Source organism: Epinephelus lanceolatus, chromosome 17 (genome assembly GCF_041903045.1).
Source record: "Epinephelus lanceolatus isolate andai-2023 chromosome 17, ASM4190304v1, whole genome shotgun sequence".
In the NCBI taxonomy this organism is placed as follows: Eukaryota; Metazoa; Chordata; class Actinopteri; order Perciformes; family Serranidae; genus Epinephelus; species Epinephelus lanceolatus.
Genome location: NC_135750.1, coordinates 14221011 through 14340639, shown reverse-complemented (window position 1 = coordinate 14340639; position 119629 = coordinate 14221011). Strand labels below are relative to the sequence as shown.

Sequence of the window (119629 nt, the reverse complement as noted above, 5' to 3'; positions counted from 1 at the left end):
TTTAATAAAAAAGAAGGCCTTCAAACCTCACCTGTCTGAAGCCAGTGATGTGAGTTAAAAGTAACTAAATGCTACCATCTTGTGGTCTCATTGGATATTACATCTACATCTGTACCCTGAATGCATATGGTTAAAGAGACTCATGTATTTTCATGTTTGTCCATCCTTACATGTCAATCAATCAATCAAACAAACAATCAGTCAATCAACTGCTTTATTTGTCCCCAGTGGGGTAATTAGTTTCGCAGCAGTGGGAGCAACACAAAGTACAAAAGTACACAAATACACACAGCATAATAAACACATTGTGGACAAGCCTATTAAATACTTACTCATACTCATGTAAAAAACAAAAAGAATGTGTCTCAGACACAGACAGATGTAGCTGTTGTTTACTAACAGGAACAGTGTTTTCTTGTATTCTCAGTGATGGAGCTGCAGCCTGGAGTGAACGGCTTCAGTCAGAATATTTAATGTTTGGGTTTGTGTAAAAAAATCGCTAATTTTGATATACACTTTACTTTCCCTCATAGTTTTGATAACGGAAATGTTCAGGGCATATGTGAATCAGTGTTCAGAATTCAGTGTCCAAGCTGAAATCTCAATTTATGGACAAGTGAATACACAGCATTAAATACCTGTTTACATGGGGAGATAGAGAGATACTCATAGGGAAAGTAAATATTAATAAAAGAAAAAGACTTAATCAAAAATAAATTAATAACACAAGCAATAGAAATAAAATGAATAAAACAGAATGAAAAACAAAATAAAAAGATGGTAAAAGTGATAAAAATGTAATAAACTCTGAGTGAAAATTAATTAATTAAAAATAAATTAAAAGTAAAAAAAAAAAGGTACAGTGGTTTGTTTACATGAGCGCACGATAGGTAGGACAGGCATATAAGACAGGTCTTTAATTCCCTTCACGCATAACTGTTGCTCAGCGAAGATTGAATTATGTCTGCTTTTGGAAATCATATCAGCTGATGACAGAATCTGTCTCTCTTCTTTCTATTTAATAGACAATAAAGTCTTGCCCACATGTCTCCTTCTCCTCCTGTTCTCCCCTTTCTCTCAATCTCACTTTCTCTTTCTCTGTCTAAATTAAGCTGAATGTGGACATGTTGTCATCATTCATGCTGGACTGCTGATATCATTGCTGTCCATTTTGCAACAACATGAAGAGGCCAAAAGCCTGTCAATGATTCCTTTTCTGATGAAAACATATAGAACTAAGTCTGCGAGAGGACTCAACTTAAGAAACACAGGAAACAGGTAGTAGACAGTTTTGTTAGATATGGCTGCTGCTGTCAGGGACCAGATGATGCTTGGCAGGAACAGCAGTGTGTAAATCAGCAACACCAGGACTAAAATGCCTACAATTCGGCGTTTTTCGTCAGAATGGACAGAGGTGGCAGCAGACAGGGCTTTGAGGGTCCCAGCCAGGAAGAATATGAGCAGTGGGAGGGGAACAATGATTAGGATGGCAAAGATGACTCGTTTGACCTCTGGATTATCCCAAAAAAAGAAAGGGAGGAGACAGACAAGAGGAAGGGCCCAGACCACGACACACACCAGCACAGAGATCTTGATGGTTCGTCTGAAGCGGTACCACAGTGGGCAGGCGATGACCAAATACCTGCAATACAAGACAGACACAGCTTCAGCATCATATCGTAAAACAATGGTCAGACACAGAAATAGTTCCACACATGCTGGATAGACAGACAGCTACCTTTCCAGCGCGATGCACATCATGAAGCAAATACTGGCCACCAGACAATAGCTGTAAATGCGATAGATGATAATAAATATTATCCTTTCCTTGGGTTGTACCAACTCATAAGTCAAGCAGCAGAGCTGAATGAGGTCAGAAATGAGAAGGTTGATGACGTAGATCGGAGCAACGTGATCATTCTGAACCTGCAAGAAAACATTGGCACAAGTTAAGAAAGCAGCTGTGAACATGTTCTGAAGTCCACCTCCTCCCAAATATGTTATCTTGCTCTGTCCAGCAACTGCAGTCAGTCTTTGATACATTTTTCATCACGCTTTCTTTTGCGCTCTCAGAAAATATGATACATTCTGGACCAAACAGGTTTTCTGTATTCATCAAACACATGCAGCAGACTGGAGTCACAGTCTGAATGTAATGTTTGTGTTTGCAATGTTCATCTCTCTCTTCATTACATATTCATTGCAGGGAGGATTGCGCATATAAGAGAAGGAGACCTGTTAACAGAGATTAATAAAGTATTTCACTGACATACACTCACCAGCCACTTAATTAGGGTACACCTATTCAACTGCACGTCAATGCAAATAGCTAATCAACTAATCATGTGGCAGCATTTAGGCATGTAGACATGGTCAAGACGACCTGCTGAAGTTCAAAACAAGCATCACGGTGGGAAAGAAAGGTATATTAAGTGACTTTGAATGTGGCATGGTTGTTGGTGCCAGACAGGCTTCAGTATTTCAGAAACTTCTCCACACAACCATCTCGAGGGTTTACAGAGGATGGTCCGACAAAGAGAACATATCCAGTGAGCAGCAGTTCTCTGGGTGAAAATGCTGATGCCAGAGGTCAGAGGAGAATGGTAAGACTGGTTCAAGATGATAGAAAGGCAACAGTAACTCAAATAACCACTCTTTACAACCAAGGTCTGCAGAAGACCATCTCTGAACCAACAACACGTCGAGCCTTGAAGCAGATGGGCTACAGCAGCAGAAGTCCACACCAGGTACCACTCCTGTCAGCTAACAACAGGAAACTGAGGCTACAATTCACACAGGCTCACCAAAACTGGACAATAGAAGATTGGAAAAGCATTGCCTGGTCTGATGAGTCTGGATTTCTGCTGCCACATTCAGATGGTAGGGTCAGAATTTGGCAACAACATGACAATGAGTTCACTGTACTCCAATGGCCTCCACAGTCACTAGATCTCAGTCCAATAGAGCACCTTTGGGATGTGGTGGAACGGGAGATTCGCATCATGGATGTGCAGCTGACAAATCTGCAGCAACTGTGTGATGCTATCATGTCAATATGGACCAAAATCTCTGACAGATGTTTCCAGCACCTTGTTGAATCTATGACACCAAGAATTAAGGCAGTTCTGAAGGCAAAAGGGGTCCAACCTGGTACTAGCAAGGTGTACTGAATGAAGTGTATGATGGGAACGTTATTAATTTTGCATGTTTTTTAGTCTTTAACCAAAGCCTTGGACCTATCCAAATTTTTGACCTGATGTGTCTGTATTGGGCTTTTTTTAAAATGTCAATCCATGCACTGGCTGAGACATTTCATTAAAAACCAAAAACATCAACCTCATTGTAGTGCGAAAGGAAAAGTCAGGGGACAAATAAGGTCAGTGGGCGTCCTCCTGTAGGGACCATGGATATCTTTAAACCTCTGTGGGTTTAGCATCCAGTCAGCCTCATGTGCATTATGTTCATACCTCCGAAAAAAGAGCATAGATGGCCAAGACGGTCAAAGGAAGGCCGATACAAATGATTATGCACAGCACCACGTACATGATGGATCCAGCTTCTTCATTATAATACTTAATGTAGAAATCTTCCATTTCTCCAAGTGAAACCTGTTTAAGAGATGAGAGTATGGGAAGGGAACATGTTGTTTAATGTCTGCCCTTGTTGTTCAGTGATACCGCTAAAGCTGCGAGGTGCAAGTTCAAACGAATACAGTGTACCCACAAAAAAAAAAAATCTATTGTACATATTTTTACTTTTAGTTTCATATAGTGCAAGTACTGATTACAAAAACAATAGCCCCTTTTACACTGCCAGATTTTCGGCGAATTTTGGGCCGTTTTGCCGGCAAGCTGCAAGTGTTTAGACACACAGAGCTGGATTGGCGAGTTGATCCGAGGTGCCCAATTTTCCACCTCGTAGGGTAGACATAATGGCGGAGCCTTTTTGGTTTAAAAAGAATGAGGCGCCTTTCCGCCACGGGAGGAGCTGTTGATGACTTGTGGGGGGAGCTGTTGATGACGCCACAACCCACTGGCAGTGGACTAACAGGAAACAGCTGATAGCAGGAGGGAAACGCAATCCTGAAAGACACTGTAAAGATGAGCAACTGGGGAGACAAGGAATTGCGCGCCCTCCTTGCACTCACAAACGAAGAGGCCATTAACCATCAGATGACGGACGGTGTTTACGTCACACGCTCTGCTACACGTTTTGTTACTTGCTCACGTCCTCCATTGCCCCGAAAAAGGCACATTCTGTATGAACAATAGTAGGCAGGTGGCATTTCGCTGCACTCCCCGATTTTGTTTTTATACTGCCAATGCTGAAAAAAGACTGATTGGGCTTTCCTGCAAATTTGCACAATTCCTATTTAAAAGGGCTATTGTATTTTAAGTGCTGTGAGGTCTTTACAGCAGCCACAGAACATTGTTTAGTTAATGTAATGTTGAATGTTAATGTCAACTGGTTTAGGACGTTTTGCCTGTCTTGTGAACTTGATGCCCCTCTACCCTCTGATTTTTGATGAGGAGGTTTACATGACTGATTAATCCACTTGATGAGACATTTGTTTTATCTTTTGTGTATAAATTCATGCTGTTATCTCATGACACATACCTGAATTGTTAACTGAGTGTAACCTGTCTTGGGTTACATAATCATATTGTCACAACACAGAAAGGCCTTTTGTGTATATCAGCTGTCATCATTTATCGGAAAACTTACATTTCACTAGAAATACCTGTCAGTGGATCAATGATGGCACAAAACATTCAGCAAATAACAAACAGAATTATATAATTATGTATGCTCTCTCATTTTCGTCTTACATTCTTTGTTTACCCAGATCTTTTTTTTTAAATCTGAATACTGCATCTTTGTGTATGTTTTCATATGTTTGTTTTACACAATCACATACTTATACTTCTCCCAGTTTAAAGCAAAAACACGGTAAACACACAGTATTATGTACAGCTACAGTGCAACGTTTTCAGCTTCTTAAATGTTGCATAATCATCTCCTGACTGTTGGTATCGTTTTAATAATCTATATAATATAATGTCACAAAATTTACCTTTAAAAGCTATGAGACCCCGCACGAATGAGTTCCCTACACCAGTGTCTGCTGTTGTGTCCTCAGCATCCAAATGGTCAACAATAAATATGGCAAATTGTAACATGCAGTTGGTTTATGATAATCTACACAGCGGATATTATCTCTTACGGAAGAGAGATAACAAACAGGGCCACCATATCTACACAGTGAGTCATGACAGTCCAGCACCGCCTGTTAAACTTTGCTAACCCTCTGCCTCTGAACAGATATCAAAGTGTGCTTGTAGAATGTTGTGCATTTCCTGCTAATAAGACAGCGTTGTTTTATCATGTCTTTATCTTCCTCTGATAATTCAAATGAAAACGCAAAGCTTCTTTTCTCAATAATGTCCTGAAAACACCCTGCGACACTTACAGATTCTGTTAAAAACAGGTCTCACGGCTCAGAGATCAAACATTGAGAAGTGGGTGCCGTAGCATTGTTCCGACCTCTCATTGTTCCAACCTCTCATTAGTCCGACCTCCCATTGTTCCGATATGTGATTATACTAGGCTATACTGTATTTGTGTACCATAGAGGATCAGCAACGCAACAAAAGTAGGCTACTGGTCGAGATACAAGTGTCATAGAGAGGAGAGAATGAAACACTATAACCTCCTGTTATTAACTCTGGGGTCGGGGTTGTGTGGGGAGCTCTCTGCGGTGCTGAACAGCTCCTGGCGGGCGTATTTCTGCCTAGATGGTGCACCGCGACCGGCTCTGGGTCAGCTGGGAAAGGGTTGAGGCGAAGCAGGCTCACAGCTTATGTGTTTGTCACTTTCTTTTTCATTTTAAGGCACACCATGATCTTTTCCTGACCCTAACCAAGTGGTTTTTGTGCCTAAACCTAACCAGACCTTAACCACAGGGCATCATGATGATTTCAGAACAACAGGACTTCAAAACAATGGGTTTAATATGGTCGGACCAATGGGCAGACCCCATATTTGAATAGACCTATATTCTTTGCTTGTTTTTTTCTTTTCTTTTTTACTGTAGATAGTTACTAAAATGAGTCTTCGTCAGATAATACTACTACAATAGTACAATACTACTAAAAAGTAAAACCAATAATAACAATAATAAAATAAGCAAAAATAATATTAAGTTCGTCCAGCAAGGAGGCAAGAGCCACAGCAGCAGCACAAAGCAGCGGTCCCTCCTTTCCCCTGGAGGCGAGTGGAACATGAGAGCCGACCTGGACCGGCAACTCAAGTTCCCCCAGGTCATCACATCCACCACCCTTCGGCCAGACATTGTCCTCTGGTCTGTCCCCATGAGGACAGTCATCATGGCAGAACTAACAGTTCCGTGGGAAGAGGGGATGGACGCCGCCTTCGAGAGAAAGAAGGAGAGATACTCCTGGCAGCTGCATGCCGTCAAGCAGGCTGGAAGGCAACAGTATTCCCAGCAGTGGTCGGGTGCAGAGGCTTCACAGGTACCTCCACCCAGCGGCTAATGGCGTCACTGGGAGTCACGGGACCCAAACAGAGGAAAGCCTGGCAGAGGAAGCAGAGCAAGGCAGCTTCTGGCTCTGGCTCCGGAGGAAAGACAGAGCGTGGGGGAAACAAGGAGCTTAGGACCTCCAAGTTGGCTTGGTATGCGGTCAGGCCTACGCTTGACTCAGGGACTTGGACCCCCCTGCCATGCATAGTCCCCCGGGGCCCAGCCCATAAGCCAGCTGCAGGGAGTGGCAGGGAGATGTCCCTGACACTGCCCCACCACCCCGAGATGTTGCGGGATGAAAGGGGCGAAACATCAATGAGGGGTGGCTCCCGGCTGACGACCCTGCAGCGGGCCCACCGGCACCGTCGGAGGTGCGACAGGCACTTATGCCCAGCAGGCTACACCTACCTGTATTCCTATCTATCTAAAATTATATTGAAATTTTAAAATCTATTTACAGAGTGGAATGGTAGCCTAATAGATAACTTAGATGCAGACATTTTTATCTATATTATACACACATCTTGTACACATGGTTACATTCACACACATATGGCCATGTGTAAACTGCAAAAAGCTGAAACTCTACACAAAATTTTAGCATTATTACTGCTGTCGGTAGCTTAGTGGATAGTGCCAACGTGGTGTAGGAGTGTAGTCTTCATCACTATCCCCACTGTCAAGACAGCTGTCGTCACTTTCGACTGGTGGAACCCTGGTTTGAAGTACACCTGGTTGCTTCCCATAGAACATTGATGCATTCATTTTGTTCTGTGTTGTGGAAAAGTACAAAAATTGCATTTATATCCCAGCATGCTACTTTTATAATGTTTATAGAAATGAACTAGAGTGGCATTTCCCAAAGAAAATGCATGTGAGTGCTGAAATCCACCTAAATACAGCATTATTTCTATGCTGCCGTTATGGCTAAATGTGGCGAATTCGTGAGTCGCGACAAACATAAATCTTCAAATAACGTAAAAATTACTTGCCACATGAAATCTATTCCAATATGTCAGCTGTAGAAGCAAACAGTAAGCTGGCACGTATTGTTACCTTAGCACAACTTACCTCATATTGAACAGTTTCTCCAAGTTTGCAGCCTCCACACGAAGTGGTTGTTAGCCTAAGCGTTAGCTTCCATGAACCGGATGTAGTTGTCACTCCGATCAGTCTGACAAGAAACCAGCCCTGCGTTCCAATACCCATACTACCATACTATTTAGTATGCCAGAAAAAGAATTAGTGTGTCCCAATACATAGTATGTCAGATGCAGTATGCCAAAAGTACCAGGATGTTCTACTACATCCAGCCATATTTCACAGTATGCATGTCAGCATGCTTCTTTGGCCATTCTGACCCACAATCCTTTGCGCAGCGGAAGTTACGTCACACACAGGTGCGTGTACAACCAACGCCCACACTTCCTTTCATACATGGTTTATTTAATTTGAGATACTAAGACACTACATATTAGGACTGCAGTGATCTGATTATATACTGTCACATATCATACAGTTTTACAAGAACACAGTTACAACATTCAACTTTATTGTGATTATAGTATAATCAATGTTAGGGTTCAACTATGACTACAATATATTTATATTTATTTGAGGAATTTCAGTCAGGATTTAGAGTGCATCATAGCACTGAGACAGCTCTAGTTAAAATTACAAATGACCTTCTGATTGCTTCAGACAAAGGACTCGTCTCTGTTCTTGTTTTATTAGATCTTAGTGCGGCGTTTGACACAATTGACCATCAAATTCTACTGCAGAGACTGGATCACTTAATTGGCCTAAAAGGTTCAGCACTAAGCTGGTTTAAATCTTATTTATCTGATCGTTTTCAATTTGTTGACGTTCGTAATGAATCATCCTTACGTACCAAAGTTTGTTTTGGAGTTCCGCAAGGTTCTGTGCTCGGACCAATCCTATTTACTCTATATATGCTTCCTTTAGGTAACATCATTAGAAATCACTCTATAAATTTCCATTGTTATGTGGATGATACACAGTTGTATTTATCGATGAAGCCAGAAGAAAGTAATCAATTAACTAAACTCCATAACTGCCTTAAAGACATAAAAAATTGGATGAGCACCAATTTCCTGATGTTAAATTCAGACAAAACTGAAGTTATTGTTCTTGGCCCCAAACAACTCAGAGACTCTTTATCTGATGACATAGTTTCTCCAGATGGCATTGCTCTGGCCTCTAGCACTACCGTAAGAAACCTCGGAGTAATATTTGATCAAGATTTGTCTTTTAATTCTCATTTAAAGCAAACCTCACGGACTGCATTTTTTCATCTGCGTAATATTGCGAAAATTAGGCCTATCCTGACCTGAAAAGATGCAGAAAAATTGGTCCACGCTTTTGTTACCTCAAGGCTGGATTACTGTAACTCTCTATTATCAGGTAGCTCTAGTAAGTCCTTAAAAACTCTCCAGCTAATTCAGAATGCAGCAGCTCGTGTACTAACAGGAACTAAGAAACGAGATCATATTTCTCCTGTTTTAGCTTCTCTGCACTGGCTCCCTGTAAAATCCAGAATTGAATTTAAAATCCTACTGTTAACTTATAAAGCTCTAAATGGTCAAGCTCCGTCATATCTTAGAGAGCTCATAGTGCCATATTATCCCACCAGAACACTGCGCTCTGAGAACGCAGGGTTACTCGTGGTCCCTAAAGTCTCCAAAAGCAGTAGCCAGAGCCTTCAGCTATCAGGCTCCTCTCCTGTGGAATCATCTTCCTGTTACGGTCCGGGAGGCAGACACCGTCTCCACATTTAAGACTAGACTTAAGACTTTCCTCTTTGATAAAGCTTATAGTTAGGGCTGGCTCAGGCTTGCCCTGTACCAGCCCCTAGTTAGGCTGACTTAGGCCTAGTCTGCCGGAGGACCCCCCTATAATACACCGGGCTCCCTCTCTCTCTCTCTCTCTCTCTCTCTCTCTCTCTCTCTCTCTCACTCTCATCCTATTACTGCATCTTGCTAACTCGGCCATTCTGGATGTCACTAACTCGGCTTCTTCTCCGGAGCCTTTGTGCTCCACTGTCTCTCAGAATAACTCATACCGCAGCGGTGCCTGGACAGTGTGACGTGTGTGGTTGTGCTGCTGCCGTGGTCCTGCCAGATGCCTCCTGCTGCTGCTGCCATCATTAGTCATTAGTCATACTTCTACTGTTATTATACACATATGACTATTGTCACACAAGTATACTGTCAGATATTAATACATACTTTCAACATATTGTACCACAGTAGCCAGAACTATAACTATAATATTATTACTTTCATTAATGTTGTTGTAACCTACTGTCATTACCTGCATCTCTCTCTCTCTCTCTCTCTCTCTCTCTCTCTCTCTGTCTCATTGTGTCATATGGATTACTGTTAATTTATTATGCTGATCTGTTCTGTACGACATCTATTGCACGTCTGTCCGTCCTGGAAGAGGGATCCCTCCTCAGTTGCTCTTCCTGAGGTTTCTACCGTTTTTTTTTCCCCGTTAAAGGGGTTTTTTTGGGGAGTTTTTCCTTATCCGCTGTGAGGGTCTTAAGGACAGAGGGATGTCGTATGCTGTAAAGCCCTGTGAGGCAAATTGTGATTTGTGATATTGGGCTTTATAAATAAAATTGAATTGAATTGAATTGAATATAGAAGATTCTACCAGTATAGGCAGTGGTGTAAGTGTGGTATAAATAATGAATGAATATGACTAAATATGAATACACTATGGGCCAGGTATGAGCAGTATAGACTAGTAAATATATAAATACTAAAAGTCAAATACATGGGGTGTCGGTGGCTTAGTGGTAGAGCAGGCGCCCCACGTACAAGGCCGTTGCCGCAGCGGTCTGGGTTCGAGTCCAGCCTGTGGCCTTTGCTGCATGTCATCCTCTCTCTCTCTCTCTCTCCCCCTTTCACACTTAACTGTCCTGTCCATTAAAGGCAAAAAAGTCAAATACATATTAAGTAATGTAGTAAGAATGTGCAAGTATGTTACACTACAAATAAAAGTAATGTGAATGTAAGGCTGCTTTACGTGCAGACAGAATATAACTTAGTGTCAGCAGCTGCAGAGCTGTAAATATATTTAACATCAAACATCTGCCAGCAACAGAGAGCTATGTGTGAAGGGGGTTAATATGCCTACTGGTGACTAGTTCAATAGACAGGTCACTAATAATAGGCTTGGAACTGTTTACGTGAACACATCAGTTTATTAGAAACAACAACATACATTACGACATAACAGCAACAGAGCTCCGAAGCACAACAAAACAAAATATTCAAATGTGGCGCTACGGACGGCGGCGGAAGTGAGCAAGAGGGTCGGAGTTCAGGGAGGATGTGATGGCGGATGTAGTGTGTCCCAGTAGTATGCATATTGCATGCATACTGCATACTACACTACATACTTTTTAAGGGCAGCTGCAGTACGTACTAAAAGTATATAGTAGAAGTATGCGATTTGGAACGCAGGGCAGTGCTTGCAAAAGAAAAACACTTGGCTTCCGGAGAGATGAAAATACTGAAAGTGTATGAAAGGCCCAAATACGGCCTGTTATCCGTTTTTTCCATTTTCCATTTAAACAGAAAATCGGAAATTGGAAAACGAGTTGTTATCCGTTTTTTAATTTTGGTTCTGGAAACAAATATTGAAAAAACAAGTCATTATTTTGTTTTTCATATTTGGTTTTATTTTGAAAAACGAATGAACGAATGATACACGGATTCAATGCCCCTCTGACCTCTGATTTTTGGATTTTTAATTCACTTGATGAACCATTTCTTTTATCTTTCGTGTAAAGTTTCATGCTGTTATTTCATGAAACATCTTATACCGAATCATTAGAGTTGCATGGACAGGAAGAAGGAACAGACAGAGAGAGGGGAGAGGAGGAGTCGGCAGCAAGGTTTAACACTATGGCATGAGAATATATTACATTAAAAAAACACACTAGTAGCATTGATTGTTACAGTATCACATAAAATATTTCATTCATCCATTTCTAGTTCTTCAGCAAAAGACTTAAAAGTCTTTGAAAAGGCATGTTTATAACAAAAACAAAAACTGCATTTCTTTCATGCCTAAAGATTAATGATGCTTTAGAACATACAGTAAACAGTAGAAAATGTAATAATAAGATTAATGATGACAATCTATCTATCTTTAAAAAAAAAAAAAAGCTTTATAGTATACTAATGTCACAAAATTTACCTTTGAAAGGTGAAAGACCCCACCTGAATGAGTTTTCTACATGAAAGTCTGTCATGTCCTCAGCATCCAAAGTCTCTAATAAGTTGCAACATGCAGTACAGGTTAATGATACACCTACACAGAGGAGGTGTTGGCTATCATTAGAAGATAATGATAGCCAACACCTCCGCAGTGGTTTAGTCTATAGGGACTTGGGTTGGGAACCGGAGGGTCGCCTGTTCGAGTCCCCGTCCGGACCAAAATATGGAGCGTGGACTGGTAGCTGGAGAGGTGCCAGTTCACCTCCTGGGCACTGCCGAGGTGCCCCTGACCAAGGCACCGAACCCCCCAACCGCTCGGGGCGCCTCACCAAGGGCAGCCCCCTCACTCTGACATCTCTCCACTTTGTGCATGTATAGGTCCTGTGTGTGCATGTGTGTGTCTTTCGGACCTGTGTGTAATTGACAAGCAAGAGTGAAAACATTGAATTTCCCCTCAGGGGGATTAATAAAGTAAATAAACTTAAACTTAAAACTTAAAGTAGAGAGGAAATGTTAGTAAGGCACACATATGCATTAGTGCGAGAGGGAAGTGGGGTTGATAAAACATCACAAAGGAAGTGGTAATCAGCCCATGCATATTAAGTCTGTGTGTTCATGTGTATGTATGTTCTGGGATCTTGATTTCTGAATAAAATGCAACATTTACTTTCATCTGAAAAGAGGACTGTGGACCTCTGAGTCCAATGCAAACAGCTGACCCTTTCAGCAATGACCACAGATGAATGTCTTCTGGACAACTGTTAGGTCAGCAGTCTTTCCCATGGTTGTGGTTGTGTGCACTGAACCAGACTGACAGATTGAAGGCTCAGGAAACCTTTGCAGGTGCTTTGAGTTAATTAGCTGATGAGAGCTCTTCCTCTTCTCAGGACTGTGTGAGTCCACAATATGTACCATTTTCACTTTCTGAAATAACTGACGAGAAATATTGAACTTTGTCACGATATTTTGATTTTTTTGAGATGCGCCTGTAAGGCACAATATGCATTAGTGCGACAGGGAAGTGGGGCTGATAAAACACCACAAAGGAAGTTGTAATCAGCCCATGCATGTTAAGTCTGTATATTCAAGACTTTGCTGTTCTGATGAGTAAATAGCAGCTGAGCTTGTTGCAGGTTTATATACATAAATATTGAACTTACCATTTTATAAGTAGCATCTGATAGTTACACATGATCCATATCTCTTATCTTCTTGGCCTTATACACATGAAATATACTTGACACAAAATGGCTCAGTGAATGTGAAGGAAGGGAGTCCACACCAGATGTATACAATAAGCTGATTTATTTAAAACCAAAGTCCTCTTTAACTGGGAGTGGAACAGCATCAGCATTGAAAGCAATACATGGATGCACAAGATGTGTGCTGTGGTGTTGACTAATCAGCCCAGACATCTAAGCCCACAATCATCTGTCACGTCAGTGACCAATACTGTCTCTGTGTGTCACTGGTTCTTCTTGACAACTTTGTTGACATACATGCACCAACACACTGACCCATTTCATTTGACTTTATTTTACCATGTCAGTGAATTAGTACCTACTTCTGCTGTTCTGTTTTTCCATTAGTATCACTGTGAAGTAAGAATTTATCAATATTGTTAAGCACATTGCAGCTGTTGTGTAATCCTGCTCTGAATCACTTCCTACGTGCCTCCCACGAAAACAGCAAAACTATTTGTATAAAATAAAGATTAAAAAAGCAAAACAAACACAGTTTGGGACAGACACACATTAGCTATAACCAGTGGCATCTTTAAGCCTGGCTGTCTGAGGCCTCAGCCCTGAATGTTTTATGAATAGCCCCGGATCTCTGTCTCTCTTTCTCTGCCTACATGAAGCTGACTGTGGACATTTTGTCATCATTCACACTGGACTGCTGATATCATCACTGTCCATTCTGCAACAACACACAGAAGCCAACAGCTTGTCAATGGTCCCTTTCCTCATGAAAATATACAGAATTAAGTCTGCCAGAGGACTAAACTGCACAAATGTTAAAGACAGGTTGTATAGGTTACGTTCATCGATAACACTGCTTCCCCATGCCAGGAACAAAATAATGGTGGGCAGGAACAACAGTGTGTAAATAAGCAGCACCAGGACCAACATTCCTACAATTCTTCGTTTTTCGGCAGAGTGGACAGAGATGGAAGCAGACAGGGCTTTGAGGGTCCCACCAAGGAAGAATATGAACAGTGGGAGAGGAAGGAGGAGGAGGATGCCACCGATGGTTTCTGAGTTCCTTCCAGTAATGAGGAGATAGAAAATGACAGCAGGAAGGGCCCAGACCACAACACAGACCAGCACAGAGACCTTGATGGTTCGTCTGAAGCGGTACCACAGTGGGCAGGCGATGACCAAATACCTGCAATACAAGACAGACACAGCTTCAGAATGATATCATAATACAATGGCTGAACACAGAAGTAGGTACACACATACTGGATAGACAGACAGCTACCTTTCCAGGGCGATGCACACCATGAAACCAATACTGACCACCAGACAATAGAAGTAAATTAAAAGTGATCCAGGATTAGGTAGCACCCGAGTAATCATGCAGCAGAGCTGAATGAGGTCAGTAATGAGAAGGTTGATGACGTAGATCGGAACAACATGATTATCTTTCACCTGCAAGAAAACATTGGTGCACATTAGAAAGCAGCTGTGAACATGAGGTCCACCTCCTCCCAGATGTGTCATTTTGCTGTGCCCAGAATTTGTTATCAGAGCCATTTATTCACTTTTCATCACGTTCTGTTTTGTGCTGTCTGAAATATCAGAAAAGACACACAGTCACTGACCAGGTTTACATGCACAAAATATTCAGTTTTTTGCCTTTATTCTGAAAAGACAATATTCCTACTAAGGTCTTTACATGGGTAATATAAAAGGATATTCCACTAATATTCATGTTTACATTACAGCCGTGCATACTCTGATAAACATGCCCGTGGAACATGGGATCACTCCTCAAACCTGAATAATACCCTCATATCCCACATTTGGAAAAAGGCCTAATTTGTAATATCTAGACAGTATATGCTGTTTTCATGACCAGCATCAAATTCCAAATATTGGCATATTCAGATTAATAATGGAAGCTTTATGTGCACTGTAACTATGGAGTAATATTTTTCCTGTGAATGTATAAATCATCACAATAATTCATCCAGTCCCCTGACACCTGGCCCCTAACCTAGATCAAGATTTTGGCACAGACAGTAAACAAATAAATATGGTAAAAGTAAAAATATACATACCAGAGAACAAACAGCATAGATGGCCACAAGGGTCAAAGGAAGGCCGACACAAATGATGATGATCGTCACCACTTTCATGATGAATGCAACTTGTTCATTAAAGTCATAGGTATAGCTGCTGTTGTTGTCCTGTGAGGTGTTGTTCATGTTGACTTCTTCCATTCGTCAGAGTGAAACCTGTTGTTTAAGAGATGAGGTTATGGAAATGGAACATGTTGCCTAATATCTGCCGTTATCTAGCAGTATCGCTAAAGCTGTGTTGTGCAAGGTCACACAAACACAAATACAGTAAGCTTCCATCTAATAGTTAAAAAAAGCTCAATATTTGTTGCATTATCTGCTAATATTAATTAATCAAATTATACAGTTTCAAATGATTATTCTTCAAAGTAAAACCTAGTGTTTAAGAGATCAAGTTATAGAAAGGGACCATGTTGTTCAGTGATATCACTGAACAGTTTACACTATACCCACACAAAAAAAAGAAAGCCAAGCTCAATATTTGTTATATTTCTGCTCATATAATTTAATGAAATAATACAGTTTCAGGTACAACATGTTCTGGTTACAATATTGTATACGCTGCTGTGAGGTCTTTTCTGCAGCCACAGAACACTGTTCAGTTGTTTCAGTAATTTAATGTAATGTTTAATGTTCATGTAAACAGGTTTAGGACGTTTTGACCGTCTTCTTTACTCGATGCTCCACTACTTGTTGAATGCCCCTCTGCCCTCTGATTATGGAGGAAGAGGTTCACATTGACGAATAATCTCCAATGTCTTTTATGTGCTGATTCATGCTCTTATTTTACAGAAACAACATTAACTGAATCATAAACTGACTGTATCCTGTCCTGGGTTACATAACATATAATCAACAGAAAACTCTTCGAGCTAAGTGGACTCACTTCCTGAAATGTCTACGCAGTCGTGATAATTTCTGTTCTGTCTTACAGTTTTAATTAATTCAAAACTCTGTAGCTTTCTGCATGTTTTTTTGGAACTTTTTCATCCATTTTATCAAACACATCTTTGTTACACTGTTACACAATCACTCTCTCTTTTAATAATTTAAAGAAAAAGACAGATAATAATCCAAATGAAATAAAACACAGTTGGTTTGAACACAGTATTCTGTACTCTGCAGTTTTAAAAAAATATTTCAAATAATCTCTACATACAGGAAAAAAGTAATGTCACAACATTTACCTTTGAAAGCTGCAAGACCACACCAGAATAAGTCCTCTGTACCAATGTGTGATGCCTCCAGGTGCTTTACAATAAATATGGTAAGTCAGGAAATGCTGTGGGTTCCTGTTAATCTACACCTCCTCTTCTAAAGAAGATAGCACAGAAGTCGTCAGCCACTAACATGCAATGTATGTAAAGACAGTGAAAATATAATTTTAAATTCTTAAGTAATCTCGCAATTTTTTTTTTATCCAGCTGATTTTTACTCCTCTTCAGCGTAGAAATAAAGGGGAAAAAAGACAGTTTTGCAAACTCATGTTTTTATTTGTGTTTTTTCATGTCCATTACAATGGACGCCACAACTAAATGAGCGTAAAATGTCATAATGTAATAATGTAATAACTAATCAGTTATGACCTAAACACCTGGAACTGGATTTCTGCATAACATACACATGAACTTGTATGATTGTGGGTAATGTAACTTCAAGAAATCTGTTTTGCCTTCAGTAATCTATCATGGAACTTCAAAATGCATTGCCATACTTTTTAATATAGAAAGCTAACCATGTAACAACTGATCACACATTTACAAAGCAACTGGAAAAGCATCAGCTTGCTGGGTATTTTCATGTAATCACTCATTTACGATGAGCAGCCTTGAAGCAGTTTCGGTGTGGCACAAAGCACAGGTGGATGTTGCATTTGTCACAAAAGATGTGCATTTTTCCTGTGCAGTATGGCCTCTTGCGTCTGGTGGCCTCTGTCTTATCATCATAATTTGGCATGTGGTGAACCATGTCATACTGCACTTCAGGCAGAGGCCTTGCATCCTGAACTTATGGTCTGTGATGGACATGCTGTGGTTCCGGAGACATACTGGGTCTTCCACGTTTAGCCGTGTTGGGATTCACAGGACCACAGATGTTTTGTCATTTGGTCAAATCTAAACTGGAGATTTAAAGGCTTTTTCCTCTGCATGCTCTTTGTCTTTCAAACAAAGAGAGCTAGGTGACACCTATCTCCACAGGAGGTCTCACCTCACACCTCAGTGAGACACAAGTCTCACAACTTGATTGGACAGTACTGTTACAGTGACATGCCCCTCTGTGATGCCACCAAACTCTAAGCTAAGCCCTGCTCCTTTCAAGCCTTCTCTCTCTTGCTCTAGCTGTTGAACAGCTAACACCTCTTTCCGGCTGGGCCTGGAACAGCAGAGGCCCAGACCCTTGCTCCATAGCCCCAAACCACTAAAGGGAGGGCAACTGATCACAGACTCTCTTGCGAACACAAGGTTTGCAACTAGCTTTCCAGCAACAAGGAACTAAGTGAGTGAGCACCCAGCGTCTAACTCTGCTAAACCCTGAACGACCAGCTTCCTTGGAGTTTCACCTTTGGAACAAAGGATCCAACAAAGACTGCACCTGGAACCATGTTCCCAGCCTTCTTCTGCTGGCTAACAAAGCAGTACACCACCAAGTGACTCTTTCTCCCATCCATTCAAGGATCGGTAACGTAACAACTGGGCATAGCTTATCACCGCTTTACAGTCTAAGCAAGACTGTTTAACTTGTTGTATGTGATTTGATGCTGTTTACTGAGTTATTCTTGTGATTGTTGGCAGTTAGGTCATTGATTAGTTGGCTTCGCCAAAGCTAAGTGTTTAGTTTGCTAATACTGTTCACAAACAGATTCTTGCACACAACTAAACAATCTCTACACTAATCCAGACTGTTTGCAACACATATCACATTCACATAGACTCATTAACAAATACGCTTTCACCAGAGCTACACCCAAACAGGCATCTCAAAGTTCCCGCTTCTTTTCCTTTGTCTTTGTCCTGAGCACACGGTCAGACAAACACCTCTCCCGACCTGAAGCAAGCCTTGATTTGGCCATTTTGGTAGTTCTCTGTTGTCAGCCATTTTGTTTTGTAGGCCAAACGGCTCCTTGGTCACCACACTCGCCTTTGTCTTTCTCTTTTCTCTTTCACACACACACACACAAATATACACACCAAGCAAGTCCGCGTCCAGACCAAAATATGGAGTGTGGACTGGTAGCTGGAGAGGTGCCAGCGCCTGTCATGGGCAGCCCACTCTGACATCTCTCCACTTAGTGCATGGAAAGGTCCAGTTTGTGCATGTGTGTTTTCGGACCTGTGTGTGATTGACAAACAGAGTGAAAAATTGAATATCCCCGAGGGGAAATTCAATTTTTCACTCTGTTTGTCAATCACAAAGTATATAAAAAAAGTAAAAAAATAATTTAATTATTAATCAAACTCCAAATTAATAGTTTAGCGTATTTTATGAGACTGATATCTTTAACTGGCTATCATTTTTCCCTTTACGGGAATGGTGCCCCACGAGGTGATTTAATGTTAATTAAGTCACATTATTTAACATGATTATTAATTATTAATAATAATTATTAATTATTTCCGATAGCCAATTAAATCCCTACATATTTGGTGCCTCTTGGTGAGACCTAATATATTGATCCTAACATATCTGGTGCCGCCGTGTGAAGCCCGAATTTATGTTCCCAACATTTTGGTGCCTCCGTGTGAAGCCTAATGTGTTGATCCCAACAAATCCGAACAAAACTGACTTTCTGTAATGCATTTCAATGAACGTCCAGGCAGAGAATGTCCGAGTGTATGGGAATGGCTATATGCACTGTGATTGGCTCATCGCGTTTGAGGGCGGGACTTAGCCATAGGTCAATTGTGAATGCTCTCTCATATTCTTCTTACATTCTTCGTTTACCCAGATCTTTTTTTTAAAAATCTGAATACTGCATCTTTGTGCATGTTTTCATATGGTTTTTTTTACACAATCACATACTTATAATTCTCCCAATTTAAAGGAAAAACACGGTAAACACACAGTATTATGTACAGTGCAATGCTGTCAGCTTCTTAAATGTTGCATAATCATCTCCTGACTGTATCGTTTTTAATAATCTAATGTCACAAAATTTACCTTTAAAAGCTACGAGACCCCACACAAATGAGTTCCCTACATCAGTGTCTCCTTGGCATCCAAATGGTCAACAATAAATATGGCAAATTGTAACATGCAGTTGGTTGATGATAATCTACACAGCAGACATTATTTCTTACAGAAGAGAGAAAACAGGGCCACCATATCTACACAGTGCGTCATGACAGTCCAGCACCGCCTGTTAAACTTTGCTAACCCTCTGCCTCTGAATAGATATCAAAGAGTGCTTGTAGAATGTTGTACATTTCCTGCTAATAAGACAGCGTTGTTTTATCATGTCTTTATCTTCCTCTGATAATTCAACTGAAAACGCAAAGCTTCTTTTCTCAGTAATGTCCTGAAAACACCCTGCGACACTTACAGATGTGACAATGACACAAGTCTGTTAAAAACAGGTCTCACGGCTCAGAGATCGAACATTGAGAAGTGCCATACCTATTTTTTCCTATCCAGTCTCTGTTAGTGCAGGACGTCGAACATTCTAAGGACTTAAGTGTAGTGTAACATCACAACTATTTAAATTAAATAGAGATTCAAGAAAGTAAAACACACAGCGAGACATACACTAGCTGTGACTAGGAAACAGTAAACCGCTATGTGTGGTGCTGGCCAAATGAATACTTGTAAATATGACATTAGACTACACGTGAGCAATGAGAAAATATCATTTGGTAATTTGGGGAAAAAAAAGAAGCAAATTTTGTCTGTGGTTGCAGTAATTCTGAGTTATATTCCAATATATACCATGAGACAATAGAGTTCTACCATGTTTTTAATTCAGTGAGTTAGTCAAAGGCAGACGTTTCCAGTTTTATCAAGAGATAGATTTTTTAATTGAATTTCCAAGAACTGTACAATTTTATAGACTATAACATAAAATAATTAGTCCATAATGCCAAGCATATAAAAGCAAAATACTTGCCCTGAATCAAAACTTAAAAACTAGCATTTTTACCATTAAAACACCAAAAATAAAACATTTTTCGGTAAAAAAAAAAAGGAAAATGTCGTTAAAACTTGCTTTTTAAGTCTTAAATAAAAACAAAAACAATTAAAATTAGGTTTAGGAATAAGACGGCATATCAGCTTGAGCTCAGTGAATAAAAAATATCTGGTTTGCTTCTGTGATTAAAGGATAACAATGAAAAACTAACGAAACTAATAAATGTGTATTTTATTTACATTTGTTGAAGCCGTCGCAGTGAACCAGAGCAGGTTTACCCAATCATTTCCTGTCAAGCAGAACTCCCATAGCAAATTCAAGACTCTTTTTTTTTTTAACTTGTGTTGGTTTTTGGCAGGGGTGTCCAAACTTTTTTGAATGGGGGCCAGATAAAATAATGTGAAAATACCTGGGGGCCAACTGATTCTCACATCAAATGGGTTTAAAAAAAAAGTGGGACAAATGCAACCATTTTTATCTTTTAATGATTTATAACTACTTGATGCCTGTCTACAAACTGTATGATAGTCCTATCATTGTGAAGTGAAAGGTAAAAATGCGAAGTGATCTTGCTCGATTAACCTTTATTGTGTAAAGGGCCACATATGGTATATTTTGAAAGTCAAGCCGAGGGCCAATTAAAATTGGTCTGCGGGCCACAATTGGGCCCTGGGCCAGACTTTGGACAATGCCTGGTTTATGGCGATCTGTCATAGAGGTCGACACAGTTTACTATGCTTCTCTGAGACTTGTTACCAGTTGTAAAGCTCTCACCCCTCACTGTGAGTTATGGTCTGCTCTGGCCATCCTGTCATTGGTGCACTTTATATATAAGGCAATTCTTGGACTGCTCTCATATGTGTCTTTATCAGGCAGAAAAGTGTCAGACAATACTCTTTGCAATTTCATTATGCTAACAGTTCCAAATGCCCTATGGAAATTGCAAAAAGTGTGTTTATGTATTCTGCCCCCTCGGCATACAATATAATGCAGAATGAATGAAACTCATGAAATTAATCTCGTTAAATGCTTTAATTCCAGAATGAAAGGTCATAGATTCTGTAAGATGTCAATGTTTTTAATTTACCTGGTTACATACTAACTCTTTTCATCATTTTCTCGAAGTTGTGAGCTCCTTTTGCTTGATTTTACTTCCTTTTCCTGAATAAAATTTCAAAAAAGGCAAGTTGGTATCGACAGTTCGGTGTCTTATTGGAAATCATATCAGTCGATGACAGAATCTGTCTCTATCTAGCTGCCTACGTTGTCTCCCTCTATTGTCTCCCTTTCTCTCTCGCCCTCTCCGCCTGTAGCTGACTGTGGATATGTGTTCATCATCACTACTGCTGGACTGTTGATATTGTTCCTGTCCATTTTGCAACAACACACAGAGGCCAACAGCTTGTCAATGGTCCCTTTCCTCATGAAAATATACAGAAATAAGTCTGCCAGAGGACTCAACAGAAGAAACACAGGAAACAGGCTTCTGTAGATACCGCTATATCTGGCTTCTTTTACCAATAACAAAATGATGCTGGGCAGGAACAACAGTGTGTGAATAAGCAGCACCAGGACCAACATTCCTACAATTCGTCGTTTTTCATCAGAGTGGACAGAGATGGAAGCAGACAGGGCTTTGAGGGTCCCACCCAGGAAGAATATGAACAGTGGGAGAGGAAGAAAACAGAAGAAGGTGAGGATGGTTTCTTGAACTTCCACATCATTGCAGACAAATAAAGGGAGTATGAAGACAAGAGGAAGGACCCAGACCACAACACAGACCACCACAGATATCTTGATGGTTCGTCTGAAGCAGTACCGCAGTGGGCAGGCAATGACCAGATACCTGCAATACAAGATAGACACAGCTTCAGGATTATACAATACGAGCTTTACACATACTGGATGGACAGACTGATACCTTTCCAAGGCGATGCACCACATGAACACACAACTGACCTCCCCACAAAAGTAGTAAATATGTGTGAAAATATCAACTATCATCCCGTCCTTAAGTTGTGCCACCTCAGCGATCATGCACCAGAGTTGAATGAGGTCAGAAATGAGAAGGTTGATGATGAAGATTGGAGCAACATGATCATTTCGCACCTGCAGGAAATGGAAAGAAAATAAACAGTTGTAAACACGATCTGAACTCCACCTCTCCCAAAATAAGTCATCTTGTTCTGCTCTGTAATTGCAGTCAGAGCCATTTATACATTTTTCATCAGTCTCTGTTTTGTGCTGTCGAATACGTCAGATATGACACACTGGCTAATCACTTGAAATTAACCAGGATGACATTACCAGAAGATGTCTTTATGTTAATGTCAACTTGTCAAGACAATTTCTGGTAATGTCACTTTAATGTCAAGTTGTCAAATCAAGACAACCCAAACAATATCAACTTGTCATTATAGACAACGAATGACACTTAATGACAACAGTCATAAACATTTATGACATGTACATAATGTTTATGACAAGTTCATGACAGTGTCATGTCATAGTTATAACAGTGTCATGTCACCCTTATGTAGATACCTTCAAGTAAAGTGTTACCTAATTTTCTAATTGTGCATGCTCTCTCATCTTCTTGTTACATTTTTCGTTTACCCAGATCTTTTTTTTTCCAATTCAAATACTGCATCTTTGTGCATGTTTTTATGTTTTTTTTAATATATATTTTTTTATAATTATAATTCTCCCAAATTAAAGGAAAAACACAGTAAACACACAGTTTAATGTACAGCTACAGTCCAAAGTTGTCAGCTTCTTAAATGTTGTAAATGTTGCATAATCACCTCCTGACTGTTTATAGTGTCCAAATGGTCTACAATAAATATGGCAAATTGTAACATGCAGTTCGTTGACGATAATCTACACAGCGGATATTTGCAGGACCATCATCTCTTGAGAAAGAGAGAAAACTTAAGTGTGAGAGGAGGGTCAGGCCGATAAAGCATCACAAAGCAAGTGGTTATCAGCTCCTGCATGTTAGGTCTGTATGTTTAAGATTTTGCAGCTTTGATGAGTCAACAGCAGCTGAGCTTGTATGTTAAAATATTCTCAGTCATGTGGATCATATTGTTTCGATGCAACTATAAAAAATAAAAAACATTAATATGTTCATGCAGTGAAAACTGTTGCACACATAGACCAGTCAAGGACCACCATATCTACACAGTGCGTCATGACAGTCCAGCACCGCCTGTAACTTTGCTAACCATCTGCCTCTGAATAGATATCAAAGTGTGGTTGTAGAATGTTGTGCATTTCCTGCTAATAATGTCTTTATTTTCCTCTGATAATTCAGTTGAAAACGCAAAGCTTCTTTTCTCAATAATGACCTGAAAACACCCTGCGACACTTACAGATGTGACGAGGACACGTCTGTTAAAAACAGGTCTCACGGCTTAGAGATCGAACACTGAGAAGTGCCATATCTATTTTTTCCTATCCAGTCCCTGTTAGTGCAGGACGTCGAACATTCTAAGGACTTAAGTAACACCACAACTGTTTATATTAAATAGAGATTTAATATATTTGCAGTTTTTTGCAGTACTTCTGAGTTATATTCCAATATATACCATAAGACAATAGAGTTCTACCATGTTTTTAATTCAGTGAGTTAGTCAAAGGCAGACACATTTTATCTAATTTCCACAAACTGTACAATTTTATAGCCTATAACATTAATTGACTTATGGCTAAGTCCCGCCCTCAAACGTGATGAGCCAATCACAGTGCGTATAGCCATTCCCATACACTCGGACATTCTCTGCCTGGACATTTATTGAAATGCATTACAGAATGTCATTTCGGTTTTATGTGCGTTTTCGGAGATTTGAAGTTTAAAAATGGTCAAACGGTGTGCATGGGGTACATGCAACTCCGACACAAGGTATCCTGAGAGGCTGGGCGACGAGGTGCATTTTTTACCCTTTCATAAACCACGTCTCAACCGAGAAAAGTGTCTCCTTTGGATAAAGTTGTGTGGTAACGTTAGACCACAACATCAACTCAACGTGAATAAGATTAACAAGGATGTCTACATCTATTTTAAGGTAAGTCAACATTGTGTTTGAGGCAACATATTGTCACTTTGCTGGAAAGAAATATAAAGTTATCTTTAACATCTCTAGCTAACGTTAGCTAAAGTTAGCCTAATGTTAGCTCCTAGCTGCGTTGTTCTTCATGTCACCTTGTTTGCTGGGAGTTCATTAGCCTATTTTGTTCTAGTTTTGTACTTTGGTGATCATACATCACTGTTAGCTGTTGTCCATAGGGCTCTAGTTAAGCTAACGTTAACTTCTGGAGCTTAGCTTCATTAATTTATCTGTAATTGCAGAGATAACAAAGGTTGGCAAACGTTATGCTGAATGATTCAGTGTAAATACTGTAACACCAAACTAACGGAGAGACACTCTTGGTAAAGATGGTAAGAAGGCCATTATCCTTTTCTCATATTCTGAGCCAAAAACCTTAACTTCAGTGGCACTTTAACTTGTTGTCTTTGATGGCGACGGCAACGAGATGGGGTTCACAAGCGTACGCTGTGACCTGTAAATTTTGGCTTGAAAGTTAAGCTTTTCATCAACCTTCTCAACAATAAAATGATGAATATATCCCTCCAGTGCATAGTTTAGGCCCTTTTGGTTACTTCTCAATGAAATCTGATCATTTTGTCCCCAAAAATTATCAATTGCCTCCCGCGAAATGCCGTGTACTGTGACACCTGCCATTGCGCCGCTCACTGAATGTTGATAGTTTGGCCGAGTGAGTGGAGGGGGGCGTGGCTTAGCCATAGGTCAATTCTAATGACTCCATATTGCTAAGCATATAAAAGCCCTCCTAAAAACTAGCATTCCTATCACTAAAATACCAAAAATGAAACATTATTAAGCTTTTTTTTTGGAGTATGTTGTTTAGTTTATTTGTATAAAAAAGAAAAACAAACAGACACCAAAAAAGGAAAACTTTCTTAAGAATTGTTAAGATGCTTTTAAGTGTTAAATACAATTAAAAACACTTAAAATAAAGGTTTAGGAATAAGACGGCATAGCAGTTTTGAGCTCAGTACACGAAAAAAAAAATCTGCTTTGCTTCTGTGATTAAAGGATAAAATGACAAACTAACAAACTAAATGTGGTTTGTGCCAGGCGGACATGATTGCCAGTATTTTTTCATTATTGCAAGAAATTCCATTGACTCATTCACAAATCAAAAATGTGTTTTATCTGAAGGAAACATGCAATATTTACATCTAAGATCATAGAAAAATAGTCAACCAAGTGCAATGATACCCTCCAAGATAACATTTGTTTTTCAGTTTCAGTTATATATTGGGGGGACAATTTGGGCATTGGTGGAGGGGCACATGTCCCCCTCAATGTATATGGTGACTACGGCCCTGTCAGCATGCATAATTAGGCCTCAGTTGTCTGGGTGCGCAAAGGTGAAGTGGCTGGTGTTGTCATACAAACTTTGATGGAGTGTCAACTGGACAATATGGAGATATTTGCATCTTGAAAGCCAGACTACAAATGTGGATAGACAGGGAGAAACACACGCAAGCCTAAGACGTGGTAAGATACGATATTCCTCACTATATGAAGTGACTGATAACAAGATCTGTATAATGGGTTGTAAAGAAATTAGTCAGGTTTTTATTTTGTAGACAATTAATCTGGATTTATAGCACGATGGGATGACAGCACAATGATGTGTGTGGTATCACTGGAAAGATCTAGTTCTGCGCTTTCATGTGATATGCGTGGCATTTCTGTGCGAGCCTGCATTCGCAAGTAATCCATCCAAGACTCGTGTGTGCAGAGCTGTATGAAAGCTTTGTTATACATAATTTTAATGTAACTTTATCATTTTTTTTTCGCTGTGAAAACATTGGACTACCGACAAGTTTGCTTGGTCTTGTCAGAAAGCTACAATTCCGCTGTTTCATGTGATATGTGTGGCTTCTCGCTATGACGCACGGTCATGGAGAAAATCAATAAAGAAGAGGTGTGAATTTGGACGCACTATGCGTCGTTCGGGCCCATAGGATTAAACTCTTGTCATTGGTACACTATATAAGGCAATTCTTGGACTGCTCTCATACTACCTATGTGTCTTCATCAGGCAGAAAAGTGTCAGACAATACTCTTTGCAGTTGCATTATGCGTTCTGTTCCAAATGCAGCAGTAAAAGCATGTGGTTAAGTTGAGAAAAAAACATCATAGTTTGGCTCTACATTCATATGGGAAGCAAACACCGGGCTCCTGGGTGGACAACCAGTTCTCACTCCAAAGTCATCAAAATCGAGCGCTTTGGCAGTCACTTGCGGCGTCAGACACTGACGAAAAAAACTGTCCTTCAGTGTCGGCACTATTATAGTTTAACGGCGTTTTGCAGCATCAGGGAAACACAGTGGGACAAGAATTAAGGCGACGGATGGGTTCTTTTTTCTGAAACCTAACCACGTGTTTTTGTTGCTTAAACCCAACCACTTGCGTTCACTGCTGGAGGAAAAAAAGCTTAAATTTGTGTTGTTGTATTGACGTAGTGTGTTTATTTTGAGAGAGAGTGTATGTAAACAGTAAATTTCCTGTGAAAACTGAAGTGTATTTTGAAAGAAGACAATGCATGTAACAGGCAGAACTTGACACGGTGTCCCATCAACAACCAACACACCCAGGGTACCTTGCACATGGTATGTGGACGTGGAAAGTCCATGACCAAATGTCGATATGTAACGAGGTTGGTGTGAGAATGTGTCGGGGTGAAAGTCTAGAGTTTGTTGGACCAATCACCACCCCACCCACACATCCTATAAGGACTTTCCAGCTCCTTGTATTGCTTCGTAACCAGCAGCTTTTCAATATGACACCGTCCTGTCACGTATCATATCACCCCAAAAGGTGTCGTCCAGTGATGTATCATGACACTGCAAAAGGTTCATTACAAACTGACAGCATCTGGTGGCATTTCACCACTGCAAAAGGTCATGGCATCAGTCTGATGCCAAAATGGTATATAGTTTTAGATAGTACAAGGTCCTGTGACGTACATGTTGCTTGTTTCAGTAATGGAATTTGAATGTCAGTGTAAACTGGTTTAGGATGTTTTGCCTGTCTTCTGAACTGGATGCTCCACTACTGGTTGAATGCCGCTCTGACCTCTGATTTTTGGATTTTTAATTCACTTGATGAACCATTTCTTTTATCTTTCGTGTAAAGTTTCATGCTGTTATTTCATGAAACATCTTATACTGAATCATAAGAGTTGCAAGGACAGGAAGAAGGAACAGACAGAGAGAGGGGAGAGGCTGAGGAGTCAGCAGCAAGGTTTAACACTATGGCATGAGAATATATTACATTAAAATGTGAACACACTAGTTTAACAGCATTGAAAATATATTGTTACAGTATCACATAAAATATTTTATTCATCTGTTTCTAGTTCTTCAGCAAAAGACTTAAAAGTCTTTGAAAAGCCATGTTTAAAACAAAAACAAAAACTGCATTTTTTTCATGCCTAAAGATTAATGATTTTTAGAACATACAGTAAACAGTAGAAAATGTAAAAAGAGCCTTTCTCAGCATGTTCTCAGTAAACAGACAAGTGTACTTTCTAATTTATTGATTTCCTATTAATTGTGCATCTCATTTTCTTTGTTCATTCGAATTTCGAAAAAGAGTGAATCACCCAAATGTAATAAAACAGAGTTGTTTTAAAAACAGTGTTCTGTACAGCTACAGCCCAAAGCTGCCAGCTTCTTAAATGTTGCATAATCACTTCCTAACTGTTTATAGTGCCTTTATGTTTACAGAAAAAAACAAACAAAAAAAAGCTTTATAGTATAATGTCACAAAATTTACCTTTGAAAGCTGAAAGGCTCCACCTGAATGAATTTTCTACATGAAAGTCCGTCGTGTCCTCAGCATGCTAAGTTTCTAATAAATATGGTAAGTTGCAACATGCAGTATAGGTCAATGATACACCTACAGCACACGGAGGAGGTGTTGGCTATCATTATCTTCGGAGGTAGAGAGGAAATGTGGGACTGGACTGTGTGAGTCCACAATATGTACCATTTTCACTTTCTGAAATAACTGACGAGAAATATTGAACTTTGTCACGATATTTTGATTTTTTGAGATGCGCCTGTAAGGCACAAATATGCATTAGTGCAAGAGGAAAGTGGGGCTGATAAAACACCACAAAGGAAGTTGTAATCAGCCCGTGCATGTTAAGTCTGTATGTTCAAGACTTTGCTGTTCTGATGAGTAAATAGCAGCTGAGCTTGTTGCAGGTTTATATACATAAATATTGAACTTACCATTTTATAAGTAGCATCTGATAATTACACATGATCCATATCTCTTATCTTCTTGGCCTTATGCACATGAAATATACTTGACACAAACTGGCTCAGTGAATGTGAAGGAAGGGAGTCCACACCAGATGTATACAATAGGCTGATTTATTTAAAACCAAAGTCATCTTTAACTGGGAGTGGAACATCATCAGCAATGAAAGCAATACATGGATGCACAAGATGTGTGCTGTGGTGTTGACTAATCAGCCCAGACATCTAAGCCCACAATCATCTGTCACGTCAGTGACCAATACTGTCTCTGGGTGTCACTGGTTCTTCTTGACAACTTTGTCGACATACATGCACCAACACACTGACCCATTTCATTTGACTTCATTTTACCATGTCAATGAATTAGTACCTACTTCTGCTGTTCTATTTTCCATTAGCATCACTGTGAAGTAAGAATTTATCAATATTGTTAAGCACATTGCAGCTGTTGTGTAATCCTGCTCTGAATCACTTCCTACGTGCCTCCCACGAAAACAGCAAAACTATTTGTATAAAATAAAGATTAAAAAAGCAAAACAAACACAGTTTGGGACAGACACACATTAGCTATAACCAGTGGTATCTTTAAGCCTGGCTGTCTGAGGCCTCAGCCCTGAATGTTTTATGAATAGCCCCGGATCTCTGTCTCTCTTTCTCTGCCTACATGAAGCTGACTGTGGACATTTTGTCATCATTCACATTGGACTGCTGATATCATCACTGTCCATTCTGCAACAACACACAGAAGCCAACAGCTTGTCAATGGTCCCTTTCCTCATGAAAATATACAGAAATAAGTCTGCCAGAGGACTAAACTGCACAAATGTGATGGACAAGTCGCTTAGCTCATATTTATCTAAACCCCTGTTATCCCATGTCAGGGACAAAATAATGCTGGGCAGGAACAACAGTGTGTAAACAAGCAACACCAGGACCAACATTCCTACAATTCTTCGTTTTTCGTCAGAGTGGACAGAGATGGAAGCAGACAGGGCTTTGAGGGTCCCACCAAGGAAGAATATGAACAGTGGGAGAGGAAAGAGGAGGAGGATGCCAGCATTGGTCATAGTGTTCCCTGCAATAATGAGACAAAAAATGACAGCAGGAAGGGCCCAGACCACGACACAGACCAGCACAGAAACCTTGATGGTTCGTCTGAAGCGGTACCACAGTGGACAGGCGATGACCAAATACCTGCAATACAAGACAGACACAGCTTCAGAATGATATCATAATACAATGGCTGAACACAGAAGTAGGTACACACATACTGGATAGGCAGACAGCTACCTTTCCAGGGCGATGCACACCATGAAACCAATACTGGCCACCAGACAATAGATGTAGGTGTAATGTGAAATCGGTTGAGGGTAAGGTAGTATCCAGTCCTCAGGTAGCACCCAAGTGATCAAGCAGCAGAGCTGAATGAGGTCGGTAATGAGAAGGTTGATTACGTAGATCGGAACAACATGATCATCTTTCACCTGCAAGAAAACATTGGTGCAAGTTAGAAAGCAGCTGTGAACATGAGGTCCACCTCCTCCCAGATGTGTCATTTTGCTGTGCCCAGAATTTGTTATCAGAGCCATTTTTCATCACGCTCTGTTTTGTGCTGTCTGAAATATCAGAAAAGACACACAGTCACTGACTAGGTTTACATGTATAAAAATATACATACCAGAGAATAAACAGCATAGATGGCCACAAGGGTCAAAGGAAGGCCGACACAAATGATGATGATTGTCACCACGTTCATGATGAATTCATCTTGTTCATAATTATAATCATCTCCATAGTATTCATAATCATAGGTATAGCTGCTGTTGTTGTCCTGTGAAGTGTTGTAAATGTTGACTTCTTCCATTCTTCAGAGTGAAACCTGTTGTTTAAGAGATGAGGTTATGGAAATGGAACATGTTGCCTAATATGTGCCGTTATCTCGCAATATCGCTAAAGCAGTGTTGTGCAAGGTCACACGAACACAAATACCGTCGGCCTACATCCACAATTTTTAAAAAAAAAAAAATTCTCAATGCTCAATATTTGTTGCATTATCTGCTAATATTGTTTCATTAAATTGTACAGTTTCAAATAATAATTCATGTCCATTTGTCCATTCTTCAGAGTAAAACCTGGTGTTTAAGAGATCAAGTTATAGAAAGGGACCATGTTGTTCATTGATATCAAAAAATCAAAGCTCAATATTTGTTAGATTTCTGCTAATTTTACTATATAATGACGAAAACTCTGTGTGTCTGTTGCACGTTTTTCTCCTCACTGACTTGGTCAATCCATGTGAAATTCGGCACAATGGTAGACGGTCATGGGAGGATGCGAATGAAGCAATATTATATCAATTGGCCAAAGGGGGACGCTATAGTAACCGATTGAAATTGCAAACTTTGAATGGGCATATCTCATGCCCCGTATGTCGTAGAGACATGAAACTTTGCACAGAGATGCCTCTCCTCATGAGGAACACATTTGCCTCAAAACAAGAGAACAGTGCTGATAAAAAGCTTAAAAATGGCTAAAATTTTTCCTAATTTTTGGTGTGACTAAGTCATGGTATGGTATGCTGTACGTAATCACGGAAACTGTCAGTCAGTCATTCTGTCTGTCCCACGTTTTTCTACTCACGGCACTGCACATAGGCATTGAGGACTGGCATAGGTAGAAGGTGACAAAGCTACCAATGGGTATGGACTAGTATAACTGAATCTAATAATACAGTTTCAGGTACAACATGTTCTGGTTACAATATAGTATACGCTGCTGTGAGGTCTTTTCTGCAGCCACAGAACACTGTTCAGTTGTTTCAGTAATTTAATGTAATGTTTAATGTTCATTTAGACGGGTTTAGGACGTTTTGACCGTCTTCTTTACTCAATGCTCCACTACTTGTTGAATGCCCCTCTGCCCTCTGATTATGGAGGAAGAGGTTCACATGGACGAATAATCTCCAGTGTCTTTTATGTGCTGATTCATGCTCTTATTTTACAGAAACAACATTAACTGAATCATAAACTGACTGTATCCTGTCCTGGGTTACATAACATATAATCAACAGAAAACTCTTCGAGCTAAGTGGACTCACTTCCTGAAATGTCTATGCAGTCGTGGTAATTTCTCTCTGTAGCTTTGTGTCTTTTTGTAACCTTTTCTGCCATTTCATCAAACACATCTTTGTTACACTGTTACACAATCACTCTCTCTTTTAATAATTGAAAGAAAAAGACAGATAATAATCCAAATGAAATAAAACACAGTTGGTTTGAACACAGTATTCTGTACTCTGCAGTTAAAAAAATATTTCAAACAATCTCTACATACAGAAAAAAAGTAATGTCACAACATTTACCTTTGAAAGCTGCAAGACCACACCAGAATAAGTCCTCTGTACCAATGTGTGATGCCTCCAGATGCTTAACACTAAATATGATAAATCAGGAAACACTGTGGGTTAATCTACACCTCCTCATCTAAAGAAGATAGCACAGAAGTGGTCAGCCACTAACATGCAATATGTGGTAAAGACGCATCAAGATACCATTTTATATTCTGAAATAATCTCTTATAAAATTAAAGACCATCTTGGGATGGGATCATTCCTGTCACAATACAGTGATCCGTGACTTTAAATGAATGTGGGCCAGAGCGTAAAGTGGAGCGGCAATGGCCCCTTCCTTGGCCCCTTACTTCCAGCCCCTGTGCTCAGTCTGCATCCAACTGCATCGGCCTTCATTTTGATCTCAGCTACACATCTGTAATTTTCTTTCAAAGTGAGAACAACACCTGATTGCTGCTGCAGGTAAATATTTTCACAGTTTCTCTTCAAGTGCTTATGGGTGCATTATTCTGTTGTGGGCCAGTTATGACATACATGGTGAATTTGAAGGGTTAATTTAGCTTATGTTTTTCCAATTAAGTATCCGACATGACTGCCTACCTTTACCTCAGCTAAAAGTTTAGAGGAGCTGCACAACATAACTGGTCATAACAAAATAATGGCACAAAAAACATAAAACAAGTATCTGTTCCATCTGCAGTCTCTTACTGAAGTGATCTGTCTGTCATCTGTCAAGACACAATTCTGCACCGCAGAGCTACTGATTAATATTTTTGCAACCAACGCCAGACTGATGCAAAATAACTACAGAAACCCTTCAAAATATGTGCACATGAGACTTGTCTTGCTGATTTATTGTCCTACAAAGTTTGTACTATAAATCAACAGGCATGTTGGAGCCTGACACACTGAAATAGCAGATACAGTCCAACGAAAAACTGTGTTATCACTTAAAACTTCTCTCTCTGCTCCTGCCAGTCTTCACCAGGGGCCATATTTACAAATCGTCTTAGTGCTGAAATTCTAAGAAAATTCTGAGTAGTTTGATGTTTCCTTAGAATTTCCCCTTAAAGTTAAGACTAGCTCCTTGTAAAGATAAAAGTTATTCACAGAGCATCTTAGACTTTAAAAGAGCTCCCAAGTTGGAAAAACTGTTAGGAGTAGAGAGGAGGACTTTAAGTGGTTTAAGAGTTTCTTAATCAGAGAAGAAAATGGTGAAAACACAAAGAGGTCAGAGAAATATTCTCCAAACACTAGATGACAGTGAGTTAATGAAATGCCACAGATTAGTTTGTGCAGGGATAATATTTGTGATCGATCTCATTAGAGAAACACACACATTTCCCACCTAACACTATAACACCAGACATAAAACAATCACAACACTAAGATATCTGGAAAACTGTAAAAATGTATCAGTGCAGCAGTGATGACTTTGGTCTGTGTTAAACCTTCAATCAGCACAGTGATCACACTAACAATGACAACACTTTCACAGTCAGCAGCTCATTTCATTTCCACTGGGTGTCCACACTGTGCAGGCTCATAAGGGTCCATGTCATTGGTTCGACATCCCATTAGTCCGACTGTCCGCAGTGCTGAACGGCTCGCGGCGGGCGTATGGTGCGCCGCGACCGGCTTGAGGCGGAGCAGGCTCACGGCTTATGAGTTTGTCACTTTCTTTTTCATTTTCGCCCACACCATGATCTTTTCCTGACCCTAACCAAGTGGTTTTTGTGCCTAAACCTAACCAGACCTTAACCACAGGGCATCATGATGATTTCGGAACGGACTTCGGAACAATGAGTTTAATATGGTCGGAACAATGGGATGTCGAACCAATGGGCTGTCGAACCAATGGGCAGTTCCTGGCTCATAATGGGCTGTGTATCTGACAACCAATCACACCTGTTAAAAGAATGCATCATACAAGGTCAACCGCACCTCCTCACTCAGCTAAAAGTGTCTGTCTCTTCCTTGCTCAGAGTTGCTTTGAGTACTTTCCCAAATCACTCCTAAGCTAGGACTCCTTACTTAACATTTCTAGGCTGAGTTAGGAGCTCTCTGAGAGCATTCTCAGAATGCTTGTGAAAACGGTCCCAGGTGTCTCCATGCACCTGTGCATCATGATTTTTTTAACCTGTCTGGTGACGGTATCGCCTAAAGTTAGCAGCTAAATCAATGAGGAGGAACAGTGGCTGAAAATGTCTGTAAATTGGGAATACAATGAGTTCCAGGAGCTCCTTACCCTCCGCACAGAGGATGTAATCAGCAACCATATAACAGGGACGGTAAATGATTGTTATGGCCATGTTAATGCCGTTGTTATTGTTTATTAAGTGCTGCTGATGCATATGTTATATGTCACACTAAAGGCAGATGCTGTAGTGTTACATGTCAGGTAAAAGGTAAGGGCAAAGGCAGGATAAAGTAGGGACTTTGTAGTGACCCTATAGTGCAATCTCACAGTGGACCAACACCCGCAGATGATAGGGCTCCCCAAATCATCACTGGACTTTAAGCAACTTGGATTCTGTGTGTCTCTGCGATTCCTTCAGACTCTGGGATCTTGATTTCTGAATAAAATGCAACATTTACTTTCATCTGAAAAGAGGACTGTGGACCTCTGAGTCCAATGCAAACAGCTGGCCCTTTCAGCAATGACCACAGATGAATGTCTTCTGGACAACTGTTAGGTCAGCAGTCTTTCCCATGGTTGTGGTTGTGTGCACTGAACCAGACTGACAGATTGAAGGCTCAGGAAACCTTTGCAGGTGTTTTGAGTTAATTAGCTGATGAGAGCTCTTCCTCTTCTCAGGACTGTGTGAGTCCACAATATGTACCATTTTCACTTTCTGAAATAACTGACGAGAAATATTGAAATTTGTCACGATATTTTAATTTCTTGAGATGCGCCTGTAAGGCATAATATGCATTAGTGCGAGAGGGAAGTGGGGTTGATAAAACACCACAAAGGAAGTTGTAATCAGCCCATGCATGTTAAGTCTGTATATTCAAGACTTTGCTGTTCTGATGAATAAATAGCAGCTGAGCTTGTTGCAGGTTTATATATCCTCAATCATGTGGATCATATTGGTGATCATGTGTATTGGTAATTTACAATTATAAAGATTCGTATATGTCTATTACAATAAGGCTAAAGGCATCTACTTTATATAGCAACCATTGTTTCAACAGCATTTCATTAGTAAGTGTTTGACTACAAATGCTGCAGCTGTTAGAAACAGCACTTAAAACTAGTGTATGCCTGTTACATTTGCCTCAAAAGGATAAAAGAAAGAGTGTCTCTTCAGTTATAGCCAGATTAAAGAACATAAACATCGAACTTACCATTTTATATGTAGCATCTGATAATTACACATGATTCATATCTCTTATCTTCTTGGCCTTATGCACATGAAATATACTTGACACAAACTGGCTCAGTGAATGTGAAGGAAGGGAGTCCACACCAGATGTATACAATAAGCTGATTTATTTAAAACCAAAGTCATCTTTAACTGGGAGTGGAACAGCATCAGCAATGAAAGCAATACATGGATGCACAAGATGTGTGCTGTGGTGTTGACTAATCAGCCCGGACATCTAAGCCCACAATCATCTGTCACGTCAGTGACCAATACTGTCTCTGGGTGTCACTGGTTCTTCTTGACAACTTTGTCGACATACATGCACCAACACACTGACCCATTTCATTTGACTTCATTTTACCATGTCAATGAATTAGTACCTACTCCTGCTGTTCTGTTTTTCCATTAGCATCACTGTGAAGTAAGAATTTATCAATATTGTTAAGCACATTGCAGCTGTTGCGTAATCCTGCTCTGAATCACTTCCTAGGTGCCTCCCACGAAAACAGCAAAACTATTTGTATAAAATAAAGATTAAAAAAGCAAAACAAACACAGTTTGGGACAGACACACATTAGCTATAACCAGTGGCATCTTTAAGCCTGGCTGTCTGAGGCCTCAGCCCTGAATGTTTTATGAATAGCCCCGGATCTCTGTCTCTCTTTCTCTGCCTACATGAAGCTGACTGTAGACATTTTGTCATCATTCACACTGGACTGCTGATATCATCACTGTCCATTCTGCAACAACACACAGAAGCCAACAGCTTGTCAATGGTCCCTTTCCTCATGAAAATATACAGAAATAAGTCTGCCAGAGGACTAAACTTCACAAATGTTAAAGACAGGTTGCGTAGCTTACGTTCATCAATACCACTGCTTCCCCGTGCCAGGAACAAAATAATGGTGGGCAGGAACAACAGTGTGTAAATAAGCAGCACCAGGACCAACATTCCTACAATTCTTCGTTTTTCGTCAGAGTGGACAGAGATGGAAGCAGACAGGGCTTTGAGGGTCCCACCAAGGAAGAATATGAACAGTGGGAGAGGAAGGAGGAGGAGGATGCCACTGATGGTTGCTGAGTTCCTTGCAGCAATAAAAAGACAGAAAATCACGGCAGGAAGGGCCCAGACCACAACACAGACCAGCACAGAAACCTTGATGGTTCGTCTGAAGCGGTACCACAGTGGGCAGGCGATGACCAAATACCTGCAATACAAGACAGACACAGCTTCAGAATGATATCATAATACAATGGCTGAACACAGAAGTAGGTACACACATACTGGATAGACAGACAGCTACCTTTCCAGGGCGATGCACACCATGAAACCAATACTGGCCACCAGACAATAGAAGTACATGATATATGAAATCAGTTCAGTCCAAGGTAGTATCCAGTCCTCAGGTAGCACCCAAGTGATCAAGCAGCAGAGCTGAATGAGGTCGGTAATGAGAAGGTTGATGACGTAGATCGGAACAACATGATCGTCTTTCACCTGCAAGAAAACATTGGTGCACGTTAGAAAGCAGCTGTGAACATGAGGTCCACCTCCTCCCAGATGTGTCATTTTGCTGTGCCCAGAATTTGTTATCAGAGCCATTTATTCACTTTTCATCACACTCTGTTTTGTGCTGTCTGAAATATCAGAAAAGACACACAGTCACTGACTAGGTTTACATGCACAAAATATTCAGTTTTTTGCCTTTATTCTGAAAAGACAATAGTCCTACTAAGGTCTTTACATGGATAATATAAAAGGATATTCCACTAATATTCATGTTTACATGCAGCCGTGCATACTCTGATAAACATGCCCGTGGAACATGGGATCACTCCTCAAACCTGAATAATACCCTCATATCCCACATGTTTTATTTGGAATATCCAGACAGAATATGCTGTTTTCATGACCAGCATCAAATTCCAAATATTGGCATATTCAGATTAATAATGGGAGCTTTATGTGCACTGTAACTATGCAGTAATATTTTTCCTGTGAATGTATAAATCATTACAATAATTCATCCAGTCCCCTGACACCTGGCCCCTAACCTAGATCAAGATTTTGGCACAGACAGTAAATAAATAAATATGGTAAAAGTAAAAATATACATACCAGAGAACGAACAGCATAGATGGCCACAAGGGTCAAAGGAAGGCCGACACAAATGATGATGATCGTCACCACGTTCATGATGAATGCAACTTGTTTATAATATTCATAATCATAGGTATAGCTGCTGTTGTTGTCCTGTGAAGTGTTGTAAATGTTGACTTCTTCCATTCTTCAGAGTGAAACCTGTTGTTTAAGAGATGAAGTTATAGAAAGTGACCATACTGATCAGTGATATCACTGAACAGTGTACACTATACCCCTAATAATACAGTTTCAGGTACAACATGTTCTGGTTACAATATTGTATATGCTGCTGTGAGGTCTTTTCTGCAGCCACAGAACATTGTTCAGTTGTTTCAGTAACTTAATGTAATGTTTAATGCTCATGTAAACAGGTTTAGGACGTTTTGACCGTCTTCTTTACTCGATGCTCCACTACTTGTTGAATGCCCCTCTGCCCTCTGATTATGGAGGAAGAGGTTCACATGGACGAATAATCTCCATTTCTGTTCTGTCTTACAGTTTTATTCAATTCAAAACTCTGTAGCTTTCTGCATGTTTTTTTGGAACCTTTTCTGCCATTTCATCAAACACATCTTTGTTACACTGTTACACAATCACTCTCTCTTTTAATAATTTAAAGAAAAAGACAGATAATAATCCAAATGAAGTAAAACACAGTTGGTTTCAACACAGTATTCTGTACTCTGCAGTTAAAAAAATATTTCAAATAATCTCTACATACAGAAAAAAGTAATGTCACAACATTTACCTTTGAAAGCTGCAAGTCCACACCAGAATAAGTCCTCTGTACCAATCTGTGATGCCTCCAGATGCTTTACAATAAATATGGTAAGTCAGGAAACACTGTGGGTTAATCTACACCTCCTCATCTAAAGAAGATAGCACAGAAGTGGTCAGCCACCAACATGCAATATGTGGTAAAGACGCGTCAAGATACCATTTTATATTCTGAAATAATCTCTTATAAAATTAAAGACCATTTTAGGATGAGATCATTCCTGTCACAATACAGCGATCCGTGACTTTAAATGAATGTGGGCCAGAGCGTAAAGTGGAGCGGCAATGGCCCCTTCCTTGGCCCCTTACTTCCAGCCCCTGTGCTCAGTCTGCATCCAACTGCATCGGCCTTCATTTTGATCTCAGCTACACATCTGTAATTTTCTTACAAAGTGAGAACAACACCTGATTGCTGCTGCAGGTAAATATTTTCACAGTTTCTCTTCAAGTGCTTATGGGTGCATTATTCTGTTGTGGGCCAGTTATGACATACATGGTGAATTTGAAGGGTTAATTTAGCTTATGTTTTTCCAATTAAGTATCCGACATGACTGCCTACCTTTACCTCAGCTAAAAGTTTAGAGGAGCTGCACAACATAACTGGTCATAACAAAATAATGGCACAAAAACATAAAACAAGTATCTGTTCCATCTGCAGTCTCTTACTGAAGTGATCTGTCTGTCATCTGTCAAGACACAATTCTGCACCGCAGAGCTACTGATTAATATTTTTGCAACCAACACCAGACTGATGCAAAATAACTACAGAAACCCTTCAAAATATGTGCACATGAGACTTGTCTTGCTGATTTATTGTCCTACAAAGTTTGTACTATAAATCAACAGGCATGTTGGAGCCTGACACACTGAAATAGCAGATACAGTCCAACGAAAAACTGTGTTATCACTTCAAACTTCTCTCTCTGCTCCTGCCAGTCTTCACCAGGGGCCATATTTACAAATCGTCTTAGTGCTGAAATTCTAAGAAAATTCTGAGTAGTTTGATGTTTCCTTAGAATTTCCCCTTAAAGTTAAGACTAGCTCCTTGTAAAGATAAAAGTTATTCACAAAGCATCTTAGACTTTAAAAGAGCTCCTAAGTTGAAAAACTGTTAGGAGTGGAGAGGAGGACTTCAAGTGGTTTAAGAGTTTCTTAATCAGAGAAGAAAATGGTGAAAACACAAAGAGGTCAGAGAAATATTCTCCAAACACTAGATGACAGTGAGTTAATGAAATGCCACAGATTAGTTTGTGCAGGGATAATATTTGTGATCGATCTCATTAGAGATACACACACATTTCCCACCTAACACTATAACACCAGACATAAAACAATCACAACACTAAGATATTTGGAAAACTGTAAAAATGCATCAGTGCAGCAGTGATGACTTTGGTCTGTGTTAAACCTTCAGTCAGCACAGTGATCACACTAACAATGACAACACTTTCACAGTCAGCAGCTCATTTCATTTCCACTGGGTGTCCACACTGTGCAGGCTCATAAGGGTCCATGTCATTGGTTCGACATCCCATTAGTCCGACTGTCCGCAGTGCTGAACGGCTCGCGGCGGGCGTATGGTGCGCCGCGACCGGCTTGAGGCGGAGCAGGCTCACGGCTTATGAGTTTGTCACTTTCTTTTTCATTTTCGCCCACACCATGATCTTTTCCTGACCCTAACCAAGTGGTTTTTGTGCCTAAACCTAACCAGACCTTAACCACAGGGCATCATGATGATTTCGGAACGGACTTCGGAACAATGAGTTTAATATGGTCGGAACAATGGGCTGTCGAACCAATGGGCTGTCGAACCAATGGGCAGTTCCTGGCTCATAATGGGCTGTGTATCTGACAACCAATCACACCTGTTAAAAGAATGCATCATACAAGGTCAACCGCACCTCCTCACTCAGCTAAAAGTGTCTGTCTCTTCCTTGCTCAGAGTTGCTTTGAGTACTTTCCCAAATCACTCCTAAGCTAGGACTCCTTACTTAACATTTCTAGGCTGAGTTAGGAGCTCTCTGAGAGCATTCTCAGAATGCTTGTGAAAACGGTCCCAGGTGTCTCCATGCACCTGTGCATCATGATTTTTTTAACCTGTCTGGTGACGGTATTGCCTAAAGTTAGCAGCTAAATCAATGAGGAGGAACAGTGGCTGAAAATGTCTGTAAATTGGGAATACAATGAGTTCCAGGAGCTCCTTACCCTCCGCACAGAGGATGGAATCAGCAACCATATAACAGGGACGGTAAATGATTGTTATGGCCATGTTAATGCCGTTGTTATTGTTTATTAAGTGCTGCTGATGCATATGTTATATGTCACACTAAAGGCAGATGCTGTAGTGTTACATGTCAGGTAAAAGGTAAGGGCAAAGGCAGGATAAAGTAGGGACCTTGTAGTGACCCTATAGTGCAATCTCACAGTGGACCAACACCCGCAGATGATAGGGCTCCCCAAATCATCACTGGACTTTAAGCAACTTGGATTCTGTGCGTCTCTGCTCTTCCTTCAGACTCTGGGATCTTGATTTCTGAATAAAATGCAACATTTACTTTCATCTGAAAAGAGGACTGTGGACCTCTGAGTCCAATGCAAACAGCTGACCCTTTCAGCAATGACCACAGATGAATGTCTTCTGGACAACTGTTAGGTCAGCAGTCTTTCCCATGGTTGTGGTTGTGTGCACTGAACCAGACTGACAGATTGAAGGCTCAGGAAACCTTTGCAGGTGTTTTGAGTTAATTAGCTGATGAGAGCTCTTCCTCTTCTCAGGACTGTGTGAGTCCACAATATGTACCATTTTCACTTTCTGAAATAACTGACGAGAAATATTGAAATTTGTCACGATATTTTAATTTCTTGAGATGCGCCTGTAAGGCACAATATGCATTAGTGCGAGAGGGAAGTGGGGTTGATAAAACACCACAAAGGAAGTTGTAATCAGCCCATGCATGTTAAGTCTGTATATTCAAGACTTTGCTGTTCTGATGAATAAATAGCAGCTGAGCTTGTTGCAGGTTTATATATCCTCAATCATGTGGATCATATTGGTGATCATATGTATTGGTAATTTACAATTATAAAGATTCGTATATGTCTATTACAATAAGGCTAAAGGCATCTACTTTATATAGCAACCATTGTTTCAACAGCATTTCATTAGTAAGTGTTTGACTACAAATGCTGCAGCTGTTAGAAACAGCACTTAAAACTTGTGCAAGCCTGTTACATTTGCCTCAAAAGGATAAAAGAAAGAGTGTCTCTTCAGTTATAGCCAGATTAAAGAACATAAACATCGAACTTACCATTTTATATGTAGCATCTGATAATTACACATGATCCATATCTCTTATCTTCTTGGCCTTATGCACATGAAATATACTTGACACAAACTGGCTCAGTGAATGTGAAGGAAGGGAGTCCACACCAGATGTATACAATAAGCTGATTTATTTAAAACAGCATTTATTTGGAACAGCATCAGCAATGAAAGCAATACATGGATGCACAAGATGTGTGCTGTGGTGTTGACTAATCAGCCCAGACATCTAAGCCCACAATCATCTGTCACGTCAGTGACCAATACTGTCTCTGTGTGTCACTGGTTCTTCTTGACAACTTTGTCGACATACACGCACCAACACACTGACCCATTTCATTTGACTTCATTTTACCATGTCAATGAATTAGTACCTACTCCTGCTGTTCTGTTTTTCCATTAGTATCACTGTGAAGTAAGAATTTATCAATATTGTTAAGCACATTGCAGCTGTTGCGTAATCCTGCTCTGAATCACTTCCTACGTGCCTCCCACGAAAACAGCAAAACTATTTGTATAAAATAAAGATTAAAAAAGCAAAACAAACACAGTTTGGGACAGACACACATTAGCTATAACCAGTGGCATCTTTAAGCCTGGCTGTCTGAGGCCTCAGCCCTGAATGTTTTATGAATAGCCCCGGATCTCTGTCTCTCTTTCTCTGCCTACATGAAGCTGACTGTAGACATTTTGTCATCATTCACACTGGACTGCTGATATCATCACTGTCCATTCTGCAACAACACACAGAAGCCAACAGCTTGTCAATGGTCCCTTTCCTCATGAAAATATACAGAAATAAGTCTGCCAGAGGACTAAACTGCACAAATGTTAAAGACAGGTTGTATAGGTTACGTTCATCAATACCACTGCTTCCCCATGCCAGGGACAAAATAATGGTGGGCAGGAACAACAGTGTGTAAATAAGCAGCACCAGGACCAACATTCCTACAATTCTTCGTTTTTCGTCAGAGTGGACAGAGATGGAAGCAGACAGGGCTTTGAGGGTCCCACCAAGGAAGAATATGAACAGTGGGAGAGGAAGGAGGAGGAGGATGCCACTGATGGTTGCTGAGTTCCTTGCAGCAATAAAAAGACAGGAAATGACAGGAGGAAGGGCCCAGACCACAACACAGACCAGCACAGAGATCTTGATAGTTCGTCTGAAGCGGTACCACAGTGGGCAGGCGATGACCAAATACCTGCAATACAAGACAGACACAGCTTCAGAATGATATCATAATACAATGGCTGAACACAGAAGTAGGTACACACATACTGGATAGACAGACAGCTACCTTTCCAGGGCGATGCACACCATGAAACCAATACTGACCATCAGACAATAGAAGTAAATTGAAAGTAAGATAAATCGACCACTGAGTATCCAGTCTTCAGGTAGCACCCAAGCAATCATGCAGCAGAGCTGAATGAGGTCGGTAATGAGAAGGTTGATGACGTAGATTGGAACAACATGATCATCTTTCACCTGCAAGAAAACATTGGTGCACATTAGAAAGCAGCTGTGAACATGAGGTCCACCTCCTCCCAGATGTGTCATTTTGCTGTGCCCAGAATTTGTTATCAGAGCCATTTATTCACTTTTCATCACGTTCTGTTTTGTGCTGTCTGAAATATCAGAAAAGACACACAGTCACTGACCAGGTTTACATGCACAAAATATTCAGTTTTTTGCCTTTATTCTGAAAAGACAATATTCCTACTAAGGTCTTTACATGGATAATATAAAAGGATATTCCACTAATATTCATGTTTACATGCAGCCGTGCATACTCTGATAAACATGCCCGTGGAACATGGGGTCACTCCTCAAACCTGAATAATACCCTCATATCCCACATGTTTTATTTGGAATATGCAAATTTGGGAAAAGGCCTAATTTGGAATATCCAGACAGAATATGCTGTTTTCATGACCAGCATCAAATTCCAAATATTGGCATATTCAGATTAATAATGTGAGCTTTATGTGCACTGTAACTATGGAGTAATATTTTTCCTGTGAATGTATAAATCATCACAATAATTCATCCAGTCCCCTGACACCTGGCCCCTAACCTAGATCAAGATTTTGGCACAGACAGTAAATAAATATGGTAAAAGTAAAAATATACATACCAGAGAACGAACAGCATAGATGGCCACAAGGGTCAAAGGAAGGCCGATACACATGATTATGATCGTCACCACTTTCATGATGAATTCAACTGGTTTATAACCTCCATAGTCATAGGTATAGCTGCTGTTGTTGTCCTGTGAAGTGTTGTTAATGTTGACTTCTTCCATTCTTCAGAGTGAAACCTGTTGTTTAAGAGATGAGGTTATGGAAATGGATCATGTTGCCTAATATCTGCCGTTATCTAGCAATATTGCTAAAGCTGTGTCGTGCAAGGTCACACAAACACAAATACAGTAAGCTTACATCCAATATTTTTTTTAAAAAAGCTCAATATTTGTTGCATTGTCTGCTAATATTAATTAATCAAATTATACAGTTTCAAATGATTATGCTTCAAAGTAAAACCTAGTGTTTAAGAGATCAAGTTATAGAAAGGGACCATGTTGTTCAGTGATATCACTGAACAGTTTACACTATACCCACACAAAAAAAAGAAATAAAAGCTCAATATTTGTTATATTTCTGCTCATATAATTTAATCAAATAATACAGTTTCAGGTACAACATGTTCTGGTTACAATATTGTATACGCTGCTGTGAGGTCTTTTCTGCAGCCACAGAACACTGTTCAGTTGTTTCAGTAATTTAATGTAATGTTTAATGTTCATGTAAACAGGTTTAGGACGTTTTGACCGTCTTCTTTACTCGGTGCTCCACTACTTGTTGAATGCCCCTCTGCCCTCTGATTATGGAGGAAGAGGTTCACATGGACGAATAATCTCCAATGTCTTTTATGTGCTGATTCATGCTCTTATTTTACAGAAACAACATTAACTGAATCATAAACTGACTGTATCCTGTCCTGGGTTACATAACATATAATCAACAGAAAACTCTTCGAGCTAAGTGGACTCACTTCCTGAAATGTCTACGCAGTCATGATAATTTCTGTTCTGTCTTACAGTTTTAATTAATTCAAAACTCTGTAGCTTTCTGCATGTTTTTTTGGAACCTTTTCATCCATTTCATCAAACGCATCTTTGTTACACTGTTACACAATCACTCTCTCTTTTAATAATTTAAAGAAAAAGACAGATAATAATCCAAATGAAATAAAACACAGTTGGTTTGAACACAGTATTCTGTACTCTGCAGTTTTAAAAAAATATTTCAAATAATCTCTACATACAGGAAAAAAGTAATGTCACAACATTTACCTTTGAAAGCTGCAAGACCACACCAGAATAAGTCCTCTGTACCAATGTGTGATGCCTCCAGGTGCTTTACAATAAATATGGTAAGTCAGGAAATGCTGTGGGTTAATCTACACCTCCTCTTCTAAAGAAGATAGCACAGAAGTGGTCAGCCACTAACATGCAATGTATGTAAAGACAGTGAAAATATAATTTTAAATTCTTAAGTAATCTCGCAATTTTTTTTTTATCCAGCTGATTTTTACTCCTCTTCAGCGTAGAAATAAAGGGGAAAAAAGACAGTTTTGCAAACTCATGTTTTTATTTGTGTTTTTTCATGTCCATTACAATGGACGCCACAACTAAATGAGCATAAAATGTCATAATGTAATAATGTAATAACTAATCAGTTATGACCTAAACACCTGGAACTGGATTTCTGCATAACATACACATGAACTTGTATGATTGTGGGTAATGTAACTTCAAGAAATCTGTTTTGCCTTCAGTAATCTATCATGGAACTTCAAAATGCATTGCCATACTTTTTAATATAGAAAGCTAACCATGTAACAACTGATCACACATTTACAAAGCAACTGGAAAAGCATCAGCTTGCTGGGTATTTTCATGTAATCACTCATTTACGATGAGCAGCCTTGAAGCAGTTTCGGTGTGGCACAAAGCACAGGTGGATGTTGCATTTGTCACAAAAGATGTGCATTTTTCCTGTGCAGTATGGCCTCTTGCGTCTGGTGGCCTCTGTCTTATCATCATAATTTGGCATGTGGTGAACCATGTCATACTGCACTTCAGGCAGAGGCCTTGCATCCTGAACTTATGGTCTGTGATGGACATGCTGTGGTTCCGGAGACATACTGGGTCTTCCACGTTTAGCCGTGTTGGGATTCACAGGACCACAGATGTTTTGTCATTTGGTCAAATCTAAACTGGAGATTTAAAGGCTTTTTCCTCTGCATGCTCTTTGTCTTTCAAACAAAGAGAGCTAGGTGACACCTATCTCCACAGGAGGTCTCACCTCACACCTCAGTGAGACACAAGTCTCACAACTTGATTGGACAGTACTGTTACAGTGACATGCCCCTCTGTGATGCCACCAAACTCTAAGCTAAGCCCTGCTCCTTTCAAGCCTTCTCTCTCTTGCTCTAGCTGTTGAACAGTTAACACCTCTTTCCGGCTGGGCCTGGAACAGCAGAGGCCCAGACCCTTGCTCCATAGCCCCAAACCACTAAAGGGAGGGCAACTGATCACAGACTCTCTTGCGAACACAAGGTTTGCAACTAGCTTTCCAGCAACAAGGAACTAAGTGAGTGAGCACCCAGCGTCTAACTCTGCTAAACCCTGAACGACCAGCTTCCTTGGAGTTTCACCTTTGGAACAAAGGATCCAACAAAGACTGCACCTGGAACCATGTTCCCAGCCTTCTTCTGCTGGCTAACAAAGCAGTACACCACCAAGTGACTCTTTCTCCCATCCATTCAAGGATCGGTAACGTAACAACTGGGCATAGCTTATCACAGCTTTACAGGCTAAGCAAGACTGTTTAACTTGTTGTATGTGATTTGATGCTGTTTACTGAGTTATTCTTGTGATTGTTGGCAGTTAGGTCATTGATTAGTTGGCTTCGCCAAAGCTAAGTGTTTAGTTTGCTAATACTGTTCACAAACAGATTCTTGCACACAACTAAACAATCTCTACACTAATCCAGACTGTTTGCAACACATATCACATTCACATAGACTCATTAACAAATACGCTTTCACCAGAGCTACACCCAAACAGGCATCTCAAAGTTCCCGCTTCTTTTCCTTTGTCTTTGTCCTGAGCACATGGTCAGACAAACACCTCTCCCGACCTGAAGCAAGCCTTGATTTGGCCATTTTGGTAGTTCTCTGTTGTCAGCCATTTTGTTTTGTAGGTCAAACGGCTCCTTGGTCACCACACTCGCCTTTGTCTTTCTCTTTTCTCTTTCACACACACACACACAAATATACACACCAAGCAAGTCCGCGTCCAGACCAAAATATGGAGTGTGGACTGGTAGCTGGAGAGGTGCCAGCGCCTGTCATGGGCAGCCCACTCTGACATCTCTCCACTTAGTGCATGGAAAGGTCCAGTTTGTGCATGTGTGTTTTCGGACCTGTGTGTGATTGACAAACAGAGTGAAAAATTGAATATCCCCGAGGGGAAATTCAATTTTTCACTCTGTTTGTCAATCACAAAGTATATAAAAAAAGTAAAAAAATAATTTAATTATTAATCAAACTCCAAATTAATAGTTTAGCGTATTTTATGAGACTGATATCTTTAACTGGCTATCATTTTTCCCTTTACGGGAATGGTGCCCCACGAGGTGATTTAATGTTAATTAAGTCACATTATTTAACATGATTATTAATTATTAATAATAATTATTAATTATTTCCGATAGCCAATTAAATCCCTACATATTTGGTGCCTCTTGGTGAGACCTAATATATTGATCCCAACATATCTGGTGCCGCCGTGTGAAGCCCGAATTTATGTTCCCAACATTTTGGTGCCTCCGTGTGAAGCCTAATGTGTTGATCCCAACAAATCCGAACAAAATTGACTTTCTGTAATGCATTTCAATGAACGTCCAGGCAGAGAATGTCCGAGTGTATGGGAATGGCTATACGCACTGTGATTGGCTCATCGCATTTGAGGGCGGGACTTAGCCATAGGTCAATTGTGAATGCTCTCTCATTTTCTTCTTACATTCTTCGTTTACCCAGATCTTTTTTTTTTAAATCTGAATACTGCATCTTTGTGCATGTTTTCATATGGTTTTTTTTACACAATCACATACTTATAATTCTCCCAATTTAAAGGAAAAACACGGTAAACACACAGTATTATGTACAGTGCAATGCTGTCAGCTTCTTAAATGTTGCATAATCATCTCCTGACTGTATCATTTTTAATAATCTAATGTCACAAAATTTACCTTTAAAAGCTACGAGACCCCACACAAATGAGTTCCCTACATCAGTGTCTCCTTGGCATCCAAATGGTCAACAATAAATATGGCAAATTGTAACATGCAGTTGGTTGATGATAATCTACACAGCAGACATTATTTCTTACAGAAGAGAGAAAACAGGGCCACCATATCTACACAGTGCGTCATGACAGTCCAGCACCGCCTGTTAAACTTTGCTGACCCTCTGCCTCTGAATAGATATCAAAGAGTGCTTGTAGAATGTTGTACATTTCCTGCTAATAAGACAGCGTTGTTTTATCATGTCTTTATCTTCCTCTGATAATTCAACTGAAAACGCAAAGCTTCTTTTCTCAGTAATGTCCTGAAAACACCCTGCGACACTTACAGATGTGACAATGACACAAGTCTGTTAAAAACAGGTCTCACGGCTCAGAGATCGAACATTGAGAAGTGCCATACCTATTTTTTCCTATCCAGTCTCTGTTAGTGCAGGACGTCGAACATTCTAAGGACTTAAGTGTAGTGTAACATCACAACTATTTAAATTAAATAGAGATTCAAGAAAGTAAAACACACAGCGAGACATACACTAGCTGTGACTAGGAAACAGTAAACCGCTATGTGTGGTGCTGGCCAAATGAATACTTGTAAATATGACATTAGACTACACGTGAGCAATGAGAAAATATCATTTGGTAATTTGGGGAAAAAAAAAGAAGCAAATTTTGTCTGTGGTTGCAGTAATTCTGAGTTATATTCCAATATATACCATGAGACAATAGAGTTCTACCATGTTTTTAATTCAGTGAGTTAGTCAAAGGCAGACGTTTCCAGTTTTATCAAGAGATAGATTTTTTAATTGAATTTCCAAGAACTGTACAATTTTATAGACTATAACATAAAATAATTAGTCCATAATGCCAAGCATATAAAAGCAAAATACTTGCCCTGAATCAAAACTTAAAAACTAGCATTTTTACCATTAAAACACCAAAAATAAAACATTTTTCGGTAAAAAAAAAAAGGAAAATGTCGTTAAAACTTGCTTTTTAAGTCTTAAATAAAAACAAAAACAATTAAAATTAGGTTTAGGAATAAGACGGCATATCAGCTTGAGCTCAGTGAATAAAAAATATCTGGTTTGCTTCTGTGATTAAAGGATAACAATGAAAAACTAACGAAACTAATAAATGTGTATTTTATTTACATTTGTTGAAGCCGTCGCAGTGAACCAGAGCAGGTTTACCCAATCATTTCCTGTCAAGCAGAACTCCCATAGCAAATTCAAGACTCTTTTTTTTTTTAACTTGTGTTGGTTTTTGGCAGGGGTGTCCAAACTTTTTTGAATGGGGGCCAGATAAAATAATGTGAAAATACCTGGGGGCCAACTGATTCTCACATCAAATGGGTTTAAAAAAAAAGTGGGACAAATGCAACCATTTTTATCTTTTAATGATTTATAACTACTTGATGCCTGTCTACAAACTGTATGATAGTCCTATCATTGTGAAGTGAAAGGTAAAAATGCGAAGTGATCTTGCTCGATTAACCTTTATTGTGTAAAGGGCCACATATGGTATATTTTGAAAGTCAAGCCGAGGGCCAATTAAAATTGGTCTGCGGGCCACAATTGGGCCCTGGGCCAGACTTTGGACAATGCCTGGTTTATGGCGATCTGTCATAGAGGTCGACACAGTTTACTATGCTTCTCTGAGACTTGTTACCAGTTGTAAAGCTCTCACCCCTCACTGTGAGTTATGGTCTGCTCTGGCCATCCTGTCATTGGTGCACTTTATATATAAGGCAATTCTTGGACTGCTCTCATATGTGTCTTTATCAGGCAGAAAAGTGTCAGACAATACTCTTTGCAATTTCATTATGCTAACAGTTCCAAATGCCCTATGGAAATTGCAAAAAGTGTGTTTATGTATTCTGCCCCCTCGGCATACAATATAATGCAGAATGAATGAAACTCATGAAATTAATCTCGTTAAATGCTTTAATTCCAGAATGAAAGGTCATAGATTCTGTAAGATGTCAATGTTTTTAATTTACCTGGTTACATACTAACTCTTTTCATCATTTTCTCGAAGTTGTGAGCTCCTTTTGCTTGATTTTACTTCCTTTTCCTGAATAAAATTTCAAAAAAGGCAAGTTGGTATCGACAGTTCGGTGTCTTATTGGAAATCATATCAGTCGATGACAGAATCTGTCTCTATCTAGCTGCCTACGTTGTCTCCCTCTATTGTCTCCCTTTCTCTCTCGCCCTCTCCGCCTGTAGCTGACTGTGGATATGTGTTCATCATCACTACTGCTGGACTGTTGATATTGTTCCTGTCCATTTTGCAACAACACACAGAGGCCAACAGCTTGTCAATGGTCCCTTTCCTCATGAAAATATACAGAAATAAGTCTGCCAGAGGACTCAACAGAAGAAACACAGGAAACAGGCTTCTGTAGATACCGCTATATCTGGCTTCTTTTACCAATAACAAAATGATGCTGGGCAGGAACAACAGTGTGTGAATAAGCAGCACCAGGACCAACATTCCTACAATTCGTCGTTTTTCATCAGAGTGGACAGAGATGGAAGCAGACAGGGCTTTGAGGGTCCCACCCAGGAAGAATATGAACAGTGGGAGAGGAAGAAAACAGAAGAAGGTGAGGATGGTTTCTTGAACTTCCACATCATTGCAGACAAATAAAGGGAGTATGAAGACAAGAGGAAGGACCCAGACCACAACACAGACCACCACAGATATCTTGATGGTTCGTCTGAAGCAGTACCGCAGTGGGCAGGCAATGACCAGATACCTGCAATACAAGATAGACACAGCTTCAGGATTATACAATACGAGCTTTACACATACTGGATGGACAGACTGATACCTTTCCAAGGCGATGCACCACATGAACACACAACTGACCTCCCCACAAAAGTAGTAAATATGTGTGAAAATATCAACTATCATCCCGTCCTTAAGTTGTGCCACCTCAGCGATCATGCACCAGAGTTGAATGAGGTCAGAAATGAGAAGGTTGATGATGAAGATTGGAGCAACATGATCATTTCGCACCTGCAGGAAATGGAAAGAAAATAAACAGTTGTAAACACGATCTGAACTCCACCTCTCCCAAAATAAGTCATCTTGTTCTGCTCTGTAATTGCAGTCAGAGCCATTTATACATTTTTCATCAGTCTCTGTTTTGTGCTGTCGAATACGTCAGATATGACACACTGGCTAATCACTTGAAATTAACCAGGATGACATTACCAGAAGATGTCTTTATGTTAATGTCAACTTGTCAAGACAATTTCTGGTAATGTCACTTTAATGTCAAGTTGTCAAATCAAGACAACCCAAACAATATCAACTTGTCATTATAGACAACGAATGACACTTAATGACAACAGTCATAAACATTTATGACATGTACATAATGTTTATGACAAGTTCATGACAGTGTCATGTCATAGTTATAACAGTGTCATGTCACCCTTATGTAGATACCTTCAAGTAAAGTGTTACCTAATTTTCTAATTGTGCATGCTCTCTCATCTTCTTGTTACATTTTTCGTTTACCCAGATCTTTTTTTTTCCAATTCAAATACTGCATCTTTGTGCATGTTTTTATGTTTTTTTTAATATATATTTTTTTATAATTATAATTCTCCCAAATTAAAGGAAAAACACAGTAAACACACAGTTTAATGTACAGCTACAGTCCAAAGTTGTCAGCTTCTTAAATGTTGTAAATGTTGCATAATCACCTCCTGACTGTTTATAGTGTCCAAATGGTCTACAATAAATATGGCAAATTGTAACATGCAGTTCGTTGACGATAATCTACACAGCGGATATTTGCAGGACCATCATCTCTTGAGAAAGAGAGAAAACTTAAGTGTGAGAGGAGGGTCAGGCCGATAAAGCATCACAAAGCAAGTGGTTATCAGCTCCTGCATGTTAGGTCTGTATGTTTAAGATTTTGCAGCTTTGATGAGTCAACAGCAGCTGAGCTTGTATGTTAAAATATTCTCAGTCATGTGGATCATATTGTTTCGATGCAACTATAAAAAATAAAAAACATTAATATGTTCATGCAGTGAAAACTGTTGCACACATAGACCAGTCAAGGACCACCATATCTACACAGTGCGTCATGACAGTCCAGCACCGCCTGTAACTTTGCTAACCATCTGCCTCTGAATAGATATCAAAGTGTGGTTGTAGAATGTTGTGCATTTCCTGCTAATAATGTCTTTATTTTCCTCTGATAATTCAGTTGAAAACGCAAAGCTTCTTTTCTCAATAATGACCTGAAAACACCCTGCGACACTTACAGATGTGACGAGGACACGTCTGTTAAAAACAGGTCTCACGGCTTAGAGATCGAACACTGAGAAGTGCCATATCTATTTTTTCCTATCCAGTCCCTGTTAGTGCAGGACGTCGAACATTCTAAGGACTTAAGTAACACCACAACTGTTTATATTAAATAGAGATTTAATATATTTGCAGTTTTTTGCAGTACTTCTGAGTTATATTCCAATATATACCATAAGACAATAGAGTTCTACCATGTTTTTAATTCAGTGAGTTAGTCAAAGGCAGACACATTTTATCTAATTTCCACAAACTGTACAATTTTATAGCCTATAACATTAATTGACTTATGGCTAAGTCCCGCCCTCAAACGTGATGAGCCAATCACAGTGCGTATAGCCATTCCCATACACTCGGACATTCTCTGCCTGGACATTTATTGAAATGCATTACAGAATGTCATTTCGGTTTTATGTGCGTTTTCGGAGATTTGAAGTTTAAAAATGGTCAAACGGTGTGCATGGGGTACATGCAACTCCGACACAAGGTATCCTGAGAGGCTGGGCGACGAGGTGCATTTTTTACCCTTTCATAAACCACGTCTCAACCGAGAAAAGTGTCTCCTTTGGATAAAGTTGTGTGGTAACGTTAGACCACAACATCAACTCAACGTGAATAAGATTAACAAGGATGTCTACATCTATTTTAAGGTAAGTCAACATTGTGTTTGAGGCAACATATTGTCACTTTGCTGGAAAGAAATATAAAGTTATCTTTAACATCTCTAGCTAACGTTAGCTAAAGTTAGCCTAATGTTAGCTCCTAGCTGCGTTGTTCTTCATGTCACCTTGTTTGCTGGGAGTTCATTAGCCTATTTTGTTCTAGTTTTGTACTTTGGTGATCATACATCACTGTTAGCTGTTGTCCATAGGGCTCTAGTTAAGCTAACGTTAACTTCTGGAGCTTAGCTTCATTAATTTATCTGTAATTGCAGAGATAACAAAGGTTGGCAAACGTTATGCTGAATGATTCAGTGTAAATACTGTAACACCAAACTAACGGAGAGACACTCTTGGTAAAGATGGTAAGAAGGCCATTATCCTTTTCTCATATTCTGAGCCAAAAACCTTAACTTCAGTGGCACTTTAACTTGTTGTCTTTGATGGCGACGGCAACGAGATGGGGTTCACAAGCGTACGCTGTGACCTGTAAATTTTGGCTTGAAAGTTAAGCTTTTCATCAACCTTCTCAACAATAAAATGATGAATATATCCCTCCAGTGCATAGTTTAGGCCCTTTTGGTTACTTCTCAATGAAATCTGATCATTTTGTCCCCAAAAATTATCAATTGCCTCCCGCGAAATGCCGTGTACTGTGACACCTGCCATTGCGCCGCTCACTGAATGTTGATAGTTTGGCCAAGTGAGTGGAGGGGGGCGTGGCTTAGCCATAGGTCAATTCTAATGACTCCATATTGCTAAGCATATAAAAGCCCTCCTAAAAACTAGCATTCCTATCACTAAAACACCAAAAATGAAACATTATTAAGCTTTTTTTTTGGAGTATGTTGTTTAGTTTATTTGTATAAAAAAGAAAAACAAACAGACACCAAAAAAGGAAAATTTTCTTAAGAATTGTTAAGATGCTTTTAAGTGTTAAATACAATTAAAAACACTTAAAATAAAGGTTTAGGAATAAGACGGCATAGCAGTTTTGAGCTCAGTACATGAAAAAAAAAATCTGCTTTGCTTCTGTGATTAAAGGATAAAATGACAAACTAACAAACTAAATGTGGTTTGTGCCAGGCGGACATGATTGCCAGTATTTTTTCATTATTGCAAGAAATTCCATTGACTCATTCACAAATCAAAAATGTGTTTTATCTGAAGGAAACATGCAATATTTACATCTAAGATCATAGAAAAATAGTCAACCAAGTGCAATGATGCCCTCCAAGATAACATTTGTTTTTCAGTTTCAGTTATATATTGGGGGGACAATTTGGGCATTGGTGGAGGGGCACGTGTCCCCCTCAATGTATATGGTGACTACGGCCCTGTCAGCATGCATAATTAGGCCTCAGTTGTCTGGGTGCGCAAAGGTGAAGTGGCTGGTGTTGTCATACAAACTTTGATGGAGTGTCAACTGGACAATATGGAGATATTTGCATCTTGAAAGCCAGACTACAAATGTGGATAGACAGGGAGAAACACACGCAAGCCTAAGACGTGGTAAGATACGATATTCCTCACTATATGAAGTGACTGATAACAAGATCTGTATAATGGGTTGTAAAGAAATTAGTCAGGTTTTTATTTTGTAGACAATTAATCTGGATTTATAGCACGATGGGATGACAGCACAATGATGTGTGTGGTATCACTGGAAAGATCTAGTTCTGCGCTTTCATGTGATATGCGTGGCATTTCTGTGCGAGCCTGCATTCGCAAGTAATCCATCCAAGACTCGTGTGTGCAGAGCTGTATGAAAGCTTTGTTATACATAATTTTAATGTAACTTTATCATTTTTTTTCCGCTGTGAAAACATTGGACAACCGACAAGTTTGCTTGGTCTTGTCAGAAAGCTACAATTCCGCTGTTTCATGTGATATGTGTGGCTTCTCGCTATGACGCACGGTCATGGAGAAAATCAATAAAGAAGAGGTGTGAATTTGGACGCACTATGCGTCGTTCGGGCCCATAGGATTAAACTCTCGTCATTGGTACACTATATAAGGCAATTCTTGGACTGCTCTCATACTACCTATGTGTCTTCATCAGGCAGAAAAGTGTCAGACAATACTCTTTGCAGTTGCATTATGCGTTCTGTTCCAAATGCAGCAGTAAAAGCATGTGGTTAAGTTGAGAAAAAAACATCATAGTTTGGCTCTACATTCATATGGGAAGCAAACACCGGGCTCCTGGGTGGACAACCAGTTCTCACTCCAAAGTCATCAAAATCGAGCGCTTTGGCAGTCACTTGTGGCGTCAGACACTGACGAAAAAAACTGTCCTTCAGTGTCGGCACTATTATAGTTTAACGGCGTTTTGCAGCATCAGGGAAACACAGTGGGACAAGAATTAAGGCGACGGATGGGTTCTTTTTTCTGAAACCTAACCACGTGTTTTTGTTGCTTAAACCCAACCACTTGCGTTCACTGCTGGAGGAAAAAAAGCTTAAATTTGTGTTGTTGTATTGACGTAGTGTGTTTATTTTGAGAGAGAGTGTATGTAAACAGTAAATTTCCTGTGAAAACTGAAGTGTATTTTGAAAGAAGACAATGCATGTAACAGGCAGAACTTGACACGGTGTCCCATCAACAACCAACACACCCAGGGTACCTTGCACATGGTATGTGGACGTGGAAAGTCCATGACCAAATGTCGATATGTAACGAGGTTGGTGTGAGAATGTGTCGGGGTGAAAGTCTAGAGTTTGTTGGACCAATCACCACCCCACTCACACATCCTATAAGGACTTTCCAGCTCCTTGTATTGCTTTGTAACCAGCAGCTTTTCAATATGACACCGTCCTGTCACGTATCATATCACCCCAAAAGGTGTCGTCCAGTGATGTATCATGACACTGCAAAAGGTTCATTACAAACTGACAGCATCTGGTGGCATTTCACCACTGCAAAAGGTCATGGCATCAGTCTGATGCCAAAATGGCATATAGTTTTAGATAGTACAAGGTCCTGTGACGTACATGTTGCTTCTTTCAGTAATGGAATTTGAATGTCAGTGTAAACTGGTTTAGGATGTTTTGCCTGTCTTCTGAACTGGATGCTCCACTACTGGTTGAATGCCGCTCTGACCTCTGATTTTTGGATTTTTAATTCACTTGATGAACCATTTCTTTTATCTTTCGTGTAAAGTTTCATGCTGTTATTTCATGAAACATCTTATACTGAATCATAAGAGTTGCAAGGACAGGAAGAAGGAACAGACAGAGAGAGGGGAGAGGCTGAGGAGTCAGCAGCAAGGTTTAACACTATGGCATGAGAATATATTACATTAAAATGTGAACACACTAGTTTAACAGCATTGAAAATATATTGTTACAGTATCACATAAAATATTTTATTCATCTGTTTCTAGTTCTTCAGCAAAAGACTTAAAAGTCTTTGAAAAGCCATGTTTAAAACAAAAACAAAAACTGCATTTTTTTCATGCCTAAAGATTAATGATTTTTAGAACATACAGTAAACAGTAGAAAATGTAAAAAGAGCCTTTCTCAGCATGTTCTCAGTAAACAGACAAGTGTACTTTCTAATTTATTGATTTCCTATTAATTGTGCATCTCATTTTCTTTGTTCATTCGAATTTCGAAAAAGAGTGAATCACCCAAATGTAATAAAACAGAGTTGTTTTAAAAACAGTGTTCTGTACAGCTACAGCCCAAAGCTGCCAGCTTCTTAAATGTTGCATAATCACTTCCTAATTGTTTATGGTGCCTCTATCTTTACAGAAAAAAACAAACAAAAAAAAAGCTTTATAGTATAATGTCACAAAATTTACCTTTGAAAGCTGAAAGGCTCCACCTGAATGAGTTTTCTACATGAAAGTCCGTCGTGTCCTCAGCATGCTAAGTTTCTAATAAATATGGTAAGTTGCAACATGCAGTATAGGTCAATGATACACCTACAGCACACGGAGGAGGTGTTGGCTATCATTATCTTCGAAGGTAGAGAGGAAATGTGGGACTGGACTGTGTGAGTCCACAATATGTACCATTTTCACTTTCTGAAATAACTGACGAGAAATATTGAACTTTGTCACGATATTTTGATTTTTTGAGATGCGCCTGTAAGGCACAAATATGCATTAGTGCAAGAGGAAAGTGGGGCTGATAAAACACCACAAAGGAAGTTGTAATCAGCCCATGCATGTTAAGTCTGTATGTTCAAGACTTTGCTGTTCTGATGAGTAAATAGCAGCTGAGCTTGTTGCAGGTTTATATACATAAATATTGAACTTACCATTTTATAAGTAGCATCTGATAGTTACACATGATCCATATCTCTTATCTTCTTGGCCTTATGCACATGAAATATACTTGACACAAACTGGCTCAGTGAATGTGAAGGAAGGGAGTCCACACCAGATGTATACAATAGGCTGATTTATTTAAAACCAAAGTCATCTTTAACTGGGAGTGGAACAGCATCAGCAATGAAAGCAATACATGGATGCACAAGATGTGTGCTGTGGTGTTGACTAATCAGCCCAGACATCTAAGCCCACAATCATCTGTCACGTCAGAGACCAATACTGTCTCTGGGTGTCACTGGTTCTTCTTGACAACTTTGTCGACATACATGCAACACACTGACCCATTTCATTTGACTTCATTTTACCATGTCAGTGAATTAGTACCTACTTCTGCTGTTCTATTTTCCATTAGCATCACTGTGAAGTAAGAATTTATCAATATTGTTAAGCACATTGCAGCTGTTGTGTAATCCTGCTCTGAATCACTTCCTACGTGCCTCCCATGAAAACAGCAAAACTATTTGTATAAAATAAAGATTAAAAAAGCAAAACAAACACAGTTTGGGACAGACACACATTAGCTATAACCAGTGGCGTCTTTAAGCCTGGCTGTCTGAGGCCTCAGCCCTGAATGTTTTATGAATAGCCCCGGATCTCTGTCTCTCTTTCTCTGCCTACATGAAGCTGACATTTTGTCATCATTCACACTGGACTGCTGATATCATCACTGTCCATTCTGCAACAACACACAGAAGCCAACAGCTTGTCAATGGTCCCTTTCCTCATGAAAATATACAGAAATAAGTCTGCCAGAGGACTAAACTGCACAAATGTTAAAGACAGGTTGTATAGGTTACGTTCATCAATACCACTGCTTCCCCATGCCAGGGACAAAATAATGGTGGGCAGGAACAACAGTGTGTAAATAAGCAGCACCAGGACCAACATTCCTACAATTCTTCGTTTTTCGTCAGAGTGGACAGAGATGGAAGCAGACAGGGCTTTGAGGGTCCCACCAAGGAAGAATATGAACAGTGGGAGAGGAAGGAGGAGGAGGATGCCACTGATGGTTGCTGGATTCCTTGCAGCAATAAAAAGACAGGAAATGACAGGAGGAAGGGCCCAGACCACAACACAGACCAGCACAGAGATCTTGATAGTTCGTCTGAAGCGGTACCACAGTGGGCAGGCGATGACCAAATACCTGCAATACAAGACAGACACAGCTTCAGAATGATATCATAATACAATGGCTGAACACAGAAGTAGGTACACACATACTGGATAGACAGACAGCTACCTTTCCAGGGCGATGCACACCATGAAACCAATACTGACCATCAGACAATAGAAGTAAATTGAAAGTAAGATAAATCGACCACTGAGTATCCAGTCTTCAGGTAGCACCCAAGCAATCATGCAGCAGAGCTGAATGAGGTCGGTAATGAGAAGGTTGATGACGTAGATTGGAACAACATGATCATCTTTCACCTACAAGAAAACATTGGTGCACGTTAGAAAGCAGCTGTGAACATGAGGTCCACCTCCTCCCAGATGTGTCATTTTGCTGTGCCCAGAATTTGTTATCAGAGCCATTTATTCACTTTTCATCACGTTCTGTTTTGTGCTGTCTGAAATATCAGAAAAGACACACAGTCACTGACCAGGTTTACATGCACAAAATATTCAGTTTTTTGCCTTTATTCTGAAAAGACAATAGTCCTACTAAGGTCTTTACATGGATAATATAAAAGGATATTCCACTAATATTCATGTTTACATGCAGCCGTGCATACTCTGATAAACATGCCCGTGGAACATGGGGTCACTCCTCAAACCTGAATAATACCCTCATATCCCACATGTTTTATTTGGAATATGCAAATTTGGGAAAAGGCCTAATTTGGAATATCCAGACAGAATATGCTGTTTTCATGACCAGCATCAAATTCCAAATATTGGCATATTCAGATTAATAATGTGAGCTTTATGTGCACTGTAACTATGGAGTAATATTTTTCCTGTGAATGTATAAATCATCACAATAATTCATCCAGTCCCCTGACACCTGGCCCCTAACCTAGATCAAGATTTTGGCACAGACAGTAAATAAATATGGTGAAAGTAAAAATATACATACCAGAGAACAAACAGCATAGATGGCCACAAGGGTCAAAGGAAGGCCGATACACATGATTATGATCGTCACCACTTTCATGATGAATTCAACTGGTTTATAACCTCCATAGTCATAGGTATAGCTGCTGTTGTTGTCCTGTGAAGTGTTGTTAATGTTGACTTCTTCCATTCTTCAGAGTGAAACCTGTTGTTTAAGAGATGAGGTTATGGAAATGGATCATGTTGCCTAATATCTGCCGTTATCTAGCAATATTGCTAAAGCTGTGTCGTGCAAGGTCACACAAACACAAATACAGTAAGCTTACATCCAATATTTTTTTTAAAAAAGCTCAATATTTGTTGCATTGTCTGCTAATATTAATTAATCAAATTATACAGTTTCAAATGATTATGCTTCAAAGTAAAACCTAGTGTTTAAGAGATCAAGTTATAGAAAGGGACCATGTTGTTCAGTGATATCACTGAACAGTTTACACTATACCCACACAAAAAAAAGAAATAAAAGCTCAATATTTGTTATATTTCTGCTCATATAATTTAATCAAATAATACAGTTTCAGGTACAACATGTTCTGGTTACAATATTGTATACGCTGCTGTGAGGTCTTTTCTGCAGCCACAGAACACTGTTCAGTTGTTTCAGTAATTTAATGTAATGTTTAATGTTCATGTAAACAGGTTTAGGACGTTTTGACCGTCTTCTTTACTCGGTGCTCCACTACTTGTTGAATGCCCCTCTGCCCTCTGATTATGGAGGAAGAGGTTCACATGGACGAATAATCTCCAATGTCTTTTATGTGCTGATTCATGCTCTTATTTTACAGAAACAACATTAACTGAATCATAAACTCACTGTATCCTGTCCTGGGTTACATAACATATAATCAACAGAAAACTCCTCGAGCTAAGTGGACTCACTTCCTGAAATGTCTACGCAGTCATGATAATTTCTGTTCTGTCTTACAGTTTTAATTAATTCAAAACTCTGTAGCTTTCTGCATGTTTTTTTGGAACCTTTTCATCCATTTCATCAAACGCATCTTTGTTACACTGTTACACAATCACTCTCTCTTTTAATAATTTAAAGAAAAAGACAGATAATAATCCAAATGAAATAAAACACAGTTGGTTTGAACACAGTATTCTGTACTCTGCAGTTTTAAAAAAATATTTCAAATAATCTCTACATACAGGAAAAAAGTAATGTCACAACATTTACCTTTGAAAGCTGCAAGACCACACCAGAATAAGTCCTCTGTACCAATGTGTGATGCCTCCAGGTGCTTTACAATAAATATGGTAAGTCAGGAAATGCTGTGGGTTCCTGTTAATCTACACCTCCTCTTCTAAAGAAGATAGCACAGAAGTGGTCAGCCACTAACATGCAATGTATGTAAAGACAGTGAAAATATAATTTTAAATTCTTAAGTAATCTCGCAATTTTTTTTTTATCCAGCTGATTTTTACTCCTCTTCAGCATAGAAATAAAGGGGAAAAAAGACAGTTTTGCAAACTCATGTTTTTATTTGTGTTTTTTCATGTCCATTACAATGGACGCCACAACTAAATGAGTGTAAAATGTCATAATGTAATAATGTAATAACTAATCAGTTATGACCTAAACACCTGGAACTGGATTTCTGCATAACATACACATGAACTTGTATGATTGTGGGTAATGTAACTTCAAGAAATCTGTTTTGCCTTCAGTAATCTATCATGGAACTTCAAAATGCATTGCCATACTTTTTAATATAGAAAGCTAACCATGTAACAACTGATCACACATTTACAAACCAACTGGAAAAGCATCAGCTTGCTGGGTATTTTCATGTAATCACTCATTTACGATGAGCAGCCTTGAAGCAGTTTCGGTGTGGCACAAAGCACAGGTGGATGTTGCATTTGTCACAAAAGATGTGCATTTTTCCTGTGCAGTATGGCCTCTTGCGTCTGGTGGCCTCTGTCTTATCATCATAATTTGGCATGTGGTGAACCATGTCATACTGCACTTCAGGCAGAGGCCTTGCATCCTGAACTTATGGTCTGTGATGGACATGCTGTGGTTCCGGAGACATACTGGGTCTTCCACGTTTAGCCGTGTTGGGATTCACAGGACCACAGATGTTTTGTCATTTGGTCAAATCTAAACTGGAGATTTAAAGGCTTTTTCCTCTGCATGCTCTTTGTCTTTCAAACAAAGAGAGCTAGGTGACACCTATCTCCACAGGAGGTCTCACCTCACACCTCAGTGAGACACAAGTCTCACAACTTGATTGGACAGTACTGTTACAGTGACATGCCCCTCTGTGATGCCACCAAACTCTAAGCTAAGCCCTGCTCCTTTCAAGCCTTCTCTCTCTTGCTCTAGCTGTTGAACAGTTAACACCTCTTTCCGGCTGGGCCTGGAACAGCAGAGGCCCAGACCCTTGCTCCATAGCCCCAAACCACTAAAGGGAGGGCAACTGATCACAGACTCTCTTGCGAACACAAGGTTTGCAACTAGCTTTCCAGCAACAAGGAACTAAGTGAGTGAGCACCCAGCGTCTAACTCTGCTAAACCCTGAACGACCAGCTTCCTTGGAGTTTCACCTTTGGAACAAAGGATCCAACAAAGACTGCACCTGGAACCATGTTCCCAGCCTTCTTCTGCTGGCTAACAAAGCAGTACACCACCAAGTGACTCTTTCTCCCATCCATTCAAGGATCGGTAACGTAACAACTGGGCATAGCTTATCACAGCTTTACAGGCTAAGCAAGACTGTTTAACTTGTTGTATGTGATTTGATGCTGTTTACTGAGTTATTCTTGTGATTGTTGGCAGTTAGGTCATTGATTAGTTGGCTTCGCCAAAGCTAAGTGTTTAGTTTGCTAATACTGTTCACAAACAGATTCTTGCACACAACTAAACAATCTCTACACTAATCCAGACTGTTTGCAACACATATCACATTCACATAGACTCATTAACAAATACGCTTTCACCAGAGCTACACCCAAACAGGCATCTCAAAGTTCCCGCTTCTTTTCCTTTGTCTTTGTCCTGAGCACATGGTCAGACAAACACCTCTCCCGACCTGAAGCAAGCCTTGATTTGGCCATTTTGGTAGTTCTCTGTTGTCAGCCATTTTGTTTTGTAGGTCAAACGGCTCCTTGGTCACCACACTCGCCTTTGTCTTTCTCTTTTCTCTTTCACACACACACACACAAATATACACACCAAGCAAGTCCGCGTCCAGACCAAAATATGGAGTGTGGACTGGTAGCTGGAGAGGTGCCAGCGCCTGTCATGGGCAGCCCACTCTGACATCTCTCCACTTAGTGCATGGAAAGGTCCAGTTTGTGCATGTGTGTTTTCGGACCTGTGTGTGATTGACAAACAGAGTGAAAAATTGAATATCCCCGAGGGGAAATTCAATTTTTCACTCTGTTTGTCAATCACAAAGTATATAAAAAAAGTAAAAAAATAATTTAATTATTAATCAAACTCCAAATTAATAGTTTAGCGTATTTTATGAGACTGATATCTTTAACTGGCTATCATTTTTCCCTTTACGGGAATGGTGCCCCACGAGGTGATTTAATGTTAATTAAGTCACATTATTTAACATGATTATTAATTATTAATAATAATTATTAATTATTTCCGATAGCCAATTAAATCCCTACATATTTGGTGCCTCTTGGTGAGACCTAATATATTGATCCCAACATATCTGGTGCCGCCGTGTGAAGCCCGAATTTATGTTCCCAACATTTTGGTGCCTCCGTGTGAAGCCTAATGTGTTGATCCCAACAAATCCGAACAAAATTGACTTTCTGTAATGCATTTCAATGAACGTCCAGGCAGAGAATGTCCGAGTGTATGGGAATGGCTATACGCACTGTGATTGGCTCATCGCATTTGAGGGCGGGACTTAGCCATGGGTCAATTGTGAATGCTCTCTCATTTTCTTCTTACATTCTTCGTTTACCCAGATCTTTTTTTTTTAAATCTGAATACTGCATCTTTGTGCATGTTTTCATATGGTTTTTTTTACACAATCACATACTTATAATTCTCCCAATTTAAAGGAAAAACACGGTAAACACACAGTATTATGTACAGTGCAATGCTGTCAGCTTCTTAAATGTTGCATAATCATCTCCTGACTGTATCGTTTTTAATAATCTAATGTCACAAAATTTACCTTTAAAAGCTACGAGACCCCACACAAATGAGTTCCCTACATCAGTGTCTCCTTGGCATCCAAATGGTCAACAATAAATATGGCAAATTGTAACATGCAGTTGGTTGATGATAATCTACACAGCAGACATTATTTCTTACAGAAGAGAGAAAACAGGGCCACCATATCTACACAGTGCGTCATGACAGTCCAGCACCGCCTGTTAAACTTTGCTGACCCTCTGCCTCTGAATAGATATCAAAGAGTGCTTGTAGAATGTTGTACATTTCCTGCTAATAAGACAGCGTTGTTTTATCATGTCTTTATCTTCCTCTGATAATTCAACTGAAAACGCAAAGCTTCTTTTCTCAGTAATGTCCTGAAAACACCCTGCGACACTTACAGATGTGACAATGACACAAGTCTGTTAAAAACAGGTCTCACGGCTCAGAGATCGAACATTGAGAAGTGCCATACCTATTTTTTCCTATCCAGTCTCTGTTAGTGCAGGACGTCGAACATTCTAAGGACTTAAGTGTAGTGTAACATCACAACTATTTAAATTAAATAGAGATTCAAGAAAGTAAAACACACAGCGAGACATACACTAGCTGTGACTAGGAAACAGTAAACCGCTATGTGTGGTGCTGGCCAAATGAATACTTGTAAATATGACATTAGACTACACGTGAGCAATGAGAAAATATCATTTGGTAATTTGGGGAAAAAAAAAGAAGCAAATTTTGTCTGTGGTTGCAGTAATTCTGAGTTATATTCCAATATATACCATGAGACAATAGAGTTCTACCATGTTTTTAATTCAGTGAGTTAGTCAAAGGCAGACGTTTCCAGTTTTATCAAGAGATAGATTTTTTAATTGAATTTCCAAGAACTGTACAATTTTATAGACTATAACATAAAATAATTAGTCCATAATGCCAAGCATATAAAAGCAAAATACTTGCCCTGAATCAAAACTTAAAAACTAGCATTTTTACCATTAAAACACCAAAAATAAAACATTTTTCGGTAAAAAAAAAAAGGAAAATGTCATTAAAACTTGCTTTTTAAGTCTTAAATAAAAACAAAAACAATTAAAATTAGGTTTAGGAATAAGACGGCATATCAGCTTGAGCTCAGTGAATAAAAAATATCTGGTTTGCTTCTGTGATTAAAGGATAACAATGAAAAACTAACGAAACTAATAAATGTGTATTTTATTTACATTTGTTGAAGCCGTCGCAGTGAACCAGAGCAGGTTTACCCAATCATTTCCTGTCAAGCAGAACTCCCATAGCAAATTCAAGACTCTTTTTTTTTTTAACTTGTGTTGGTTTTTGGCAGGGGTGTCCAAACTTTTTTGAATGGGGGCCAGATAAAATAATGTGAAAATACCTGGGGGCCAACTGATTCTCACATCAAATGGGTTTAAAAAAAAAGTGGGACAAATGCAACCATTTTTATCTTTTAATGATTTATAACTACTTGATGCCTGTCTACAAACTGTATGATAGTCCTATCATTGTGAAGTGAAAGGTAAAAATGCGAAGTGATCTTGCTCGATTAACCTTTATTGTGTAAAGGGCCACATATGGTATATTTTGAAAGTCAAGCCGAGGGCCAATTAAAATTGGTCTGCGGGCCACAATTGGGCCCTGGGCCAGACTTTGGACAATGCCTGGTTTATGGCGATCTGTCATAGAGGTCGACACAGTTTACTATGCTTCTCTGAGACTTGTTACCAGTTGTAAAGCTCTCACCCCTCACTGTGAGTTATGGTCTGCTCTGGCCATCCTGTCATTGGTGCACTTTATATATAAGGCAATTCTTGGACTGCTCTCATATGTGTCTTTATCAGGCAGAAAAGTGTCAGACAATACTCTTTGCAATTTCATTATGCTAACAGTTCCAAATGCCCTATGGAAATTGCAAAAAGTGTGTTTATGTATTCTGCCCCCTCGGCATACAATATAATGCAGAATGAATGAAACTCATGAAATTAATCTCGTTAAATGCTTTAATTCCAGAATGAAAGGTCATAGATTCTGTAAGATGTCAATGTTTTTAATTTACCTGGTTACATACTAACTCTTTTCATCATTTTCTCGAAGTTGTGAGCTCCTTTTGCTTGATTTTACTTCCTTTTCCTGAATAAAATTTCAAAAAAGGCAAGTTGGTATCGACAGTTCGGTGTCTTATTGGAAATCATATCAGTCGATGACAGAATCTGTCTCTATCTAGCTGCCTACGTTGTCTCCCTCTATTGTCTCCCTTTCTCTCTCGCCCTCTCCGCCTGTAGCTGACTGTGGATATGTGTTCATCATCACTACTGCTGGACTGTTGATATTGTTCCTGTCCATTTTGCAACAACACACAGAGGCCAACAGCTTGTCAATGGTCCCTTTCCTCATGAAAATATACAGAAATAAGTCTGCCAGAGGACTCAACAGAAGAAACACAGGAAACAGGCTTCTGTAGATACCGCTATATCTGGCTTCTTTTACCAATAACAAAATGATGCTGGGCAGGAACAACAGTGTGTGAATAAGCAGCACCAGGACCAACATTCCTACAATTCGTCGTTTTTCATCAGAGTGGACAGAGATGGAAGCAGACAGGGCTTTGAGGGTCCCACCCAGGAAGAATATGAACAGTGGGAGAGGAAGAAAACAGAAGAAGGTGAGGATGGTTTCTTGAACTTCCACATCATTGCAGACAAATAAAGGGAGTATGAAGACAAGAGGAAGGACCCAGACCACAACACAGACCACCACAGATATCTTGATGGTTCGTCTGAAGCAGTACCGCAGTGGGCAGGCAATGACCAGATACCTGCAATACAAGATAGACACAGCTTCAGGATTATACAATACGAGCTTTACACATACTGGATGGACAGACTGATACCTTTCCAAGGCGATGCACCACATGAACACACAACTGACCTCCCCACAAAAGTAGTAAATATGTGTGAAAATATCAACTATCATCCCGTCCTTAAGTTGTGCCACCTCAGCGATCATGCACCAGAGTTGAATGAGGTCAGAAATGAGAAGGTTGATGATGAAGATTGGAGCAACATGATCATTTCGCACCTGCAGGAAATGGAAAGAAAATAAACAGTTGTAAACACGATCTGAACTCCACCTCTCCCAAAATAAGTCATCTTGTTCTGCTCTGTAATTGCAGTCAGAGCCATTTATACATTTTTCATCAATCTCTGTTTTGTGCTGTCGAATACGTCAGATATGACACACTGGCTAATCACTTGAAATTAACCAGGATGACATTACCAGAAGATGTCTTTATGTTAATGTCAACTTGTCAAGACAATTTCTGGTAATGTCACTTTAATGTCAAGTTGTCAAATCAAGACAACCCAAACAATATCAACTTGTCATTATAGACAACGAATGACACTTAATGACAACAGTCATAAACATTTATGACATGTACATAATGTTTATGACAAGTTCATGACAGTGTCATGTCATAGTTATAACAGTGTCATGTCACCCTTATGTAGATACCTTCAAGTAAAGTGTTACCTAATTTTCTAATTGTGCATGCTCTCTCATCTTCTTGTTACATTTTTCGTTTACCCAGATCTTTTTTTTTCCAATTCAAATACTGCATCTTTGTGCATGTTTTTATGTTTTTTTTAATATATATTTTTTTATAATTATAATTCTCCCAAATTAAAGGAAAAACACAGTAAACACACAGTTTAATGTACAGCTACAGTCCAAAGTTGTCAGCTTCTTAAATGTTGTAAATGTTGCATAATCACCTCCTGACTGTTTATAGTGTCCAAATGGTCTACAATAAATATGGCAAATTGTAACATGCAGTTCGTTGACGATAATCTACACAGCGGATATTTGCAGGACCATCATCTCTTGAGAAAGAGAGAAAACTTAAGTGTGAGAGGAGGGTCAGGCCGATAAAGCATCACAAAGCAAGTGGTTATCAGCTCCTGCATGTTAGGTCTGTATGTTTAAGATTTTGCAGCTTTGATGAGTCAACAGCAGCTGAGCTTGTATGTTAAAATATTCTCAGTCATGTGGATCATATTGTTTCGATGCAACTATAAAAAATAAAAAGCATTAATATGTTCATGCAGTGAAAACTGTTGCACACATAGACCAGTCAAGGACCACCATATCTACACAGTGCGTCATGACAGTCCAGCACCGCCTGTAACTTTGCTAACCATCTGCCTCTGAATAGATATCAAAGTGTGGTTGTAGAATGTTGTGCATTTCCTGCTAATAATGTCTTTATTTTCCTCTGATAATTCAGTTGAAAACGCAAAGCTTCTTTTCTCAATAATGACCTGAAAACACCCTGCGACACTTACAGATGTGACGAGGACACGTCTGTTAAAAACAGGTCTCACGGCTTAGAGATCGAACACTGAGAAGTGCCATATCTATTTTTTCCTATCCAGTCCCTGTTAGTGCAGGACGTCGAACATTCTAAGGACTTAAGTAACACCACAACTGTTTATATTAAATAGAGATTTAATATATTTGCAGTTTTTTGCAGTACTTCTGAGTTATATTCCAATATATACCATAAGACAATAGAGTTCTACCATGTTTTTAATTCAGTGAGTTAGTCAAAGGCAGACACATTTTATCTAATTTCCACAAACTGTACAATTTTATAGCCTATAACATTAATTGACTTATGGCTAAGTCCCGCCCTCAAACGTGATGAGCCAATCACAGTGCGTATAGCCATTCCCATACACTCGGACATTCTCTGCCTGGACATTTATTGAAATGCATTACAGAATGTCATTTCGGTTTTATGTGCGTTTTCGGAGATTTGAAGTTTAAAAATGGTCAAACGGTGTGCATGGGGTACATGCAACTCCGACACAAGGTATCCTGAGAGGCTGGGCGACGAGGTGCATTTTTTACCCTTTCATAAACCACGTCTCAACCGAGAAAAGTGTCTCCTTTGGATAAAGTTGTGTGGTAACGTTAGACCACAACATCAACTCAACGTGAATAAGATTAACAAGGATGTCTACATCTATTTTAAGGTAAGTCAACATTGTGTTTGAGGCAACATATTGTCACTTTGCTGGAAAGAAATATAAAGTTATCTTTAACATCTCTAGCTAACGTTAGCTAAAGTTAGCCTAATGTTAGCTCCTAGCTGCGTTGTTCTTCATGTCACCTTGTTTGCTGGGAGTTCATTAGCCTATTTTGTTCTAGTTTTGTACTTTGGTGATCATACATCACTGTTAGCTGTTGTCCATAGGGCTCTAGTTAAGCTAACGTTAACTTCTGGAGCTTAGCTTCATTAATTTATCTGTAATTGCAGAGATAACAAAGGTTGGCAAACGTTATGCTGAATGATTCAGTGTAAATACTGTAACACCAAACTAACGGAGAGACACTCTTGGTAAAGATGGTAAGAAGGCCATTATCCTTTTCTCATATTCTGAGCCAAAAACCTTAACTTCAGTGGCACTTTAACTTGTTGTCTTTGATGGCGACGGCAACGAGATGGGGTTCACAAGCGTACGCTGTGACCTGTAAATTTTGGCTTGAAAGTTAAGCTTTTCATCAACCTTCTCAACAATAAAATGATGAATATATCCCTCCAGTGCATAGTTTAGGCCCTTTTGGTTACTTCTCAATGAAATCTGATCATTTTGTCCCCAAAAATTATCAATTGCCTCCCGCGAAATGCCGTGTACTGTGACACCTGCCATTGCGCCGCTCACTGAATGTTGATAGTTTGGCCAAGTGAGTGGAGGGGGGCGTGGCTTAGCCATAGGTCAATTCTAATGACTCCATATTGCTAAGCATATAAAAGCCCTCCTAAAAACTAGCATTCCTATCACTAAAACACCAAAAATGAAACATTATTAAGCTTTTTTTTTGGAGTATGTTGTTTAGTTTATTTGTATAAAAAAGAAAAACAAACAGACACCAAAAAAGGAAAACTTTCTTAAGAATTGTTAAGATGCTTTTAAGTGTTAAATACAATTAAAAACACTTAAAATAAAGGTTTAGGAATAAGACGGCATAGCAGTTTTGAGCTCAGTACACGAAAAAAAAAATCTGCTTTGCTTCTGTGATTAAAGGATAAAATGACAAACTAACAAACTAAATGTGGTTTGTGCCAGGCGGACATGATTGCCAGTATTTTTTCATTATTGCAAGAAATTCCATTGACTCATTCACAAATCAAAAATGTGTTTTATCTGAAGGAAACATGCAATATTTACATCTAAGATCATAGAAAAATAGTCAACCAAGTGCAATGATGCCCTCCAAGATAACATTTGTTTTTCAGTTTCAGTTATATATTGGGGGGACAATTTGGGCATTGGTGGAGGGGCACGTGTCCCCCTCAATGTATATGGTGACTACGGCCCTGTCAGCATGCATAATTAGGCCTCAGTTGTCTGGGTGCGCAAAGGTGAAGTGGCTGGTGTTGTCATACAAACTTTGATGGAGTGTCAACTGGACAATATGGAGATATTTGCATCTTGAAAGCCAGACTACAAATGTGGATAGACAGGGAGAAACACACGCAAGCCTAAGACGTGGTAAGATACGATATTCCTCACTATATGAAGTGACTGATAACAAGATCTGTATAATGGGTTGTAAAGAAATTAGTCAGGTTTTTATTTTGTAGACAATTAATCTGGATTTATAGCACGATGGGATGACAGCACAATGATGTGTGTGGTATCACTGGAAAGATCTAGTTCTGCGCTTTCATGTGATATGCGTGGCATTTCTGTGCGAGCCTGCATTCGCAAGTAATCCATCCAAGACTCGTGTGTGCAGAGCTGTATGAAAGCTTTGTTATACATAATTTTAATGTAACTTTATCATTTTTTTTCCGCTGTGAAAACATTGGACAACCGACAAGTTTGCTTGGTCTTGTCAGAAAGCTACAATTCCGCTGTTTCATGTGATATGTGTGGCTTCTCGCTATGACGCACGGTCATGGAGAAAATCAATAAAGAAGAGGTGTGAATTTGGACGCACTATGCGTCGTTCGGGCCCATAGGATTAAACTCTCGTCATTGGTACACTATATAAGGCAATTCTTGGACTGCTCTCATACTACCTATGTGTCTTCATCAGGCAGAAAAGTGTCAGACAATACTCTTTGCAGTTGCATTATGCGTTCTGTTCCAAATGCAGCAGTAAAAGCATGTGGTTAAGTTGAGAAAAAAACATCATAGTTTGGCTCTACATTCATATGGGAAGCAAACACCGGGCTCCTGGGTGGACAACCAGTTCTCACTCCAAAGTCATCAAAATCGAGCGCTTTGGCAGTCACTTGTGGCGTCAGACACTGACGAAAAAAACTGTCCTTCAGTGTCGGCACTATTATAGTTTAACGGCGTTTTGCAGCATCAGGGAAACACAGTGGGACAAGAATTAAGGCGACGGATGGGTTCTTTTTTCTGAAACCTAACCACGTGTTTTTGTTGCTTAAACCCAACCACTTGCGTTCACTGCTGGAGGAAAAAAAGCTTAAATTTGTGTTGTTGTATTGACGTAGTGTGTTTATTTTGAGAGAGAGTGTATGTAAACAGTAAATTTCCTGTGAAAACTGAAGTGTATTTTGAAAGAAGACAATGCATGTAACAGGCAGAACTTGACACGGTGTCCCATCAACAACCAACACACCCAGGGTACCTTGCACATGGTATGTGGACGTGGAAAGTCCATGACCAAATGTCGATATGTAACGAGGTTGGTGTGAGAATGTGTCGGGGTGAAAGTCTAGAGTTTGTTGGACCAATCACCACCCCACTCACACATCCTATAAGGACTTTCCAGCTCCTTGTATTGCTTTGTAACCAGCAGCTTTTCAATATGACACCGTCCTGTCACGTATCATATCACCCCAAAAGGTGTCGTCCAGTGATGTATCATGACACTGCAAAAGGTTCATTACAAACTGACAGCATCTGGTGGCATTTCACCACTGCAAAAGGTCATGGCATCAGTCTGATGCCAAAATGGCATATAGTTTTAGATAGTACAAGGTCCTGTGACGTACATGTTGCTTCTTTCAGTAATGGAATTTGAATGTCAGTGTAAACTGGTTTAGGATGTTTTGCCTGTCTTCTGAACTGGATGCTCCACTACTGGTTGAATGCCGCTCTGACCTCTGATTTTTGGATTTTTAATTCACTTGATGAACCATTTCTTTTATCTTTCGTGTAAAGTTTCATGCTGTTATTTCATGAAACATCTTATACTGAATCATAAGAGTTGCAAGGACAGGAAGAAGGAACAGACAGAGAGAGGGGAGAGGCTGAGGAGTCAGCAGCAAGGTTTAACACTATGGCATGAGAATATATTACATTAAAATGTGAACACACTAGTTTAACAGCATTGAAAATATATTGTTACAGTATCACATAAAATATTTTATTCATCTGTTTCTAGTTCTTCAGCAAAAGACTTAAAAGTCTTTGAAAAGCCATGTTTAAAACAAAAACAAAAACTGCATTTTTTTCATGCCTAAAGATTAATGATTTTTAGAACATACAGTAAACAGTAGAAAATGTAAAAAGAGCCTTTCTCAGCATGTTCTCAGTAAACAGACAAGTGTACTTTCTAATTTATTGATTTCCTATTAATTGTGCATCTCATTTTCTTTGTTCATTCGAATTTCGAAAAAGAGTGAATCACCCAAATGTAATAAAACAGAGTTGTTTTAAAAACAGTGTTCTGTACAGCTACAGCCCAAAGCTGCCAGCTTCTTAAATGTTGCATAATCACTTCCTAATTGTTTATGGTGCCTCTATCTTTACAGAAAAAAACAAACAAAAAAAAAGCTTTATAGTATAATGTCACAAAATTTACCTTTGAAAGCTGAAAGGCTCCACCTGAATGAGTTTTCTACATGAAAGTCCGTCGTGTCCTCAGCATGCTAAGTTTCTAATAAATATGGTAAGTTGCAACATGCAGTATAGGTCAATGATACACCTACAGCACACGGAGGAGGTGTTGGCTATCATTATCTTCGAAGGTAGAGAGGAAATGTGGGACTGGACTGTGTGAGTCCACAATATGTACCATTTTCACTTTCTGAAATAACTGACGAGAAATATTGAACTTTGTCACGATATTTTGATTTTTTGAGATGCGCCTGTAAGGCACAAATATGCATTAGTGCAAGAGGAAAGTGGGGCTGATAAAACACCACAAAGGAAGTTGTAATCAGCCCATGCATGTTAAGTCTGTATGTTCAAGACTTTGCTGTTCTGATGAGTAAATAGCAGCTGAGCTTGTTGCAGGTTTATATACATAAATATTGAACTTACCATTTTATAAGTAGCATCTGATAGTTACACATGATCCATATCTCTTATCTTCTTGGCCTTATGCACATGAAATATACTTGACACAAACTGGCTCAGTGAATGTGAAGGAAGGGAGTCCACACCAGATGTATACAATAGGCTGATTTATTTAAAACCAAAGTCATCTTTAACTGGGAGTGGAACAGCATCAGCAATGAAAGCAATACATGGATGCACAAGATGTGTGCTGTGGTGTTGACTAATCAGCCCAGACATCTAAGCCCACAATCATCTGTCACGTCAGAGACCAATACTGTCTCTGGGTGTCACTGGTTCTTCTTGACAACTTTGTCGACATACATGCACCAACACACTGACCCATTTCATTTGACTTCATTTTACCATGTCAATGAATTAGTACCTACTTCTGCTGTTCTATTTTCCATTAGCATCACTGTGAAGTAAGAATTTATCAATATTGTTAAGCACATTGCAGCTGTTGTGTAATCCTGCTCTGAATCACTTCCTACGTGCCTCCCATGAAAACAGCAAAACTATTTGTATAAAATAAAGATTAAAAAAGCAAAACAAACACAGTTTGGGACAGACACACATTAGCTATAACCAGTGGCGTCTTTAAGCCTGGCTGTCTGAGGCCTCAGCCCTGAATGTTTTATGAATAGCCCCGGATCTCTGTCTCTCTTTCTCTGCCTACATGAAGCTGACTGTAGACATTTTGTCATCATTCACACTGGACTGCTGATATCATCACTGTCCATTCTGCAACAACACACAGAAGCCAACAGCTTGTCAATGGTCCCTTTCCTCATGAAAATATACAGAAATAAGTCTGCCAGAGGACTCAACTTCAGAAATGTGAAAGACAGGTTGTATAGCTTACGTTTATCAATACCACTGCTTCCCCGTGCCAGGAACAAAATAATGGTGGGCAGGAACAACAGTGTGTAAATAAGCAACACCAGGACCAACATTCCTACAATTCTTCGTTTTTCGTCAGAGTGGACAGAGATGGAAGCAGACAGGGCTTTGAGGGTCCCACCAAGGAAGAATATGAACAGTGGGAGAGGAAGGAGGAGGAGGATGCCACTGATGGTTGCTGAGTTCCTTGCAGCAATAAAAAGACAGAAAATCACGGCAGGAAGGGCCCAGACCACAACACAGACCAGCACAGAAACCTTGATGGTTCGTCTGAAGCGGTACCACAGTGGGCAGGCGATGACCAAATACCTGCAATACAAGACAGACACAGCTTCAGAATGATATCATAATACAATGGCTGAACACAGAAGCAGGTACACACATACTGGATAGACAGACAGCTACCTTTCCAGGGCGATGCACACCATGAAACCAATACTGGCCACCAGACAATAGAAGTACATGATATATGAAATCAGTTCAGTCCAAGGTAGTATCCAGTCCTCAGGTAGCACCCAAGTGATCAAGCAGCAGAGCTGAATGAGGTCAGTAATGAGAAGGTTGATGACGTAGATCGGAACAACATGATCATCTTTCACCTACAAGAAAACATTGGTGCACGTTAGAAAGCAGCTGTGAACATGAGGTCCACCTCCTCCCAGATGTGTCATTTTGCTGTGCCCAGAATTTGTTATCAGAGCCATTTATTCACTTTTCATCACGTTCTGTTTTGTGCTGTCTGAAATATCAGAAAAGACACACAGTCACTGACCAGGTTTACATGCACAAAATATTCAGTTTTTTGCCTTTATTCTGAAAAGACAATATTCCTACTAAGGTCTTTCATGGATAATATAAAAGGATATTCCACTAATATTCATGTTTACATGCAGCCGTGCATACTCTGATAAACATGCCCGTGGAACATGGGATCACTCCTCAAACCTGAATAATACCCTCATATCCCACATGTTTTATTTGGAATATCCAGACAGAATATGCTGTTTTCATGACCAGCATCAAATTCCAAATATTGGCATATTCAGATTAATAATGGGAGCTTTATGTGCACTGTAACTATGGAGTAATATTTTTCCTGTGAATGTATAAATCATTACAATAATTCATCCAGTCCCCTGACACCTGGCCCCTAACCTAGATCAAGATTTTGGCACAGACAGTAAATAAATAAATATGGTAAAAGTAAAAATATACATACCAGAGAACGAACAGCATAGATGGCCACAAGGGTCAAAGGAAGGCCGACACAAATGATGATGATTGTCACCACGTTCATGATGAATGCAACTTGTTTATAATATTCATAGTTATAGGTGAGGCTGCTGCTGTTGTCCTGTGAAGTGTTGTAAATGTTGACTTCTTCCATTCTTCAGAGTGAAACCTGTTGTTTAAGAGATGAAGTTATAGAAAGTGACCATACTGATCAGTGATATCACTGAACAGTGTACACTATACCCCTAATAATACAGTTTCAGGTACAACATGTTCTGGTTACAATATTGTATACGCTGCTGTGAGGTCTTTTCTGCAGCCACAGAACACTGTTCAGTTGTTTCAGTAACTTAATGTAATGTTTAATGCTCATGTAAACAGGTTTAGGACGTTTTGACCGTCTTCTTTACTCGGTGCTCCACTACTTGTTGAATGCCCCTCTGCCCTCTGATTATGGAGGAAGAGGTTCACATGGACGAATAATCTCCATTTCTGTTCTGTCTTACAGTTTTATTCAATTCAAAACTCTGTAGCTTTCTGCATGTTTTTTTGGAACCTTTTCTGCCATTTCATCAAACACATCTTTGTTACACTGTTACACAATCACTCTCTCTTTTAATAATTTAAAGAAAAAGACAGATAATAATCCAAATGAAGTAAAACACAGTTGGTTTCAACACAGTATTCTGTACTCTGCAGTTAAAAAAATATTTCAAATAATCTCTACATACAGAAAAAAGTAATGTCACAACATTTACCTTTGAAAGCTGCAAGACCACACCAGAATAAGTCCTCTGTACCAATGTGTGATGCCTCCAGGTGCTTTACAATAAATATGGTCAGGAAATTCTGTGGGTTCCTGTTAATCTACACCTCCTCTTCTAAAGAAGATAGCACAGAAGTGGTCAGCCACTAACATGCAATATGTGGTAAAGACACGTCAAGATACCATTTTATATTCTGAAACAATCTCTCATAAAGTTAAAGACCATCTTGGGATGGGATCATTCCTGTCACAATACAGTGATCCGTGACTTTAAATGAATGTGGGCCAGAGCGTAAAGTGGAGCGGCAATGGCCCCTTCCTTGGCCCCTTACTTCCAGCCCCTGTGCTCAGACTGCATCCATCTGCATCGGCCTTCATTTTGATCTCAGCTACACATCTGTAATTTTCTTACAAAGTGAGAACGACACCTGATTGCTGCTGCAGGTAAATATTTTCACAGTTTCTCTTCAAGTGCTTATGGGTGCATTATTCTGTTGTGGGCCAGTTATGACATACATGGTGAATTTGAAGGGTTAATTTAGCTTATGTTTTTCCAATCAAGTATCCGACATGACTGCCTACCTTTACCTCAGCTAAAAGTTTAGAGGAGCTGCACAACATAACTGGTCATAACAAAATAATGGCACAAAAACATAAAACAAGTATCTGTTCCATCTGCAGTCTCTTACTGAAGTGATCTGTCTGTCATCTGTCAAGACACAATTCTGCACCGCAGAGCTACTGATTAATATTTTTGCAACCAACGCCAGACTGATGCAAAATAACTACAGAAACCCTTCAAAATATGTGCACGAGACTTGTCTTGCTGATTTATTGTCCTACAAAGTTTGTACTATAAATCAACAGGCATGTTGAAGCCTGACACACTGAAATAGCAGATACAGTCCAACGAAAAACTGTGTATCACTTAAAACTTCTCTCTCTGTTCCTGCCAGTCTTCACCAGGGGCCATATTTACAAATCGTCTTAGTGCTGAAATTCTAAGGAAATTCTGAGTAGTGTGATGTTTCCTTAGAATTTCCCCTTAAAGTTAAGACTAGCTCCTTGTAAAGATAAAAGTTATTCACAGAGCATCTTAGACTTTAAAAGAGCTCCTAAGTTGAAAAACTGTTAGGAGTGGAGAGGAGGACTTTAAGTGGTTTAAGAGTTTCTTAATCAGAGAAGAAAATGGTGAAAACACAAAGAGGTCAGAGAAATATTCTCCAAACACTAGATGACAGTGAGTTAATGAAATGCCACAGATTAGTTTGTGCAGGGATAATATTTGTGATCGATCTCATTAGAGATACACACACATTTCCCACCTAACACTATAACACCAGACATAAAACAACCACAACACTAAGATATTTGGAAAACTGTAAAAATGTATCAGTGCAGCAGTGATGACTTTGGTCTGTGTTAAACCTTCAGTCAGCACAGTGATCACACTAACAATGACAACACTTTAACAGTCAGCAGCTCATTTCATTTCCACTGGGTGTCCACACTGTGCAGTTCACAAAGGGCTGTGTGTCTCTCTTTTAACATCTGTTAAAAGAATGCATCATACCTAGCAACAAGGTCAACCACACCTCCTCATTAAGTTAATTAATAATTAATTAATAACTAATTCATTTGTGGACCATTACTAGGACCACATTTATGCAGCATCATGAAGATGCGAGAGGCAATAGTTTTGTTCTCAGATTGCAAGAATAAAATCAAGTCGTTATTTTAAGATCACGGGTCAATTGTTTTTTTACCTTGAGATAACAAAGCTTGTTTTCTTGTGGTAATGCATTAATTAAAAAAAAAGAATAAAGTAATGTGGATTCTTGAGAAAACAAAATGTAGATTTCTCAAGATAATGAGAAAATTTATCATGAGAAAACCACTTCTGTTTTCTTGAGATTGCAAGATAATTATGATGAACTCAGAAATCAGGAAGTCACCGTCTGTGCATGCTGCATGTTGGCATGGCCCTCATAATCTCTGATAAAGATTACAGTAAGAAGAGGAAATATCCTTTTGTTTTCTGTGAAAATGGTTGATTTTGTTATCATCTTGAGAAGCTTGTTTTCATAAGAGCATTAAATAAAATTAATTGTAAGCACAACTTTTCTGCTTCCATTGTATTTGAGCTGCTCTATTCATATATGAAACTTTACTGGTCTCAGACAACATTAGTTTCTTTTAAGGAAAACTCTCAACAGGATTCTCCAACTGTCAGTGTGTCATTACAGGTAGATCTCCTTTAACACACCAGCCTATAATGTATGATAATGCATTCTTTCTGACCATACTCCGAGTCCAGGTAGCCTGGCAATGAAATTACCAAAAGTGCCTTTGGCACACTCCAGACATGAGGTATAGAGATAAAGACCAATGCTGTGCGCAGAGAAAGTAGTGACAGCTGCTGATTCTGAGGACAGACAGAGTGGATATTTACAGGATCTGAAGCATCATTAATAACATGTTGAATAAAACACCACTAAGTAAGTGATAATCAGCTCGTGCATGTTAAGTCTGTGTTGTTAAATTTTGAACTTTTCATGAGTCTGGCAGCTGAGCTTTTGGCAGATTTAAATATCCTTGATGGCATGGATCAAGCTGTTTATCTGGCTGTAATATTGTATTCAGACACGCTTCAGATTGAATTATAGAAAACATGACCAACAACTGTCACTCGTTTATTCTAAACATCAACACAGGCATACACGTTAACTGTTGCACACATGCACGTATCCAGGGCAGCCCCCCCCCCCTTGTTGAAAATACATTTTGGCATGCACAAGTTGGACTGTAAAAAGATTGGAAAGATGGATTTTATGATCCCTGACACACAGTTTGGAGTCTCGGAGTCTATTAGGGGATAGTCTTCACTTTGGGGAAATGGGACCCTGGTCAAAATGGAGATCCTGGTTCCTGACTTTCCTGCGCTGATATCTGGGATAAAATGTGTCCTGACACATTCACTATGTCAACACTAACCCATAGAGTTATTACTATTGTGAGGGAGAATGTGTCTGCTATGGATCTATAGGTGAGGCAGCAAGTTCACTGTGTTGGATCAGGACACTATTTTGATGCTCAGGTGAGTGTGGGAAAAAGGGATGCAGAGTCCATGTCTAGAGTTGTTTATATCAAAGGCTGCTACACAATAAAATGTATAAATGCAAAGATACATCAGAGTTAAGTTGGCAAAGTATGTGTGTGGACGCACATGCAAAAGGAACTGTTCATCAGATATCATATCTGCATGTTTCACTTACTACTTTGGTGACACTTGCAGTGTGGGCACACTGAGTTCACATGCATAGAGCATGATAAAGTATAGGAGACATGCGGGGGAATCATGCACAGAGACAAGACCTTGTTTTTTAAAAAAAAAAAAAAAAAAAAAAGCAATTAATGTTATTACCCAGGTCACATTTCATAACACATGATGCTTTATAGGGGATTATTGGTAAACATCAGCTCATACTGTGTCGGTTTGGTTCTCTCTCACACAGGCGGAGCCCTCTACTGGACTCTAAGGGTAATACTCTCCTCCAGTCATAAGCATGCATTTGTCCACTGAAATGTGCATAAACTTACGTAGCTCATTTAAGCTGTTAGCAAAAGACAAAAATAAGCAGGCAACAGAACTGAGGAAGCACACGGAAGTAAAACAAAGTAAAAATGGAAAGAACATAAAAACTAAACTGGTAATGAAGGAACACGGAGGGAAACCAACAAGGATCACAGAAGACCAACGCAGACACACTGCCAATAGACAAGGGGAGCTCGAAGACTTATACTCAAGGAGAGCAGGGAGATAAGGAGGAACAGGTGAAACAAATCAGGGCAAGGCAGACAATCACGGTGGTGCTGCACGGCTGACGACACAGACTCAGTGCTGCTGTGGCTACTTGTTGCTCGTACTAACTTATTTTATGTGTTTTTACTCACGTTTTATTCAGCACGCAATAACTGTGCTTTATATGTGTCTACACTAAACGCGTGGTAGTCTGCACGTCGGAAGATGCACTTTGGACTGCAAATTAACTTAACCGCTAGCAGACGCTGACTTGCGGACCTACTAGCCTCCAGCTGATAGCGGCAGCCGATGCTCTTCAGCGTACTTTTCAGCGGACTACTTGTGTGGTATTAAACCATGAAGACTCTCCTGCCCTTGTTGTTACTTCTCCTGACGATCAGTGAACTATGTAAGAGTCTGCTCCCACTCTCCACGGACAATACACTATGCCTTGTCTACACGAAGGAGTTCCTGGCTTGCCTGTCGGCGCAGTGGGGACACGCCGCCAGAGCACCTGCCTTCGGAGGTGAAAAGGAGGCCAGCTGCCAGAGGGCCTCATCAGCGAAAGAGAGGCAGGCACAGAGGTGTCACACAACGTCTACGACGAAGGGGTAGTAAACCACCTCTTCTATTATCCTTAGTAATGTGAGATCACTGAGCAGTAAAATGGAGGAGCTAAGACTAAATACATGACATTGCCATGAGTACAGAGAGTCGTGTATCATGGTTTTCACTGAATTGTGGCTCCGTAAGGACATCCCTGACTCTTTGATCCAGCTGGATGGCTTTTCCTGTGCGCGGGCAGACAGGGAGGCCTCCTCCGGGAAAACTTGCATGACGCGTTTCTTGCCGTAAAGCAGTTTTTTTCCACGAAATTTCGCCCCCGATGGCAGAAGCTTATTACAAATTGATTGCAAAGCCACTAAGTAACCTATGTAAACGCTGATAGTCTGATTTTACTGTGGCCACTACCCTGTGCAGCCCACATTATTTTCATAATGATATATTTAGGAAAAGATGCTATCTGATGCCTCTTAAACAAACAGACCCCAACAAGTCAGTGTAAATGAAACACTATCAGAGGTAAAATACTGTAGAACTGGGGTACCTCAAGGATTTGCGAGCTCTCCGTTTTTATTCACAGTATACACAAATGAGTGCAGAAGCGACCAGCCAAATAACTTCGTCATAAAATTCTTTGTCTCCACAAAAGTGTGGAGAAAATGTAAGGAGCCATACGATTGGCTGAAAGTGAACACACCTGATTAACTGATGAATCTGTCAATCAGAATCATAAATTTGATTGACAGATTTATCAGCTTATGGTGACGTCCGTTGACCTGCGACGTCAGGGGAGTCTCAAAATTCACCACACAGGTTTCTGTCACAAATGTAGAGAGGTTCACAAATGAGAAGCAGTTTGTAAATGCACATTCAGCGATTCGCATGATCTGTGAATTTATATTACACGTGTGCCTCAAAATAATATTTGTGAAACAAAGCGTGTGCATTTCCGAATTTATATTACAAGTTTGCATAAACATTATATTTGCGAAACAGATCGTGTGCATTAGTGAGTCCGAAATACAACTGCAAACCAGAGCATGTGCATTCGTGAAAAACCCTGCGTGAGTTCATTCATTATGAGACTAATCTGACCCCATACTGGAGGACTATACTGCAACCAGTCACAGACCTCTTTTGGCATCCTCCACCCCCCTTTGCTTCATGTACATTCAAATTTGACCTATTAAAAACAAAGCACCTGACTGTGTGACAAACAAATAACCTGAGATGATGGGAAACATGTACAATATTTTGAAGAGGCGAAGTAAAGGATGTGGAAATGAAAAAAACAAGCATGAAATCGGTAGAAATGTTCTTCTTGTAAGTTTCACTCAGGAAAATGGAAGATCCCTGCAACAGTTGATGGGAGGACAGCTTTGATTACAGCAACTCCTCCTACGACTACTACGGTCATAATGAAGAAGTTGGATTCATCACAATTGTGGTGACATGCATCATCATTGGTATCGCCCTTCCTTTGACCCTCATGGCCATCTTTGCTCTTTACTCCCTGGTATGCATTATGACTGAGTTTCATTTATTTACTATAAGTGTTGACACGCAATCCGTTGTTTATATAACTGACAGGGAAGGCAAAATGAAGCCACACCTCTGACTGTAGTAAGATATGAGCAAGATAACCTTTTTGGAGGAGGTGAAGTTCAGAACATCTTTAAAACTGTCTTTTTTCCTTTCATCAATTCCTGCAGGTGCAAAATGATCACGTTGCTCCGATCTACATCATCAACCTTCTCATTTCTGACCTCATTCAGCTCTGCTGAACAATCGTTTGGTTGGAAAAACCTGAGGACTGGAAGAAGTATAACACTGTTTATATTTACTTCTTTGGTGTGATGGCAAGTGCTTGCTTCATGGTGTGCATCGCCCTGGAAAGGTAGCTGTCTGTCTATCCAGTATGTGTGTACCTACTTCTGTGCTGAGCCATTGTATTATGATATCATTCTGAAGCTGTGTCTGTCTTGTATTGCAGGTTTTTGGTCATCGCCTTCCCACCGCTTCAGACGAACCATCAAGACCTCTGTGCTGGTCTGTGTCATGGTCTGGCCCCTTCCTACAATCTATATCCTCCCTTCCTATTTTTGTGTAAATTTTGTGGTCACAGAAGCAATCTCCGCCACCTTTTTACTCCTACCCCTTCCACTGCTCATATTCTTCTTGGGTGGGACCCTCAAAGCCCTGTCTGCTTCCATCTCAGTTCCCTCTGACTAAAAAAACGTCCGATTGTGGGAGTTTTGGTCCTGGTGCTGCTTCTTTACACTCTGCTGTTCCTGCCCAGCATCATTTGGTCCCTGACAGAGAACGGCAGAAATAACAATATTGTCAGCAACGTGTCTTTTGTGTTTCTTAGATTGAGTCCTCTCGCAGACTCAGTTATGTATATTTTCATGAGGAAAGGGACATAGACAAGGTTTTGGCTTCTCTTTGTTGTTGCAGAATGGACAGCAATGATGTTAGCAGTCAAGCAGTATAAATGATGGCAACATGTCCACAATCAACTTCATGTGGGCGGAGAAAGGGGAGTAGGCAAACAGAAATGATAGAGACAGGACCAGAGGTGTAAATATAGACGGTGCAGGTGGGGCAGTTGCACTGGGGCCACCTTAGAAATATATGTATATATATATATAGTAATAGTATATATATTATATATGAGCATAAATCAACACAAAAATGATATGTGGACTGTATAAATCATCATTTCTATGCACAGAAAGAACTGGCAGGTGTTTATCAACGGACTATACATGTTTCTTTCCTGTTGATTAGATCTGCCGTTGTGATGTGCTTTGCATACACTGTGTACATGCCTGCCTACCTTTTTTTAGAAGCAGGTGCAGGTTATCATGTAACTATACACCCTGTCGTCATTCACCGTATTTAATGTAGACTCTGTGGATGTGAGGGACAAACCAGCACACATGGCATAGGGAACTCATATATATTATACAGTACAGGCCAAAAGTTTGGACACACCTTCTCATTCAATGCGTTTTCTTTATTTTCATGACTATTTACATTGTAGATTCTCACTGAAGGCATCAAAACTATGAATGAACACATGTGGAGTTATGTACTTAACAAAAAAAGGTGAAATAACTGAAAACATGTTTTATATTCTAGTTTCTTCAAAATAGCCACCCTTTGCTCTGATTACTGCTTTGCACACTCTTGGCATTCTCTCCATGAGCTTCAAGAGGTAGTCACCTGAAATGGTTTCCACTTCACAGGTGTGCCTTATCAGGGTTAATTAGTGGAATTTCTTGCTTTATCAATGGGGTTGGGACCATCAGTTGTGTTGTGCAGATGTCAGGTTAATACACAGCCGACAGCCCTATTGGACAACTGTTAAAATTCATATTATGGCAAGAACCAATCAGCTAACTAAAGAAAAACGGGTGGCCATCATTACTTTAAGAAATGAAGGTCAGTCAGTCCGGAAAATTGCAAAAACTTTAAATGTGTCCCCAAGTGGAGTCGCAAAAACCATCAAGCGCTACAACGAAACTGGCACACATGAGGACCGACCCAGGAAAGGAAGACCAAGAGTCACCTCTGCTTCTGAGGATAAGTTCATCCGAGTCACCAGCCTCAGAAATCGCAAGTTAACAGCAGCTCAGATCAGAGACCAGATGAATGCCACACAGAGTTCTAGCAGCAGACCCATCTCTAGAACAACTGTTAAGAGGAGACTGCGCCAATCAGGCCTTCATGGTCAAATAGCTGCTAGGAAACCACTGCTAAGGAGAGGCAACAAGCAGAAGAGATTTGTTTGGGCCAAGAAACACAAGGAATGGACATTAGACCAGTGGAAATCTGTGCTTTGGTCTGATGAGTCCAAATTTGAGATCTTTGGTTCCAACCGCCGTGTCTTTGTGAGACGCAGAAAAGGTGAACGGATGGATTCCACATGCCTGGTTCCCACTGTGAAGCATGGAGGAGGAGGTGTGATGGTGTGGGGGTGTTTTGCTGGTGACACTGTTGGGGATTTATTCAAAATTGAAGGCACACTGAACCAGCATGGCTACCACAGCATCCTGCAGCGACATGTCATCCCATCCGGTTTGCGTTTAGTTGGACGATCATTTATTTTTCAACAGGACAATGACCCCAAACACACCTCCAGGCTGTGTAAGGGCTATTTGACCAAGAAGGAGAGTGATGGAGTGCTGCGGCAGATGACCTGGCCTCCACAGTCACCGGACCTGAACCCAATCGAGATGGTTTGGGGTGAGCTGGACCGCAGAGTGAAGGCAAAGGGGCCAACAAGTGCTAAACACCTCTGGGAACTCCTTCAAGACTGTTGGAAAAACATTTCAGGTGACTACCTCTTGAAGCTCATGGAGAGAATGCCAAGAGTGTGCAAAGCAGTAATCAGAGCAAAGGGTGGCTATTTTGAAGAAACTAGAATATAAAACATGTTTTCAGTTATTTCACCTTTTTTTGTTAAGTACATAACTCCACATGTGTTCATTCATAGTTTTGATGCCTTCAGTGAGAATCTACAATGTAAATAGTCATGAAAATAAAGAAAACGCATTGAATGAGAAGGTGTGTCCAAACTTTTGGCCTGTACTGTATATCACATTAAAATGTGAATGTTTAACAGCATTGAAAATATATTGTTACAGTATCACATAAAATATTTTATTCATCTGTTTCTAATTCTTCAGCAAAAGACTTAAAAGTCTTTGAAAAGGCATGCTTAAAACAAAAACCAAAACTGCATTTTTTTCATGCCTAAAGATTAATGATGGTTTAGAACATACAGTAAACAGTAAAATGTAAAAAGAGCCTTTCTCAGCATGTTCTAAATAAATAGACAAGTGTACTTTCTAATGTTTATGGATTTCCTATTAATTGTGCATCTCATTTTCTTTGTTCATTCGAAATTTTTTCCTTGCAATTTATGGAAAAAGAGTGAATCACCCAAATGTAATAAAACAGAGTTGTTTTAAAAACAGTGTTCTGTACAGCTACAGCCCAAAGCTGCCAGCGTCTTAAATGTTGTATAATCACTTCCTAATTGTTTATAGTGCCTCTATCTTTAAAAAAAAAAAAGCTTTATAGTATAATGTCACAAAATTTACCTTTGAAAGCTGAAAGGCTCCACCTGAATGAGTTTTCTACATGAAAGTCCGTCGTGTCCTCAGCATGCTAAGTTTCTAATAAATATGGTAAGTTGCAACATGCAGTATAGGTCAATGATACACCTACAGCACACGGAGGAGGTGTTGGCTATCATTATCTTCGAAGGTAGAGAGGAAATGTGGGACTGGACTGTGTGAGTCCACAATATGTACCATTTTCACTTTCTGAAATAACTGACGAGAAATATTGAACTTTGTCACGATATTTTGATTTTTTGAGATGCGCCTGTAAGGCACAAATATGCATTAGTGCAAGAGGAAAGTGGGGCTGATAAAACACCACAAAGGAAGTTGTAATCAGCCCATGCATGTTAAGTCTGTATATTCAAGACTTTGCTGTTCTGATGAGTAAATAGCAGCTGAGCTTGTTGCAGGTTTATATACATAAATATTGAACTTACCATTTTATAAGTAGCATCTGATAGTTACACATGATCCATATCTCTTATCTTCTTGGCCTTATACACATGAAATATACTTGACACAAACTGGCTCAGTGAATGTGAAGGAAGGGAGTCCACACCAGATGTATACAATAGGCTGATTTATTTAAAACCAAAGTCATCTTTAACTGGGAGTGGAACATCATCAGCAATGAAAGCAATACATGGATGCACAAGATGTGTGCTGTGGTGTTGACTAATCAGCCCAGACATCTAAGCCCACAATCATCTGTCACGTCAGTGACCAATACTGTCTCTGGGTGTCACTGGTTCTTCTTGACAACTTTGTCGAGATACATGCACCAACACACTGACCCATTTCATTTGACTTCATTTTACCATGTCAATGAATTAGTACCTACTTCTGTTGTTCTGTTTTTCCATTAGCATCACTGTGAAGTCAGAATTTATCAATATTGTTAAGCACATTGCAGCTGTTGTGTAATCCTGCTCTGAATCACTTCCTAGGTGCCTCCCATGAAAACAGCAAAACTATTTGTATAAAATAAAGATTAAAAAAGCAAAACAAACACAGTTTGGGACAGACACACATTAGCTATAACCAGTGGCGTCTTTAAGCCTGGCTGTCTGAGGCCTCAGCCCTGAATGTTTTATGAATAGCCCCGGATCTCTGTCTCTCTTTCTCTGCCTACATGAAGCTGACTGTAGACATTTTGTCATCATTCACACTGGACTGCTGATATCATCACTGTCCATTCTGCAACAACACACAGAAGCCAACAGCTTGTCAATGGTCCCTTTCCTCATGAAAATATACAGAAATAAGTCTGCCAGAGGACTCAACTGCACAAATGTTAAAGACAGGTTGTTTAGTGTATATCAATCGATACCACTGCTTCCCCGTGCCAGGGACAAAATAATGGTGGGCAGGAACAACAGTGTGTAAATAAGCAGCACCAGGACCAACATTCCTACAATTCTTCGTTTTTCGTCAGAGTGGACAGAGATGGAAGCAGACAGGGCTTTGAGGGTCCCACCAAGGAAGAATATGAACAGTGGGAGAGGAAGGAGGAGGATGCCACTGATGGTTGCTGGATTCCTTGCAGCAATAAGAAGACAGGAAATGACAGGAGGAAGGGCCCAGACCACAACACAGACCAGCACAGAGATCTTGATAGTTCGTCTGAAGCGGTACCACAGTGGGCAGGCGATGACCAAATACCTGCAATACAAGACAGACACAGCTTCAGAATGATATCATAATACAATGGCTGAACACAGAAGTAGGTACACACATACTGGATAGACAGACAGCTACCTTTCCAGGGCGATGCACACCATGAAACCAATACTGACCACCAGACAATAGCCGTAAATTGAAAGTAAGATAAATCGGCCACTGAGTATCCAGTCCACAGGTAGCACCCAAGCAATCATGCAGCAGAGCTGAATGAGGTCAGTAATGAGAAGGTTGATGATGTAGATCGGAACAACATGATCATCTTTCACCTGCAAGAAAACATTGGTGCACGTTAGAAAGCAGCTGTGAACATGAGGTCCACCTCCTCCCAGATGTGTCATTTTGCTGTGCCCAGAATTTGTTATCAGAGCCATTTATTCACTTTTCATCACACTCTGTTTTGTGCTGTCTGAAATATCAGAAAAGACACACAGTCACTGACTAGGTTTACATGCACAAAATATTCAGTTTTTTGCCTTTATTCTGAAAAGACAATATTCCTACTAAGGTCTTTCATGGATAATATAAAAGGATATTCCACTAATATTCATGTTTACATTACAGCCGTGCATACTCTGATAAACATGCCCGTGGAACATGGGATCACTCCTCAAACCTGAATAATACCCTCATATACCACATGTTTTATTTGGAATATGCAAATTTGGGAAAAGGCCTAATTTGGAATATCCAGACAGAATATGCTATTTTCATGACCAGCATCAAATTCCAAATATTGGCATATTCAGATTAATAATGGAAGCTTTATGTGCACTGTAACTATGGAGTAATATTTTTCCTGTGAATGTATAAATCATCACAATAATTCATCCAGTCCCCTGACACCTGGCCCCTAACCTAGATCAAGATTTTGGCACAGACAGTAAATAAATAAATATGGTAAAAGTAAAAATATACATACCAGAGAACGAACAGCATAGATGGCCACAAGGGTCAAAGGAAGGCCGATACACATGATTATGATCGTCACCACTTTCATGATGAATTCAACTGGTTTATAACCTCCATAGTTATAGGTGAGGCTGCTGTTGTCCTGTGAAGTGTTGTTCATGTTGACTTCTTCCATTCTTCAGAGTGAAACCTGTTGTTTAAGAGATGAGGTTATGGAAATGGAACATGTTGCCTAATATCTGCCGTTATCTAGCAATATTGCTAAAGCTGTGTCGTGCAAGGTCACACAAACACAAATACAGTAAGCTTACATCCAATATTTTTTTAAAAAAAGCTCAATATTTGTTGCATTGTCTGCTAATATTAATTAATCAAATTATACAGTTTCAAATGATTATGCTTCAAAGTAAAACCTAGTGTTTAAGAGATCAAGTTATAGAAAGGGACCATGTTGTTCAGTGATATCACTGAACAGTTTACACTATAACCACACAAAAAAAAGAAATAAAAGCTCAATATTTGTTATATTTCTGCTCATATAATTTAATGAAATAATACAGTTTCAGGTACAACATGTTCTGGTTACAATATTGTATACGCTGCTGTGAGGTCTTTTCTGCAGCCACAGAACACTGTTCAGTTGTTTCAGTAATTTAATGTAATGTTTAATGCTCATGTAAATGGGTTTAGGACGTTTTGACCGTCTTCTTTACTTGATGCTCCACTACTTGTTGAATGCCTCTCTGCCCTCTGATTATGGAGGAAGAGGTTCACATGGACGAATAATCTCCAATGTCTTTTATGTGCTGATTCATGCTCTTATTTTACAGAAACAACATTAACTGAATCATAAACTAACTGTATCCTGTCCTGGGTTACATAACATATAATCAACAGAAAACTCTTCGAGCTAAGTGGACTCACTTCCTGAAATGTCTACGCAGTCATGATCATTTCTGTTCTGTCTTACAGTTTTAATTAATTCAAAACTCTGTAGCTTTCTGCATGTTTTTTTGGAACCTTTTCATCCATTTCATCAAACGCATCTTTGTTACACTGTTACACAATCACTCTCTCTTTTAATAATTTAAAGAAAAAGACAGATAATAATCCAAATGAAATAAAACACAGTTGGTTTGAACACAGTATTCTGTACTCTGCAGTTTTAAAAAAATATTTCAAATAATCTCTACATACAGGAAAAAAGTAATGTCACAACATTTACCTTTGAAAGCTGCAAGACCACACCAGAATAAGTCCTCTGTACCAATGTGTGATGCCTCCAGGTGCTTTACAATAAATATGGTAAGTCAGGAAATGCTGTGGGTTCCTGTTAATCTACACCTCCTCTTCTAAAGAAGATAGCACAGAAGTCGTCAGCCACTAACATGCAATGTATGTAAAGACAGTGAAAATATAATTTTAAATTCTTAAGTAATCTCGCAATTTTTTTTTTATCCAGCTGATTTTTACTCCTCTTCAGCATAGAAATAAAGGGGAAAAAAGACAGTTTTGCAAACTCATGTTTTTATTTGTGTTTTTTCATGTCCATTACAATGGACGCCACAACTAAATGAGCGTAAAATGTCATAATGTAATAATGTAATAACTAATCAGTTATGACCTAAACACCTGGAACTGGATTTCTGCATAACATACACATGAACTTGTATGATTGTGGGTAATGTAACTTCAAGAAATCTGTTTTGCCTTCAGTAATCTATCATGGAACTTCAAAATGCATTGCCATACTTTTTAATATAGAAAGCTAACCATGTAACAACTGATCACACATTTACAAAGCAACTGGAAAAGCATCAGCTTGCTGGATATTTTCATGTAATCACTCATTTACGATGAGCAGCCTTGAAGCAGTTTCGGTGTGGCACAAAGCACAGGTGGATGTTGCATTTGTCACAAAAGATGTGCATTTTTCCTGTGCAGTATGGCCTCTTGCGTCTGGTGGCCTCTGTCTTATCATCATAATTTGGCATGTGGTCAACCATGTCATACTGCACTTCAGGCAGAGGCCTTGCATCCTGAACTTATGGTCTGTGATGGACATGCTGTGGTTCCGGAGACATACTGGGTCTTCCACGTTTAGCCGTGTTGGGATTCACAGGACCACAGATGTTTTGTCATTTGGTCAAATCTAAACTGGAGATTTAAAGGCTTTTTCCTCTGCATGCTCTTTGTCTTTCAAACAAAGAGAGCTAGGTGACACCTATCTCCACAGGAGGTCTCACCTCACACCTTAGTGAGACACAAGTCTCACAACTTGATTGGACAGTACTGTTACAGTGACATGCCCCTCTGTGATGTCACCAAACTCTAAGCTAAGGCCTGCTCCTTTCAAGCCTTCTCTCTCTTGCTCTAGCTGTTGAACAGTTAACACCTCTTTCCGGCTGGGCCTGGAACAGCAGAGGCCCAGACCCTTGCTCCATAGCCCCAAACCACTAAAGGGAGGGCAATTGATCACAGACTCTCTTGCGAACACAAGGTTTGCAACTAGCTTTCCAGCAACAAGGAACTAAGTGAGTGAGCACCCAGTGTCTAACTCTGCTAAACCCTGAACGACCAGCTTCCTTGGAGTTTCACCTTTGGAACAAAGGATCCAACAAAGACTGCACCTGGAACCATGTTCCCAGCCTTCTTCTGCTGGCTAACAAAGCAGTACACCACCAAGTGACTCTTTCTCCCATCCATTCAAGGATCGGTAACGTAACAACTGGGCATAGCTTATCACAGCTTTACAGGCTAAGCAAGACTGTTTAACTTGTTGTATGTGATTTGATGCTGTTTACTGAGTTATTCTTGTGATTGTTGGCAGTTAGGTCATTGATTAGTTGGCTTCGCCAAAGCTAAGTGTTTAGTTTGCTAATACTGTTCACAAACAGATTCTTGCACACAACTAAACAATCTCTACACTAATCCAGACTGTTTGCAACACATATCACATTCACATAGACTCATTAACAAATACGCTTTCACCAGAGCTACACCCAAACAGGCATCTCAAAGTTCCCGCTTCTTTTCCTTTGTCTTTGTCCTGAGCACACGGTCAGACAAACACCTCTCCCGACCTGAAGCAAGCCTTGATTTGGCCATTTTGGTAGTTCTCTGTTGTCAGCCATTTTGTTTTGTAGGCCAAACGGCTCCTTGGTCACCACACTCGCCTTTGTCTTTCTCTTTTCTCTCTCACACACACACACACAAATATACACACCAAGCAAGTCCGCGTCCAGACCAAAATATGGAGTGTGGACTGGTAGCTGGAGAGGTGCCAGCGCCTGTCATGGGCAGCCCACTCTGACATCTCTCCACTTAGTGCATGGAAAGGTCCAGTTTGTGCATGTGTGTTTTCGGACCTGTGTGTGATTGACAAACAGAGTGAAAAATTGAATTTCCCCTCGGGGATTAATAAAGTATATAAAAAAAGTAAAAAAAATAATTTAATTATTAATCAAACTCCAAATTAATAGTTTAGCGTATTTTATGAGACTGATATCTTTAACTGGCTATCATTTTTCCCTTTACGGGAATGGTGCCCCACGAGGTGATTTAATGTTAATTAAGTCACATTATTTAACATGATTATTAATTATTAATAATAATTATTAATTATTTCCGATAGCCAATTAAATCCCTACATATTTGGTGCCTCTTGGTGAGACCTAATATATTGATCCCAACATATCTGGTGCCGCCGTGTGAAGCCCGAATTTATGTTCCCAACATTTTGGTGCCTCCGTGTGAAGCCTAATGTGTTGATCCCAACAAATCCGAACAAAACTGACTTTCTGTAATGCATTTCAATGAACGTCCAGGCAGAGAATGTCCGAGTGTATGGGAATGGCTATACGCACTGTGATTGGCTCATCGCGTTTGAGGGCGGGACTTAGCCATAGGTCAATTGTGAATGCTCTCTCATATTCTTCTTACATTCTTCGTTTACCCAGATCTTTTTTTTAAAAATCTGAATACTGCATCTTTGTGCATGTTTTCATATGGTTTTTTTTACACAATCACATACTTATAATTCTCCCAATTTAAAGGAAAAACACGGTAAACACACAGTATTATGTACAGTGCAATGCTGTCAGCTTCTTAAATGTTGCATAATCATCTCCTGACTGTATCGTTTTTAATAATCTAATGTCACAAAATTTACCTTTAAAAGCTACGAGACCCCACACAAATGAGTTCCCTACATCAGTGTCTCCTTGGCATCCAAATGGTCAACAATAAATATGGCAAATTGTAACATGCAGTTGGTTGATGATAATCTACACAGCAGACATTATTTCTTACAGAAGAGAGAAAACAGGGCCACCATATCTACACAGTGCGTCATGACAGTCCAGCACCGCCTGTTAAACTTTGCTAACCCTCTGCCTCTGAATAGATATCAAAGAGTGCTTGTAGAATGTTGTACATTTCCTGCTAATAAGACAGCGTTGTTTTATCATGTCTTTATCTTCCTCTGATAATTCAACTGAAAACGCAAAGCTTCTTTTCTCAGTAATGCCCTGAAAACACCCTGCGACACTTACAGATGTGACAATGACACAAGTCTGTTAAAAACAGGTCTCACGGCTCAGAGATCGAACATTGAGAAGTGCCATACCTATTTTTTCCTATCCAGTCTCTGTTAGTGCAGGACGTCGAACATTCTAAGGACTTAAGTGTAGTGTAACATCACAACTATTTAAATTAAATAGAGATTCAAGAAAGTAAAACACACAGCGAGACATACACTAGCTGTGACTAGGAAACAGTAAACCGCTATGTGTGGTGCTGGCCAAATGAATACTTGTAAATATGACATTAGACTACACGTGAGCAATGAGAAAATATCATTTGGTAATTTGGGGAAAAAAAAAGAAGCAAATTTTGTCTGTGGTTGCAGTAATTCTGAGTTATATTCCAATATATACCATGAGACAATAGAGTTCTACCATGTTTTTAATTCAGTGAGTTAGTCAAAGGCAGACGTTTCCAGTTTTATCAAGAGATAGATTTTTTAATTGAATTTCCAAGAACTGTACAATTTTATAGACTATAACATAAAATAATTAGTCCATAATGCCAAGCATATAAAAGCAAAATACTTGCCCTGAATCAAAACTTAAAAACTAGCATTTTTACCATTAAAACACCAAAAATAAAACATTTTTCGGTAAAAAAAAAAAAGGAAAATGTCGTTAAAACTTGCTTTTTAAGTCTTAAATAAAAACAAAAACAATTAAAATTAGGTTTAGGAATAAGACGGCATATCAGCTTGAGCTCAGTGAATAAAAAATATCTGGTTTGCTTCTGTGATTAAAGGATAACAATGAAAAACTAACGAAACTAATAAATGTGTATTTTATTTACATTTGTTTAAGCCGTCGCAGTGAACCAGAGCAGGTTTACCCAATCATTTCCTGTCAAGCAGAACTCCCATAGCAAATTCAAGACTCTTTTTTTTTTTTACTTGTGTTGGTTTTTGGCAGGGGTGTCCAAACTTTTTTGAATGGGGGCCAGATAAAATAATGTGAAAATACCTGGGGGCCAACTGATTCTCGCATCAAATGGGTTTAAAAAAAAAGTGGGACAAATGCAACCATTTTTATCTTTTAATGATTTATAACTTTATATTTATAACTACCTGATGCCTGTCTACAAACTGTATGATAGTCCTATCATTGTGAAGTGAAAGGTAAAAATGCGAAGTGATCTTGCTCGATTAACCTTTATTGTGTAAAGGGCCACATATGGTATATTTTGAAAGTCAAGCCGAGGGCCAATTAAAATTGGTCTGCGGGCCACAATTGGGCCCTGGGCCAGACTTTGGACAATGCCTGGTTTATGGCGATCTGTCATAGAGGTCGACACAGTTTACTATGCTTCTCTGAGACTTGTTACCAGTTGTAAAGCTCTTACCCCTCACTGTGAGTTATGGTCTGCTCTGGCCATCCTGTCATTGGCACACTTTATATATAAGGCAATTCTTGGACTGCTCTCATATGTGTCTTTATCAGGCAGAAAAGTGTCAGACAATACTCTTTGCAATTTCATTATGCTAACAGTTCCAAATGCCCTATGGAAATTGCAAAAAGTGTGTTTATGTATTCTGCCCCCTCGGCATACAATATAATGCAGAATGAATGAAACTCATGAAATTAATCTCGTTAAATGCTTTAATTCCAGAATGAAAGGTCATAGATTCTGTAAGATGTCAATGTTTTTAATTTACCTGGTTACATACTAACTCTTTTCATCATTTTCTCGAAATTGTGAGCTCCTTTTGCTTGATTTTACTTCCTTTTCCTGAATAAAATTTCAAAAAAGGCAAGTTGGTATCGACAGTTCGGTGTCTTATTGGAAATCATATCAGTCGATGACAGAATCTGTCTCTATCTAGCTGCCTACATTGTCTCCCTCTATTGTCTCCCTTTCTCTCTCGCCCTCTCCGCCTGTAGCTGACTGTGGATATGTGTTCATCATCACTACTGCTGGACTGTTGATATTGTTCCTGTCCATTTTGCAACAACACACAGAGGCCAACAGCTTGTCAATGGTCCCTTTCCTCATGAAAATATACAGAAATAAGTCTGCCAGAGGACTCAACAGAAGAAACACAGGAAACAGGCTTCTGTAGATACCGCTATATCTGGCTTCTTTTACCAATAACAAAATGATGCTGGGCAGGAACAACAGTGTGTAAATAAGCAGCACCAGGACCAACATTCCTACAATTCGTCGTTTTTCATCAGAGTGGACAGAGATGGAAGCAGACAGGGCTTTGAGGGTCCCACCCAGGAAGAATATGAACAGTGGGAGAGGAAGAAAACAGAAGAAGGTGAGGATGGTTTCTTGAACTTCCACATCATTGCAGACAAATAAAGGGAGTATGAAGACAAGAGGAAGGACCCAGACCACAACACAGACCACCACAGATATCTTGATGGTTCGTCTGAAGCAGTACCGCAGTGGGCAGGCAATGACCAGATACCTGCAATACAAGATAGACACAGCTTCAGGATTATACAATACGAGCTTTACACATACTGGATGGACAGACTGATACCTTTCCAAGGCGATGCACCACATGAAGCCACCACTGACCTCCCCACAAAAGTAGTAAATATGTGTGAAAATATCAACTATCATCCCGTCCTTAAGTTGTGCCACCTCAGCGATCATGCACCAGAGTTGAATGAGGTCAGAAATGAGAAGGTTGATGATGAAGATTGGAGCAACATGATCATTTCGCACCTGCAGGAAATGGAAAGAAAATAAACAGTTGTAAACACGATCTGAACTCCACCTCTCCCAAAATAAGTCATCTTGTTCTGCTCTGTAATTGCAGTCAGAGCCATTTATACATTTTTCATCAATCTCTGTTTTGTGCTGTCGAATACGTCAGATATGACACACTGGCTAATCACTTGACATTAACCAGGATGACATTACCAGAAGATGTCTTTATGTTAATGTCAACTTGTCAAGACAACTTCTGGTAATGTCACTTTAATTAATGTCAAGTTGTCAAATCAAGACAACCCAAACAATATCAACTTGTCATTATAGACAACGAATGACACTTAATGACAGCAGTCATAAACATTTATGACATGTACATAATGTTTATGACAAGTTCATGACAGTGTCATATCATAGTTATAACAGTGTCATGTCACCCTTATGTAGATACCTTCAAGTAAAGTGTTACCTAATTTTCTAATTGTGCATGCTCTCTCATCTTCTTCTTACATTCTTCGTTTACCCAGATCTTTTTTTTCCAATTCAAATACTGCATCTTTGTGCATGTTTTTATGTTTTTTTTTAATATATATTTTTTTATAATTATAATTATAATTCTCCCAAATTAAAGGAAAAACACAGTAAACACACAGTTTAATGTACAGCTACAGTCCAAAGTTGTCAGCTTCTTAAATGTTGTAAATGTTGCATAATCACCTCCTGACTGTTTATAGTGTCCAAATGGTCTACAATAAATATGGCAAATTGTAACATGCAGTTCGTTGACGATAATCTACACAGCGGATATTTGCAGGACCATCATCTCTTGAGAAAGAGAGAAAACTTAAGTGTGAGAGGAGGGTCAGGCCGATAAAGCATCACAAAGCAAGTGGTTATCAGCTCCTGCATGTTAGGTCTGTATGTTTAAGATTTTGCAGCTTTGATGAGTCAACAGCAGCTGAGCTTGTATGTTAAAATATGCTCAGTCATGTGGATCATATTGTTTCGATGCAACTATAAAAAATAAAAAACATTAATATGTTCATGCAGTGAAAACTGTTGCACACATAGACCAGTCAAGGACCACCATATCTACACAGTGCGTCATGACAGTCCAGCACCGCCTGTAACTTTGCTAACCATCTGCCTCTGAATAGATATCAAAGTGTGGTTGTAGAATGTTGTGCATTTCCTGCTAATAATGTCTTTATTTTCCTCTGATAATTCAATTGAAAACGCAAAGCTTCTTTTCTCAATAATGACCTGAAAACACCCTGCGACACTTACAGATGTGACGAGGACATGTCTGTTAAAAACAGGTCTCACGGCTTAGAGATCGAACACTGAGAAGTGCCATATCTATTTTTTCCTATCCAGTCCCTGTTAGTGCAGGACGTCGAACATTCTAAGGACTTAAGTAACACCACAACTGTTTATATTAAATAGAGATTTAAACCCACCCAAATTTTGTCTGTGGTTGCAGTACTTCTGAGTTATATTCCAATATATACCATAAGACAATAGAGTTCTACCATGTTTTTAATTCAGTGAGTTAGTCAAAGGCAGACACATTTTATCTAATTTCCACAAACTGTACAATTTTATAGCCTATAACATTAATTGACTTATGGCTAAGTCCCGCCCTCAAACGTGATGAGCCAATCACAGTGCGTATAGCCATTCCCATACACTCGGACATTCTCTGCCTGGACATTTATTGAAATGCATTACAGAATGTCATTTCGGTTTTATGTGCGTTTTCGGAGATTTGAAGTTTAAAAATGGTCAAACGGTGTGCATGGGGTACATGCAACTCCGACACAAGGTATCCTGAGAGGCTGGGCGACGAGGTGCATTTTTTACCCTTTCATAAACCACATCTCAACCGAGAAAAGTGTCTCCTTTGGATAAAGTTGTGTGGTAACGTTAGACCACAACATCAACTCAACGTGAATAAGATTAACAAGGATGTCTACATCTATTTTAAGGTAAGTCAACATTGTGTTTGAGGCAACATATTGTCACTCTGCTGGAAAGAAATATAAAGTTATCTTTAACATCTCTAGCTAACGTTAGCTAAAGTTAGCCTAATGTTAGCTCCTAGCTGCGTTGTTCTTCATGTCACCTTGTTTGCTGGGAGTTCATTAGCCTATTTTGTTCTAGTTTTGTACTTTGGTGATCATACATCACTGTTAGCTGTTGTCCATAGGGCTCTAGTTAAGCTAACGTTAACTTCTGGAGCTTAGCTTCATTAATTTATCTGTAATTGCAGAGATAACAAAGGTTGGCAAACGTTATGCTGAATGATTCAGTGTAAATACTGTAACACCAAACTAACGGAGAGACACTCTTGGTAAAGATGGTAAGAAGGCCATTATCCTTTTCTCATATTCTGAGCCAAAAACCTTAACTTCAGTGGCACTTTAACTTGTTGTCTTTGATGGCGACGGCAACGAGATGGGGTTCACAAGCGTACGCTGTGACCTGTAAATTTTGGCTTGAAAGTTAAGCTTTTCATCAACCTTCTCAACAATAAAATGATGAATATATCCCTCCAGTGCATAGTTTAGGCCCTTTTGGTTACTTCTCAATGAAATCTGATCATTTTGTCCCCAAAAATTATCAATTGCCTCCCGCGAAATGCCGTGTACTGTGACACCTGCCATTGCGCCGCTCACTGAATGTTGATAGTTTGGCCGAGTGAGTGGAGGGGGGCGTGGCTTAGCCATAGGTCAATTCTAATGACTCCATATTGCTAAGCATATAAAAGCCCTCCTAAAAACTAGCATTCCTATCACTAAAATACCAAAAATGAAACATTATTAAGCTTTTTTTTTGGAGTATGTTGTTTAGTTTATTTGTATAAAAAAGAAAAACAAACAGACACCAAAAAAGGAAAACTTTCTTAAGAATTGTTAAGATGCTTTTAAGTGTTAAATACAATTAAAAACACTTAAAATAAAGGTTTAGGAATAAGACGGCATAGCAGTTTTGAGCTCAGTACACGAAAAAAAAAATCTGCTTTGCTTCTGTGATTAAAGGATAAAATGACAAACTAACAAACTAAATGTGGTTTGTGCCAGGCGGACATGATTGCCAGTATTTTTTCATTATTGCAAGAAATTCCATTGACTCATTCACAAATCAAAAATGTGTTTTATCTGAAGGAAACATGCAATATTTACATCTAAGATCATAGAAAAATAGTCAACCAAGTGCAATGATACCCTCCAAGATAACATTTGTTTTTCAGTTTCAGTTATATATTGGGGGGACAATTTGGGCATTGGTGGAGGGGCACGTGTCCCCCTCAATGTATATGGTGACTACGGCCCTGTCAGCATGCATAATTAGGCCTCAGTTGTCTGGGTGCGCAAAGGTGAAGTGGCTGGTGTTGTCATACAAACTTTGATGGAGTGTCAACTGGACAATATGGAGATATTTGCATCTTGAAAGCCAGACTACAAATGTGGATAGACAGGGAGAAACACACGCAAGCCTAAGACGTGGTAAGATACGATATTCCTCACTATATGAAGTGACTGATAACAAGATCTGTATAATGGGTTGTAAAGAAATTAGTCAGGTTTTTATTTTGTAGACAATTAATCTGGATTTATAGCACGATGGGATGACAGCACAATGATGTGTGTGGTATCACTGGAAAGATCTAGTTCTGCGCTTTCATGTGATATGCGTGGCATTTCTGTGCGAGCCTGCATTCGCAAGTAATCCATCCAAGACTCGTGTGTGCAGAGCTGTATGAAAGCTTTGTTATACATAATTTTAATGTAACTTTATCATTTTTTTTTCGCTGTGAAAACATTGGACTACCGACAAGTTTGCTTGGTCTTGTCAGAAAGCTACAATTCCGCTGTTTCATGTGATATGTGTGGCTTCTCGCTATGACGCACGGTCATGGAGAAAATCAATAAAGAAGAGGTGTGAATTTGGACGCACTATGCGTCGTTCGGGCCCATAGGATTAAACTCTTGTCATTGGTACACTATATAAGGCAATTCTTGGACTGCTCTCATACTACCTATGTGTCTTCATCAGGCAGAAAAGTGTCAGACAATACTCTTTGCAGTTGCATTATGCGTTCTGTTCCAAATGCAGCAGTAAAAGCATGTGGTTAAGTTGAGAAAAAAACATCATAGTTTGGCTCTACATTCATATGGGAAGCAAACACCGGGCTCCTGGGTGGACAACCAGTTCTCACTCCAAAGTCATCAAAATCGAGCGCTTTGGCAGTCACTTGCGGCGTCAGACACTGACGAAAAAAACTGTCCTTCAGTGTCGGCACTATTATAGTTTAACGGCGTTTTGCAGCATCAGGGAAACACAGTGGGACAAGAATTAAGGCGACGGATGGGTTCTTTTTTCTGAAACCTAACCACGTGTTTTTGTTGCTTAAACCCAACCACTTGCGTTCACTGCTGGAGGAAAAAAAGCTTAAATTTGTGTTGTTGTATTGACGTAGTGTGTTTATTTTGAGAGAGACTGTATGTAAACAGTAAATTTCCTGTGAAAACTGAAGTGTATTTTGAAAGAAGACAATGCATGTATCAGGCAGAACTTGACACGGCATCCCATCAACAACCAACACACCCAGGGTACCTTGCACATGGTATGTGGACGTGGAAAGCCCATGACCAAATGTCGATATGTAACGAGGTTGGTGTGAGAATGTGTCGGGGTGAAAGTCTAGAGTTTGTTGGACCAATCACCACCCCACCCACACATCCTATAAGGACTTTCCAGCTCCTTGTATTGCTTCGTAACCAGCAGCTTTTCAATATGACACCGTCCTGTCACGTATCATATCACCCCAAAAGGTGTTGTCCAGTGATGTATCATGACACTGCAAAAGGTTCATTACAAACTGACAGCATCTGGTGGCATTTCACCACTGCAAAAGGTCATGGCATCAGTCTGATGCCAAAATGGTATATAGTTTTAGATAGTACAAGGTCCTGTGACGTACATGTTGCTTGTTTCAGTAATGGAATTTGAATGTCAGTGTAAACTGGTTTAGGATGTTTTGCCTGTCTTCTGAACTGGATGCTCCACTACTGGTTGAATGCCGCTCTGACCTCTGATTTTTGGATTTTTAATTCACTTGATGAACCATTTCTTTTATCTTTCGTGTGAAGTTTCATGCTGTTATTTCATGAAACATCTTATACTGAATCATAAGAGTTGCAAGGACAGGAAGAAGGAACAGACAGAGAGAGGGGAGAGGCTGAGGAGTCAGCAGCAAGGTTTAACACTATGGCATGAGAATATATTACATTAAAATGTGAACACACTAGTTTAACAGCATTGAAAATATATTGTTACAGTATCACATAAAATATTTTATTCATCTGTTTCTAGTTCTTCAGCAAAAGACTTAAAAGTCTTTGAAAAGCCATGTTTAAAACAAAAACAAAAACTGCATTTTTTTCATGCCTAAAGATTAATGATTTTTAGAACATACAGTAAACAGTAGAAAATGTAAAAAGAGCCTTTCTCAGCATGTTCTCAGTAAACAGACAAGTGTACTTTCTAATTTATTGATTTCCTATTAATTGTGCATCTCATTTTCTTTGTTCATTCGAATTTCGAAAAAGAGTGAATCACCCAAATGTAATAAAACAGAGTTGTTTTAAAAACAGTGTTCTGTACAGCTACAGCCCAAAGCTGCCAGCTTCTTAAATGTTGCATAATCACTTCCTAATTGTTTATGGTGCCTCTATCTTTACAGAAAAAAACAAACAAAAAAAAAGCTTTATAGTATAATGTCACAAAATTTACCTTTGAAAGCTGAAAGGCTCCACCTGAATGAGTTTTCTACATGAAAGTCCGTCGTGTCCTCAGCATGCTAAGTTTCTAATAAATATGGTAAGTTGCAACATGCAGTATAGGTCAATGATACACCTACAGCACACGGAGGAGGTGTTGGCTATCATTATCTTCGAAGGTAGAGAGGAAATGTGGGACTGGACTGTGTGAGTCCACAATATGTACCATTTTCACTTTCTGAAATAACTGACGAGAAATATTGAACTTTGTCACGATATTTTGATTTTTTGAGATGCGCCTGTAAGGCACAAATATGCATTAGTGCAAGAGGAAAGTGGGGCTGATAAAACACCACAAAGGAAGTTGTAATCAGCCCATGCATGTTAAGTCTGTATGTTCAAGACTTTGCTGTTCTGATGAGTAAATAGCAGCTGAGCTTGTTGCAGGTTTATATACATAAATATTGAACTTACCATTTTATAAGTAGCATCTGATAGTTACACATGATCCATATCTCTTATCTTCTTGGCCTTATGCACATGAAATATACTTGACACAAACTGGCTCAGTGAATGTGAAGGAAGGGAGTCCACACCAGATGTATACAATAGGCTGATTTATTTAAAACCAAAGTCATCTTTAACTGGGAGTGGAACAGCATCAGCAATGAAAGCAATACATGGATGCACAAGATGTGTGCTGTGGTGTTGACTAATCAGCCCAGACATCTAAGCCCACAATCATCTGTCACGTCAGAGACCAATACTGTCTCTGGGTGTCACTGGTTCTTCTTGACAACTTTGTCGACATACATGCACCAACACACTGACCCATTTCATTTGACTTCATTTTACCATGTCAATGAATTAGTACCTACTTCTGCTGTTCTATTTTCCATTAGCATCACTGTGAAGTAAGAATTTATCAATATTGTTAAGCACATTGCAGCTGTTGTGTAATCCTGCTCTGAATCACTTCCTACGTGCCTCCCATGAAAACAGCAAAACTATTTGTATAAAATAAAGATTAAAAAAGCAAAACAAACACAGTTTGGGACAGACACACATTAGCTATAACCAGTGGCGTCTTTAAGCCTGGCTGTCTGAGGCCTCAGCCCTGAATGTTTTATGAATAGCCCCGGATCTCTGTCTCTCTTTCTCTGCCTACATGAAGCTGACATTTTGTCATCATTCACACTGGACTGCTGATATCATCACTGTCCATTCTGCAACAACACACAGAAGCCAACAGCTTGTCAATGGTCCCTTTCCTCATGAAAATATACAGAAATAAGTCTGCCAGAGGACTCAACTTCAGAAATGTGAAAGACAGGTTGCTTAGCTTACGTTTATCAATACCACTGCTTCCCCGTGCCAGGAACAAAATAATGGTGGGCAGGAACAACAGTGTGTAAATAAGCAACACCAGGACCAACATTCCTACAATTCTTCGTTTTTCGTCAGAGTGGACAGAGATGGAAGCAGACAGGGCTTTGAGGGTCCCACCAAGGAAGAATATGAACAGTGGGAGAGGAAGGAGGAGGAGGATGCCACTGATGGTTGCTGAGTTCCTTGCAGCAATAAAAAGACAGAAAATCACGGCAGGAAGGGCCCAGACCACAACACAGACCAGCACAGAAACCTTGATGGTTTGTCTGACGCAGTACCACAGTGGGCAGGCGATGACCAAATACCTGCAATACAAGACAGACACAGCTTCAAAATGATATCATAATACAATGGCTGAACACAGAAGCAGGTACACACATACTGGATAGACAGACAGCTACCTTTCCAGGGCGATGCACACCATGAAACCAATACTGGCCACCAGACAATAGAAGTACATGATATATGAAATCAGTTCAGTCCAAGGTAGTATCCAGTCCTCAGGTAGCACCCAAGTGATCAAGCAGCAGAGCTGAATGAGGTCAGTAATGAGAAGGTTGATGACGTAGATCGGAACAACATGATCATCTTTCACCTACAAGAAAACATTGGTGCACGTTAGAAAGCAGCTGTGAACATGAGGTCCACCTCCTCCCAGATGTGTCATTTTGCTGTGCCCAGAATTTGTTATCAGAGCCATTTATTCACTTTTCATCACGTTCTGTTTTGTGCTGTCTGAAATATCAGAAAAGACACACAGTCACTGACTAGGTTTACATGCACAAAATATTCAGTTTTTTGCCTTTATTCTGAAAAGACAATATTCCTACTAAGGTCTTTCATGGATAATATAAAAGGATATTCCACTAATATTCATGTTTACATGCAGCCGTGCATACTCTGATAAACATGCCCGTGGAACATGGGATCACTCCTCAAACCTGAATAATACCCTCATATCCCACATGTTTCATTTGGAATATCCAGACAGAATATGCTGTTTTCATGACCAGCATCAAATTCCAAATATTGGCATATTCAGATTAATAATGGGAGCTTTATGTGCACTGTAACTATGGAGTAATATTTTTCCTATGAATGTATAAATCATTACAATAATTCATCCAGTCCCCTGACACCTGGCCCCTAACCTAGATCAAGATTTTGGCACAGACAGTAAATAAATAAATATGGTAAAAGTAAAAATATACATACCAGAGAACGAACAGCATAGATGGCCACAAGGGTCAAAGGAAGGCCGACACAAATGATGATGATCGTCACCACGTTCATGATGAATGCAACTTGTTTATAATATTCATAGTTATAGGTGAGGCTGCTGCTGTTGTCCTGTGAAGTGTTGTAAATGTTGACTTCTTCCATTCTTCAGAGTGAAACCTGTTGTTTAAGAGATGAAGTTATAGAAAGTGACCATACTGATCAGTGATATCACTGAACAGTGTACACTATACCCCTAATAATACAGTTTCAGGTACAACATGTTCTGGTTACAATATTGTATACGCTGCTGTGAGGTCTTTTCTGCAGCCACAGAACACTGTTCAGTTGTTTCAGTAACTTAATGTAATGTTTAATGCTCATGTAAACAGGTTTAGGACGTTTTGACCGTCTTCTTTACTCGGTGCTCCACTACTTGTTGAATGCCCCTCTGCCCTCTGATTATGGAGGAAGAGGTTCACATGGACGAATAATCTCCATTTCTGTTCTGTCTTACAGTTTTATTCAATTCAAAACTCTGTAGCTTTCTGCATGTTTTTTTGGAACCTTTTCATCCATTTCATCAAACGCATCTTTGTTACACTGTTACACAATCACTCTCTCTTTTAATAATTTAAAGAAAAAGACAGATAATAATCCAAATGAAATAAAACACAGTTGGTTTGAACACAGTATTCTGTACTCTGCAGTTTTAAAAAAATATTTCAAATAATCTCTACATACAGGAAAAAAGTAATGTCACAACATTTACCTTTGAAAGCTGCAAGACCACACCAGAATAAGTCCTCTGTACCAATGTGTGATGCCTCCAGACGCTTTACAATAAATATGGTCAGGAAATGCTGTGGGTTCCTGTTAATCTACACCTCCTCTTCTAAAGAAGATAGCACAGAAGTGGTCAGCCACTAACATGCAATATGTGGTAAAGACACGTCAAGATACCATTTTATATTCTGAAACAATCTCTCATAAAGTTAAAGACCATCTTGGGATGGGATCATTCCTGTCACAATACAGTGATCCGTGACTTTAAATGAATGTGGGCCAGAGCGTAAAGTGGAGCGGCAATGGCCCCTTCCTTGGCCCCTTACTTCCAGCCCCTGTGCTCAGACTGCATCCATCTGCATCGGCCTTCATTTTGATCTCAGCTACACATCTGTAATTTTCTTACAAAGTGAGAACGACACCTGATTGCTGCTGCAGGTAAATATTTTCACAGTTTCTCTTCAAGTGCTTATGGGTGCATTATTCTGTTGTGGGCCAGTTATGACATACATGGTGAATTTGAAGGGTTAATTTAGCTTATGTTTTTCCAATCAAGTATCCGACATGACTGCCTACCTTTACCTCAGCTAAAAGTTTAGAGGAGCTGCACAACATAACTGGTCATAACAAAATAATGGCACAAAAACATAAAACAAGTATCTGTTCCATCTGCAGTCTCTTACTGAAGTGATCTGTCTGTCATCTGTCAAGACACAATTCTGCACCGCAGAGCTACTGATTAATATTTTTGCAACCAACGCCAGACTGATGCAAAATAACTACAGAAACCCTTCAAAATATGTGCACGAGACTTGTCTTGCTGATTTATTGTCCTACAAAGTTTGTACTATAAATCAACAGGCATGTTGAAGCCTGACACACTGAAATAGCAGATACAGTCCAACGAAAAACTGTGTATCACTTAAAACTTCTCTCTCTGTTCCTGCCAGTCTTCACCAGGGGCCATATTTACAAATCGTCTTAGTGCTGAAATTCTAAGGAAATTCTGAGTAGTGTGATGTTTCCTTAGAATTTCCCCTTAAAGTTAAGACTAGCTCCTTGTAAAGATAAAAGTTATTCACAGAGCATCTTAGACTTTAAAAGAGCTCCTAAGTTGAAAAACTGTTAGGAGTGGAGAGGAGGACTTTAAGTGGTTTAAGAGTTTCTTAATCAGAGAAGAAAATGGTGAAAACACAAAGAGGTCAGAGAAATATTCTCCAAACACTAGATGACAGTGAGTTAATGAAATGCCACAGATTAGTTTGTGCAGGGATAATATTTGTGATCGATCTCATTAGAGATACACACACATTTCCCACCTAACACTATAACACCAGACATAAAACAACCACAACACTAAGATATTTGGAAAACTGTAAAAATGTATCAGTGCAGCAGTGATGACTTTGGTCTGTGTTAAACCTTCAGTCAGCACAGTGATCACACTAACAATGACAACACTTTAACAGTCAGCAGCTCATTTCATTTCCACTGGGTGTCCACACTGTGCAGTTCACAAAGGGCTGTGTGTCTCTCTTTTAACATCTGTTAAAAGAATGCATCATACCTAGCAACAAGGTCAACCACACCTCCTCATTAAGTTAATTAATAATTAATTAATAACTAATTCATTTGTGGACCATTACTAGGACCACATTTATGCAGCATCATGAAGATGCGAGAGGCAATAGTTTTGTTCTCAGATTGCAAGAATAAAATCAAGTCGTTATTTTAAGATCACGGGTCAATTGTTTTTTTACCTTGAGATAACAAAGCTTGTTTTCTTGTGGTAATGCATTAATTAAAAAAAAGAATAAAGTAATGTGGATTCTTGAGAAAACAAAATGTAGATTTCTCAAGATAATGAGAAAATTTATCATGAGAAAACCACTTCTGTTTTCTTGAGATTGCAAGATAATTATGATGAACTCAGAAATCAGGAAGTCACCGTCTGTGCATGCTGCATGTTGGCATGGCCCTCATAATCTCTGATAAAGATTACAGTAAGAAGAGGAAATATCCTTTTGTTTTCTGTGAAAATGGTTGATTTTGTTATCATCTTGAGAAGCTTGTTTTCATAAGAGCATTAAATAAAATTAATTGTAAGCACAACTTTTCTGCTTCCATTGTATTTGAGCTGCTCTATTCATATATGAAACTTTACTGGTCTCAGACAACATTAGTTTCTTTTAAGGAAAACTCTCAACAGGATTCTCCAACTGTCAGTGTGTCATTACAGGTAGATCTCCTTTAACACACCAGCCTATAATGTATGATAATGCATTCTTTCTGACCATACTCCGAGTCCAGGTAGCCTGGCAATGAAATTACCAAAAGTGCCTTTGGCACACTCCAGACATGAGGTATAGAGATAAAGACCAATGCTGTGCGCAGAGAAAGTAGTGACAGCTGCTGATTCTGAGGACAGACAGAGTGGATATTTACAGGATCTGAAGCATCATTAATAACATGTTGAATAAAACACCACTAAGTAAGTGATAATCAGCTCGTGCATGTTAAGTCTGTGTTGTTAAATTTTGAACTTTTCATGAGTCTGGCAGCTGAGCTTTTGGCAGATTTAAATATCCTTGATGGCATGGATCAAGCTGTTTATCTGGCTGTAATATTGTATTCAGACACGCTTCAGATTGAATTATAGAAAACATGACCAACAACTGTCACTCGTTTATTCTAAACATCAACACAGGCATACACGTTAACTGTTGCACACATGCACGTATCCAGGGCAGCCCCCCCCCCCTTGTTGAAAATACATTTTGGCATGCACAAGTTGGACTGTAAAAAGATTGGAAAGATGGATTTTATGATCCCTGACACACAGTTTGGAGTCTCGGAGTCTATTAGGGGATAGTCTTCACTTTGGGGAAATGGGACCCTGGTCAAAATGGAGATCCTGGTTCCTGACTTTCCTGCGCTGATATCTGGGATAAAATGTGTCCTGACACATTCACTATGTCAACACTAACCCATAGAGTTATTACTATTGTGAGGGAGAATGTGTCTGCTATGGATCTATAGGTGAGGCAGCAAGTTCACTGTGTTGGATCAGGACACTATTTTGATGCTCAGGTGAGTGTGGGAAAAAGGGATGCAGAGTCCATGTCTAGAGTTGTTTATATCAAAAGCTGCTACACAATAAAATGTATAAATGCAAAGATACATCAGAGTTAAGTTGGCCAAGTATGTGTGTGGACGCACATGCAAAAGGAACTGTTCATCAGATATCATATCTGCATGTTTCACTTACTACTTTGGTGACACTTGCAGTGTGGGCACACTGAGTTCACATGCATAGAGCATGATAAAGTATAGGAGACATGCGGGGGAATCATGCACAGAGACAAGACCTTGTTTTTTTAAAAAAAAAAAAAAAAAAAAAAGCAATTAATGTTATTACCCAGGTCACATTTCATAACACATGATGCTTTATAGGGGATTATTGGTAAACATCAGCTCATACTGTGTCGGTTTGGTTCTCTCTCACACAGGCGGAGCCCTCTACTGGACTCTAAGGGTAATACTCTCCTCCAGTCATAAGCATGCATTTGTCCACTGAAATGTGCATAAACTTACGTAGCTCATTTAAGCTGTTAGCAAAAGACAAAAATAAGCAGGCAACAGAACTGAGGAAGCACACGGAAGTAAAACAAAGTAAAAATGGAAAGAACATAAAAACTAAACTGGTAATGAAGGAACACGGAGGGAAACCAACAAGGATCACAGAAGACCAACGCAGACACACTGCCAATAGACAAGGGGAGCTCGAAGACTTATACTCAAGGAGAGCAGGGAGATAAGGAGGAACAGGTGAAACAAATCAGGGCAAGGCAGACAATCACGGTGGTGCTGCACGGCTGACGACACAGACTCAGTGCTGCTGTGGCTACTTGTTGCTCGTACTAACTTATTTTATGTGTTTTTACTCACGTTTTATTCAGCACGCAATAACTGTGCTTTATATGTGTCTACACTAAACGCGTGGTAGTCTGCACGTCGGAAGATGCACTTTGGACTGCAAATTAACTTAACCGCTAGCAGACGCTGACTTGCGGACCTACTAGCCTCCAGCTGATAGCGGCAGCCGATGCTCTTCAGCGTACTTTTCAGCGGACTACTTGTGTGGTATTAAACCATGAAGACTCTCCTGCCCTTGTTGTTACTTCTCCTGACGATCAGTGAACTATGTAAGAGTCTGCTCCCACTCTCCACGGACAATACACTATGCCTTGTCTACACGAAGGAGTTCCTGGCTTGCCTGTCGGCGCAGTGGGGACACGCCGCCAGAGCACCTGCCTTCGGAGGTGAAAAGGAGGCCAGCTGCCAGAGGGCCTCATCAGCGAAAGAGAGGCAGGCACAGAGGTGTCACACAACGTCTACGACGAAGGGGTAGTAAACCACCTCTTCTATTATCCTTAGTAATGTGAGATCACTGAGCAGTAAAATGGAGGAGCTAAGACTAAATACATGACATTGCCATGAGTACAGAGAGTCGTGTGTCATGGTTTTCACTGAATTGTGGCTCCGTAAGGACATCCCTGACTCTTTGATCCAGCTGGATGGCTTTTCCTGTGCGCGGGCAGACAGGGAGGCCTCCTCCGGGAAAACTTGCATGACGCGTTTCTTGCCGTAAAGCAGTTTTTTTCCACGAAATTTCGCCCCCGATGGCAGAAGCTTATTACAAATTGATTGCAAAGCCACTAAGTAACCTATGTAAACGCTGATAGTCTGATTTTACTGTGGCCACTACCCTGTGCAGCCCACATTATTTTCATAATGATATATTTAGGAAAAGATGCTATCTGATGCCTCTTAAACAAACAGACCCCAACAAGTCAGTGTAAATGAAACACTATCAGAGGTAAAATACTGTAGAACTGGGGTACCTCAAGGATTTGCGAGCTCTCCGTTTTTATTCACAGTATACACAAATGAGTGCAGAAGCGACCAGCCAAATAACTTCGTCATAAAATTCTTTGTCTCCACAAAAGTGTGGAGAAAATGTAAGGAGCCATACGATTGGCTGAAAGTGAACACACCTGATTAACTGATGAATCTGTCAATCAGAATCATAAATTTGATTGACAGATTTATCAGCTTATGGTGACGTCCGTTGACCTGCGACGTCAGGGGAGTCTCAAAATTCACCACACAGGTTTCTGTCACAAATGTAGAGAGGTTCACAAATGAGAAGCAGTTTGTAAATGCACATTCAGCGATTCGCATGATCTGTGAATTTATATTACACGTGTGCCTCAAAATAATATTTGTGAAACAAAGCGTGTGCATTTCCGAATTTATATTACAAGTTTGCATAAACATTATATTTGCGAAACAGATCGTGTGCATTAGTGAGTCCGAAATACAACTGCAAACCAGAGCATGTGCATTCGTGAAAAACCCTGCGTGAGTTCATTCATTATGAGACTAATCTGACCCCATACTGGAGGACTATACTGCAACCAGTCACAGACCTCTTTTGGCATCCTCCACCCCCCTTTGCTTAATGTACATTCAAATTTGACCTATTAAAAACAAAGCACCTGACTGTGTGACAAACAAATAACCTGAGATGATGGGAAACGTACAATATGTTGAAGAGGCGAAGTAAAGGATGTGGAAATAAAAAAAACAAGCATGAAATCGGTAGAAATGTTCTTCCTGTAAGTTTCACTCAGGAAAATGGAAGATCCCTGCAACAGTTGATGGGAGGACAGCTTTGATTACAGCAACTCCTCCTACGACTACTACGGTCATAATGAAGAAGTTGGATTCATCACAATTGTGGTGACATGCATCATCGTTGGTATCACCCTTCCTTTGACCCTCATGGCCATCTTTGCTCTTTACTCCCTGGTATGCATTATGACTGAGTTTCATTTATTTACTATAAGTGTTGACATGCAATCCGTTGTTTATATAACTGACAGGGAAGGCAAAATGAAGCCACACCTCTGACTGTAGTAAGATGTGAGCAAGATAACCTTTTTGGAGGAGGTGAAGTTCAGAACATCTTTAAAACTGTCTTTTTTCCTTTCATCAATTCCTGCAGGTGCAAAATGATCACGTTGCTCTGATCTACATCATCAACCTTCTCATTTCTGACCTCATTCAGCTCTGCTGAACAATCGTTTGGTTGGAAAAACCTGAGGACTGGAAGAAGTATAACACTGTTTATATTTACTTCTTTGGTGTGATGGCAAGTGCTTGCTTCATGGTGTGCATCGCCCTGGAAAGGTAGCTGTCTGTCTATCCAGTATGTGTGTGCCTACTTCTGTGCTGAGCCATTGTATTATGATATCATTCTGAAGCTGTGTCTGTCTTGTATTGCAGGTTTTTGGTCATCGCCTTCCCACCGCTTCAGACGAACCATCAAGACCTCTGTGCTGGTCTGTGTCATGGTCTGGCCCCTTCCTACAATCTATATTCTCCCTTCCTATTTTTGTGTAAATTTTGTGGTCACAGAAGCAATCTCCGCCACCTTTTTACTCCTACCCCTTCCACTGCTCATATTCTTCTTGGGTGGGACCCTCAAAGCCCTGTCTGCTTCCATCTCAGTTCCCTCTGACTAAAAAAACGTCCGATTGTGGGAGTTTTGGTCCTGGTGCTGCTTCTTTACACTCTGCTGTTCCTGCCCAGCATCATTTGGTCCCTGACAGAGAACGGCAGAAATAACAATATTGTCAGCAACGTGTCTTTTGTGTTTCTTAGATTGAGTCCTCTCGCAGACTCAGTTATGTATATTTTCATGAGGAAAGGGACATAGACAAGGTTTTGGCTTCTCTTTGTTGTTGCAGAATGGACAGCAATGATGTTAGCAGTCAAGCAGTATAAATGATGGCAACATGTCCACAATCAACCTCATGTGGGCGGAGAAAGGGGAGTAGGCAAACAGAAATGATAGAGACAGGACCAGAGGTGTAAATATAGACGGTGCAGGTGGGGCAGTTGCACTGGGGCCACCTTAGAAACATATGTATATATATATATAGTAATAGTATATATATTATATATGAGCATAAATCAACACAAAAATGATATGTGGACTGTATAAATCATCATTTCTATGCACAGAAAGAACTGGCAGGTGTTTATCAACGGACTATACATGTTTCTTTCCTGTTGATTAGATCTGCCATTGTGATGTACTTTGCATACACTGTGTACATGCCTGCCTACCTTTTTTTAGAAGCAGGTGCAGGTTATCATGTAACTATACACCCTGTCGTCATTCACCGTATTTAATGTAGACTCTGTGGATGTGAGGGACAAACCAGCACACATGGCGTAGGGAACTCATATATATATATATATATATATATATATATATATATAGGTTATATATATATTTATACTTATATTTATACATTTATATAATAAAATTGTCAGTAGGAATCTATTATAAAATATGTTATAAAATATATGGTTTCTCTGCATAAACTATAAAAAAAGGTTTAAAAAAAACTATTCAATTAACAAATAATTACTTATTTTCATTGGTATTTTTGTCCTATACATATATCAGGGTTCCTACCCAAGTATGGAAAGTATGGAAATAAATTTGATCAATTTCCAGGTATTAAAAAGTATGGAAAATGAAAAATAAAGTATGGAAAAATATTTATGTTTCCAGACTGTTACCACGGTTCTAAAATACTGTTTTCTAAAATAGAAAATTAGGTATTTCCAAAAATAATTTAGCTGACAGATGCCCTTAACGATTCATAATAAATCCAATCGTTGTCACGCTACATGATGGAACTGCATTGAGGTAGAGGGGAGAATAAAAATAAAACAGCTGTCGCAGGTAAAGCAACTCTAGTCGCAGGATGTGTGTCACTGCTCGCCTGCCTTTCTCTCTCCCGCGGTTCGTCACTCCACTGTCTCCTCTCTGATACTCGCTCTCCCCCGGTCGGCCTGTACTACGATGCACGTTTAACATAGCCAGGCTTTCTTTAGGTGAGCTGGCTTCACAGAGCTTAACAACGCCCGTCCAGGATAACCAGTACTACAAAGCTGGTTATCAACTCGCTCTGTCATCTCTGTGTTTTCCAGCAATGAACGTTCATGTGAAAGAGGCGGAGTTGTTAATTAGGAGCGACATCATCATCATGAACTCATACTCATATGAGATGAAACGTAGCCTATCTGTAAAAAACTTGTGTTTCAGTGACAGCAAAACAGTTATTTTCAACTAAGTAACAACAGCCTGTAATCATAGGCTACAACAGAATAAAATAAGACAGATAAAACAGATAAAAAATCCTTGTCAATAATTTTGCGATCATCAGCTTGTCTGATTTAACTGATGTAGAGACTAGAAATAATAGGTAATAATAATAATAATAATTTACAAATATTAAAAGTAGGCTAAGGCACATTTAAGAATTATGACTTAAGTACAGAGTATTTTTCGCTATTTAGTTTGATGACAGGATGAAATCATTCTTAATATCACATACTGTAATAGAACTTTAAAATAATTCCAGACTGTTTCTGCTACCGAACCAAAGAGTGTAAAAGTACTTAATGACTGATGAGGTCTATCGAAATGTTATATTTATAATCACGGGAGCTAATTAACAATGTGGGTTATTTCTGCAGAGTATAAAATCAACCACACTGTCAGCTGTCACTCTGAGGATAAAATAAAGTTTACACCATTAAAATGCAGCTAAAATCATCATTAGGATATGTGTTTAGTGTGGTTATAAAGCATCTCTCTGTTTGTTAGACACTGTTTTAAAAGCAGAGTGGAAATAGAAAACTTGGAACAATAAAATATTAATACTGACCTATTAACATATATCCTATATTGCTTTTGTTTTTTGTTTTTTAATACTGTCACTTTGTTAATCAAACTGGGGATGTTTGCTCATGACATTCTCTGGCCTTTTTAGCTTGGTTAATGCATATTTTAGATATTTATCTTACTGTGGCCAAAATTGTTTACAGAAACACGAAGTTCTTCATATATCTAGCCTCCTAAATTTGCTCCCGAAGTGCACCAGATTGATGTATTTTAATTTTAAAATAGTCAAACTTTTCTTCCGGGGGAGCATGCCCCCAGACCCCCTAGAAGTTCAGAGGCTCTCTCTTTTTTCACCATACCTGTGTTTGCATCACTGCATTATGGTACTTGGCTACAATCGGCTATTAAGAATAATTAAATATGATGTGAAATATGATACACTGATATATTTACTCAGATGTCGCATATTCTCTGAAAAAAAAAAAAAAAACACCTGAGAAGTCTGGAAATTTGGGTATGGAAAAGTATGGAATTTTGAAATTCCAAATGTGTAGGAACCCTGATATATGTGACGATTTGATTGATTGATTTCAAACATTAAAAAAGTAATAATAAAATGAGATAGAATATACTAGTCCATAGTCATTGGTAGCTTTGTCACCTTCTACCTATGCCAATCCTCAATGCCTATGTGCAGTTTCACGTAGATTGACTAGTGTTATGGCATATAATTAGGAGGCCTAGGTGTATGGTTAGGGGTGGAGTTAGGAAGCAGGGAGAGGCTGATGTTCCACTTGGGGTATTGGGTAACTCCCCTTCCTAGGAGCTTACACACCTGAAAAGGCGGCGGTTGATTGGAGTCGAGGCTGGCTCCTGGTGACGCCGACAAGTAGACAAACGTGAGACAGACAGAATGACTGACTGACAGAATGATACACAGACAGTTTCCGTGATTACGTACAGCATACCATACCATGACTTAGTCATACCAAAATTTAGAAAAAAAACATTGGTCCACAGGAGGAGCCACAGCGATCGGTCGCATTTTAGCCATTTTTAAGCATTTTTCTGTTGTTATAGCGCCACCCAGTTGCCAATTAGAGTTAAATTTCTCCAGTCACCTTGAGGCATCCTGTTCTACATATCTACCGAGTTTAGTAAAAATCCATATGGCGGTTAGGCCTAGATAAGAAATTAGCTCTCTAGCGCCCCCATTTTGTTTGATGTGGTCAATAATGGAGGGGTCCCCTCAGATTATGTGTGGTCATATGCCTACAAAGTTGGGTGGTGATCGGCGAAACCCTTGAGATGTTATACACCTTTATGTATTCATTGCCTTATAGAAGCTCAGTTTTAGTAAGTTTTCCAACTTTTGCCAAGAGGGAACTTTAGATATTGGTCCCTAGATTTAAGTGTTTTTCAAAAAATTCAAAATGGCAGAAAATCTATATAACCGGAAGTTATGGGTTCTTGAGGCAAATGTGTTCCTCATGAGGAGAGGCATCTCTGTGCAAAGTTTCATGTTGCTATAGCGCCCCCCTTTGGCCAATTGATGTAATATTGCTTCATTCGCATCCTCCCATGACCCTCTACCACTGTGCCAAATTTCACATGGATTGACCAAGTCAGTGAGGAGAAAAACATGGAACAGACACACAGACGGAGTTTTCGTCATTATATAGTAAAAATAAGTTTTTTAGAAAAAAACCCTCCAAAACAGTGACAAACAATAAATCATGAACAGACCTACAAGGAGAAACACAAATTAACATTTCATGTACGAAAAGCTCCAATCCCAAACTATAATAATCAGTCACTTATCAAACTATTACATAAATACACTCTCCTCACCATCGATCAACCACACATTTACACCACTGCACTTCTTAATACCTGATAACCAGTATTACCCTGTGTATAAAACAAATTGAAAAATACGAATTGAGAATACTAACAGTGTCACCCTGAGTGTGCTTTACGTTTCCACTAATCACTTCTGTACCTTGTGAAAATACTGTCTTTGTACCTGTTTTTAAACTGTCTGATATCTTTACTTTGTCTGATTTCCTCACCCAGTTTGTGACATGTTTTTATGACACATGAGGTTCGCAAACATTACAACAGGCCTGTATGTGCTTATATGCATGTGCATGTGTGTGAGGTTTTACCTGCCATAAGGAATGTAAGATAGTGGCCGTACAAGATGGGAGCGGGGTCATAAATGTAGTTCCTTAGTGTTCTTCCTTAAGTTTCTGCTCGTCTGTCTTGAGTCAGAGATCAGAATCCTTTGTAAGAATTTTGAGTTGCATTTATCAGTAAGGTACAGCATGCTAGTTTTTAGGGTGTGATGTAACAACTGGTATGTGCTTGGCAATATGGATGACTTCAAATTTCACAGTTTATGAAAACTTATACAAACTCTGCATTTTCTGGAAATTCAATAAAAACCTGTTGCCAAACAAAAACGGGCTCATCTGCCTTTGACTAACTCACTGAATTGACACCTGATACATCAACAGAATCTCTGCTGGCTGACAAATCTCTATTGTCTCCTGGTATATGTCAACATATAACCCAACCATACTGATAGCAGGGAGGTGTAAAGCAGTATCATTTGAATAACTAAATGATTTCTCATACTTTTATTGCAGTTTTTTTTTTCATATCTACATTTATTCATTTGGGATCACTTGAGGTAATGTCAAACGATAAGGGGGGACTCATCAGACAATGGGCCCCTGGGTACAGGTATGCCAAAGGCTCCCCATCTCTCTTACATAGGAGCAAGACACACAGATATTACAGTCTTTTAGCCCATTTTGTGTCATTGCTTTGCATCTTTTTTGGTTTTGTGCCTCTTTGAGGTAACTTTGTTTCTCGTTGTTGTCATTTTGCATCTCTTCCTGATCAACATGTGTTCATGTGAGCAAAGTTTTGTAGGTGAGAGCCAGGGGGACCCGCTTAGACTTTGGGTCCCTGAGCCTGTTCCCAGTAGGCCCATTCAGTAAACCTTCCAGGCAAATAAGAAGAACAGTGAGTCTAAATGTACTTGTTTATCTCTGTTGCGAGTTTGTGAAGCAGACACAGAAAAAGAGGAAGCTGCTGCAGGGAATCACTGATACCATCTGTTAACTGACTGGTTAGCAAACTCTGCAGCACTGTGAGGCTGTCATCCAACAGCTCTCAAAACTTTTAACTTTTAACCATACAACTCCAGTGAAATGTGATCTCATCAGCTCCTTAACTTCTGTCCTTGTGTCTTTTTTTCTGTCTTCTTGCATTTTTGGCTGCTGCTTTATAATTGTCAATGTTTCCAGCTGGTTCTAGTATGGTTTCTGGTTGTGGAATGATTTAACGCACGCACATCCCAACCACAACAAGATGGTCGTATTGTGGCTCCGCCTGAACACGGCAATGCCCCACTGCAGCGCCTCTGAACGGCATGTAGCAGTGATCCACAGCATAAAATTTAAAACTCCAAAATATTTCTATATAGAACTGATATATCATCTTAAACAAGTTTAAGTTATTTTGGGCAGATTGTGTTTTGCATGGCTAAAACCACCAGTGACCTCTCATTTAGCAAGGCGTAACATATGTTACAAGTAAAATGTAGCGTTACCACTACTGAACAGACGCCTTGTTTGCCTTGGACAGGTGCCCCGAACAGTTGGGGTTCACTGCCTTGCTCAAGGGCACCTTGGCTGTGCCCACCTTGGCACTGACAGCACAAAGAAGAGTTTGATGCTCTGCCTGCAGTTGCTGGGCAGACATATTTGGGTGGACTTCAGGCAGGGCTGCTTTGTCTGCTTTGCTTTGCTTGGGGATCCTAATCTCAGACGACCTCTCCTGGTTTGCCAATACAAGGGCATCAGTTAAAAAGGCACAGCAGAGACTCCACTTCCTGAGGGTACTCAGTGGGAACAACCTAGAGAAGAAGCTGCTGGTGGCCTTTTACCGGGCAGCCATCGAGAGCGTTCTGACCTACAACATCACGGTCTGGTACGCTGGCTGCTCGGCTGTGGACAAGAAAGCTCTGCAGAGGGTAGTGAGGACAGCTCAAAGGATTATTGGCTGCTCACTGCCCTCCCTGGAGGACATCGCCACCTCCTGCTACCTCAGTAGAGCAACAAAAATCATAAGGGACCCCTCACATCCTGGTCACCACCTGTTCCAACTGTTGCCCTCCGGCAGGCGCTACAGGACTGCCAAGGTACGCACCTCCAGACTCAGAGACAGTTTTTTCCCCATGGCCATCAGTACACTGAACTCTAGTAAGCCCTGACCAACCCCAGCCAATTTCCTCACATCATTCTACACCATTACATGTCATATCAGTCTCACTCTTTCATACCTGTGCAATATATTTATATATTTATACATTTTTATTTATTTTTTAAATACAGTATTTTTATACAGCATCCATATTTTTAATATTTATTCTGAAGAACACACTTTTTATTTTTATTTTTTTTTATTATTATTATTTTTTTTTTTGCACTTGTTAACAGTGTTATCTGTTGTGTTGTTTTGTGTCGTCTTGTGTTTTAATTTGCTGTCTTTTTACTATGCACCAAGTGGAGGTGCATCTCCAATTTCGTTGTTTGCTCTGCTACAATGACAATAAAGACTTCTATACTTCTATTTGCGTGACCGTATAGGCCCATGACACACCAAGCCAACAGCTAGCCATTAGTCAAAGTTGGGCTGTTGGTGTGTGACTTCTGCCCTTGTCAATACAGTGTGTCCTGCACCGCTGCCCCTCGTTTCCCACCGTCGGCTCCTTTTCTTGTTTTTTTTTTTTTTGGCCAAATCAGCATGTTGAATGAGTGTTGGCACAGCGGAGTCCGTCAGTGAATGAAATCACTATGATTGGCAGTTCAGCTGAGCACACGAGAAGAGAAACCAAAGTGAGGAAATAAAGAGCTTAAGTCACATAAGATAAGATTATTTTTCTTTAACCATTGAGCTCTTTTAAAGAAACGTTTCCTGATAGTTTCTTATTGTTCACTGGCGCATGGTAAATATGCTCTGCTCTTATAACATTGGGTTATGTTGTTAATGTGCTAACTGGCTAACTAGCATGAAGACAGTCTTCTGGTTTCCCTTTTTGTATGACTATTATAGAGGACCACCATCTACTGGTATGGAGGGGTACGTCTCTTCTTGTGCAGACACAGGACATGCGTGCTTGTTGGCCTTCGGTGTGGTGTGTTCATATACGACTTTTTGGCTAAGACACGGCAGTGTGAGTAGAGTTGCCACCCGTCCCGTTTTTCCCAGAATTGTTCTCTTTTTTCATCAGCTGTCCCGGGAAAAAAAAAAATCTCTCCCGGGACACAATTTGTCCCGTTTTTTGGGGAAAATGCAGCAGCAGCAGGCCAAGGAGTCCATCCAGAATCAATGCAACAGGCTCAAGAACATCTGTGTCAGAGAGACAGCAAGGAGGTAAGAGGAGCTGTGGAAAGTCCTAACAGTTTACTTATTATATTTGCACATCCAATCATGTTTTAATTTGTATTTTTTCCATTTATATTTAACCCTATTCACACCTGTTCTTCTCTATGGTTTTTCTCCGCGACCGTGTATCACAGCGTGAAGCCACGCATATCACGTGAAACAGCGGAATCGTAGCTTTCCGAATGTTTTCACAGCGAAAAAAATGATAAAGTTACACTAAAATGATGTATAACAGAGCTTTCATACAGCTCTGCACACACATTACTCTTAGATGGATTACTCGTGAATGCAGGCTCGCACAGAAATGCCACGCATATCACATGAAAGCCCAGGACTAGAGCTTTCCAGTGATACCACAGACATCACTGTGCTGTCATCCCATCATGCTATAAATCCAGATTAACTGTCTACAAAATAAAAACCTGACGAATTTCTTTACAACCCATTATACAGATCTTGTTTTCAGTCACTTCATATAGTGAGGAATATCGTATCTTACCACGTCTTAGGCTTGCGTGTGTTTCTCCCTGTCTATCCACATTTGCAGTCCGGCTTTCAAGATGCAAATATCTCCATATTGTCCAGTTGACACTCCATCAAACTTTGTATGACAAGACCAGCCACTTCACCTTTGCGCACCCAGACAACTGCAGCCTAATTATGCATGCTGACAGGGCCGTAGTCACCATATACATTGAGGGGGACACGTGCCCCCCCCCCCCCCCATGCCCAATTTTGTTTTTTACTGCAAACAAAGTGGCAAATATTATCTCAGAGGACATCATTGCACTTGGTTGACTATTTTTCTATGATCTTAGATGTAAATATTGCATGTTTCTTTCAGATAAAACGCATTTTTGACTTGTGAATGAGTCAATGGAATTTCTTGCAATAATGAAAAAATACTGGCAAACATGTCCGCCTGGCACAAACCACAGCTGTGAAGTGACAGAATGTCCCAGCATCATGGTTCTTATATTGCCAGACTCCAGAGAGTCTCCCCTCTTCATATATGGCACAATATGTCAGCTTCCAAATTACTATGGTGAGATACATGTAAAAATGTAAGAATTTAGTAACACAGATTTGTTTTTTCATTGATATAAAAATTTATATAAAATACAGGCACATAGAAGGAC

The 119629-nt window shown here is 39.6% G+C and overlaps 12 protein-coding genes and 2 pseudogenes across 13 annotated transcripts; 1 reads left to right on the top strand and 13 right to left on the bottom strand.

The window, feature by feature from the left end:
- Window positions 1-235: 235 nt before the first annotated feature.
- On the bottom strand, window positions 236-5147 carry LOC117248132 (G-protein coupled receptor 68-like). The gene is made up of 4 exons (XM_078160713.1): window positions 5075-5147; window positions 3468-3608; window positions 1739-1926; window positions 236-1642 (listed from the first exon to the last, which is right to left on the bottom strand). Exons 2-4 carry the CDS (start codon window positions 3591-3593, stop codon window positions 1138-1140), a joined length of 819 nt encoding a protein of 272 aa, XP_078016839.1. The 5' UTR covers window positions 3594-3608; window positions 5075-5147; the 3' UTR covers window positions 236-1137.
- A 7948-nt stretch (window positions 5148-13095) lies between these two features.
- Window positions 13096-16375, bottom strand: LOC144458340 (G-protein coupled receptor 68-like). The gene is made up of 4 exons (XM_078160547.1): window positions 16288-16375; window positions 15080-15256; window positions 14278-14447; window positions 13096-14181 (listed from the first exon to the last, which is right to left on the bottom strand). The coding sequence occupies exons 2-4, from the start codon at window positions 15239-15241 to the stop codon at window positions 13680-13682; spliced, it is 834 nt and encodes a 277-aa protein (XP_078016673.1). The 5' UTR covers window positions 15242-15256; window positions 16288-16375; the 3' UTR covers window positions 13096-13679.
- Window positions 16376-21473: 5098 nt separating this feature from the next.
- On the bottom strand, window positions 21474-23836 carry LOC144458308 (G-protein coupled receptor 4-like). The gene is made up of 3 exons (XM_078160910.1): window positions 23813-23836; window positions 22144-22331; window positions 21474-22068 (listed from the first exon to the last, which is right to left on the bottom strand). The coding sequence occupies exons 1-3, from the start codon at window positions 23834-23836 to the stop codon at window positions 21474-21476; spliced, it is 807 nt and encodes a 268-aa protein (XP_078017036.1).
- A 4852-nt stretch (window positions 23837-28688) lies between these two features.
- LOC144458356 (G-protein coupled receptor 4-like) lies at window positions 28689-32011 on the bottom strand. Of its 2 annotated transcripts, XM_078160644.1 has the most exons (4): window positions 31952-32011; window positions 30269-30469; window positions 29881-30074; window positions 28689-29784 (listed from the first exon to the last, which is right to left on the bottom strand). In XM_078160644.1, exons 2-4 carry the CDS (start codon window positions 30452-30454, stop codon window positions 29286-29288), a joined length of 879 nt encoding a protein of 292 aa, XP_078016770.1. In that variant the 5' UTR covers window positions 30455-30469; window positions 31952-32011; the 3' UTR covers window positions 28689-29285. The 2 variants fall into 2 exon arrangements, with proteins under 2 accessions (XP_078016770.1, XP_078016771.1); XM_078160645.1 differs by lacking the exon at window positions 31952-32011 and having other exon boundaries at window positions 30269-30570.
- A 3407-nt stretch (window positions 32012-35418) lies between these two features.
- On the bottom strand, window positions 35419-38256 carry LOC144458355 (G-protein coupled receptor 4-like). The gene is made up of 4 exons (XM_078160640.1): window positions 38202-38256; window positions 37430-37612; window positions 36615-36808; window positions 35419-36518 (listed from the first exon to the last, which is right to left on the bottom strand). Exons 2-4 carry the CDS (start codon window positions 37595-37597, stop codon window positions 36017-36019), a joined length of 864 nt encoding a protein of 287 aa, XP_078016766.1. The 5' UTR covers window positions 37598-37612; window positions 38202-38256; the 3' UTR covers window positions 35419-36016.
- Window positions 38257-41709: 3453 nt separating this feature from the next.
- LOC117248131 (G-protein coupled receptor 4-like) lies at window positions 41710-44969 on the bottom strand. Its single transcript, XM_033612874.2, has 4 exons — window positions 44909-44969; window positions 43691-43873; window positions 42851-43041; window positions 41710-42754 (listed from the first exon to the last, which is right to left on the bottom strand). The coding sequence occupies exons 2-4, from the start codon at window positions 43856-43858 to the stop codon at window positions 42253-42255; spliced, it is 861 nt and encodes a 286-aa protein (XP_033468765.2). The 5' UTR covers window positions 43859-43873; window positions 44909-44969; the 3' UTR covers window positions 41710-42252.
- A 5120-nt stretch (window positions 44970-50089) lies between these two features.
- On the bottom strand, window positions 50090-52452 carry LOC144458433 (G-protein coupled receptor 4-like). The gene is made up of 3 exons (XM_078160909.1): window positions 52429-52452; window positions 50760-50947; window positions 50090-50684 (listed from the first exon to the last, which is right to left on the bottom strand). The coding sequence occupies exons 1-3, from the start codon at window positions 52450-52452 to the stop codon at window positions 50090-50092; spliced, it is 807 nt and encodes a 268-aa protein (XP_078017035.1).
- A 3707-nt stretch (window positions 52453-56159) lies between these two features.
- On the bottom strand, window positions 56160-60656 carry LOC144458338 (G-protein coupled receptor 4-like). The gene is made up of 4 exons (XM_078160531.1): window positions 60549-60656; window positions 59331-59513; window positions 58491-58681; window positions 56160-58394 (listed from the first exon to the last, which is right to left on the bottom strand). The coding sequence occupies exons 2-4, from the start codon at window positions 59496-59498 to the stop codon at window positions 57893-57895; spliced, it is 861 nt and encodes a 286-aa protein (XP_078016657.1). The 5' UTR covers window positions 59499-59513; window positions 60549-60656; the 3' UTR covers window positions 56160-57892.
- A 5079-nt stretch (window positions 60657-65735) lies between these two features.
- On the bottom strand, window positions 65736-68098 carry LOC144458432 (G-protein coupled receptor 4-like). The gene is made up of 3 exons (XM_078160908.1): window positions 68075-68098; window positions 66406-66593; window positions 65736-66330 (listed from the first exon to the last, which is right to left on the bottom strand). The coding sequence occupies exons 1-3, from the start codon at window positions 68096-68098 to the stop codon at window positions 65736-65738; spliced, it is 807 nt and encodes a 268-aa protein (XP_078017034.1).
- Window positions 68099-72953: 4855 nt separating this feature from the next.
- Window positions 72954-75792, bottom strand: LOC117248130 (G-protein coupled receptor 4-like). The gene is made up of 4 exons (XM_078160665.1): window positions 75733-75792; window positions 74961-75143; window positions 74147-74340; window positions 72954-74050 (listed from the first exon to the last, which is right to left on the bottom strand). The coding sequence occupies exons 2-4, from the start codon at window positions 75126-75128 to the stop codon at window positions 73549-73551; spliced, it is 864 nt and encodes a 287-aa protein (XP_078016791.1). The 5' UTR covers window positions 75129-75143; window positions 75733-75792; the 3' UTR covers window positions 72954-73548.
- Window positions 75793-79899: 4107 nt separating this feature from the next.
- Window positions 79900-82600, top strand: LOC117248129 (G-protein coupled receptor 4-like; annotated as a pseudogene).
- Window positions 82601-85806: 3206 nt separating this feature from the next.
- LOC144458361 (G-protein coupled receptor 4-like) lies at window positions 85807-89109 on the bottom strand. Its single transcript, XM_078160667.1, has 4 exons — window positions 89059-89109; window positions 87844-88023; window positions 87000-87190; window positions 85807-86903 (listed from the first exon to the last, which is right to left on the bottom strand). Exons 2-4 carry the CDS (start codon window positions 88006-88008, stop codon window positions 86561-86563), a joined length of 699 nt encoding a protein of 232 aa, XP_078016793.1. The 5' UTR covers window positions 88009-88023; window positions 89059-89109; the 3' UTR covers window positions 85807-86560.
- A 5094-nt stretch (window positions 89110-94203) lies between these two features.
- On the bottom strand, window positions 94204-95164 carry LOC144458431 (G-protein coupled receptor 4-like; annotated as a pseudogene).
- Window positions 95165-101471: 6307 nt separating this feature from the next.
- On the bottom strand, window positions 101472-104306 carry LOC144458367 (G-protein coupled receptor 4-like). Its single transcript, XM_078160691.1, has 4 exons — window positions 104247-104306; window positions 103472-103654; window positions 102658-102851; window positions 101472-102561 (listed from the first exon to the last, which is right to left on the bottom strand). The coding sequence occupies exons 2-4, from the start codon at window positions 103637-103639 to the stop codon at window positions 102060-102062; spliced, it is 864 nt and encodes a 287-aa protein (XP_078016817.1). The 5' UTR covers window positions 103640-103654; window positions 104247-104306; the 3' UTR covers window positions 101472-102059.
- Between the last annotated feature and the right edge of the window lie 15323 nt (window positions 104307-119629).

Excerpts from the sequence above, each read along its gene's own strand:
- LOC144458356 (XM_078160644.1), bottom strand. The coding sequence starts at position 30,454 with ATGGAAGAAGTCAACATTTACAACACTTCACAGGACAACAACAGCAGC. Across the intron at positions 30,075-30,268 it reads TCTATGCTGTTTATTCTCTG|GTGAAAGATGATCATGTTGT; the intron begins GTATGTATATTT and ends GTTTTCTTGCAG. Across the intron at positions 29,785-29,880 it reads GTGTGCATCGCCCTGGAAAG|GTATTTGGTCATCGCCTGTC; the intron begins GTAGCTGTCTGC and ends CTTGTATTGCAG.
- LOC144458367 (XM_078160691.1), bottom strand. The coding sequence starts at position 103,639 with ATGGAAGAAGTCAACATTTACAACACTTCACAGGACAACAGCAGCAGC. Across the intron at positions 102,852-103,471 it reads TCTATGCTGTTCGTTCTCTG|GTGAAAGATGATCATGTTGT; the intron begins GTATGTATATTT and ends GTTTTCTTGTAG. Across the intron at positions 102,562-102,657 it reads GTGTGCATCGCCCTGGAAAG|GTATTTGGTCATCGCCTGCC; the intron begins GTAGCTGTCTGT and ends CTTGTATTGCAG.
- LOC144458361 (XM_078160667.1), bottom strand. The coding sequence starts at position 88,008 with ATGGAAGAAGTCAACATGAACAACACTTCACAGGACAACAGCAGCCTC. Across the intron at positions 87,191-87,843 it reads TCTATGCTGTTCGTTCTCTG|GTGAAAGATGATCATGTTGT; the intron begins GTATGTATATTT and ends GTTTTCTTGCAG. Across the intron at positions 86,904-86,999 it reads GTGTGCATCGCCCTGGAAAG|GTATTTGGTCATCGCCTGCC; the intron begins GTAGCTGTCTGT and ends CTTGTATTGCAG.
- LOC117248132 (XM_078160713.1), bottom strand. The coding sequence starts at position 3,593 with ATGGAAGATTTCTACATTAAGTATTATAATGAAGAAGCTGGATCCATC. Across the intron at positions 1,927-3,467 it reads TCTATGCTCTTTTTTCGGAG|GTTCAGAATGATCACGTTGC; the intron begins GTATGAACATAA and ends GTTTTCTTGCAG. Across the intron at positions 1,643-1,738 it reads ATGTGCATCGCGCTGGAAAG|GTATTTGGTCATCGCCTGCC; the intron begins GTAGCTGTCTGT and ends CTTGTATTGCAG.
- LOC144458355 (XM_078160640.1), bottom strand. The coding sequence starts at position 37,597 with ATGGAAGAAGTCAACATTTACAACACTTCACAGGACAACAACAGCAGC. Across the intron at positions 36,809-37,429 it reads TCTATGCTGTTCGTTCTCTG|GTGAAAGACGATCATGTTGT; the intron begins GTATGTATATTT and ends GTTTTCTTGCAG. Across the intron at positions 36,519-36,614 it reads GTGTGCATCGCCCTGGAAAG|GTATTTGGTCATCGCCTGCC; the intron begins GTAGCTGTCTGT and ends CTTGTATTGCAG.
- LOC117248130 (XM_078160665.1), bottom strand. The coding sequence starts at position 75,128 with ATGGAAGAAGTCAACATTTACAACACTTCACAGGACAACAGCAGCAGC. Across the intron at positions 74,341-74,960 it reads TCTATGCTGTTCGTTCTCTG|GTGAAAGATGATCATGTTGT; the intron begins GTATGTATATTT and ends GTTTTCTTGTAG. Across the intron at positions 74,051-74,146 it reads GTGTGCATCGCCCTGGAAAG|GTATTTGGTCATCGCCTGCC; the intron begins GTAGCTGTCTGT and ends CTTGTATTGCAG.
- LOC144458338 (XM_078160531.1), bottom strand. The coding sequence starts at position 59,498 with ATGGAAGAAGTCAACATTAACAACACTTCACAGGACAACAACAGCAGC. Across the intron at positions 58,682-59,330 it reads TCTATGCTGTTTGTTCTCTG|GTGAAAGATGATCATGTTGT; the intron begins GTATGTATATTT and ends GTTTTCTTGTAG. Across the intron at positions 58,395-58,490 it reads GTGTGCATCGCCCTGGAAAG|GTATTTGGTCATCGCCTGCC; the intron begins GTAGCTGTCTGT and ends CTTGTATTGCAG.
- LOC144458432 (XM_078160908.1), bottom strand. The coding sequence starts at position 68,098 with ATGGTAGAACTCTATTGTCTTATG. Across the intron at positions 66,594-68,074 it reads TAGAACTCTATTGTCTTATG|GTGCGAAATGATCATGTTGC; the intron begins GTATATATTGGA and ends CATTTCCTGCAG. Across the intron at positions 66,331-66,405 it reads TGGTGCATCGCCTTGGAAAG|GTATCTGGTCATTGCCTGCC; the intron begins GTATCAGTCTGT and ends CTTGTATTGCAG.
- LOC117248131 (XM_033612874.2), bottom strand. The coding sequence starts at position 43,858 with ATGGAAGAAGTCAACATTAACAACACTTCACAGGACAACAACAGCAGC. Across the intron at positions 43,042-43,690 it reads TCTATGCTGTTCGTTCTCTG|GTGAAAGATGATCATGTTGT; the intron begins GTATGTATATTT and ends GTTTTCTTGCAG. Across the intron at positions 42,755-42,850 it reads GTGTGCATCGCCCTGGAAAG|GTATTTGGTCATCGCCTGCC; the intron begins GTAGCTGTCTGT and ends CTTGTATTGCAG.
- LOC144458340 (XM_078160547.1), bottom strand. The coding sequence starts at position 15,241 with ATGGAAGAAGTCAACATGAACAACACCTCACAGGACAACAACAGCAGC. Across the intron at positions 14,448-15,079 it reads TCTATGCTGTTTGTTCTCTG|GTGAAAGATAATCATGTTGT; the intron begins GTATGTATATTT and ends GTTTTCTTGCAG. Across the intron at positions 14,182-14,277 it reads GTGTGCATCGCCCTGGAAAG|GTATTTGGTCATCGCCTGCC; the intron begins GTAGCTGTCTGT and ends CTTGTATTGCAG.
- LOC144458433 (XM_078160909.1), bottom strand. The coding sequence starts at position 52,452 with ATGGTAGAACTCTATTGTCTTATG. Across the intron at positions 50,948-52,428 it reads TAGAACTCTATTGTCTTATG|GTGCGAAATGATCATGTTGC; the intron begins GTATATATTGGA and ends CATTTCCTGCAG. Across the intron at positions 50,685-50,759 it reads TGGTGCATCGCCTTGGAAAG|GTATCTGGTCATTGCCTGCC; the intron begins GTATCAGTCTGT and ends CTTGTATTGCAG.
- LOC144458308 (XM_078160910.1), bottom strand. The coding sequence starts at position 23,836 with ATGGTAGAACTCTATTGTCTTATG. Across the intron at positions 22,332-23,812 it reads TAGAACTCTATTGTCTTATG|GTGCGAAATGATCATGTTGC; the intron begins GTATATATTGGA and ends CATTTCCTGCAG. Across the intron at positions 22,069-22,143 it reads TGGTGCATCGCCTTGGAAAG|GTATCTGGTCATTGCCTGCC; the intron begins GTATCAGTCTGT and ends CTTGTATTGCAG.